The sequence below is a fragment of the Gossypium raimondii genome, chromosome 9, assembly GCF_025698545.1.
Source record: "Gossypium raimondii isolate GPD5lz chromosome 9, ASM2569854v1, whole genome shotgun sequence".
Lineage (NCBI taxonomy): Eukaryota > Viridiplantae > Streptophyta > Magnoliopsida > Malvales > Malvaceae > Gossypium > Gossypium raimondii.
Genome location: NC_068573.1, coordinates 37,785,614 through 37,929,792, shown reverse-complemented (window position 1 = coordinate 37,929,792; position 144,179 = coordinate 37,785,614). Strand labels below are relative to the sequence as shown.

Here is a 144,179-nt window from a genome sequence, read left to right as displayed (position 1 = left end):
AACAATGGGTAATGATAACTCAAACATTAAAAATGGATCATTCTCATGACATTCTGCATTCATGCAAACATCATTCATACACATCTAGTTAGGAAATTTTGATTCATTTTGATCATGACATCCTAAACACTAGGCATAAATAGGTCCATCAAATGGATTATACAGGTCAGGTTCCCCAGAGAACAGATTAATGAAGATAGCAGATCTTGCCTTCCTGTACTGACAGCGAAGCAGATCGAAGAAACCATAGTTTGCAGCAATTCAAAAGATTGAAGCCACAACGGCGAATCTTACTTCCCAGGCGATGCAGCGGAACAGATTGAAGCTACGACAGCGAATCTCGCTTCCCCAACATTGTAATTCAAAAGATTGAAGCCACAACGGCGAATCTTACTTCCAGATTGCAGTGGAACAGATTGAAGCTACAACAGCGGATCTTGCTTCCCCGGCAGTTAAAAAGATTGAAGCTACAACAGTGGATCTTACTTTCCTAGCGTTGCAGTGGAACAGATTGAAGCTACAACAGTGGATCTTACTTCCCTGACATTGCAATTAAAAAGATTGTAGCTACAACAGCGGATCTTACTTTCCTAGCGTTGCAGTGGAATAGATTGAAGCTACAACAGCGGATCTTACTTCCCTGACATTGCAATTAAAAAGATTGAAGCTACAACAGCGGATCTTACTTTCCTAGCGTTGCAGTGGAGCAGATTGAAGCTACAACAGCGGATCTTACTTCCCTGACATTGCAATTAAAAAGATTGAAGCTACAATAGCGGATCTTACTTCCCAGGCGATGCAGCGGACCAATTGAAGCTATGACGGTGAATCTCGCTTCCCCAACATCGCAACTCAAAAGATTGAAGCCACAATAGCGAATCTTACGCCCCAAGCGATGCAGTGGAACAGATTAAAACCACATCGGTGAATCTTGCTTCCCCTACATTGCAGTTAAAAAGATTAAAGCCACATCGGTAAATCTTGATTAAACCTACAATAGCGAATCTTACGCCCCAAGCGATGCAGTGGAACAGATTAAAGCCAAATTGGTGAATCTTGTTTCTCCGATATTGCAGTTAAAAAGATTAAAGCCACAATGACGAATCTTACTTTCCAAAAGTTACGAGTTACAAATCCTATCTCCCTGATATTACAGTGGAGTGGATCGAAGAACCAAAGTCTTATCCCCCTGAAGATGCAGTGGGGCAAATTGAAGGTGCAAATCTTATCTTCCTGAGGTTGCAGTGAAGCAGATTGAAGCCGATAATCCTATCTCCCTGAAGTTACAGAGGAGCGGATTAAAGTAGTAGATTTTATCTCCCTGAAGTTGCAGTGGAGCGGGTTAAAATGATTGATCTTATCTCTCTGAAGTTGCAGTAGAGCAGATCGCATCAGACCTTATTCCCTTAAAGTTGCAGTTGAAGCTACAAGTCTTATCTCCCTGACGTTACAGTGGAGCAGACTAAAACCATGAATCTCGTCCCCCTAAAGTTGCAGCAGAGTGGATTGAAACTACAGGTCATATCTCTTTGAAGTGCAGTGGAGTAGATCGAAGCAATAAGACGCAGTGGACTGGAATGACTACCTGAAGAAGAAAAACATCAAAAGAAGTTAAGACTCGGTGAGACCGGTCAAATTTGGTCTTTCTTAGTCTTTGCTCTGTTCTCGTTACACGACAACGAGCAAAGAGGGGCAGCAGTAGAAGCCTAAATTTACCCGGGCCCGCACCAATACCCACCTAAACTAACCCAATTACAACCCAAACCCAATCAGCCCAATTATCAAAACCCTAGCAGCCCACTAAGCCCAAAACATGAAACCCTAGTCTCTGCCTCTAGCGCCGTGCCCCTAACCTCACCCACCTACCTCTGCTCCACCGCTCTCTGTCACCACTACTGCAAAGACGTCTCCAACCTACAAACAATAAAAGCAGAAACAGACAACACAAGAAAAAAACGATATTTTTCTTTTCATTTTTCGGTTATAAAGCCGAAACAGATTGTAAAGTACAGAGGGGGGAGTTTTTTTTTATCACTGTAAAAGAGGGTTCTTTTTCTTTTCTTTCATATAACACATTCACAGAAATAAAAGCAAAAAAAAAAAAATCAAAGGTGATTTCCAAGTTTTGTTTCTGATTTCAACATTTCCTTTTTATTTTTATCACTGTTTTTACTTTTTATTTTTATTTAACGAAAATATAAAAAAAAAGAGAAAACTCACCGTCATGGAGTTTCAAACGCCGATCCGGCGCTTCATTGGCCGTCGGAGGTGGTGGCGGTGAGGTGAGCGCAACGGCAGCGCTAAGAGAACCCAAGGGTCGGGTTTTTGAGAGAAAAAGAAAGGTTTTGGATTTTTTTAAATCTGGTGGCTGAAATAGGGATTTTGGGAAAATTTGGGTTTAAATACCCTGAAGAAAACGACGCTGTTTTGCCCTTAGGGGTCAGGTACCAAAACGACGCCGTTTTGGCCCTGACCCACGCGTGACCCGACCCATTACCAGGAGGATCCGCGTGTTTTGTGACTAGGGTATAATTACTACCCTAGTCCTTCCGCTTTGTTAATATTTTTTAATCAAGTTTTACATTTTTAAATTTTACCCCATAATTTTCTGAGATTTCAGTTCGGTCCCTATTCGAACGACGTCGTTTTGGAGGAGAAGGGAAAATTTCCCTTTCGGTCCCTCCATGTTATTCGCGCGTTCAGGGTAGTCATTCCTTTTATTTTTTATTATTAATTCGCCCCGAAACTTCACCCTTAGGTTCAATTTAATCCTTTTTCTATTTTTTATTTCGAATTTACCCGTTATTTTTGTTTTTATTTCGATTTAGTCCATGTTTTAGCAATTTTATTATTATTATTGTTATTATTATTATTATTAATAGTAGTTTCAGTTTCCTTTTATTTATTCGTTACTATTGTGTTAATATATATATATTAATTAGTTTTATATTATTTTAGCTTTATTTTTATTCCATATACATATATGCATATGCATGCACATTTTTTAGCTTATTTTTATATACATACAAACGCATTCTTTTATATTTTATAATTTATATATTTATGTCTATATACATCTATATGCCTTTTATTATTTTCTTATATCATATACGTACATACATGTATCTTTTATATTTATAATTTCAAAATATGTATATATACACATATTTTTAAAATGCATATTTGCTCGTACATACAAACTTTTTATAATGTACATACTTATATTCTATATATATTTTTGTATTTTATAACCTATATATATATATATGTATAAATACTTATATTTTTATATTTTATAATTCATATGTGTATATCTTTTATTTATTTTCTTCATTTATTTATTTACATGTCCGTTATTATTATGCTTTAGAATTTTATTTGTTTATTGCTCGTTATTGTACATATGTGATTGATTTTATTTATATACATGTGACTTCTTATTTATTTATCTTTTGTTTTTGCTTGTATTATTTTTACTTACATCATTGTCATTGTTATTCCATTACACCCATTTTTATTTAGATTTTAAGAAAGAAATTTTAAAAATATAAGTAATATTCGGTATTTTGGATCTTCGAGAGAATCGAACCCTAACGTATTGGGTTCCGACTTTCTTCGTTGAACTTAAATAATCGAGATTACTCTTTTAAAAATGATAAAAAGCTTGTTATCGGGAATTCAATACGTTGTGTCCTAACGTATTGGATGTGACGGGTTGTTTTCTCGAAACGAGGATCTTTCGAAATAAATGTAATATTCAATGTTTAATATTTTGAGAAACTGTGCCCTAACGTATTGGGTTGCGATTTCTTCATTTGATTTAAACAATGAATATTCTTTTAAACTTTATTACACAATTTTTTTTAAACTCAAGTTTTAAACGATATCGGGAGTTAAGAAAAGATTGTGTCCTAACTTACTGGGCATGATCCTTTTCCTAAACCCGAGATAATAAAATATTTTTTTAAATAAATAAAATTTTGGCATTCATTCTTGTATCGGAAATTCGAGACATTGCGTCCTAACTTACTGGATATGATGCTTTCTTTCTCGATTAACGTGGAATGTGCCCCCTTTTCCCAAAATTTTCAACTTTTTAATACAAGGATCGTATTTTTAAATTTCTTTAAAGTTTTTAGCTTTTCGACATTAAGACATTAAGTAATCAACTAAGGTACCAATTTTGGGCGTATCGAGGGTGCTAATCCTTCCTCGTGCGTAACCGACTCCCGAACCCGTTTTCTAGATTTCGTGGACCGAAACCGTTGTTTTAATAAAATCAAATCATTTATTAAAAACAACCTTTTTCGAGGTGATCCAATCACACCTCATAAAAAAAAAGAGATTGGTGGTGACTCCCGTTTCATTTTTCAAAACCCAAGTCGACCCCGTTTTCCATCAAAAAAATGGTGTCAACAGGGCAATCTCTGAGAACGTGAAGAACATCTTCTGTGTTATGTTGACAGACCGGGTAGGATGTGTTATAGCTGAGCCCTCTTCGTGCTCTTTCTAGATTGATGAGCAGCCGTTGTTTGTAGGCTAGCCAAAGGAAAAATCGGATACGTTGGGGGCCTAGATACTTCCAAATTTCCTTCCACTTGGTATCTCGAGTATTCCGTAAATTTTTCGTTATCATTTGGTAAGCATTTTTTATCGAGAATTTTGCAGTAGAGGCAGGCGTCTATCTAATTTTATCGGGCCCTACTAAATGATACGGGGGTGGTATGTTTATAATTTTTTGTACTATTTCTTCTGCTAAGTTTTCTCTGAATGCTTCTATGTTCCAGACCCCTTCCGCTGTTATCATGTCCTTGAGCATGCAACCATTTGTTGGTCTATTCAGATTTTGAGCATGTTTGATCAGTGGCCCAATTTTGTAGGAACCCATTTTCTTTCCAACAGTATATTTTCGTTCCAATTTTAATCGACCAGCACAAGTTATCCTTCAACATAGGCTAAATCTTCTCAATTGCTTTCCATAGTGCAAAACTATTTCCTTTTCCTATACTCTCTAGAATTACCTCTTTCATTCCATATTTTGAACGTAACACAAGCGTCCATAATGCATTTTGATTGGAGATGAGGTTAATTCCTAATTTTAACAAGAAGGATTTATTTTATTCTTGTAAACGTTTTAGGCCTAAACCACCGCATGTACAAGGTTGGCATATTGTTACCCAATCCACAAGTGCTAGCTTTCCTCCTCCCGTGTTAGATCCCTAAATGAATTGTCTTGCTATGCGTTCAATTTCGTCGCACACCCCTTTTGGAATTTTCATGGATTGCATGAAATAATTGGGGATAGTTAAGAGGATTGATTGAACAAGGGTAAAGCATCATGACATGGATAGTTGCTTTGCATCCCAATTGCATAATTTTGACTGGCCCTTTTCAATAACAAATTGTATTGTGGATTTAGTGTTTCTTTTGTGGAATAAAGGGATACCTAAATATTTGCCCAATTCTTGTACTTTCTGGTACCCCAAGATCCTACTAGGCCTATCGCTTAAGTCTTTTACTACTCCTTTTGAGAAAAATATGTTGGTTTTCCTTGTGTTGACACAAGGAATATTGAATATTGTTTTTGAGTACTGAATTGAATTGTGAAGTTACTGAAGTAATGAATTATTGCAATACTGTGAAACTGATTGAAATAAGGAATTATAATTGATACTGAACTAAGATGGAAATTGTACTGAAAAGTGAATTAAATACCCTATTAACTAGTCGGGCTAGTCGGATATAGTTGGCATGCCATAGGATATGGAAAAGTACAGGTTTTTGCCGGCTTACTGATCAGGCATTTCTATGCCAACTACTGTTACTGTTACCGATTTAACACTTTGTGTGTTGAATACTATTACTATTACTGTTACTGCTACCGTTGCTGATTACTTTTAGGTGCTGTGTACCGTTAAGGTACAATGTATAGTACTGGTGTGTTGGTTGGAATCTGTGTATTCGCGAGTCCGAGTCAAGTTAATAGGGGCAAATGAAATAAATTTACTGATAAAACTAAATTTGAATGATATGACATATGTGAAAGATGAGAATTGAAATAAATAAATAAGAATAGTATATATATAATCAAATGATAATATAAAAGATTGAATTGTTCATTAAGTGATGAAAATTGTAATGTAAAAGTATGTGTGTGTGTGATTTAATGTATTTAAATACATGTTTTGGGCTTCGAGAGTCCATTATATAATTTAATTATTAAATTATACTATGAATGTTATTTTAATTATAAATTATTCTTAAGTTGTCTGATAGGTCCAGTAATGCCTCGTAACCCTGTTCTGGCGACAATTTAGGGTTAGAGGGTGTTACAGCATACCCAGCCTCCTTTTGGGTCAGGTTGGTTTCTTTAGCGGGCCTACTCTCATGCGAGCCCATTTCATCATTTAAGGTTTTCAGGGGCTGAAACCGAATATTTTCTTGCTTTTTTTTCTCTAGTTACGCCGTTGTTGATCTACCTCTCTTTTGACCATCGTCGGTTTTGTTTTCCAACGAGCATCCATGGACCATAGACGTCGAAATTATTTGTGAAATTGCTTTTCCCTAGTTCAGGTCTGGTTTCCTGAATTCTTTCTTTTTCAGCGATGCTTTCTTTCATCACTTGTTGTTCAGTCGTCGATTTTGGGCAGATGTGTTGTGTGTGTCCATAATGGCCACAAGAAAAACATACTGTAGAAAGGTATTCATATTCGATTCTCTACAGTACTCCGTTGATTAGAACTTGTGATATAAGTGCCTTTCCAAGATTGATGTAAACCACCATTCTTGCAAATCTTCCCTGAACTCCATTATCGATATTAAAGTCCAATTCTGCAACCCTTCCTATCATTCTTCCTATTTCCCAGAGTATTTTTCCAGGCAGTCTTGGTAGCCGTATCTAAGCCATGACCATATTAGGGTATGGCTACGAAAGGCTAAATTCAATGCTCTAGGGTTGAACAGTTAGGTACTGTCGATAGACTATCCAAGGCCCCTGGCTTAATACTCTCTCAAAATCTTGAAGGTTTGAAACTTAGCCAGGTAGTAACCGTTTTCAATATCCATTAATTGAAACAGTTGATTCGGTTACCATAAAGAATGGATCTTGTTTTGTAGAGTTGCGTATCCAATGTTCCTTCCTAAGAGCTTAATTACCACCATATGTTCCATGTCTTCTATGAGTAATTGAGTAACCTGATTAGAGAATTCAATTGTCAGTATGTTGTTTACCGATGTTCTCACAATATCTTCATCAAGTAAATCTAAGTCATCGTCGTCTTTTTCTTTAGTTGACATTTTTGTTTTATCATCCATTCGCAGGCCTATACCCATGAGACGGTCTTTCCATGACCTGGGCCTATCTAAGACCAATACAGCTTCCATGACGACATCTGCACCTCCTTCTTGATTATTGGCCACTCTACCTTTTGGTTGTCGACTATCGCTCTGCCCATCTTATGTTTTGTCTCGCTCTTCAGACTCCATCCTTATTAAAGTTATATGTTAAGTACTAAGATCATATAGTTTAAAATGTTTTAATTTCATAAAAGTAGGATTTTACTAGTGAAAAGGGAAAAATAAGATAAATTTCATAAGTAATTGAAAAATATTTATAACAACTAATATAGATAATATTATTAAATTATTTTTGAATTAAGAATAATTATAAAACTGTAAGGACTAAATTAGTCAATAGAAAAGGTATAAAGCTTTATAGAAAAAAAATTTGGAGGAATTTATGTTGCAAATTAGACCTATTCATGGATCGGGCCACCTGGCTTGGCCCGAAGGCCCTCCCAAAATGTGTGAGGGTTTGAGCAAAAATATAGGCCCAAAAAATGGGCTTGGACAAAAAATAAGCCCCGTTTGTCGGGCATCGGGTAAGGCATTTTTAGCCCTGGCCCGGCCCGAATTCACAAAAGGACAAAAAATCTTTTTTTTTAATATTATTTTCTCCCTATTTTGCTACCATTTTACTATTATGTTGCTACTATTATGTTGTTATTGTTTGGATATTGTATAAAACTTATTTTATTGTTAATTTTGTTATTATTTTAAAGACATTTGTTAATTTTGTTATTATTTTAGAGGCATTTGCTTGTTAAGTTGCATCTATCTTAATGTTATTTAAGTATACATATTTTTAAAATTTATTTTCAATTTGTTGAGAAATATTTATTTTGATGTTTTTAGTATTTTTGATGTATTATATATATTTTAAAATTATATAAAAATAATATAAAATTAATATGGGCGGGCCGAGTCGGGCTCGGGTTTTAACATCTTTATCCGGGTCGAGCCCAGCCTAGCAAACGGGGCTAAATTTTTAGTTGAGCCCAGTCTGGCCCATGCACACCTCTATTGCAAATAACCAATCGACTTATTTTCTAGATATAAAATTGTGTCACTTGTTAATATTTTAACAATATCTTATTTTTTTTTAAAAAGAAGACCTTACTATAATTTATATAATTTGAATTTTATACTAATTCCAATAAATTAAATTTAGGGATAAATCTTAAAATTATATATGAACTTGGTCTCTTGTGTCATGTCATACACAAATTTTGACTTTGTGCAATTTTATGAATGACATTTTAATTAGATTCAATTTTCACAAATCATTAATACCATTATCGATATATAATACCCTTTTAAGTTTATATATTACATGCACAAATGGTTATACTTAAGCATCATAAAATGCATTGATGTATTACTTTAAATGTGCACAATTGAATCAAAATTAAAATTTTATTTATGCATTTGAACCGCATTCAAAGTTTTATCTTTATAATTACACGAATAAAATTTTATTTACTGATGATAAGTGCTAAAAGTAACATGTTTTAATCCCATATTCTTAATGCAATTTTGGGTGATTATTCGATGTTAATGGTGAATGTTATGCTCCTAATCCTTTAAATTCATGATTTTATTCTTAGGAGAGCATTTCGGAGCAAAAGGAGCGAAAAACGAGCGAAAATCGAAAAATTGGCCACACAAGCTGACCCATTCCACACAACTGTGTGAGCCACATGAGATGCCACACGACCATGTGGCAGACTGTGTCGATTTTGCGAATTTGCGAATTTGCTCCCTAAACTGCGGGAAAATGCTGTTTTTAGGTTTTTCAGGCATTCTAAGACGTATAAATGACAAAAATAAGAAGATAAGAGTGAGCCGTCATAGAATATTCAAGAAAACAACTTGAAAAACATCATTGAAGCCGATTCTAAAGTAGATTTCAGTCAAGATTGAAGAGTTCCAGTTGATTTGTTAGGAGATTATCATGAGTTCCTTTATTTATTTCATTATACTATCTCTTGGTTGTTTTTATTTGCAAGCATGAACTAATTTTTTTAAATGCCTAAAGGAGATGAACCCTATGATAAATTTTGTCTTTTGATTTTTATTTTATGCAATAAATACTTATATCTTGTTCGTAATTATGTATGCTTAATTCTTTGTTTGATATTTCTAAATTATTGATCCATGTGGGATGTGCTTAAATCAAATGAGTAATAGACCTTGTTTAAGAGTAGATCTAGCGTAATTGAGTAGAGTTGCATGCAATCTTAGAAATAAGACAACATAAATTTACCGGATTAGAATCAAATCTAATAGGAGAATTCATAAATCAAGTTAATGCGATAATAGGTGTTTTAATTAGAAAGAAATTTCAATTAATCAACCTAGAGTCAGTTGCTCTTACTCTCGAAAGAGATATTAGCATAATTTAGGGATTTCTATGGATCGAGATATTAAGTGAAGAAATTGCGTAATTTAGATTGATAGTGACAGATGAAATCTAGGTGAATTCTTTCATGGGTATTGTTTTGCTTCTTGGTTGTTAATTATTTATTTTCTGTGTTCGTTAGTTAATTAATTTAGTTAATTTTAGTTTTTAATCAATCACTCGAATTTATCGGTTAAATAATAGAAAGATGGTAATTACTAGTACTTTTAGTCTTCATGGGAACGATAGCTATACTATTAATTGATAGGTGCACTTGCCTTAGTCAAAATTTTAGTTAGTTCACGACGCATCAAGTAAATTGCACATTAAATTAAAGTTCATATATGCTTTTAATATATATTTATAACAATATTTGAATAAGTTAAAGTTATAACCATAATTTATAGATATAGTTTTAGTTGATACATATTGTTTATATATCCAAAGAGTTTTGACATGAAAAATTAATATATACTCAAACATCTATAACTAAAATGATATAAATTACAATTGGATTGAAATACAAAATAATGAATTTAATTTAGAGTAAGTATTTGATGGAGAATCCATAGATAATAAGTAAGTATAATGTTACTTAAAATGTAAGTGTGTGAACCTTATTAGCATCATTGCATAATAATGAAAAACAATATGAACTTTGGTAGATGGATGTATCATCATCAATAATGTATCGGTTCTTGCACCATGTTTCAGATGAGATCAGGTATTAAATATTTTCATTTCACCTAGACTAGAAAATCTTGTAATCCATTGAGATTCTTTTTGTTTAAAGGTTCCACCATTACAAATAATAACATTTTAAAATTAATAACAAAATTTATCCACCACCCGCATTTAATATGTGATAAAACCTAATTCAACATGTTTCATGTTGGACCATATCAAATTCATGAATTTGGTGTTGTTTAGGTAATCATAATTATTTGGTCATAACTATGACTTTAATTATCTTTTATATGAATTCAAACTCAGCTTAACCTCTCTTGCATGGTATTTATTTTTATTTAAGATGGTTTCATGGTTTTCATTTGTCAAGCTTTCTCCTTTATCAAAATTTTGATTTAAGTACAAGATAAATAGAATAATAATCTCTATTACATATTGTTGCGGCTATCGCCAAGAAAAGTTTGGAAACCATCCTACTTCGCCTAACCATTTTGCTTAAAAGGATGCAGCTAGCCTACCGTACAAGGTCCGCCTAACTGACTTTAGACTCGCACTACTTCTTTTAATTCTCTTCTCACATTTATTTTTAACTTGTTCTTTCGTACAATTTCTACAACTCGGCATTGTATTTAGCTAATTTCTTGCATTTTTAGTAGTTACTCTTTAAATGCAATATCTTGTTTGTCCATACTCGTCTTTGAGGTGTAAGGTCCCAATGCAAAGATAATGATGAGTTCTATGACACAGTCGGATATGGGAGCTGTGACCTTACACCCTAAGTGTTCGAATGTCAGAGCACCATTAGCGCAGCGCAATAAATTAATTCTGGCCATCCCAATTCAGTAATTGGATCCAGACGACTTATGAAATGCCATAGAATTTGAGTCTATTTGTGCAGGAACCGCATTCCAATTAAACACTACTTTTCGAACTTCCAACAACAGCTTCGAAAACTCCAACCTCCATCTAATTCATCCAGTGAAAAATCGGGTGCTAAAAATAATGATTCAAGTCTATTGTGAAAAGGGTATGATAGAGATTAGGATTAATTTTATTCAAACCGCATCTAAATAGAGATGTCTCCCACAATTTTAGAGGATAAGAGGATTTAAAAATGTGTGTTATTATTTAACCAAATTAATTAATGTATTTAAAAATTCGATAAATAACATTTTTACCCAATTAAAATCACTAAAATATATTTAATAAGATAGTTTTGAGAAGCGATCAGCGATGGGTCAGAGTCTTGAAAACCAAGTACAAATGGGATGGTATCCTACCAACCTCACTGCATAATAGGAATTGCTCTCGTCTATGGAAATGCTTAAGCAGAGAGTATGGAAGGAGATCATTTGGATATTGGCAATGAGTCAATGAGCAAAAGATTAACTTTTGTAGGAACCGTTGGCGAGGAGAGGACAACCTGTTGATCCGTGCTTGTAAGGAGTCCAAATTTTTACCACAACCTTCCTATATGATCTCAATGATTGTAAACTCACATCATTAAGAAATTTATTGTATAACAAATTCTTCATATAGCCAAAAGATGAACACTTGAGCACTGAAATAATTATAATATATACTTTTTTATCAAAGGTTGCATTTGAATTAATATATAAAAATAACACAACTTTCTTAAAAGTTTCAAAATGAAGAATATAAATTTCTATAGAAAAGTGTTATGCTATGAAAAACCTCAATTTGTGCCATAAACTATATACCAACGGACACATACTTTGATATATATATATAACACTTGATCTATGCCACTTTGTTTTATGACTTGTTGTATCTTAAAGGTAAAATTAAAGTGTTAAGGAAAGTGATTCACGCTTGAAGTCTTAACTTTTCTTATTCCACCACATATTTTCCGAGAATCTTAAGTCTTTAAATTTATACTATATTTATTATAACGGCTCAAAAATTTCAGTTTTGGGTTTCGCGCTGAGTTGAGATAAGTTTGGTAATTTTTTTATTTCGAAAATTTTGGACAAAAGGATAAAATTTAAATTTTTAGTATTTTGAACTAATTTGTATTTTTAGTTTACTTTCCAGATCATAAATTGAATTTTGATTTTGTTTTAAGAATTAAATTGAAAATTTAACAATTAATGTGTGACCAATCTTATAATTAAATCTTTATTTTTCAAATTAGTATTTAATGTAAGGTGGTTGTTATTATTATTTAGTTTCATTAGATAGTATTTTATTAAAGTTTTATTAGGATTTTGTGATATATTATAAGAATAATTACAATGTATTTTATTTAGGATTATTATTAAGAAAATTTGATTTTAATTGATGATTAGAAGTCTTTTTAAATTAAAAGTCCTTAACCCTCAATTCTCTCCTTTAGTTGCCAGCCTCCAACTATTGCTACTTGTCGTCCACCACCAATTGTTGCCATCAATTCCAAAAATTTCAATTGTTTTGGTGCTACTTGCTATCAGTTTTTGTTGCCTTAAATTGCCATTGATGTAGCGTTGAGCGACAACACTGTTGAGTTATTGTTTTGCTGCCAATTACCGTCCAGATTCATCTCAAATTGTTGCTGCCAATTTGCTAGTTGTTCTTGATGCCTTTTGCTTCAACTTCAATTGGGCTGTAAGCTGCTTCATGTTTGCCTATTAGTTGCTGTATTTATCTTCAAACCAATTGCTTCAAATTTTGGCCCACCACTTGATTCCATTATTTGCTGCTGCTCATTGAAGGTTAGATTAATTAGTAATAGAACTTGTTCCATAGATCAGCAAGAGTATTGGTAATTGGAAGATGCTAGCCTGTTGTGTATAGAATCTATTTCAATATTTAAGCTAATAAATGAAGTTAGTTATATTAGGGACCATGATAAAATTAAGATGCCATTTATTAGCTTCACTTAATATTAAATTCAGGATTAAGTTAAAAATAATGTAATATTTATAGAAGATTAAAATAAGAATAGCTTGATTGATTTGGGAAAAATAAATAAAATTAGGTAGATAAATTATAAATATTGGACATAGACTAATTGCCATGAAGATGGTAGCTTAGATTTTTAATAAATTCGTGTATTTTTCTATATTGAAGCAAAAGAGTTAGACGAATTGTTGATCACGAGGATTGTTAGGATTGGTCGCTTCTAAGCATCAAATGCTTAGAAATTCAACTTGTGATCTCTGAATTTTGATTACTTTGTATTATGGTTATTTTAAATGCATTACTTCTTAAAAATTATATTATGAAATTGATTTATGTTAGTTATGAATGTGCTTATAAGTTATTTTTATAATTATAAAACTATTTCGTAACATATGACGGAAACCTTTGGACATAATCGCCATGCCATAGAGTATAAAGATCCCATATTGTTTATTGTATTATGCAGGCTGCTTAAGTGTTCGAAAATATCATTATTGTTGTGCATTGTACATTTGGTGCATTGGTTGGCTACGTTGCAAACATTCGCGCACCAAAGAATCGCTGTTGTTATAAGAAGTGCATTGCCTCTTCTTTATTGATTGTACTCGTTTGTCCGAATGTACTTCTTACTAGGGCTAATTTGAAAATTGTGCATTTTTTTATGAGTTATGAAAATTGACAAATTGCTACTTGCTATGAAAAAAGTGAATTATGTTGATGAATTATGAAAAGTCATTCATTTATTATTTTTATATTGTTATTGAAATTTATTAAAGATTTCACTTACAGTACTTAGAATAATTTTAATATTTGGTAAAGTTAGAATTTGGAGATCACCATTGAATTGTTGTGAAGAATCTTCGCACAAATCTTTTCATGATATTACATGCCAAATGTTTTAGTTCTGTTAAATGGTTTTATTGTTTTAATAATATTTTTTTATATAAGCATGTTTATAAATTTTAGATTTTATGTTTTAATGTGCTTGGTATTAGCTTCTAAAAATGGTTTGTTCTCTTTATCCGATTCTTATTCTTATCTGGCCAAGGTTGAATGGGGGACAATAGGGATACTAAATGGGATTTAGTTTGGAAGGTACGAGTGCCACAGAGAGTTCAAAATTTTTTGTGGCTAGCTTTACGTAATAGCCTTCTGACTAATATGGAGAGGGCAAGGAGGGGTTGCCTCTTGCAGCCTTTGTGGTCTATTGGAAATGGAGCAATGTTGACTCATCTGCCAATTTTGGTGGTATGGAGAATGGAAGATCCCTATTTATGTGGCTAACGACAATATTCAACATCTTTGCCCATTCTCCAGTTTGTGCTGATGGGTCTCGATTTGAATGGGACGTTGATATGTGTTCTGTGCTATACCCCGAATCGAGTTGATAATCTAATCCATGAATTTGAGACGGAGGTAAGGGCTTAATTTGCCTCTAGTTTCCAACAAGGCATTTGAGATGTAAAAGAAGTGTGAGGATGACGATTTGTCAACTTATGTCAATATTAATATTAAATCAAAGAAAGTAAAGTCTCCAAGCAACAAAAGAAAAATGAAAGAAAAAAGAAGTAGAATATGCAAGAATAAATTTCCAAAGTCTGATCGTTTGGGAAAAAATTGCAAATGAATCTTTATTCGACTCTAGTTTTCTCAATCAGAAGTAGGCCTTGTACAGAAAGGAGGCAAAGGCTGGAGATCTTATAATGTCACAAAATTTTCGGTATTAGAAATAATATTATTTCAAAGTTTAGATAGTAAATCTTTGGAGAAAAAAAATTATCATGAGTGGGATCAACAAAGAGGAAACATGGAGGAAGAAGTGGTGGTGCCAATAGAGGTTGGTTCACCATATTTGGGCGGAGAGTAGAGAGAATGAAAGTGGCGGAGGTGAAAGCTGGGAGTAAATTGGTAGAGTACTGCAAGTATGTTAAAGTGCCGATTCCTTCTTCATTGTCTCGAGGACTATTTATTGGCGAGGTCTCGTATTGGGTGGTATTCATGTGGCAGACCCACTATCAGGCCATCATTATGGGACGTGTGGGGCGGAGGTCTTCGATGAAATGAAGATGTCTATAATGGGATGTATTCTGTTATTCTTTCTGATTCGAGGCACAAAGTAATTGAACCTATATGAAGTTTGGTAACCAAAAGAATCACATTCTTAAAAGAAGATCCGGTGCCTGGAAAAACGAATGCTAGGTACATTTTGGAGAGCAGCTGATTGGCTTCCTAAAATAGCCGGTGATCTTCCAATCTGTAGTGGGTGGAGAATGCTCCTCATGTAGCTTTCTATATTTCCACGTGTCCCCATTGGCGAGGTATAACAAGTGTGAATGTAACTTTTGAGTTAAGAATAAACTGAAATTGAGGATATATAGGTGAAGACGGGAACATCCAGGAATTAATTGGGTAAACATGGTAATTGGGGAATGACTGCTTTACAATGACATAAGCTAAGGAAGACTTAAAAAGAGAAAATGTACTGAACTTAGGGAATGACTTGTTTTTTTATTTCTTTTCTTATATTGAAACAAGTTTAAATTTACATTAATTAAAATTTATTTTGTATTTAACTATTATAACGCATACTGACAAAGTAATTTTTAATATATATATATATATAGATCTAATAAATCTTTTAATTTAAGTACATTGGAATTTAGAAAACACACAGAGAAATTTTCAGGAAATAGAAATAAAGTAATACAAGTAAATCAAACACAACTTACGACAAGAGCATTGAGAGAAAACGAAAATTGAAGTTTTATTCCGTCGTATTAATGCTTTATTATGATTTATGATATAGGAGGTGCAATTTTTCTTTTTAAATATAATCTCCAAGTCTAAAAGGAGCCGCTATTCATCCTGGGAGTATAGAACAATACTGGTCTTCCATCCAATGGTTGAGTTGGCCTTGCATTTGCCTCAAATCCCTGAAAAAGAAACTCAAAATTTGTACTTCGGTTCAACTAAACTTGATTTAATGAACACTTACATCGTGAACAGCATCCCTTAGAGCCTTTACTTGGTCCCTCGAAACAGTTCTCACCTAATATAAGAAACAGCAGTAAATTAACTAAAGAAAGAAAAAAAAAGACCAATATAAAGTAAGATGATGTTTGTTGTTTAGTTGATAACTTGATATTATGAAATCTGCTACTGAAATTACCTTGTTGATGACAGTCCAAACAACACCCTCAGTGCATGGAGGAACTGTAAGTGAACCCATATATCTGAAATACTTTCTGCTACCAAATTTGATATCTCCTGGATTAACCATCCCCAAATGCTTCTCTTCTTTTCCATTAATGGTTTTTATGTGGTGGAAAAGCTGCACAAATTAGAAACCAAAACAACTTACAAAGTACCCTCAAATCATTTATTTTTTCAAATGTATATGAACTATTAAAAACAGTCAAGGGAAGGGAAGCTGTTGAGCAGGCATACCCTAGTGAGGAAGGGATCAGGTCGGCCGTATTTGTAAACAATTGCAATAACTGCAATCCCTCGATGAGCACTTATATGAACTAAATGAAGCTCCAGCTCATATCTGTTTTACAAAATAATAGAACCAAAATACATAAAGGACGGTTGTTACATGTATGATGGCTGATGAGCAAAATACAATACATCAAACTGAGAGCATATAGAGATGAGATATACCTGGTTCCATTAAATGTGTGCTCGGAGGGTGAATGCCAATGACACTGAAGCAGTTCATAATCAGTACCGTTTATATTAATTTTTCCTGCTTCTCCTTTCCACCTTACCTGATGGTGAATTCATCATCACTCAATACACATGAATCAATGTTCAACAACATATTACAGATTGAGAGTGCATATATAAAGTTGTAGAAATTTACCGTAATGTCATGTCCACGGTTCTTGACAAGAGCAGGAGCTGGTTTATAGTCCCTTTTCAATTTTCCCAGATTTGGCTGAACTTGCAGTTTTCCGGTGAGAAGATCTATTGGAGACTGCAATTTCCCAGTTTCACAAAGTTTCCAATCTGGATTTAAATGCCCCCATTCCTTTGGTCCCTTTCCACTTCCTTCACTGTAAGTAAATGGACTTTCGTTGCCTGTCCTCGGAAGAAAAAAAAACCAAGATTTAATATTTAAATAAAACTGGAAATAAATGATAATAGGGTAAACTACATCCAAGATTACTCAACTGTTGTAAGTTTTACACTTTGGTCGCTCAACTTCAAAAAATCACAAATTGATCATTGAATTATTCAAAAGTTATAAATTTGTCACTGAACTGTTAACTTTCTAACCAACTTTAGATGTGAGGACCGATAAATTTATATTTTGTTCACTCAACTATTAGTAATGTACAATTTGATCACCGTACTATTAATAAGTTTACACTTTAGTCATTCAGTCTTTGCACCATTGCTCCTTAACCCGATAATCCAAATAATATCAACAATAACTCAAGCCTCAAGTCCTAGTAAAGCTGCTGTCAACCCCATGCCTCACCTCTAATCCAGCCAACTTGGCTAGCTTTCATTCTTAACCCACTCACCATTTCCCCTTTGATCAAAACCATAACCTCAGAAAATTCACAATCAAACTATTCATTCACCCTTTCTTGAACCAACAACCAAATATTACCACAACCACAATCAAAGATCAAAGCCAGTAAAAATACCCCCCAAAGAAGCAAATAGGAAAGGATACTTTCTTCCTTCACAACTATGCGAAGAAGGTGGTCCCTAATATAGTCGAATAGTTCAATGACCAAATTATAAATTTACTAATAGTTGAGTGGCCTAGGGTGTAGTTTACCCTATGATGAATAGTGAGTTAACTGCCATTAAACATCCATTAACAACTTAACAGCCCAATGACTTAAATTATAACTTTTAAATAGTTGAATGACCAATTAGTAACTTTTTGAAGTTAAGTGACCGGTGTAAACTTACTACTAATTGAATGACCTTAGATGTAGTAGTTTATGAAATTTTAAATAAAACGTGGGTTTTCACTAATTTTTATGAAAATTTGTGGCACTAATTTTTTTATTTAAGAAACAAGAACAAAGTTTGCTTCCAAAGGATGTAAAAACTTTTAAAACATGAACTACAAACTTTTCCATTATAATAAGCATCAAACTTTTGAAGCAATTAAGTAATCTTCCTTGTAAATAAAACCAGGTATAAGATGAATGAGACATGCAGGAGAATCCAATCTTTTCCTTTTATATCAAGCACAAAGAAAAGGTTAAAAAGTAGACAAAGATAAAATGTCGTACTGGCAGGAGAATCTCCAATCAACTTAGTTATTAGCAGTCAAAAGAGTAAATAAAAGTAAAAACCCAGACAGAAGGAAAACATTTTAGGCTTTTGTGAATAGAACCTCATTGCAACTTTCTAACTGTATAAAACTATGATTATATTTTGTTGAGGCAATCCTTTGAGGAATAATTACATAAGGTTTGGTTAAAAGCCCAGATTTATGATCATAGCGATCAAGTCTGAAGTCTTAAAGCAACTGAGAAATTGACGGCGAACCGAATATAACCAAAAAAAAAAAATTCAAACTCATTTTTATATATATAGGAAGATATGTTAATTTAAGTATATATATATAATATAGTTGAGTGTACTGTGTACATGTCTAAGATCACCCTTCAATTTAGGTACCGAGTAGTGAAAACAGAAAAGAGAAAAATATTTTTCCTTTAACCATTAAAGAAAGTCACAGTTAGGTTGGAGTAATTGTTAGAATGGTAACAGGTGGAGACAAGAAGATGACCAAATTAAAGATATGGCCTAAGAAATTAATAGATGATTCATCAAATACAATGGCAACATTGAACATGGTTTATTTGGTTAACTATATATATAAATTCATACCTCTAATAAATTACAACCTTAAAAGGCATTAAAATTAAATAAAACAAAGGTTCCCAAGCTGACAATATTTATAAACATGCAAGGAAAAACAAAAGTGAACAGATGATATTGCGAATAATACAAACAAGAACAAAAAAATGGGATTCAGATCCAATAAAAGCTAGAAAATATAGGTTTGATATGTCTTATTATAATTAAGAAAATAGGAAGAAAGAAGAGATCAACCATACCTACTTCAGCAAAAGATGCAATGGCTATTGGAAGAAGATAACAGAGAAAAGAAATGAAGAGAATGGAAAATGTGATGGGTTCTTCATAACTATAAACGCACTTCATTTTCACTAAGTTTTATGTTATTGTTTCGGTTTGCTCACAAACATTCATTTTCCATTGAAGGCATATTTATACTGAGAGTGGGGCAAGCTGCTGCTTCTTCTTTTCTTTCTTTTTTTCCTTTTTCTATTTTCACTATTCTTTTAACTATTTATGTGAAACTACATTATGTTGAAAAATATGGAAATCACATATATAATAAGGGTAATTACATGTTATTATTTACTATCATATAGGTTACCCCATTTAATTATTAATTAAAGTATGAGTCAAATATGTGTAGATACTCTAGTAATTAAATTCTAACCAAATTCTAATTAATGATGGACTAATTAGGAATTAGGACTAATATGCCAAAGTTATAAATATTAGGGTTATAGTTCCCAATATACATACAATATATCTTTTCGAATATCCCATTTTAGTAAAGACAGAGCAAATATCCTCTGAATTTCTTGTGTGTTAATTTGGAAGATCAAATCTCCAAGATCCAGAAACACTTCAAGGAATTCATGGATTCAAGTATGCTTCCGCATCTAGTTTTGTTCTTGATTTATTCTTAATGATTTGACATAATAGATTTTGATTTATTAAGTTTTATTTTAGATTTATTTTACAATTCTAACAAGTGGCATCCGAACCTCGTCATTTGAATAATTGAGAACGAATTAATTCTTTATTATATTTGGATTGATTTATTTTTCAATTTTTTTTGGATTTGATATTTGGATTATATACTATGTTAAATCTTTTGGATTTACATTAAAATCGGGTTTATAGTTAATTAAAAGGTTTCAAAGAAATTGCTTGTAGCGTTGTGAAATTTGGAAGTCGTTTCTGGAAAAATATGACTTTTCTGTTTCGGTCTAAAGAATTTCATGTAGTCAAAGTTATTGTTAGTCTCCTATCGGTACTGTTTGGTTAAGCTTAACCAATCAAGAAAAAGCTGAGATTTATGTTAGAAATTAGATGAATAAACTCGTTAAAATTGGGTCCTATATCCTTTTCACAAGGACTCGGTGAAATTTGCAGGCCCATTCTTTCATGATTTCTTGTTTTACTTATTTCCATATTTAATTCTTAAATTATCATTATCATTGTATTATTATTCTTCTTAAATTATTCATGCTTCATAAAAGAATTCTTGGAGTTAGAGTATTTTTTGTCATTAAACTGGATAAGGTAAAACTTCAAACAATCATATAGTTTATATAGGTGGATTACTCAATTTTTTTATGATTGTGATATTATGTATATCAATGTGTGCCTATTGATTTTTTTTTTTGGGTTATTATAGTTTATTTGATAAATATACTATTGTTGAGACTTTGGGTGGTCTACCTTATTTGGTCACTTATTTTCATATCCTTAGATTTTTGTCTATGATTTGCATATCGTAAGTGAGTAATTCATAACAAACACGCTGTTCGTATTTTGGGAATTTGAAGTTATTGCTGGAATTTTTCTTTAGTTTCTTTGTTCCGTTGACTTTTGATTACTAGTTCAGGATATGTTTTTTTCCCTCAAAGCATGTTCTATTGTTTGTTTATTTGCATATACCATGTTTTTCTTTTTTGGAAATTTTGATGTTGGATGCTTTAGTGTCAATCTAAACGAATTATGATTTTTGTCAATTTGGTTTAATGGATATTCGTTGACGTTATTAATTTTATGTTATGAATATTTATTCAGTTTTTGGATATTTTGAAGTAAATTCATGTTAATCATAATATATGTTTAAAGAATTTGGTTTTAAATTTGGTGCTATAATATAGGTTTTTACATATGGTTCCAAATATTTAGTTAAATTATGATGATATCATTTATTGTATAAATTGTGGGATATGCCAACTATTATGATTTTGTTTTTGAGATTTATTGGCTTGAAAATGTTTTTCAAGTATCATGCGAATCTCTGTCTAATCATACAACTTTGGATTTACATGGTAAATTCAATGTAAGTTTTTCTATTTGATTATGAATACATGTATATGTGTGAATTGCTTTGGTGTTTTTGTCCATGTCAAAATTATGAATACATATGCTTGTTAATTATTTGGCTTTGAACCACTACATTATTTCTGCTTGGTTTTGATATATATGATTTTGGAGAAAAAAAACAATCAAAGATTAAGGTTTTCAGTTTTTTATTACATTATTAAGACCACTTTATTTTGGGTTATTTCGATTCTATAAAACAATAAAAAATAGTTTTGACATTTGACTATTGGGTAAATTTCAAATTTGAATATTGGTATGTTTATATATATTTTAAAATAACTTAATTGAAGCAATAAGTCACCAAAGTGATTTTTTTGTATAAATTATTTTGTTTTAAAATATAAAAGGTTGTGTGCATGTAACTTAAGTTATGTTAATATTGATCGCCCAAATGAAGGTTAATAATATTACATGTGCAACTATGGTAATAAACATGTGACAATTATCTGGTTTTACATGTGAGCAATAAATTGACCCAAAGGAAGATTTATGGTTCGACATGTTCTTATTGTCAATGTTTGATTATTACACTAATATATCACTTACAAGTTAATATTTTGTCCAAACATAAAATATTAATGGAGTGTCCGATATCTTAAGATGAGGTTTACCTTTATTCTAATTATTTTGGTTTAAATTTGAAATCTTATGTGAGGTTGTTTATGGTTTATGACTTATTCAACTATTATTATATTTGATAACATCATTGTATGTTGTTTTGGGATAAATATATATACATATATATATATATATACTATTATCTTTTAATCTGATTGAAAGATGAAATTAAGAGAAATATCTTGAACCAAATAAATTTAGATTTTGGCTTTAGGTTTTAATTAAGGATGTCTAATATTTTAAATAGATTAGTTGAAACAAAATACCGCCTAAAGTGACCTCTTTTATGTAGATTAGTTTATTTAAAATATGAAGATGATTATATGTTTTGTGATTCATACGTTTATTAATTGACCCAAAGGTAGTTAATATTTGGCAAAATTTCAACGACATTTCGGTGATAAATGTGTGACAATTATAAGGTACTTTATGTGAGCAATATGTTAGTCCAAAGATTAATTCATTGTTTGACATAATTTATTCTCAATGTTTGATTGCTACAACAATAGTACCACTTATTGTTAATATTATCGTCCAAAGACTTAATATTAATGTTGTGTTTGGTATCTTGAGATAGGATTAGCCATTATCTTGAATTTATTGTTTACTTATGAATATTGATGTGAGCTTATTTTTATTTATTTTTGTTCTATATTCAACTAATTCATCTTATACTGCCACAATATCTGCTAATGTAAATTCTATACCCATACTTAATGGGACTAATTTTAATGAATGGAAAAGACATTTACTTATAGTGATTGGTTGTATGAATATAGACATTGCACTAAGGGAAGTGTAACACCCATAACCCTTATCCGTTGCCGAAACAAGGTTATGAAGCATTATAGAACTTTACAGAATAAATACGAATATTTTATAACATTTAATAAACATATCAGAAACCAATTATAAAATACTCATATTTTCCTTTCTATGAGCCCTCGAGGCCCAATATACACCTTAGAAGTGACTCGGGACTAAACTGGATACTCGGGAAATTTTTCCCAAAATCTCAAAAATTTTCTTAGGAGCAGGGGACACACGCCCGTGTGGCCGGCTGTGTGGAGAATGCTCGTGTCTTAGGCCGTGTGGGCATTAAATGTGAGGCACACAGCCGTGTCCCAGCCTGTGTCCATACCTACGTAACTCTCTGACTTGGGTCACACAGCCAACCACACGTCCGTGTGCTATGTCGTGTGAAAAGTGCAAGGGTCACACGGCCAAGCCGCACGCCCGTGTGCTAGGCCGTGTGCAACAATCTGGGCATTCTATTTCGAAATTTTAATATGTAAGGGACACACGGCCAGACCACATACCCATGTGATAGGTCGTGTGTCACACACGGTTGAGACACACGCCCGTGTGGACTAAAATAAGCCATTTTATAGCCTCTTTTCTCACCCATTCTTGACTTCAACCTACGCACCTCAAAATTTCATACATATAGGCCATAACAAGATCTCTAAAACAACTAATTCCTAACTTTAATATGGTCATATTATCACATATATTTTAACATTCTAATTAGAACATAAATTAATTCACACATGCAACCACTTATATCAACATGTTTTACCAATTTATTCATCACTGAGCCTAGGAACTATCCATCCATTAACCACACTAATACTATACCAAACATGATAAAACCATTCATATATAAGTTAACTTGAAACATAAACAAAATGTAATTATTGACATTTATACAACCATTTCAATCCATATATATGCCATATAAACCATAATATGTATTGCGAATTCTACCAGAACAAGTTGGATAGTATGGCTCGATGTGCTGATCCGACCTTCCGACTTCTTGAAACTCTACAAAAAACATTAAATAACACAAGTAAGCTTAATGAAGTTTAGTAAGTTCGTTGGCTTTTAAACGTAAATCTTACCGAACATACTATAACAATTCATTTAAATAAATCATTCAATATACTATTCCTGCCAAACACAATTTCAATCGATGAATTCACTTATTTCAAATCAATATCAATGATAACTTTAAATCTTCAGATATTAATTCCATATGTCACTTACCAACCCTTATCAAATCGGAGAACATCTTACGGATATTAGTACATCGTAAACTGAAGCTAGAATGCTACACAAAAGTACATAAGTGCTAAACAGAAACTAGAGGTGATCATGGGTCGGGCCGAGACGGGTTCGGGCTGGGCCCAACCAAACCGAAAAATGGGCTTAAAATTTTGTCCAAGCCCGGCCCATATTAAATATATATATTTAATATATATAATATATATATTTGATTAAAAATAAAAAATATATATTTGATTAAAAATAAAAAAAATATATTTAATATATAATTCGGGCCGGGCTAGGCCTGGGCCAAAAAAGTTTTACTCGAGGCCTGGCCCGTTTTCTAAAAGGGCCTCGTTTTTTTTGCCCAAACCCATATTTCGGGCCTATATTTTTACCCGAACCCTCCCATTTTTTGGGTGGCTCGGCCCATGATCACCTCTAACAGAAACCCATAAGGGTTGAACGGAAGCTCATAAGAGCTGAACAGAAACCCATAAGGGTTAAGCTGAAGCTCAAAAGAGCTGAATGGAAACCCAATAGGGTTAAACTAAAACTCATATAAGTTAACTGAAGCTCATGAGAGCTAACAGAACGTAAATACGAAAGTTTGCAAAAAATGCTGAACCTCGGTTTCCTTGGGTAATTTGCTGTCAATTCCTCCTTTGCACTGAACGACTATACTTAATCCCACGTTCTGTTTGTTTCGAACATTCAATTCAATTTCATAACTTTAACAATAATTTTATTTTCAACAAATAATATGAATAAATACATAATACCGTTTATCAAATTAACATATAATATTAATGTAACACCCCTTACCCGTATTCGACACCAGAATAGGATACGAGGCATTACCAGAACACATACACTTGTAAACGTATTTATCCGAGTTATAAAATTTCATCTAAATTAAAACTTTCAAATTATTAAAATGCTTTTATGATTCTTCACAATATATCTTCAAATTATTATATTCATAAATAATAGGACCTACAAGACCCAATACATACTCAAGCAATTCAATGCTTCATTCCCATTTCATTCAATTCACAATTTATCATGCTTACAATTCAAATCATATCACTAGCAATTTCCATTTAATTTATGTACAATTCAATATCGTTAAATTTAATACTAATACGTATTTACCATTTAACTCAACGTTTATCGATTATACCATTCATTGACACATTTATGAAATTCTCAACTTTGCAATGAAAATATCACTTTAGCTTAAATAACAACATCAATTCAACTCATCATCCCCTTTTTCGTCATTTTACACTTTAAGTATGAACTTACTATTTCATTACCTTACCACACTTGTTTAACCAAAGTCGCAAGCTAGTACATTTAAACATAATTCTTTTTGGAACTAACAACATGATAAACCATTTCAATGCATAACTTATAAGTTTAACGTGGCATAATCCAGCCATAACTTGGCCAAAGTGTAACACCCCTAACCTGTATCCATCGCCAGAAAAGGGTTTCGAGGTATTACCAAAGATTACAGAATATTTTCGGATAATTCGAGTCATTTACAATTCACTATTTCTTCCTATCAATCACAATTTCAAATGACAGATTCATGTAAATGAGCTCAATATCATTAGCTGTTTAACTTCCGTCACTTAAATTCACATACACATAATTTATTAACATAACCTGTCAAACATAACCTCTAAAAGACGAGATCACATAATTGAGCTCAATTTCACTGTTCAATATGTTTTATCACATTAAATTTGCTTAACACTTACCGCAATTTGTCAAATTAGAGAATGACTTACAGAATTGAGTACTTCATTTCCTCGATGCAATAGTCCAACTATGGTCTTACACATAATCACATAACACACTTCGATGCCATAGCCCAGCTATGGTCTTACACTGAATCACTTACCACTTATCTCTTGTCACTGATAAGAAGTACTCAACCTTGCATTCTACTCAATTTGAACTTATAATTCAATTTTCATATATATATATTCTTTTATTTTACAATTTTCACAATTCAATAGCAAACATATGAATTAACATATTATGTTATTCCTAAAATTATCAAATAATCATTAAAATTTAACCATATGAACTTACAATTCGATTTTATAACATAACGATAATCATAATTTCATAATCCCTATTTAAAATGAAACATTATATCATTTCTAATTCAACGTTTATCAATTAAAATCGGGCAAATGACCAACTTATACACAAGTCATTCATATACTTTCCTCCTCCTCCTCCTCTCCATTCCACATCCTTAAAGTTTATAACACACTTAAACAACATTATTCATACTTTCACTATTTCTTGTATATAAATTCAAGCTGTCTGTCTGAGTCAGAGTCACTAATTTATTTATATCTAGAGCTACAGAGCTCCAAATTAAGATCGGTTAATATTCCCTAAAACTAGACTCATATATCTTTTTACCATAAAATTTTCAGAATTTTTTTCTTATCCAATAAGTACATTTTATTCTTTAAAGTTTACACTGTTTCACTGTTCAACAGTTCTGACCCCTCTTCACTAAAAATTAATTATCTCATTGTACAGAATTCAGATAATGTTTTCGTTTGTTTCTTTTGAAAATAAACTCATTCAAGATTCTAAACATATAAATTTTATCCCATAATTATTTTTTTACAATTTTTAATGATTTTCCAAATTCAAAACAGGGGAACTTGAAATCATTCTGACCTTGTCTCACAAAATTTATTATATCTCATGATTTTCAATTCCGCTGCTTACATCATTTCTTCTATGAGAAACTAGGCTCAATAAGCTTTAATTTCATATTTTATTAATCTTCTAATTCGACTCCCACAATTTTTGGTGATTTTTTAAAGTTAAACCACTGCTGCTGCCCAAAACTGTTTTAGTGTAAAATGTTGATTACCAATTTGACCCTAAACTTTTAATATATGACAATTTCATCCCTAGGCTCCGAAAATGAAAGTATTGCAATTTAATCCTTGATCCAAGTCTAATAATTCTCATACATATCAATAACAGCCCATGAATTCCATGAAATTTCAGAATTTTTCAACAATTTCAATACTTTTCAACTTAATCCCTAAAACATGTTTTCATCCAAAATTCTTTAATAAAACACCTTTAAACATCCATTAACATATCAATTTCATCATCAAATAACAAAAATCATATGGACTTCTCAATGGTATCTTCCTAAACTTTCAAAAAAATGAGAAACTAGTAGAATACTAAGTTGGACCTAATTGTAAACATCTAAAAATATAAAAAATTCAAGGAAAAAGTAAGCATTACACTTACTTGAAGCTAAAATATGGAAGACCAGCTCTAAACCCTCTTCCATGGTTGTTTCCCACCGAAATTTGAAGAAGAAATGGTCTTGAAATCCTTAAAATAAATTTTGGCCACATAAACTTTATTGTAATTCCAATTTTGTCCTTAAATACATAAAAATCTTTGATTTTTTAACGGTATGTTGTCTCAGCCACTTACGTTGGTATATTTACTCTTTTAGTCCTTTCTTATTTAATTTTAAGCTATTTAATCACTTTAGCAAGTTTTGCATCTTTTCAATTTAGTCCTTTTTAATTAATTGACTGCCGAAACGTTAAAATTTTCTGACGAAACTTTAACACTACCATATTGACACTCCGTAAATATTTATAAAAATATTTACGGCTCGAATTATAACATCGAGGTCTCGATACCTCTTTTCCTCAATTTGTTGACTTAATAATTTTTTACAAAACACAAATTACTAATTAAAAAATCTCTTAAAAATCATATTTGACTCGTAATTATTAAATAATAAAATTTACGAGCTTATTTTTCGAATTTGGTGGTCTCGTATCACTGTTTTCAACATTTCTAAAAATCGGGCTATTACAATTAAAGTTTAACCATACTAACTTACCTGGGTTAAATTGTGAAATTTGTAGTAGTTCAGGGATTATTCTGCTAATTTCTCTCTTTCAAGATTATCTACGGGCTCTTGATCTAAAATATAATATTATTCATTCATTAGAATATATTTCAATTCTAATTCACTTCACAATTAATACCCTTTAAATTTTAAAATTACATAATTACCTTAGCTTTTACAGTTTTTGCAATTTAGTCCCTCACCAATTAGCCTATCAAATGAGCTAATTTTTCTCAATTTTAAATTTATCTAAATATTATAAACTATAATACAACCTTTGATCAACAAAATTTTAGTATCAAACCCTATTATTTAATCTTTTCACAATTTGGTCCTAAAATCAATTTCTATTCAAATCACTTGATAAAATCATCTTACAACAAAATTAAAGCTCTAAATCCATGTTAATTCATCACAAAAATCCAGCACTCATCAATGGTAACTTCCAAAATTACCCATAAAATCAAAAACTAATGACATAGATAGTTGGACCTAATTGTAGAAGTCTGAAAAACACAAAAGTTTCAATGAAAGAGCAAGAATTGAACTCACATGATGTAAAAATATGAAAAACCATCTTTTGAAGACTCTCCTATGGTGTTTTTGGCCGAGAATTATGAAGAAATTGCTAGAAACTTTTTTAATTTGGTATTTTATTTGTTTGATTTATAAAATTTACAATTTTACCCTTTGTTCACGTTGTTTCCTTATTTCTTTCATACTTACGCCGCCCCAGCCATATCATTAGGCCGATTTAGACTTTAAGCCCTCATTTATTTACCACTTGGCTATTTAATCACTATTTCTTTAATTAGCAAGTTTTGCATCTTTTTCAATTTAGACCTTTTTATTTAATTAACTATCAAAACGTTAAAATTTTCTAACGAAACTTTAATACTAACTAAATGACACTCCGTAAATATTTATAAAAATATTTACGGCTCAGTTTATAAAATTGAGGTCTCGATACCTTATTTTTGAAACCACTTAAATTAATACTTTCTTCTAAAACACAAATCACTATTTCAAAAGTCTTTTTAAAATCATATTTAACTCATAAATACTAAATAATAAAATTTTTGAACTCACTCATTGGATTTAGTGGTCAAAAAACCACTGTTTTCGACACCACTGAAATTTAGGCTGTTACAACTCTCCCCCCTTTAGGAAATTTCGTCCTCGGAATTTGATACCTGGAAATAGATTCGGATATTGTGATCTCATAGATTCCTCTATTCCCAAGTATCCTCCTCTGAACCATGAAGATGCCACAATACTTTAACTAATGGTACTCGTTTATTCCACAATTCCTTAACCTCTCGAGCCAAAATCTTCGCTGGTTCTTCCGAGTACGTCATATCCTGTTGTAACTCAATTTCACTATGATAAATTACATGCGAAGGATCAGATCTGTACTGTCTCAACATTAATACATAGAACACATTATGAATTTTCTCAAGTTCAGGAGGCAAAGCTAATCTATAAGCTATCGGGCCGATTCTTTCGATAATTTCATACGGTCCGATAAATCTTGAGCTTAACTTTCCTTTCCTACCGAACCGTAACACCTTCTTCCATAGAGAGACTTTTGAGACCACTCGATCACCAATCACAAATTCTATATCTTTTTTTTCAAATCTACATATGATTTCTGACGATCAGAAGCGACTTTCAAACTGTCTCAAATGATTTGAACTTTATCTTCAATTTCTCAGATCAAATCAACCCCCACTAGCTTGGATTCACTTAGTCCAGACCAATACAATGGAGTCTTACATTTTCTCCAGTAAAGAGTGTGATAGCCCAAAATAGGGCCTAATCGGAATAGTGGTTTCGTAACCACAAATCCGAAGTGAAATAGTTTAATTTTATAAATTTTTATTAGTTACTGATTGATTGAAATATTGTGTGAAAATATGGATAGAAAATTTTAATGATTTAGTGCCTAATTGAATTTTTAGGACTAAATCGAGAAAAATGCAAAGTGTGTCTAATTAGTGATTAAATGACTTAATTGAATTATTGCATGAAATTGGAAGTGTTTATGTGGAAATTAGACCATAAATTAGTGTTATGGACACAAAAGGGTATTTCTAGAAAAATATCTAAGTAATGGGTTAAGGGCATTTTTGTCCAAATTGGGAAAAAGACAAAATAAAGAGAAAATAAGTGTCCATCTTCTTCAAAATCAGAAGCTTGCTGCCGAAAGTTTCATGTTACCATAGCTAAGGTTCTTGATTTTCTAAGCTCAATTGTAAGTGATTTCTTGCCCGCTTTTAATTATTTTCGTATTTTTATGCTTATTGATGCTTGAATTTCATGTTTCTACCATTTAATTTAAATGAAATTGAAGTTTAAAATTGACCCATTCATGATATAATTGTAAATTGATTAGTGATGTTAGATAATGAATGTTTGAAGTGTTAATTACAAGTTTTACTAGATGAATTTCAATGAAAATGTTGAAAAGGGCTAAATTGTGAAAGATGGTAAAGTGTGCATAAAGTTGTGATTTTGTGAAATTGAGGGCTGTTATGAGCATGAAATATGATTTAGTGAAGTTTGAAATTTAAGAATTTAGTGAATTTTATTTTTACGAGCCTAGGGACAAAAGTGGAATTTTGAAAAGTTTTGGGGAAAAATGTAAATTTGCCAAAATGTTGTGTATGAATTGTATTTGAATGAAATGTTGATAAAATGTGTTAAATTGTGTTAATATAGATCAAGAAAGAAGAAATAGTAGAAGTGATCGGGGAAAAGAGAAAGTTATCGACTAAATTACAAAAATAGCCGTTTTGTATCCGAGGTAAGTTATGTGTAAATAATAGTAATATATTTTATAATTGTGAATTTATTTGATATGTGAATCAATATTGAATGTGGAAGGAAAATTGTTCATGAATTATTCAAGTGTTAAAGTGTTGAAAATAAAGTGTTAAGTGTAAATTCCCGGTTGAACTTAGGAATAGAAGTGGATACAAGTGACATGTCACTAGAGATCAGTGTTACAGTGTTACAGTGAGTCCCGGGTGCTGGGTGATCTAGCATGTGTTGTAGACACCTGACAGCTTGTGTGAGCAGGCCCGTGGACATTTCCAGTGTTATTGATCGCTGGTAGCTTCTTGCCACGTTTGATGGTAGCTTCATACATTTCAGTGGTAGCTTCGGCTACATAACAATGGTAGCTTGGCTACATATCGTTGTTGCACTTATGTGCTAAATCTCTACGATATCTGTATATTCCGAGTGTTCAACGGGATTAATGATGGGTTAAAGTGAATATGAAATGAAGTGTGTATGCAGTACAATTGAAAGAATTGAGCATATGTGATAAATGTTAAGTGTGAAAATGTATATGCAAGTGAATTGGTAAGATTGTGCATGTGTAAGTGATTGAAATTGCTAAGAAATGTTTTGATTAGTTATATGTTAAAAGTGTTAATTATTAAATGAGTAATTATTGTTTATATGTAACTTACTAAGCTATTTATAGCTTACACCTTTCTTTCTTTTCCTTTGTTTTATAGTGATTTGAACTTGATCGAATTGGGGATCGTCGGAGCTCGTATCACACTATCATAATCATCTCGGTATTATGTGATTTTCAAAATGTTTAAACTATGGCATGTATAGAGTCTTGCTCATTTTGGGTGTGTTCTTGTGATATGGCTAAGATTACCTATTTAAATGGTTAGTAAAGATTATGTTTTGGTGTTATGTATGTGTAAATGGTAGCTAATACAAAGAAGCAGTTTTTTTACAGCAGCAGTGACGTGAATGTTAAAATTCACCATAAATAGTAGAAATGGAATTAGAGAGTGAATTATATATGGAATTAAAGCTTATCAAGTCTATTTTTATATGAAAGAAATGGTGTAGGCAAAGGAATTCTGTATTTTGAGATATTTGAATTTTAGTGAGACAGGGTCAGAATGGTTTTTGAAGTCCCCTGTTCTGACTTTGGAAAATCATTATAAATTGTACAAGAATAATTATGGGTCATAATTTATATTTCTAGATTCCTTAGTGAGTCTATTTTCAAAATAAATAAACGATAACCTTATATGAATTCTGTACAATGAGATAATTGATTTTTAGTGGCAAGAGGTCAGATCTGTCGAGCTGTGAAACAGGGGATACTTTAATGAATAAACTGTACTAATTGGCTAAGTAAAAAATTATGAAAATTATATGGTAAGTAGGAATATGAGTCTAGTTTCAGGGAAAATTTACGGATTTAAATTTTGAGTTTCGTAGCTTGAGTTATAAGTAAATTAGTGACAGTCGCGCAGGTGGACAGTTTTGTTGTGAACAGTGAATTTAATTTTAAAAGCAAATTTTTATTCTCTGAATTTGTAAGTTAAATTGGATAACATCTCGTACTCGATTCCGGCGACGGTCTCGGGTAAGGGGTGTTACAAAGAGCCTCAAATGGTGCCATTTTTATACTAGATTGATAACTGTTGTTATATGCAAATTCTGCCAAAGGTAAATACTTTTCCCAGTTGCCACCAAACTCGAGTATACAACATCTCAACATATCTTCCACAATTTGAATTACTCATTCTGATTGCTCGTCAGTCTGAGGATGAAACGCTGCACTGAAATTTAGCTTTGTACCCAAAGCCTCTTGCAATTTACTCTAAAATCTCGACGTGAATCTCGGATCTCGATCACAAAATAATGGATATTGGAACCCCATGTAACCTCACAATCTCTAATATATACAATTCCACTAATTTCTCAAGTGAAAAGTCTGTTCTGACGGGAATAAAATGTGCCAACTTATTCTATCTATCAACAATCACCCAGATTAAAGTTTCTTGCTTGGAGTCACGCGTAATCTGGATACAAAATCTATCGTAACATGCTCCCATTTCCACTCAGGAATCATGACAGGTTGTAACAAACCCGTTGGTACCTGATGTTCTGCTTCGACTTGTTGACAAATCAAACACTTAGCTACGAACTCACAAATTTCCCTTTTCATACCCGACCACCAATACATCTGTTTCAAATCACAATACATCTTCATACTTCCAGGATGAATGGAATATATATTATTGTAAGCTTTACAGAGAATATCAATTTTCAAATCTGAATTATTCGGAACACAAATTCTACTGCGATAACGCAACATACCATTATCATCAAGGCTATACCTTGAATTCAGATTATCTCGAACCATTTGGCCTTACGACACCAATTTCGGATCCTCATCTTGCAATTCTCGAATCCGCTGAAGAAACAAGGGTTTTGTTTTCAATTCTCCTAATATAAAACCATTTTCATTAAGAGATAAATGAGCGTTCATCACTAGAAGTGCAAACAAAGACGACTTTCGACTGAGTGCATCCTCAACCACATTAGCCTTTCCCGGGTGGTAATCAATAACCAAATCATAATCTTTCAGCAATTCAACCATCGTCTCTGTCTCAAATTTAACTTTTTCTGAGTCATCAAGTATTTCAAACTTTTATAATCTATGTACACGTAACATTTCTCGTCGTATAAATAATGTCTCCAAATTTTCAAAACAAATACAATTACAGCCAATTCAAGATCATGTGTAGGATAATTCTTCTCTTGCGGTTTTAACTGTCGAGAAGCATGGGCCACTACCTTTCCTGACTGCATCAGTACACAACCCAAACCATTCAAAGACGCATCATTATAAACAACATACGGTACACCCGATTCTGGCTGAGTCAAAATTGGAGCCTCTGTCAATATTTTCTTCAACTGGTCAAAGCTTTGCTCACAGTCATCAGACTAGACAAATTCAACATTTTTCTATAATAATCGAGTCAATGGCGAAACAATCATTGAAAAGTTCTTGACAAAATATCGGTAATAACCTACTAAACCCAGAAAACTTCGTACTTCTGAAACATTTTTCAGAATGTTCCAATTCATCACTACAGAAACTTTACTCGAATCAACTCGAATCCCATCAGCTTACACAATGTGACCCAGAAATCCAACCTCATGAAGCCAGAATTCACATTTGCTAAACTTTGCATACAACTACTTTTCTCTCAAAGTCTATAGCACAATTCTCAAATGTTGTGCATGCTCAAATTTTGTCTTGGAATAGAACAGTATATCATCGATAAAAACAACCACAAATCTATACAAATAAGGTTGAAAAATCTGATTCATCAAATCCATGAAAGCAGCAGAAGCATTAGTCAAGCCAAATGGCATTACTAAAAACTCGTAATGGCCATACTGAGTTCTGAAGGCAGTCTTCGGCACATCACATTCTTTAACCTTCAACTAATAATACCCAGATCAAGGTCTATCTTTGAAAGCACTGCGACACCTTTCAGTTGATCAAATAAATCATCAATGCGAGGCAAATGATATTTATTTTTAATTGTGACCTTATTCAGTTGTTTGTAGTCTATACACAGTCTCAAAGAATCGTCCATCTTTTTCAAAAATAATACAGGTGCGCCCCAAGGAGACATACTCGGCCAGATGAACCCTTTATCTAATAACTCTTGCAACTGAGTCTTTAATTCTTTTAACTCAGCTGGTGCCATACGGTATGATGTTACTGATCTCAAAGCTTTTCTTGAAAGCATATCACTTACAAATTAAACTTCACGATCAGGTGGTAAGCCCGGTGATTCTTGAGGAAACACATCAGCAAACTCATTAACAACTGGTAACTGTTCTAACTTCAATTCAGAATCCTGAGTTGGAACAGCCCGTTTTTTAGTGGTGTCAAAAACAATGGTTTCGGGGCCACTAGATCCAACGAGTAAGTTTGTAAATATCATATTTAATATTTTAAAAAGGTTTTTGATATTTTGATTTTTGTTTTATAAGTGATTTATTAAGTTCAAATGGTATAACCCTAAGGTCAAGTGGTTTTAGAAAATGAAGTATCATGATCTAGTTTCTATAAACCGAGCTATAAATATTTTTATAAATATTTACGAAGTGTAATTAAGGTGGTATTAAAGTCTTGTTGGAAAATTTTATCGTTTCGATAGTTAATTAAGCAAAAAGGAGTAAATCGCGTAAAGTGCAAAAGTTATGTTCTACAAGCTAAAGGTATTACATAGCTATGGAACTTTAAAGTGGAAGTCCTTATATGGTAAATAGACCATTGAAGGTTGTAAAAGCCCATTTTTGCCCGGGCCCAATATGGCCCAACAAAGGCTAATAACCCAAGGTAACCATGGCCAAAACGACGCCGTTTCGTGTTTGACCCAAAGACCCGACCCGGTTAAGCAGAGGATCCGCGCGTTTTCAAGGCCAAATGGGCTATTTGCGCTGGAGATCCTTCTGCTTTGTTGCTTGTCTTCAATACAGTCCTTTTATCCTTTTGTTAGTATTTATTAATTTGACCCCGAAATTTACGGCGCATTTCAATCGCGTCCTTGATTCACAGACGCTTTGGAAAATGGACACGTGTCCAAATTTGGGTTTTATTATGCATTTGATCCGTGTCCTTTGCGCGTCCTTTGTTTTTAGTCCTATTTGTTATTTTATTATGATTTTTACCCTTTTATTTCATTTTTGTCCCGATTTAGTCCTAAATCATTAGATTTTACTTTAGTTTTGCAATTTATTCATTTATTTATTTATTTTGAACTTTATATTATTTATTTTAAATTGTTCAATTATTATTTATTTTAGGTTTTTATACATTGTGCATTTCAAACTATGTTAATCTATTATTCATCTTAAATTTGTATGTATTATTTATGTTAGACTACATATGTATAGTATCTATTTGAAATAGTTTTCACGCACATCATTCATTATCATTTAAATAATAATAATAATAAAACTATTTGCATATTATTCATTTCAGATTTCTTTTGACATATTATTTCTTTTAAACTTTTTACATATTATTTTAAATTGTTTTATATATTATTTATTTTAAATTGCTTTGAATATTATTCATTTAAATTTGTCTTACATATTATTTGCTTTAAATTGTTTTATTCTATTTACTCCAAATTGTCCTACATATTTTGTTTCGCTTTCCTTGATTGTTAATATTGATATTAAACTGATATGCTTCATGTGATTATTGCCATCATGTACTGTAATTTGTTCATTCGTGTTTTCATATTGTTTTCATCCATTAGCGTAACCATTTATTCATACATCAAATTTAACATTACATCAATTTTTACCCAAATTCGTAAAAAAGGAAAATTTTGAAAATAAATGCAATACTCGATATATGGGATCTTCGAGGGAATTGGGCCCTAACGTGCTGGGTTTTGATTTTTTTCGTTGAATCTAAATAATCGAGAATCCTCTTTAATAAAAAAACATAAATAAAAAGCTCATTATCGGGAATTCAATACGTTGTGTCCTAACGCATTGGATATGACGCGTTGTTTTCTCGAGACGAGGATTTTTCAAAAATTAATAAAGGCAATATTCTGTATTTAGAAATTCGAGAAGTCGTGCCCTAACTTACTGGGTTTCGATTCTTTTTCTCGTATTGAACCTAAATAATCGAATATCCTTTTTAAATTGAAATAAATGAGGTTCAAACAAAAAAAATAAAGGCAAGCTTACTCTCGAAAATACGATGTGTTGTGTCCTAACTTACTGGATGTGACATCTTGTTACTTCGAGATAAGAATGCATTTTTCCATTTTGATTTATTCGAGTAATTTTTAAAATAACATACATAAAGAAGGATCGTATTTTTAAATTCTTTAAAGTTCTCAATTTTCGACACCAAGACATTAAGTAATCAACTAGGTACCAATTTTGGGCGTATCGAGGGTGCTAATCGTTCCTCGTGCGTAACCGACTCCCGAACCCATTTTTTCTGAATTTCGTAGACCAAAATCGTTGTTGTAATAAAAATTAAATCGTTTATTAAAAACAACCGTTTTACGAGGTGAACCGATCACACCTCACCAAAAAAGATTGGTGGCGACTCCCATTTTCATTTTCGTTTTTAAAATTCAAGTAGACCCCGTTTTCATCCAAAAAATGGTGTCAACAAAGGTGATAGTGGATGTGTATGGCTTGGCATTAGTGTAATTTTTAAAGTTAGGTAAGGGTAATTTAGTAATTAGGTAATTAAAGATAAAATAAATAAAACAAAAGACAAAGCTTTCATCTTTATTATTTTCTCTTCACCAACAGATTATACAAGCAAGAAAGAGCCATTGAAGCTTGAAAATTTCAGCAAAATTAATCCCTTGCATGTAAGCCCCTAAACTATCAGTTTCTTGTAACTTTTATGCTTTTAAGATCATTGCAGCTAGGTCTAACTAGCCCGTAACTTTGATTTTGAAACTGTTAAAGATTTTGAATGTTCCCACTGATGAATCTTGTTATTTTTTATGTTAGATGATGAATTTGGAATGTTGATTTATATTCAAAAGTATTTTGTTAAGTGATTTTACTGAAAATTTTCAATTAGGGACAAATTTGTTAAATTAATAAAAGTACAAGGATTTAATGTGAAATTGTTGCATAAATGGGCTGTTTTGGATACCATGAACATTCAGCTAAGCTCAATTCTGGGTAAAAATGGTTAATTTGCATGTTTTGGGCTTATGGACTAAATTGAATAAAAGTAAAACTTTAAGGGCAATTTTGTAAAATGTAAAAAATACCAAATATTGTGAAATGAATTGTTTTATTGTCTAAATTAATATATTGAATGAAATTATTAATTTAGATCAAGATCGGGTGGAAAATCGAGGAAAATAGAAAATTACCAAAATTCCCCTAAACTTTGGTATTGCTGCAATTTAGCCAGGTAAGTTCGTATGAACTATACTATGTATATTGTTGATTAAATTGAATGTTATTATATGAATTTTATTGAAAATTTATCGATATATATGTGTTAGTATACAATTTGGCTTATAATGAAACGAGGAAAATTCAATGATGCACGACGACTATCGAGACCCGTTTGTACCTTAGGAATATTTAGGATACAAATGATATGTCATTAGGGGTACCGTGTTTCGGGTGCTGGTCTCGTACGTCCTATCGGTGGTTGAGTTTCTGAAATTTGTTCCAATTACTTGACAACTTGTGTGAACAACACCGTGTAGCTACGTTTTGATTGACAACTTGTAGCTCATAAGAGCTGAGCAGAAGCTCATAAAAGTTGAACGGAAACCCATAAGGGTTAATCTGAAGCTCAAAAGAGCCGAACGGAAACCCAATAGGGTTAAACTGAAACTCTTATGAGTTAATTGAAGCTCATGAAAGCTAAACAGAAAGTAAACACGAAAGTTCGCAACAAATACTGAACCTCGATTTACTTGGGTAATTTGCCGTCAATTCCTCCTTTGCACTGAACGATTGTACTCAATCCCGCGTTCCGTTCGTTTCGAACATTCAATTCAATTTCATAACCTTAAAAATAATTTTATTTTCAAAAAATAATATGAATAAATACATAATACAGTTTATCAAATTAACATATAATATTAAAGTTTAACCATTCAAACTTGTCTGGGTTAAATTGTGAAATTTGTAGTAGTTCAAGGGTTATTCTGCTAATTTCCCCCTTTAATGATCATCTACAGGCTCTTGTTCTAAAATATAAGATTATCCATTCATTAGAATATATTTCAATTCTAATTCACTTCACAATTAATACCCTTCAAATTTTAAAATTACACAATTACCCTAGCTTTTACAGCTTTTACAATTTATTCCATCACCAATTAGCCTATCAAATGAGCTAATTTTTCTCAATTGTCAATTTATCTAAATATTATAAAATATCTTACAACCTTTGATCAACAAAATTTAGTATCAAACCCTAGTATTTCATCTTTTCACAATTTGGTCCTAAAATTAATTTTTATTCAAATCACTTGATAAAATCATCGTACAACAAAATTAAAGCTCTAAATCCATGTTAATTCATCACAAACATCCAGCACTCATCAATGGTAACTTTCAAAATTACCCATAAAATCAAAAACTACATAGATAGTTGGACCTAATTGTAAAAGTCTTAAAAACACAAAAATTTCAAGAAATGAGCAAGAATTGAACTCACATGATATAAAAATATGAAAAACCAGCTTTTGAAGACTCTCCTATGGTGTTTTTGGCTGAGAATTATGAAGAAATTGCTAGAAACTCTTTTAATTGTTGTTTTATTTGTTTAATTACAAAATTTACAATTTTACCCTTAGTTCGCATTGTTTTCCCAGCCATATCATTAGGCCAATTTACACTTTAAGTCATCCTTTATTTTCCACTTGGCTATTTAATCACTATTTCTTTAATTAGCAAGTTTTGCACCTTTTTAAATTTAGTCCTTTTTATTTAATTAACTATCAAAACGTTAAAATTTTCTAACAAAACTTTAATAATAACTTAATGACACTTCGAAAATATTTATAAAAATATTTACGGCTCGATTTATGAAATTGAGGTCTCGATACCTCGTTTTCAAAACCACTTAACTTAATACTTTCTTCTAAAACACAAATCACTTTTTCATAAGTCTTTTTAAAATCACATTTAACTCATAAATACTAAATAATAAAATTTTCTAACTCACTCGTCGGATTTAGTGATCTCGAACCACTGTTTCTGACACCACTAAAATTTGGGTTGTTACAAGAAGAACAACCCACACATCTCACTACGAAAAACACCCTTTATATTAAAAGGGGTTTGGAGAGGTCGGATCGTTTAAATTGCATGAGTCTATTGATCATGAAGCATATCATTTTAGAAGCCTTTAGGGGCACAAAATCTGAAAAGATTACTTAGGCTAAGGTTTCCTTGACGAAATTGAGAAACATTTTACTAAAAACGATAAGGTTGAAATGACATCATTTCTGACTTCTTTGATGTATATAAAGTATAATAGTCGAGGAAATTCTGAGCCATCTAAGGGTTATGAGTTTTATGATCCCACAATTAGGAATATTTTTGAGACGAGAATTGCAACATTCTTTTAGGATTTTGAGTTTGGAGGGAGAAATAAGGTTAGAGACATTACTTTTAATGAGGAATTGAATTCTAACTCAGTTCCTGTTATCATTTTTTATGATGTTTAGATTCTCATACCTATCATTGATTAAGAAGTGGATCTAGACCCTCAATAAGACAATGTTGAGCAACTCCCTATTCAAGATGAGGTAATTGTTCCAGAAGAACAAACTCAACAACCTCAAGAATGAACATCATTAAAAAGGTCCACTAGAGAAAAGGTTATATAACTTTAGTAGAATATTTTGACCTTAAGTTGCATCAGATGAATATTAAGTTAATGGTTTCTCAATGGTAACATTGATCACACATTTATATGGTGCAACTACAAAACTTTGTGTCTAATGATGAAAAGTTAATGATTTGCAAATTAAAGAACTTCATCTATGGGATTAAGCAGACTTCTTGTCAATAGTATTACAAATTTTATCAAATGATTATATTATTCAGTTTAGAGATGAATTTGGTCGATAATTGTATATACCACAAGTTCAGTGGGAGTAAGGTTCTATATTTGGTTTTATATGTTAATGACATACTACTTGTTAATAATAAGTTAAGTCTCAACCAATACTCCAAGAATGATTTTGAGATTAAGGAAATGCATAAGATTTCCTACGTCTCAAGAGTGGGAGTCTAATGTATGCTCAAGTATGCATGCGTCCGGATATTGCGTACATTGTTGGGATATTAGGCAGATATTTAAGCAACCCTGGTATGAACCATTGGTTAGCAAGCAAGAGGGTTATGAGGTATCTTCAAAGAACAAAAGATTACATGCTCACATATCGGAGGTTTGATAAGTTAGAGATTATCGAGTATACAGACTACGATTTTGATGGAATATTGATGCAAAATTTTGTCACTAGGGTGCAAATTGTGACAATAATTGTAGTCATTTATTCCAATAAAAACAAGAGCACATCAAAGTCAAAGCACATAGACTTAAAGCTCTTGGTTGTTAAAGAAAAATTACAGAGTGTTAGGTGTCTATAAAGCATATTGGGACAAACTACATAATTGCGGATCCACTTACTAAGGGACTATACCTAAGGTTTTATAAGAGCACATTGCTCATATGGGTGTAATGTCATTTAAAGATATTTGGTTTTAGTGGGAGTTTGTACTTTTAAATTCCTTTATGTTATAGACACATTTTTAGTTATTTCAGTTTATGGATATTAAGTTTATTTTATGCAGAATAAAGTTTATTTGGTTTATTCACACTCTAATTTTGGTAAGGTTTGATCTCACTAAGGTTTGAGGAGGACCAGTTGGAAATAGACATGTTTAGATCATATTGTATGTAATTTCCATGCTACACATCCATACTTGATCTATGTCATTTGTTTGTGTAAATATACGTGATCAGGGATGGATTTAGTTATGATATATGTAACGAAAGTCGTCTTGGTTCTATGTTAGCATAATTAATGGACGAGATTATTTCGAATACCTTTTGAATATCATAGTAACATTTTTGAGCTCAGTTATATAATGACATGTAATTATAGAGTAATTAGTATATATATGTGGTCCAAATGTGAGATAGATAGAAAATATGGACATCACATGTAATACTCCCTACCCGTATTCGTCGCCGAAATAGAGTATGAGGCATTACCAGATTTTAGCGATTTTTTTTTCAAGATAGATTTAACATATTCATAAGATAATTTCATCACATACCAAAACCAATATTTGTTAGCCATACCAATGGCTAACCATACATTCATTTCACATTAACATCTAATTTACTAGCTTATACATGCCATTGATTTCCAAAATAAAGTTCCTTTATGTACCGAGATCTCGAGATTGATAGTGTGATGTGTCTCCGACCAAATCCGACCTCCGAGCTCTTAACTCTACAAACAGGGAAAAAAATGGGTAAGCACTTTGTGCTTAGTAAGTTCATGCAACAGAATTATACTTACCATACTTATACATCCATCATTTAATAACACAAGCACACATCCAATTCACATAAACATATACCTATCACATACAAACTCAACCTCATACAAATTCATTACAAAGATAAATGATTGATGAGCTCATCAATTCCATGATTTCCATTTCCTTGTTATTTTTCCATATTTATCCCGTTGAACTACTTGGAATTTCGATGGATATTAAGGGTACACCTAAGTGTACAAATTGGTCCGTCAATTCATATTCATGTGCGACATTTCCATTTCAGAGAGCACACTCATGAACCTCATCCTTACAATGGGATTACCACCCAAAGCTAAATCCAGCGACAATTACTCTAATGAGCTTGGATCTGAATTATCACCCAAAGCTAAATTCAGACCCTAATTCGGACTACCCGTCCGGGCTAAATCCATTTTCCACATATTCTTCGGGAGGGCTATATCAGGATAGGATCACCCGTCCGGGCTAGATCCTTTTTACCGTCAATTCCTTTTCAGAGATCCATCGAAATTTCATTTCATTCAACCGGGATTTATTTTCTCTTTTCATCAAGAATATATATACTTCATCAATTATCATACAATAAACATCCAAATCATATTCACATCAATAACAAACATTTCAAGCATTTATGAATATAATTCAAGTTACACGAACTTACCTCGACAATTGTTCGTAAACAAAAATCTACTAATCCCGAAATTTTTCTTTTCCTCGATCTTGCTTCGTATTTGAATTTTCCGGATCTAAATAAATAAATTTAATCATTAATCTAATACATTTCATGTTCATATGTAACTTTCTCTACAATTCCATTATTATTTATAGTGCATTCAAAGCTGCCTCACTGAGTTATAGTCACTAAATTATTTATATCTTGAGCTACAGAACTCTAAATTAAGATCCGTTAATTTTCCCAAAAACTAGACTCACATATATTCTTACCATAAAAATTTCAGAATTTTTGGTTTAGCCAATAAGTACATTTTATTCTTTAAAGTTTCCCCTGTTTCACTGTATCACAGTTCTGACCCCTCTTCACTAAAAATTAATTATCTCACTGTACAGAATTAGGATGATGCTTCTCTTTATTTCTTCAGAAAATAGACTCCTTAAGGATTCTAACCATATAAATTATAACTCATAATAATGTTTTTACAATTTTTAATGATTTTCCAAAGTCAGAACAGGGGAACCCGAATTCATTCTGACCTTGTCTCACAAAAGCTATTATATCTCATGATTTACACTTCCATTAATTAAACCGTTTCTTCTATGAGAAACTAGACTCAATAAGATTTAATTCCATATTTTATTCATCCTCTAATTCGATCTCTACAATTTATGGTTATTTTTTAAAGTTAGAGTACTGCTGCTGTACAAAACTGTTTTAGTGTATGATGTTAATTACCATTTTTCCCTAAACTTTCAATAAATGATAATTTCATCCCTGCTCAATTAACCTCTCAATTGAGCTGATTATTCTCAATTAACACTTTATCCCATCACTTTAAACTACTTTATAACCTTTGTAAATCAGAATTTCAGCACTAGACTTTGATTCCAAACATTTTCACAATTAGGTCCTACAAAACATTTCTATTGAATTTACCTAATAAAATCATCTCATAAACAAGTTAAAGCTTCAATTTCATGCTATTTCATCATAAACTTCCAGCACATATTCATAGCAACTTTCAACTTCATCCATAAAATCAAAAACTAATGAATTTAGTAATAGGACCTAGTTGTAAAAGTCTTAGAAACACAAAAATTACAAGAAAAAGGCAAGAATTAACTCACTTAGTGCAAAAATTATGAAAAACCAGCTTGAAGAAACCCTTAGGACGTTTTTGGCTGATGGGAATGCAGAAAAATAAAGAGAATTCTAGATATTCCACTTTAGTCCTAACTTTTAAAGCAAATTTTGCAATATTCCAATTTTACCCTTAATTCTGCAATTCTCCTGATTTTTCTCAGCGTATGCCGCCCAAAATATCTCCTTTTGGGGTTATTTGCAATTTATGTCCCTCCTCATTTCACAATTGATCTATTTAATCCCTCTAGTAACTTTTACACCTTTTTCAATTTAGTCCTTTTCCCTTAATTGACTACCCAAACATTAAAATTTTCTAACGAAATTTTAATACCATATTACTAACACTTCATAAATATTTATAAAAATATTTTTGACTCGGTTTTATGAGATCGAAGTCTCGATATCTTATTTTTACCTAATTTCTTCTGTAATTTCTTTTTTTAACTAACCGCTTAATCAGTAAAATTTTTCTATCGATATTCTCATACGATTTTTCCTATCATATCAATATTCATGCAAAAATATTAAAATAAATTTCTCTTTAAATCGGATTTGTGGTTACGAAACCACTATTCCGATAATTTTGAATTTGGGCCATTACAACTCTCCCCCCTTTAAGGATTTTAGTCCTCGAAAATCTTACGAGTAAAGAGATTCGGGTATTGTTTCCTTATTGCCTCCTCCGGTTCCCACGTCGTTTCTTCAATCCCGTGCTTTTGCCATAATACTTTCACCAAATTTATCTTTTTATTTCTGAGCTCTTTTGTTTCCCGTGCCAATATATTGACCGGTTCTTCATTGTAAGTCATATCCGGCTGAATCTCCACTTCTGTTGGAGAAATAACATCTGAAGGATCTGATCGATACCGTCGTGGCATAGACACATGAAAAACATTATGAATTCTATCGAGTTCCGGTGGTAACGCCAATCGATAAGCGACTGGTCCAATTCTTTCTATGATTTAATATGGCCCGATGAATCTTGGACTCAATTTACCCTTTCGACCGAATCGGAGAACTTTCTTCCAAGGAGACACTTTTAAGAATACCTTATCACCCACCTGAAATTCAATCTCTTTTCGTTTAAGATCAGCATATGATTTTTGACGATCGGAAGCTGCTTTTAGACTATCTCGAATCACCTTGACTTTTTCTTCTGTTTCTCGGATCAAATCCACCCCATGTATCTTCTTTTCACTGAGCTCTGCCCAATATAACGGTGTTCTACATTTTCTACCATACAAAGCTTCATACGGAGCCATTTTAATACTGGACTGATAACTATTATTATAAGCAAATTCAATCAAAGGTATATACTTCTCCCAATTACCTTCAAACTCTAATATACAACATCGGAGCATATCTTCCAGTACCTGAATTACACGCTCAGATTGGCCATCTGTCTGAGGATGAAATGCAGTGTTGAAATACAACTGAGTACCCAAGGCTTCTTGCAATTTGTCCCAGAAACGAGATGTAAATCGGGGATCTCTATCTGATATAATGGAGATTGGCACTCCATGTAGTCTGACAATCTCAGACATATACAGTTCAGCCAATTTATCTAGAGAATAATCCATACATACCGGGATAAAATGTGCTGATTTTGTTAATCGATCAACGATCACCCAAATGGCATCTTTCTTCTTCGGAGACAATGGTAATCCGGACACAAAATCCATAGTAATTCTTTCCCATTTCCATTCTGGTATAGTAATTGGCTGTAACAATCCTGAAGGTACCTGATGTTCTGCTTTGACCTGTTGACATATCAGACATCTTGATACAAACTCAGAAATATCACGTTTCATACCTGGCCACCAGTACATTTTCTTCAAATCATTATACATTTTATTACCTCCCGGATGTACGGATATAATACCACTGTGTGCCTCGTGTAAAATCTTCTGTACAAGCTCTAAATTCTTTGGTACACATACTCTGCCTCTGAATAATAAACAACCATTAGTACCAATCTGAAATTCTGAATCATCACCTGACTCACATTGCACCCGTTTAGCCTGTAGCTTCTCATCATTTTTCTGAGCTTCATATATTTGTTGTAGAAATGTCGGTTTAACTCTCAACTCAGCTACAACTGAACCATCATCAACCAAAAATAATCGGCCATTCATAGCTCGTAAAGCAAACAGAGATTTTCGACTCAGAGCATCAGCTACAACATTAGCCTTACCCGGATGGTAATTAATAACCAAATCATAGTCTTTTATCAGTTCAAGCCACATGTGCTGTCTCAAATTCAAATCTTTCTGTGTCATCAAATATTTCAGACTTTTATGATCAGTATAAATATGACTTTTTTCACCATACAAATAATGCCGCCATATTTTTAATGCAAATACAATAGCAGCTAATTCAAGATCATGCACCGGGTAATTTCTTTCATGTGGCTTAAGTTGTCTCGAAGCATAGGCTATAACTTTACCTTCTTGCATCAAAACACAACCTAAACCATTTAATGATGCATCACTATAAATAATAAATTCTTTACCCGGTTCAGGTTGTACCAACACAGGTGCTTTCGTCAACAAATATTTCAATCGGTCGAAACTCTGCTGGCATTCATTAGTCCACTCGAATTTAACATCTTTCTGTAATAAACGGGTCATCGGAAAAGCTATCATAGAGAACCCCTGTACAAATCTCCGATAATAACCAGCTAAACCCAAGAAACTTCTAACTTCAGATACATTTTTCGGTGGACTCCAATTGACAATAGCTGAAATTTTACTCGGATCTACTCTGATGCCTTCTGCGGATACAATATGTCCAAGAAAACCCACTTCTCAAAGCCAAAATTCACATTTACTAAATTTAGCATATAGCTGCTTTTCTCGCAGAGTTTGCAACACAATTCTCAAATGTTCTGCATGCTTATTTTCATCTCGGGAATAGACCAGGATATCATCAATAAAAACTACCACAAACCTGTCTAAGTACGGTCTGAATATCCGATTCATCAGGTCCATAAATACTGCAGGTGCATTAGTCAGCCCAAACGGCATAACCAAAAATTCGTAATGCCCATACCTGGTTCTAAAAGTTGTCTTCGGTACATCTGACTCCTTTACCCGTAACTGATAGTAGCCCGATCGGAGATCAATCTTTGAAAATACAGTGGCACCCTTCAACTGGTCAAACAGATCATCAATCCGAGGCAATGGGTACTTATTCTTTATAGTGACTTTGTTGAGCTGTCGGTAATCAATACATAATCTTAAGGACCCGTCCTTCTTCTTCACAAATAGAACCGGAGCACCCCAAGGTGAATGACTCGGTCGGACAAAACCCCTGTCAACTCCTTTAATTCCGTAGGAGCCATACGATACGGAGCTATGGAAATTGGAGTAGTTCCCGGAATCAGATCTATAGAAAATTCCACTTCTTTCTCGGTGGCAACCTCGTAATTCCTCCGAAATACATCAAAAATTCACATACAATCGGCATCGCTCAGATCTTTGACTCGGATACCTTAGTGTCTAACACATAAGCCAAATAAGCATCACAACCTTTTCTGATACACCTCTGAGCTGTCATCACAGAAATCACATTAGATAATTCCTTTGTCTGTTCAGATTTAACCCGAAGTAATTCTCCATTCGGACACTTCAGAACAATATATTTTTGTTTACAATTTACTACTGCATCATGCTGAGTTAGCCAATCCATACCCAATATCACATCGAACTCATCAAAAGGGAGTAACATCAAGTCAGCCGAGAAACAATAACCTCTTACCATCAAGGACAATTTTACAAATTTTATCCACTAATACAGACCGCCCGGGGGTTCGAGACTTTAACCACAAATTCAAGAGGTTCAATAGATAAATTTTTAACAAGTGCAAGTTTAACACATATATATGAATGCGTAGAACCAGGATCAATCAATGCAGTTATATCAGTATCAAGTAAAGAAAATGTACCAGTAATAACATCATGTGCTGAGGCCTTTCTCTAGCACGAATGGCATATGTCCTAGCAGGTGCTCGTGCCTCAGGCCTGCCTGCAGTATCTTTCGTAGTTCCTCGACTACCACTGACATCACCAAATGGTCGAGGTGGTCTACCCCTCGAAATTGGATTACTCGGCCTCGATGTCTGTTCAACTTCTTTTTCACCTCTTTCTAGACAATCTCTGAGGAAATGATCGAAAAAACCACATCGGTAACAAGCCCCGCTCTTTGATCGGCATTCACCAAAATAAAGTTTATTATAGTACTGACATCTCGGCTTAGGGGTGCCAACACTGCCAACACTGGTCACTGATGGAGTGGAAGGTCTTGGATTAGTGCGTCGAAAACCTCTCTCTCTACCCGAATACCCAGTGGCTGAGGTAGAACGATCCTGGTATTTCTTCAGTTTCTTTGAAGCAGAAAACTGGGATTTTTCCATCGATCTTTTACTGAAAACCCGAGCTTCTCTTTCAGCTTGTTTCTTTTCTTTGCTCAATTCTTCTGCTTTATAAGCTCGCTCTACCAATGTAGCAAACTCTCGAATTTCAAGAATTTCAATCAGTAGCTTAATTTCTCCATTCAACCCTTCTTCAAATCGTTTGCACATTTCAGCCTCTGACTGTACCCATTCCCGAGCATATTTACTCAATCGGACAAATTCTCATTCATACTCAAATACCGATCTGTTGCCCTGTTTCAGCTTAAGAAATTCTTTTCTCTTCTGATCAAGGAACCTCTGGCTGATATATTTCTTTTTAAATTCGTTCTGAAAGAACTCCCATGTAATTTCTTCTTTTGGAACAACTGAAACTTTAGTATTCCACCAATGATAAGCTGTGTCCTTTAGCAGTGAGACGGCACATTTCAGACATTCCTCTGGTGTGCAAGATAATTCCTCCAAAACCCGAATAGTATTCTCTAACCAAAACTCAGCCCGTTCGGGATCATCATCAACTGCAGCTCTAAATTCTTCTGCCCCATATTTTCTGATTTTATCAACTGGAGCTTTCCCTTTTCTGATAGATTCAGTACCTGTACCCTGTGAAAACTCGGGAACCGGTGGAGGAGGAGGAGGAGCTTGAGCTTGTTGCACTACAGGGTTAGTTCTTATATACTGAGCAAACCATTTATTCATCATTTGATAGAAGGTCATTTTAGCCTCTTCACTTTGGTCCCTTGTCTCGGACCTTCTACTACTAGTAGCTTCAACTTCTCTTTGTTCTGAAGTCGGAGCATGACTCCCGGCTTCCTCGGGTTGAGCTCGGTCGGCAGACATTTACTATAAGAAAATCACATTTTAAATGGTCAGGAGATACCACACTATCAATAATAATTTAAATGGCATGTATAGCTAATCTCATATTTGCTACGCTAATCCGAGAACCGCTAAACCGTAGCTCGATACCAACAAATGTAATACCCCTACCCGTATTCGTCAGAAAATAAAGTATGAGGCATTACCAGATTTTACCGAATTTTTTTTCAAGATAGATTTATCATATTCATAAGATAATTTCATCACATACCAAAACCAATATTTGTTAGCCATACCAATGGCTAACCATACATTCATTTCACATTAACATCTAATTTACTAGCTTATACATGCCATTGATTTCCAAAATAAAGTTCCTTTATGTACCGAGATCTCGAGATTGATAGTGTGATGTGTCTCCGACCAAATCCGACCTCCGAGCTCTTAACTCTACAAACAGGGGAAAAAGAAATAGGGTAAGCACTTTGTGCTTAGTAAGTTCATGCAACAGGAATTATACTTACCATACTTATACATCCATCATTTAATAACACAAGCACACATCCAATTCACATAAACATATACCTATCACATACAAACTCAACCTCATACAAATTCATTACAAAGATAAATGATTGATGAGCTCATCAATTCCATGATTTCCATTTCCTTGTTATTTTCCATATTTATCCCGTTGAACTACTTGGAATTTCGATGGATATTCAGGTACACCTAAGTGTACAAATTGGTCCGTCAATTCATATTCATGTGCGACATTTCCATTTCAAAGAGCACACTCCATGAACCTCATCCTTACAATGGATTACCGGTCAAAGCTAAATCCTCAGAACGACAATTACTCTAATGAGCTTGGATCCGAATTACTACCCAAAGCTAAATTGAGACCTAATTGATTACCCGTCCGGCTAAATCCATTTTCCACATATTCTTGGGAGGGCTATATCAGATAGGATCACCCGTCCGGCTAGATCCTTTTTACCGTCAATTCCTTTTCGAGATCCATCGAATTTTCCTTTCATTCAACCGGATTTATTTTCTCTTTCATCAAGAATATCAATACTTCATCAATTATCATACAATAAACATCCAAATCATATTCACATCAATAACAAACATTTCAAGCATTTATGAATATAATTCAAGTTACACGAACTTACCTCGACAATTGTTCGTAAACAAAAATCTACTAATCCCGAACTTTTTCTTTTCCTCGATCTTGCTTCGTATTTGAATTTTCCGGATCTAAATAAATAAATTTAATCATTAATCTAATACATTTCATGTTCATATCACTACACCAAAATAGGCTTTTAGCGGCGTACTTAGCGGCGTTTTAATAACAAACGCCGCTAAAGATCGATCATTAGCGGCGCTGAATTGAAAACACCACTGAAAATAAGAATTAGCGGCGCTTTTGCTGAAGCGCCGCAAAAAACTAAGCCCAACGACGCCGTTTTCTAAGATTCCAGGGGGGTTTAGCGGCGTTTTTAATAATGCGCCGCTAATGCAGGGCTTTAGCAGCGTTTTTATGGAAGCGCCGCAAAAAAATTAAACCCAACGACACCGTTTTCTTTGCTTTCGGGGGTTTAGCGGTGTTTTTAGTAAAGCGTCGCTAATGATGGGTTTTTAGCGGCGCTTTTATGGAAGCGCCGCAAAAAAAATTAAACCCAACGGCACCGTTTTCTTAGCTTTCAGGGTTTTAGCGGCGTTTTTAATAAAGCGTCGCTAATGCTCAGGGATTTAAATAAATTTATTTAAAATATTTTTAAAGTTTTTTAGATACATTACTGATTTTTTTAGTTTATATATTAAATAATTTCTTATATAATCGTAAAAAAGGTAGTATTAATTTTAAAATATTGAATTAATTATCATTATAGTATATGGTTTAGAGTTTAATGAGTAGGTCGGGGTATGGATTTAAGGTTTGAGATTTAAGGTTCAAGGTTTTGTGGTTTAAGGGTTAGGTTGTTATGATTTAAGGGTTAGGGGGATTTAGGGGTTATGCTTTAAGGGGTTATGGGGATATATTTAGGGTTTGGTTTTACAGTTTAGGGTTTAAGGGTTATGCTCTAAGGTTTATGGTTTAAGATTTAAGAGTTACAATTTAAGGTTTATGGATTATGGGTTTAGTGATTATGTTTTACGATTTAGGGTTTAAGTGCTGGGGTTTAAAGTTTAGGGGTAATTGGGATTAGTGTTTAGGGTGTATAATTTTGGGGTTTAGTGTTTCGGGGTTTTGATTAATTAGTGTTTTTAATGAAGCGTTTTTCACCCTTACTAATTGTAGGGTTCTTACAATGTCATATGTTCGTGCTCTTGTTTGAAGACAGGCGCAGACACGAATACTAGTTGAACTAAAATCAAGATCAGTCAAGGGAATAGAATTATATATATATCGATCCTTTCTATTAACCAATATTCATGAACTTCTATTTCGGATTGTTTTGATCCTTCTAATTTTTTCGATTCTATCGTAACATCATAAGCTTTGCCTTCTTAATTTAATACAAAAAATTACATAATATTCTTCAGAAGGAAGACATATATCTAGCTCGAGTTTTGATATTATTTAAAATTATTTTCATGTACACAATTATAATTAAAATTTTACATATTAAATATATAGCGTGGAATAGAACAAATTTAATTTAAATTTATTTAAGAAATAATTAAACCTTTCAAATATAGAAACAAATTTCATACTAAAGGAATTATGTTGTCATAAAAACGGTGTCGTTCAATAGGCTTATTTAGTGGCGTTTTCAGAGAAGCGCCGCAATATGTAGACCTATAGCGGCACAATACTGAAAACGCCGCAAAAGATAAGATATTTTAATGAAAACGGTAGCGCGTGTTTATCAAAACGATGTGTTTGTGTGTATCCAATGGCGTTTTAGTTAAACGCCGCAAAAATTTATTGCAGACAGTAAAACGCCGTCGTTTTGGTCTCCTACATTTTCTCCCTCGTTCTAATTATATTTTTATCTAAACGACGCCGTGTTAATGGCTTCACAAGTGGCGTTTTTGGTGAAACGCCGCAGCAGGTAGGAATTTAGCGGCGTTTCTAATAAACGCCGTAATAGTTTATTTCTATTACTCAAATGTCATCGTTTTTCTGTCCTCTGTTTTGCCCTTACCTCGAATCATTTTCAAAGAAAAGCGGTAGCCGTGTTGATAGCTTCTTTAGTGGCGTTTTTGGTCAAACGCCGTAAATGCTGCAGGATTTAGAGGCGCAATGTCAAAAACGCCGAAATTCCTTGTGTTGTATTAATGCAAACATCACCGTTTTGTAGGTTTTTAATGGCGTTTGTTTTTAAACGCCGCAATTGCCATGGATTTAGCGGTGCGTCTAGTTAAACGCCACAAGGGTTTATTTCATTTAGCAAAACGTCGTCGTTTGCTTCCCCTCCGTTTTCCTTTTACTCTGATTTTTATTTCCCCCTTCTTCCCCAGCAGACTTTCGACATTCATTTCCCCAGCAGCCCTAATTAGTTCCCCAAACTTTAAGATTTTTAGAGAATTCCCCCTGAAATCCCTAAGTTCACCCGAAAATCGGCAGCCCAACGAGTTTCCCGAAATCGGCAACCTTGAAATCGCCAGCTTAGAGGTTTGTTCTCTTGCCGATGGTAGTTCAAGGGTTTTCATTTTTCACATATTTCAGCATTTTCATCTATATTTATTCGTGAAATGCAGTAGTTTTCACATATTTTAGTTTTCACATTATTCCTTTTTTCGTAGAGTTTAATTTTTAAACATACAATTCAGTTTTTATTCTACGGTATTAATACGGTAAATTCAAATTAGGGTTAAAAAAGTTAGAACATTTTTAGGTAATAATTTACATAACCTTAACCATTTCGATCAGACAATGAAAATGGTTTAAAGAGAAGAATTCTTCTCTGTAAACTTAGTTCGTTACTACCTTGGTTAATCATTTATTTCTTTTCTGTCGAAAATAGCTCAGGATGAGGGGTAGGTTATTGATGTTGAGATTCATACCCAAAACCTATTGATTCACATCTATTAATGTTTGCTATGGCAGGGCTACTATACATACTATTACAAAAATTCAGTAGTGGCAGAGAACGGAACACTACTGCACTGTTAAAAATTTGTAAGTTCAAATTACATTCTGAGCAAAGTAATATTTTTGGTATAAATCTTCTTTCAGCCTCTTTATTAGGCTGAACTTTGAGATTCAATCTTTTTTTTTTATTCTTTTGCTTTTATTGTCTAGATTAATGATAACATTTGTTGTTGAAGTATGGACTTATTAGTCACTGCACAGTTAATCATATGGACTTACTGCCGATTCAGAAATTTGATCAAGTTTAGTTCTTGTATTTTTAAAATTTTTAAACTGTAATATAGTGGTAAGTAAATCTATAAACTAAAAAGGTCTGACTTTTTGTGAATATTACATGGATATAGCAAGATGATTTTTGAAAATGTTTCTTTTGGGGCTCGGTTTTGTATACATGTAATTGGTTTTGGTTATTTTCCTCTAGCTTATGTTTCATTTTACTTATTTTACAATTGCCATGTACTTTTCTGACTTATGTTTTTTGTTATCATCCATCAACGATTGCTATATATGTTGAGCAAAATAGAAGCAATTTAATAAATTTAATAAATTGGATTAAAATTTTTATTTTAAAATTATTCAAATTTCGAACTATACGTTACATTCAATAACAAATTAATCCAATTTCTTTTCACATTTCAGTTTCATTGATATCAAATATGGTTAACTGTTGTATACATATTATTCCATATAACAAGTAAATTATTTGAAAATGAAGGTTATTTATGTCTAAATAATATAAACATTTGGTTAAAGCCCGTATAGTTTGCAAATATTTATATGTTTTCCTCCAAAACAAATTTTTTCCTTTAGTTGCTATTTTAATCACCGAAATTTAGTTTGTTTTGTTTTGTTTTATTTAATTTGAATCATGGAAAAAATTTCAAACTTTGCCATTTATTTTTAAGTTTAATTTTAGATAACTTACAAAAATTTAGTATATAACTTAATACATAATAACACAATACATAATTGGTATATAAGCTTGCATAACTTACATAATACATAATAACATAATACATAACTTATATATAAGCTTGTATAACTTACATAATAACTTCCGTAACTTATATATAATCGATAATACATTACATAATACATAATAACATAATACATAACTTATATTATAATCTTGCATAACTTACATAATAACTTACATAACTTACATATATTCATTTACGTTATGTAAGTTATATGTTAATTTTATTAATAATAAATTTATAACTTAAATAAGTATTACTATTTTTTAATATTATACATATATTCATTTACGTTATGTAAGCTATATTTAAATTTTATTAATAATAAATTTATAACTTAAATAAGTATTACTATTTTTTAATATTATACATATATTCATTTACGTATGTAAGCTATATTTAAATTTTATTAATAATAAATTTATAACTTAAATAAGTATTACTATTTTTAATAGTATACATATATTCATTTACATTATGTAAGCTATATTTAAATTTTATTAATAATAAATTTATAACTTAAATAAGTATTACTATTTTTTAATAGTATACATATATTCATTTACGTATGTAAGCTATATTTAAATTTTATTAATAATAAATTTATAACTTAAATAAGTATTACTATTTTTTAATAGTATACATATATTCATTTATTATGTAAGCTATATTTAAATTTTATTAATAATAAATTTATAACTTAAATAAGTATTACTATTTTTAATATTATACATATATTCATTTACATAACACATAACTTACATAACCTACTTAACATATAACTTGCATAACTTAAATAAGTTACGTAATAATACATAATACACAACTTTAAGTAATACAATAATACTGAGCTTACATAACTTACATACCCTACATAAATTAAATAAGTTACATAATAATACATACCCTACATAAATTAAATAAGTTACATAATAATACATACCCTACATAAATTAAATAAGTTACATAATAATACATATTTTACATAACTTACATAAGACATAACTTACATAAGTTTCATAATACACATCTTACGCAACTTACACAACTTACATAACTTACATAATGTATATCTTGTTGTCAAATCCTAAAACCGTGCAATTTATTGTCAACGTCAGACTTCAAGAATTAAGAAATGGACCGGTCTTGGATGAATTTGTCAAGGGTAAGCGACGGTTATCGAAATGGGGTGCAGAGTTTTCTAAATTTTGCATTTCAATATGCAAGCCAAGAGAACATGATTCTTTGCCCGTGTAAGATGTGTGTCAACATAAACTGGCATTATCGTGAGGTTGTATACGAGCATCTAATTGTTGATGGGTTTGTTAAGGGTTATAAGCAATGGCTTTTTCATGGGGAATGCCCTAGAAGTACTTCCTCTTCAATAATGGATGTATCTTATCCTGGGACTGCTTACCATCAATCTGATACAGGGGATGACATGGAAGGTATGTTGCGGGATGCATTTAATATGCACAATCATGGTGTGCAATCGTTCCCAGGGGATTTTATGGCATATGATGATTGTAACGTCGGTGGAACTGCTTTTACCGAACTGGGAAGTAGTGTACCTCATGAAGAGCCAAATGGAGAAGCGGCGAAGTTCTACGCTCTACTTAATGACATGAACGAAGAACTGTATGAGGGATCAAAATTTTCAAAAATGGCCTTCTGTGTTCGTCTTTTTCAGTTAAAATGTTTGGGAGGGTGGACCGGAAACTTGTTGACAATGCTACTAGAGTTTTTGAGAGAAATGTTTCCGTTTGCAAAAATCCCTTAGTCATGCAAAGATATGAAGAAAATGATAAAAGATTTAGGCCTTGGGTACAACAAAATCCATAGTTGCCCAAATGACTGCATGTTGTATTGGGGCGATCGGAAAACCAACAAAGTCTTTGTCATGTATGCGCCAATCCGTTGGATAAATAGAAACACGAAGATGGGAACGACGGTGAAAATGATGCACAATGAGGAAGAAGCCGATTAAGATTTTGCGGTATTTTCCGTTGATACCAAGGCTTCAAAGGCTTTTCATGTCGTCGAAGACAGCGGAGTCAATGACGTGGCACCATGATGGACGAACCGATGATGGATTACTAAGGCATCCGACAGATTCTTTAGCTTGGAAAGCATTTGACAATAAATTTCCAAGCTTTGCAAGCGATCCTAGGAGTGTGAGGCTTGGGCTAGCATCTGATGGATTTAATCCTTTCAAGATCATGAGCACTGCCTACAGTACTTGGCCAGTAGTTCTTGTTCCTTACAATCTGCCTTCGTCGATTTGCATGAAGCAATCTTCCCTTATCTTATCTATGATTATCCCTGGAGAGAAAGGGCCCGGGAATGATATCGACATTTATTTACAGCCACTTATTGAAGAGTTAAAACAATTATGGGCTGGTGTCGAGACATACGATGTGCTGAGAAAGGAGAACTTTAATTTACGTTCAGCTTTGATGTGGACCATTAATGACTTTCCCGCTTATGCCAATTTATCCGGTTGGAGTACTAAGGGTCGTTATGCGTGTCCTTGTTGTGCTGCACAAACATGCTCCCAATAGTTGTATAATGGGAAGAAGTTCTCTTAAATGGGGCATCGTCGGTGGTTGCCAGAAAATCATAGATTTAGATTTCGAGTTCACATATTGACTAAGACCGAAGAGTTCAGAAAAGCTCCTTCCCAGACCAGTGGCTCTGAAATCTTATTCATGTTGGAAGATATGAATTTCATTTATGGGAAGATGAACCAACCGCCAAACACGCAGAGAAACAGAAGATCAAATGATGAAGCCGATGAAAGCTCTGACGAAGAGGACGATCCTAATAAGGCGGAGTTGTGGAAAAAAAGAAGTATTTTTTTTAGTTACCTTATTGGGAGCATCACCTTCTACGACACAATCTTGATGTTATGCACATTGAGAAAAATGTCTGCGAGAACATTGTGGGTACAGTTTTGAATGTCGACGGAAAATCAAAAGACAATCTTCAGAGTCGACTTGATTTAGTCCAAATGGGAATCCGACCTGATCTTCATCCCAATCCACTTCCGAATGGGAAATATCGGTTGCCGCCTTCTATTTTTTCAATGTCGAAGACGGAAAAAGAATTGTTCTGCACGGTGTTGAAGGATATAAAGGTTCCAGATGCGTATGCATCAAATATATCTCGGTGTGTTAGTGTTAAAGATCGAAGATTATATTCACTAAAATCACATGACTATCACATCTTGATGCAAGATTTACTGCCAGTGGCTCTACGATGTTGTATGTCCAAGAAGGTGACGTCTTGTATAATTGAACTATCCAACATAATGAAAGCCATTTGTGGCAAAGTTTTGGACGTTCAAGAACTTCAGAAGGTACAGGATTGAGCCGCTTTGACTTTATGCAACATGGAGAAAATCTTCCCACCTTCCTTCTTCACCATTATGGTTCACTTGATAATCCATCTCCTGCACGAAGCAATTCTTGGCGGACCCGTTTTCTATCGATGGATGTATCCCATAGAAAGGTGTTAATTAAAATTTTTAAAGTTTTCCTTCACTCACCTCTATGCCTTTAGTTTCAATAATTAAGAAATGTTGTATATTGTGTTTAGGTTTCTATCCAAATTAAAGTCTTACTGCCGCAACAAGCGATATCCAGAAGGATCGATTGCTGAAGGCTACTTGGCAGAAGAATGTATGACCTTCTGCTCAAGATATTTGGAAGATGTTGAAACAAGGTTAAACAGACCAAATAGGAATGCTGGACTCACGGACCATAACTTATCCGATACTTATTTGTTCCAAAGTTTTGGAGAACCAATCGGAAAAGTTGAAATTGCAGAATTAGATCATTTATCGTGGGTACAAGCACATCGATATGTTCTGTTTCACCACGAATTATTGGAACCTTTACGGAAGTAAGTTCTACAAATTTGATAAATATTTATCAAACTAATAACTGTTTATCTTCTAACAAAGATCACATTTTTTTAACACAGTGAGTACAAACAAATATTGAGATCTCATTTGCGCTCTCGAAGAACACAACATCGAGATATCAATAAGTTGTTTACAGAATCTTTTTATGAATGGTTAAGCCAAACGGTATGCAGTTCGAGCTTCCGCCACAAATAATAATGTTTTCTCATAACAAATGAATTACTCAGTTTACTTTCCATTCAATAGGTTTGGAGTGGGAATAACGTAAACGACGATGTTAAATGGCTCTCCCAAGGTCCAAATCGAGTGGTTAAAAGATATAGTGCGTTCCTCATCAACGGATTCGATTTCATACAAAATATCGCGAGAGGTTGAGGAGAACGCAAAATTGTGGAATAGTTGTCAATTCGCAATTACAAGTTATGCTAGTGCTAGGGACAATAATCACGTCGAGGAAATGTGGAATATTTCGGACAACTTATCGACATAATTGAGTTGGATTACTACGGCAAATGGAAAGTTGTCTTATTTCGTGGTGATTGGGCGATGTTAATACACTCGTGGAATTAAGCAAGATCAATTTGGTTTTACAATGGTGAACTTTGACCGATTGATTCACACAGACAACAAGCGATAGATGAGCCGTATGTATTCTCATCTCAAGTCAAACAAGTTTTTACTCAAAAGATCCAATCGATCGGGGTTGGTACGTTGTACTCGTAACATCCCTAGAGACTTGTTTGACATGGGCGGTGGAAGTAGAGATAACATCGACGATAGATCAAGAACTTTGCCCTTTCGAACAAAACTTAAACGATAATATCCCTAGTACTAGTGCACAATTTGGATGGGTTCGTCAGGATACCGATGAAGATATTTACGAATGATGATGTAGTAAGATTTTACGATTGTTTAATTATATGTAATATCATAATTTAAATCTTCGTCTTATTATATATTTCAACTGTTTTATATGTGCTGTTATTGTTGTAATTAGTTATTAAGTTATTAACTATTTTATGTGTATTGTAGATAAAATGCCTAGAAGAAAAATTCTAAGGGGAAGCATTGTTCAAAATGATCCAAACTCGACAAAAACAAACAGTACTGAACAACAGACAGCAGTTGGATCTTCAAATGTTCCGATTATAGCTGAGGGTCCTACAGAAGTTCAAAGTAATTTTACATTTAATTTACATGCGTGTTTCTGTTATAGTTGATTTATTTTTCAAATTCTTACATTATAATATACCATTTGTAGCTGAAAATGGTGGGACGCGCAGAGGTCGAGGACGTACGCTACTTAGAGAATTGTACGAGTTAGATCCAGTCGAGCGTGTCAAAGTTGGACGAAACAGTTTTGGTCAGCCTGTTGGATCAGAAGCTCGACTTTTAGCTAGATACATGGGCATTTTAGCACGAAATCCGAATATGTTGCCTATAAACTACGAGTCATGGCATCAAATGCCCGATAGCAACAAAAACCAAGCCCTCGATAATATTAAGGTAACAAAATGTTAATGTCATCTATAATGCTTGGGAAATAGTTTCATTTATATTTACTTGATTAACTTGTGTTTTTTGTTTTTGGTAGGCGAGGTTTGCTTTAGAGGTCTCGGATGCTTATGTAAAGAAGGCATTGGGAAAAAGATGGAGAGACAACAAAAGTACTTTGAAGAAAAATTATTATAAGACAAAAACAACCCTCGATGAGAAATTGCAAAATGTCCCGCCGGGTATGTTGAGGTACCAATGGGAAGATGCGGTTAGATTTTGGCATTCGAATAAAGGCGAGGTATGACGTACTTCTAAACTATTGTAATTATTTTGGTTTATAGTATTTTCTATTTACGTACTAAAAAATTTCATAACGTAGGATCGTGAACAGGTTGGAATAAGCAGCAGGCAGAAACAAAAATTCACCCACACAGCCGGGTCGAGAAGTTTCGCATGTGTAACTAAGGCGGAGGTATTTTTAAATTTATTAATATTGTTGAATATGTATAACTTTCTATTAAATAATATTTATACTACTATATTGTAGGAACGGTCGTCCGGTCAAAAAGTTGGACGCCTTCAACTTTTTGAAATTACACATAGGAAGAAAGATGGATCTCCCATGACTCTTGAAGCTGCTGAAATAATGGTACGTTTACTTAATACGATTTGACTTATTTTAGTTATTTATAGTGTTTATTTTCTAATGGTTTAATTCATTGCTTGTAATGCGACTATTGTTATGTTGCATATGTTTTTCAATATATAATATTGCGTTCCTAAATATGTGATATATTTATTAGGAAAAACTAAAGGATAAAAAGGCGGAGTACGAAGCGATTGCTTCTAGTGATAGTTCGGTTCATCTTGAAGATATTGATAACCGGATTATTACTGAAGTTTTGGGTCCTGAAAGGTATGGTCGGGTTCGATTTCAAGGATCTTTTGTTAGCCCAACCCAGTATTTTGGATCCAGCTCCCACCAATACATGGCTTCGGGGAGTCAGGCTCAAGCTGAAGTTCAGAGGTTAAAAGACCAGATGGCTCAGATGCAAGCGACTACAATTGAGGTTCAAAGGAAATATGAAGAACTCCAGCTACAACTTAAAGCAGAGGCGGAAGCGAGGGAAGCAGCGACTGCAGCGATGGAAGCGAAGGCTGCAGCGAGAGAAGCGGAGCAGAGCAAAAAGTACGATGAACTTCAGCAGCAGCTTCAGATTATGATGAAGATGTTTAAGTCGCAACTTCCGCCTTCATAGTGTATTACATAAACATTTTTATCATTTTAACATTTAACATTTTTTGCAAAAATAATATGAATTCACTTTTATTTATTGATATTAATATTATTTTATTCCCTTATGTTGAAATATTATATAAATTTATTGCTATTGGTTGCTTTTGAATTGTTGCTACAGGAAGGCCGAAAAAATGAAAAATTTAATATAAAAAAATCACAAAAATAGTTGCGTTTTTGTATAAAAGCGCCACTAAAGAATATGTTCTTTAGCGGCATTTGTAAAAAAAACGCCGCTAAATAACATGTTCTTTAGCGGCATTTGTAAAAAAACGCCGCTAAATAACATGTTCTTTAGCGGCGCTTGTAAAAAAAATGCCGCTAAAGAACATGTTCTTTAGCGGCGCTTGTGAAAAAAACGCCGCTAAAGAACATGTTCTTTAGCGGCGCTTAAGGAAAAACGCCGCTAAAGATCGTGTTCTTTAGCGCGTTTTTTCCTAAGCGCCGCTAAAGAACATGTTCTTTAGCGGCGTTTTTGTTTTGTAAACGCTGCAAACGTTTGCGACGTTTTCGTTAGCGGCCTTTTTTGCGGCGCTTTAGAAAGCGCCGCAAATACCTTTAGTGGCGTTAAAAAGCGCCGCTAAAGGCCTAAAAAAACGCCGCTAAAAACCTGTTTTGGTGTAGTGTATGTAACTTTCTCTACAATTCCATTATTATTTATAGGGCATTCAAAGCTGCCTCACTGCGTCACAGTCACTAAATTATTTATATCTTGAGCTACAGAACTCTAAATTAAGATACGTTAATTTTCCCTGAAACTAGACTCACATATCTTCTTACCATAAAAATTTCAGAATTTTTGGTTTAGCCAATAAGTACAGTTTATTCTTTAAAGTTTCCCCTATTTCACTGTATGACAGTTCTGACCCCTCTTCACTAAAAATTAATTATCTCACTGTAAAGAATTAGGATGATGCTTCCCTTTATTTGTTCAGAAAATAGACTCATTAAGGATTCTAAACATATAAATTATAACTCATAATCATTTTTGTACAATTTTTAATGATTTTCCAAAATCAGAACAGGGGAACCCGAATTCATTCTGACCTTGTCTCACAAAAGCTATTATATCTCATGATTTACACTTCCATTAATTAAACCGTTTCTTCTATGAGAAACTAGACTCAATAAGCTTTAATTCCATATTTTATTAATCCTCTAATTAGATCTCTACAATTTATGGTGATTTTTTAAAGTAGAGTACTGCTGCTGTACAAAACTGTTTTAGTGTATGATGTTAATTACCATTTTTCCCTAAACTTTCAATAAATGATAATTTCATCCCTGCTCAATTAACCTCTCAATTGAGCTGATTCTTCTCAATTAACACTTTATCCCATCACTTTAAACTACTTTATAACCTTTGTAAATCAGAATTTCAGCACTAGACTTTGATTCCAAACATTTTCACAATTTGGTCCTACAAAACATTTCTATTGAATTTACCTAATAAAATCATCTCATAAACAAGTTAAAGCTCCAATTTCATGCTATTTCATCATAAACTTCCAGCACATATTCATAGCAACTTTCAACTTCATCCATAAAATCAAAAACTAATGAATTTAGTAATAGGACCTAGTTGTAAAAGTCTTAGAAACACAAAAATTACAAGAAAAAGGCAAGAATTAACTCACTTGGTGCAAAAATTATGAAAAACCACTTGAATAAACCCTTAGGACGTTTTTGGCTGATGGGAATGCAGAAAAATAAAGAGAATTCTAGATATTCCACTTTAGTCCTAACTTTTAAAGTAAATTTTGCAATATTCCAATTTTACCCTTAATTCTGCAATTCTCCTGATTTTTCTCGGCGTATGCCGCCCAAAATATCTCCTTTTGGGGTTATTTGCAATTTATGTCCCTCCTCATTTCACAATTGAGCTATTTAATCCCTCTAGTAACTTTTACACCTTTTTCAATTTAGTCCTTTTCCCTTAATTGACTACCCAAACATTAAAATTTTCTAACGAAATTTTAATACCATATTACTAACACTTCATAAATATTTATAAAAATATTTTTGACTCGGTTTTACGAGATCGAAGTTTCGATATCTTATTTTTACCTAATTTCTTCAGTAATTTCTTTTTCTAACTAACCGCTTAATCAAGAAAATTTTCTATCGATATTCTCATACGATTTTTCCTATCATATCAATATTCATGCAAAAATATTAAAATAAATTTCTCTTTAAATCGGATTTGTGGTTACGAAACCACTATTCCGATAATTTTGAATTTGGGCCATTACATCACATATATAATAAGGGTAATTACATGTTATTATTTACTATCATGATAAGTGATCTAATTTGGTTAAAGTTTTATTGGGCTTTAATTATTAAATAAAGTATGAGTCAAATATGTATAGATACTCAATTAATTAAGTTCTAATCAAATTCTAATTAATGATGGGCTAATTAGAAATTAGGGCTAATATGCCAAAGTTATAAATATTAGGGTTATGGTCCCGAAATTACATACAAGATATCTTTTCAAATATCCCATCTTTAGGAAAGAAAGAGAAAATATTAACTAAATTTCTTGTGTGCTAATTTAGAAGATCAAATCCCCATGATCTGGAAAAACTTCAAGGAATTCATGGATTTAGGTACGCTTCCGCATCTAGTATTGTTCTTGATTTATTCTTAATGATTTGACATGATAGATCCTGGTTTACAGTTCTAATTTTATATTAGATATTATTTACGGTTCTAACACATGATACGTTCACTGTAATTTGTGTATAATTTTTGGTATGAACACTGTTAAGTTTGCCTTATATTGATTGTCCAAGTAAACATGATTATATGGTTTATAGAAAGAAATATAATATGATCACTACATTTTAATAAATGAAAAGGGTGTATTAAATGTAATTAATACAACATGTTTAATACATTTTATTTAAAAGCATGTGAGTTCTCTTAATCGAAGGATGTTCTATACTGCTGTATAGATATATGATAATTGTAAAACCTGATGTGATAAACACTCATTATAAAACGTTGGTTAATACAAGTAATTAAAGATGCAAGGAAACAAAGTAAAACAATAATTTGTGTGTAATGAGATTTGGAAATAAGTTGGCACTTAGAAAACAAAGGTTATAGCTCTTGTAAGTGCTTAAGTGATAATATAAGTTGCTGCTAGAGGTGTTCATGGGCCGGCCTAGAAAAAATTTTGGCCCGCTACCTAGGCCCGGGCCCGGCCTACCCGAAATATGGGCCTAAAATTTTGTCCAGTGCCCTACCGAGAAAAATTCCTAAGCCGAGCCTACCCGCCCATTTTTTAATGAACACCAAAAATTTATTTTAAAAATAACAAAAATAAAAAAAAGTATTTTAAAAATATTTTAAAATTAAAAAATAAAAAAATATATTTATTATATATTCGGGCCTGACTGGGTCGGGCCCGGGCCAAAAAAGTGGTGCTCGAGGCCCGGTCCATTTTCTAAACGGGCCTCGTTTTTTTGTCCAAACCCATATTTCGGGCCTATATTTTTACCCGAACCCTCCCATATTTCAGGCGGGCCGTCGGGCCAGACCGGGCCGTTCGGCCCATGAGCACCTCTAGTCGCTGCTGAAGGGGTAAACATAAGATTTGACATAAAATGGTTAATTAATATTGGGAATTTAGACATGGAAACATAGATAACGTGTTTGAAAGTCTAGCGTAAATTAGTATCATATGTCTAGGTAAATCAAATACTATTAATTGTGAATGAATATGAAACATATTGTAGTGTGTGTACCATATGAAATTATCTATAAAAGAATAAAAGTAAGTTGATACACTTAGAAAGGAGTTTTATTCTAAGAGTAACATTTTAAAAGCATATCTTACATAATTTTACTAAATTATAGATAACTTTTATATTTTTAAGTATGTGACTTGGAGGAGAGTTTCTTAAAGGCAATTCTTATTAATGGTTTAATTTATCAAACGAGTGACTATAGAACATAAAGTTGACCCAGTAAATTATGATGATATTGTGCAAGAATGTTGATTCCAAGCTCTGGAAATAAGTTATGAATGTTGAAATGGATTCTATGAAATCTAATACGTTTTAGGAACTAGTAGATGTACTAAACGAGGTTAAACCCATAAGGTGTAAGGGGATCTACAAGAGAAAAAGAAATGCAAAAGGAAATTTTGAAACCTATAAGGCTAGACCTATTGCAAAAGGATACACATAGAAATAAGGTCTTAATTATGAAGAAACCTTCTCTCCTGTAATAAAGCTTAAGTCCATCCATGTTTTCTTATCCATTGTTGCGACTCAACTACGGGATTTGACAAATAAATGTCAATCCAACATTCTTGAATTGTTATCTTGATGAAAACATCAATATAGGGCAACCTAATGGATACATAGCTAAAGGACAATAGCATAAAGTTTGTGAAGTTGCTTAAATCCCTTTACGAAATTAAGCACACATCTTGCTCATAGAAGCAAAGGTTTGATCTGACAATCAAAACCTATGGATTTGATTAGAACATTAATGAACTTTGAGTTTATAAATGTATAAGATATAAATAAGTTATTTTATTAGTCTTGTATGTCAATAACATCCTACTCATTAGGATATTCAACTTTAGTGATGCATTCTGATTATTAACTAATGGAGCGTATCAACAATATAGCTTGAAAACCTTGAAGAACTTGTATGTATGTCACACCCCAAGTCTGGCGGATTCAACTTTAAGGCGTGAAGCTGTGAAGTTATCTATTTCGCATGGTGTAATCCGCCATATTACAGTTTTCTGGAGAATAGAAGTGTGACGTATATTAACCGCCATAGAGGTGAATAAAAGTTTTAAGTTATTCTCATTCTAAGATAAGGGAATATCAAGTGAAGTATAAGTCGGTTGAGATACTGCCATATGCATAGTACGCCCAGTTTGTCTAAGTACTGTAGTAATTGGGTTTTGTAAAATGATCTAGTTAGGAGTTAACTAGATTGAATGGTAAAATATCAAATACACAAGATTCTCATTTATGTTCCTCTCGAAATCTGTAGGTCATTATAAAGGACAAACTCTGGATTCAACTGACACTTGTCGAGTTTCACTAAAGGGAAACTGGATATCTTTATATTGTGAGAAGGATTAGTTTGGATGGTTTTTCTTTCTTTAAAATATACTCTCTAATTCTTCCTCTTAGAAATGATATGTTTTCTTCTCTGGAAGCTAAGGATTTTGAATTTTAAGTGGATGTTCCACCCCCTGGTAAGTCTAAGAGCTCTGCATGATAAGTTTTTGAAAGAATAATACTGTTAAAAAGCTTATCAACAGTAGGTTATGAATATAAGGCATTGCATAGGGGTTGTTTATGATTGAGAAGTTAACAATTGGTATGAAAATGAGTTTTTAATGGTGAATCTATGTTTCTTTAAGCAGTTGTTGGTGCTGGTTCGAGAAGGGTGCTCGAGTTTAGAGTTCAAGCTACAATTCAAATGAGTGTCAGGTGAGTCTCTATCCTAACTCTTGCATGAAAACTGTTCAAGTAAAAGTGTGTATATATAAATGATAATGACATCTCTAATAATTGATAAGTATATGAAGAATAGTAAAGATGATATATGTGCTATGATGATATGTATCAAATTTTGTTTGAAAAGAATGTTGATTGGAAAGTACGCATGTAAAGTCATATATGAGGAAAATATGAATCGATCAGGTGTGTGAACAATTTGATAAGTGAATTTTGAGTAATGTTCCTTTGTGAAGCCTCTAGTAGGGTAGTTATAATGCTAACCAGACTGACAGATCATGATATAAAAATAAGTGTAAGACCATATGATTTAGACTCATAACAATGTATGATATGAAAATACTCATGGTGTAGAATCTTGTAAGATGAAGATTAGACTGGTAAATCATGACATGAAAGTGTATAAGTCCATGTGGCTGAGACCCATGGCATAATATGATATGATGATATGAATGATCATGGTGAAGCCTTCGATAATATCTAATCGAATTGGCAGATCACGACATGAATTTATGTATTGGTCCATGAGGGAGAAACCCATGGCACCTTCTGTGAAAGTTCATCGGGACAGTAAACACGTTATACTATATATTGACTTGTTTGGCGTGATTTATTAAACCTTTATGGATAAGTTTTGAGAATTCTTTGACAGATAAGTCTACGATAAGATTATGATACATCTGAAGTTAAGTTGGTTGAATTAGTTTTGTGGTGTAATTGAATAAGTCTTAAGGGAAGTCCTTGAAAGGAAATGTGTATGTGTATGTTCTAAGAGGGTATCCATCATGGTAATTTGTTAGCTTAGAATATGGGCATATTCGTAGTTATGAAAAATATAACTGTCAATCTGAGTTCGTTTGTGTTATGTAGTGCTGAAACCTAAATATCTAGTATCCACCATATCTGGATGGCATCATAGCTCTTTCTGAAATCCTATGGAATCTAAGTTGTTTGACATCTTGGTTTATTCTGTTATTCTATAACAAGAATGTGTTGGAATTCTTCTAGATAATCTAGAATAATTCTCATCAGTATGAGTATGCATTGGCCTAAGATAGGATATGGTATGATTATCAGACTTAGTAAAGGTACCTGCCAAATGAAATATCTGTAAGTAGTATCCGTCAAGAGAATAGTATCAGTGATCAACTGTTCTGGAATAAACATTGAAGGTTGTTTGATGATAATAGAAGAGATTGTATCGTCTGGTAAGATCTAGAGATAGCCAAAGAGTTAAGTGAAAGATAATAAGTAAAGAACGGTAAGTGGCGTGTAAGTATGTATAAAGTATATATATATATGAAGCTGTAAAGGTATCTGCCAAAGAAAAAAATGGTAATCCAAAGAGTCAGAATGTAAAATTCAGCAAGAAAAGTTTAAAGGTATTTTGTAATTAAACTCGTTAAGTTTTTATAACTTACAAATGTTATGTTTATATTTCATGTATTGTTGTGAATGATTACAACAAGAGGGATGACGTCAGGAATACACCAAGGAAGAGGCAAATTAAGTTATTATGCATACAGTGGTCAATTTAGAAAAGTAACATATAGTAGGATTACTCCATTTAAAGTCTTTCTTTAGTAAACTTTTGTATTGTAATTAAATTATGATAAGTCTGATGTATTATATTATATTTAAATACTTTTCTTTGTTTCTATAATAATGAGATTTTAGATAAAATAATAAGAAAAATATTTTAAGTCAAGAGTTCGAAAAGTCTGTTTGTAAATTTTGTTAAGTATTATGTGTAGTAATACCCAAGACCCGAACCCAGTGATTCAGGTTAGGTTAAGGGTGTTACAAGTTGGTATCAAAACCCGATTTAGTCGGTCCTCTAGCAGTCAATGTAGGAGATAGCCCTGTATGCATAATGCACTGAATTTAGCTTAGTCACTCAGGTATGTGAACACTTTTGTTTATGTGAAGGATGTTTTGTTATATTAATAAGGAAGACGGTGAAGGAACAAATGATAGCTTCATTAATAAAATCCAGAAAATATTACATTAATAATCGAAAGAAAAGTACAAGATAGAACAAACAGAAAATTTTAGTTTCCTCCTTTAGTAGGCTAGTTTGTGGGCTCAATAAGGACTACTTCTGTTTGAGGATGATCTTCAAGGTTTTGCTCCATATCTGTTGAGTCATTTTCGTTGTCTTCAGCTTTGGGCATAGTGGGAATTAAAAAGTCAATTGATTGTTTCCATTCTCTTTGAAAAGATTCTCAATCATCACCACAGGGTGGTAGACATTGAAGTTTAACGACTCAGTAGAGATATCCTTAAGGCAGTTAAAGACTAATCTATTAAGATTAAGATGACCTACAGCCACTTGGGCGTGTAGAACTAAGTTGGATCCCAATTTTGGCATAGCTTCATTAAGGTTCTTTTTGGTGTCCTCCTGGAATCTTCTGAAAGCTTCTTCATTAGATTAGCGAAAACTTTCCAACTCTGCTTTGTGGCATTCTTCTTGAGCTTTGAGCTTCTCCTCCCAGGTGGATTCTTTATCCTTCAGCTGATTGATCTCCTCCTTTAACTAATCACGTTCAATCTACGTCTCTTTATATTTGCCTTTCAAAGCCATGACACGGGCATCAAGTCTTGCAATCAGGCTGACAGATTCTTCATGATCTCGACGTAATTCAATCATAGAGTTTTCACCAGTTTTCATAGCCTTCTCCAAATCTACAATTTTAGTATTATATCGATCACTAGCTTCTTCTAGAGCCCAACTCCAAAGTCCATATTCTACAAATAAAGCTTGTGATGATTTTGTCAAAAGTGATAGTGGAGATAATTCAGAGTTTGAGAAGAGATAGGAGAAGAGAGCCTCCTTCATATGCTGAGGCACAAATATGAACAAAGCTAAAATAAGACCTCTAATTATTGTCTCAAAGTCAAAAGAGAATTGATGCAAACAAATATAAACAAAACCTATTCTAGTTTTCACTATGGAACAAAATCGAATAATCAGTAGATTTTCCCAAAGAAAAGACTTTTGATGACAACATGCCATTGCTAAATGTAAGATGTATTAAAAAGTTTTGGGCAAGACAAGTGACTTTAAAGCGTTTTGAAGTGTACAGAAATGGTCCTTAACATAGTTTATTGAATATATATATGTGTATGTATATATATGTATATGTGTGTGTGTGTGTGTGTGTGTGTGTATGTGTGTGTAGGTATTTGGGTAGATAGTAAATAGAGATTACTTCTTTAGATCGCCCTCATCTTCTTTTCTTTGCCATCATTGGCTTGTTCTTTAGATTTGTCAGTCTTCGAACCTTTCGAATTCTTTGCACGCACCGTGTTCTTTAAATACATATTTGATGTAAAATAAATTACAAAAAATACATTTAGCTTACTGTTAATATTTATATATATACGTACCATGTTAATTTATTTTTATATAGAAAAAGTACAGATACCATTAACTAAGATAAAATTTTAAGAATATGTTTACCGGTCCAATTCAGTTTTATCGGTTCTTTAGTGATTGATACCCACTAAACTGGAGTGCCCAGTTCTTTCCAGTTCAACTAGTTTACCTTGGATGTCAAACTGGGGAAATATGGAGGTCAGACATGTTGCTTGATATATTAAAAGAAGTTAGAATTAAAACTAAACCTGTAGTGCAAAAAGTGAACAAGAAACTATACTATAAGCTTGTATGAAAAAATCATCCATTTGAAATTTCCCAAAAACATAATTACATCAGTGATGACACTGCTGGGGTAAAACAAAGCAGTACCAAACATAAAAGCAACAGTGGGTCCACTGAAGACCTAAAACATCCAATTTGCGAGACTAAATCATCAACTCTGTTTCATACCCCAGCATTCCTGTCACAAAAATCCTTGTTCTATTATTGCCTTTTGTGGAAAAGAGACTGACCCAGAGCCATCATAAAACACCAATCCACAATATCTTCTATTTTTCTTAATTACTAAATCCAATCATCGTCACACTTTTTACACTCACTTTTGTGTTTCAAAATTCCAAACCACCCAACCCAACCCAACCCAATTATTTGTTTGCTAGAGCAGAGCTGCACTTGCCCTTCAGCAGAGTATTGTGACAGTTGCAACATATCACGATTCAAAAATCTAGTTCTCCTTGCTAGTCTTGGCTTACGATTGTTGCAGCATATGCATACAATGGATAAATCTTGGAGACCAACAACTGTTGCAACACTTTTGCAACGTATCCATTCTAAAACTGTGTTTATTTACCTCTGATCATACCAATGGCACTCACTTCTCACTGTTCCATTCAGAACTTGTGTTATTAATTAGAAACTGCAATCTGTTAAATGAGCATAATCCTTCTCTGACTCTCCTACCATCGAGAATGTGAATTCCTATAATCATTCCAATTCCCCCGCCAGTATCGTCTGCTTGAACTCCTCTCATAATGATAGCCATAGTCATCTCTTGCTCTTTCATAAGCATTGCTTTTGCTTTTGTTTGGAGCTTTTCTGATCTCCTCTTCAAGATCATACTCCGACCGCTGGTAAAAGGAAAATGGTAAAATGAAAACAAGGCAGAAAAAAAAATTAAAAGGTAGTCTGTAGAAGAAACTAACAAAAAAAAAAAACTGCAGGGAAAGAAAATATTACAGCCCTTTATCAATGTAAAGGAGTTCAGTTGAACTTGGAAGAAATGTCACAGCACCCAGATCTTTAACATTCGGATACAAGCCAACTCAAATCTGGACATCTAACTAGATCCTTTTGACTTACAACAAATGTGTTTAATACATATTAGTGCAAGTTGGCTCCAATGTAGACAATATTCAAATCAAAATGACAGACCATCAACCATCATTTCCTCTGATTTAGAGAATCTCCCAGTACAATTCAACAAATTTTCCGGCACCTATATGATGAAATCATCCTACCCGTAACTTCTTTATGGTCATCTAATTAAGGAATGAAAAAGTTACTGAAAATTTTCCTATCATGAGTCTTAACTGTAGATTCTATGGGTGATTTCCAGACAGAAATAAGGGGAAAAGGATTGGTAGCACAGACAATCAGCAAATAATGAAGCAGAAAAACTAAGTTGTAAGTTGACGACAACTATGATGGAATGACAAACTAGAAAGCAATTACACACAGAAACATCTCAAATTTCAATCAGATGGATAGCACACCTTCTCAGTATCTGATAGTACTGCATATGCCTCTCCAATCATTTTAAACAGCCTGTCAGCGTCCTTGTGAATTTCCTCAGCAATTTCCTTCCAGAGTTGCCCCTCATCTCCAGTTTCACTCCTTGCCAAGAATTGACCAGCCTAATTCGACACAAGAAAAGCAAATAGACTGCCATGACAAACTAGTCATATGAAAGAATTCAATTCACTAAGTATAGCAATGTCAAACCTTGTCTGGGTGATGCCTAAGAGCTGCTTTGCGGTATGCCTTCTTAACATCAGATGTGGAGTCCGATGGTTTAACTCCCCTGTCATTGCAATTAAGAACTCTTTTAGAAGACTAAAATAAAATTGTCACTGCTACAAGCTGAGTATCTGAACAGGGATTATCAAAAGAATTTCTTCTGGGTCCCATCTCTGCACTAAAGTAGGCTAGAGAACATGCTTTTCCAGTTTTACTGCTTCCAAACAAAAAGAACCAAGTATTATCAAAACAATGGTTACAGAGAAGTAGACCAGAGAAAATGCTTGTTCCAGTTTTAGTACTGATAGAAGTTCCGCAAAGATTCCCACTAGATGATCATGGCTATGACTTGGAATCAAAACTATCACTAGAGGATAAGAATTTCAATACAGAATCATTGAACAAAATTGAAACATGTGCTTTAAGTGCTAGAGCCTAGAAAGACACTAATTATGCTGCAAACTGTATTCTCCAAAGACATGCAAATTTAATCAAATTTTATACAAGATGCAATGCTGTATTAAATGAAGACCACAAGCAGTTCATCCTCTTTGACTCTAAGTTGAAAGCATAATACATTATACAGAAAAACTCTGTTCCTAGGCTTCACAAAGAACTTACAAAATGAGGTATAAATTTAAAGGGATTTCTCTTTTAGCTTCTTCTTGCATGGATGATAACCGCCGCTGAGCTTGCCTTAACTCTTTTAAGTTTCCAGTAGATTTATCCTTAGTGCCAGACTGGTGAGATGTTTTATCACATTGCTTTTCAAGAATTGAGATAAGTCTTTGAAGATCGCTAGATGCTTGTCCATAGTCTCTGATCATCTCATGTAATGTTGCTCTCCTGGAAACTGCCTGCTTAGCAAGCAGGAGCAGTCAATGAGTACACAGTTATGCAGCAATGGTAGTTATAATAATTTTAACATGAAAATCAAAATGGTAGTTATAATAATTTTGACATGAAAATCAAACACACAAATGTAAAGACAAATGAGGAAATGAATAAACTGCTTTTATATCTATGACATGCCTTCCCTCACCATTCAAGCTTTTGATAGAGATAAATTTAAACTTGTAATGTCCATAAGAAACCTAGAATAGTTATGGTACACTGGTTAATGAGCTCAATAACACTCAAGCTTTTTCATATATTCAGTTAGTTTTTTGCTCACACTTTCATAACGTATCTCAAAGAAGCATTCAAGAAGCTGTTAAGCTAAAAAATGCAAGGCACACAAGTGGTAGTAGATTTGGTTTAAGAAATGTATATTTCAAGAGCCAGAATTGGATCTATCGATGCACAAGAAAGGGAGGTTTTTTTGGGAAAAGGTAAAGATTTATTGAGGATCATAGATCAATACATCCCAAGAAATATAAACCAGAAAAACTCCAACAAAACACAAGCAACACAGGAAAGGCATACAAACACGAACCAGAGACCAAAATCATAAACACAATAACTCCCTAGGCAAGATTATTCAGCAAGGGAGTCAGCGTGACCAATAGATTTGGAGAAATTCAGAAAAAGAATGTTATTTTTTCATCACGAAGACAGCCACCAATACCAGCCAGACCAAACGCTCCAATGACAGATCCATCGACATTAAATTTAAGATACCCTAATGGAGTATTCCATGGGGCAGGCAATTTGTGCTTTGAAGAATTTCTAGGGAGCAGAAATTGCAGGAGGCTGCAGTAAAATCAACTGTCAAAGAAAAGCTCTTAGGCCATTTTGCATGGTACCACCATGCCATTCTAAGTTCAATAATGTCAATAAGCTGATCAAAGACCAATGATTTGCCATTAAAAATAGTTTCATTCAAAAACCACTGTGACCACACAATGGCGAAAAAAGCCATAAACCAAATTTTGCTACATTTATCGGCAGGTAAATATATTGCCAAGCAATGAAGAAAGATAGTGGATCCTTCAGTAAGAATGATGCCAAATTTTTAACACAGGTGAAGAATAGGTGGTGAACTGGTTCCAACTCCAAACCACACAAACAACAAGTGGCAAAATCTGAGGGAACAATACCTCATTTGGCCAACTCAGTCTTCGTAGGGAACCTGCACCTAATGAGTTGCCAGAAATACTTCGACCTTCAGGGGAGCAATGAGACAAACATGCTTCCAACCAGTTTCCCTAACCTCGACATGGGTGAAAAAAAGCACAAAAAAGATATCCAGTATACTATCCGCTAGTAGAAGCACTCAAATAACATAATCAGCAATAGGAGGGCTAGGAGGTAGATTGTTGAGAGTTTATTGGAAAGCATTCAGTTTGCTCAAGTTCCTAATCAAAAGGATTTCTTCTCAAAATTACATTCCAACTCCACTTACTATTGATGACAGTTCCAAAATCAGACAACTTACCCTCCTTTTAACAACAAAAGCATAAACCCGGGGAAAACACTCATTGAGAGGACAGGTACCAAGCCAGCAGTCAGACCAAAAGTTTATATCTCTCCCATCCCTATGAGAACTTCAAATTGTTGTTAGAGGAGACATCCATTGGATCAGAAGAAAATAATGGGAGAACAATGTTTATCTAGACCTACTGTTAACTCTAGTGGGCAGGGGCGAGGGAAATGGCAATTTGTGGGTTGGTCTGTTAACTCTACTATCACCTTGAGGGGCCACACCATCAATTGACTTGAACGGATATCTGCCTAGAAGAACCTCCTTGTTCTGTTGTCCCTGATAGTTCTCACGTGCTTGATTATTCATATTTGTCCTTTGGAGCATCAGAAACTTTGGGGGAAGTTGACAAGCCTCTAGGGGAGTATAGACCCTTGACACTTGGATGATTTTACCATCAATCTTCTCATTGTTAGCCCTTGCAGTCAGTCTCTGCATCTCATGCTCACATTTGTATCTAACAAAAGAAAAGGTAGTGGACCAATACTTTCTCTTGTTCCAGTCCACGATATAAACGTAAACAGCCCTACCATACATGCAGAAAACTAGCCAAAGGGCAGATTTAAAGGTCCCCCCTAATTGCTTCAGTGGATATTTAACATATACCAGAGCCTAAGATGCTTCTTGTTTATAGACTTAATTTTTTTTTCAGTCATTAATATTGGATGCACAGGTCACTTGTTAAATGGTGCTACCCATATGTCATAAGTTTAGAGAATGTTGTACTTGTTACTTTATATTTAGGTCGTAGCTCCCCACGTATTACCAGGTGGATTTAGGTTTGATGCTTAACAGGTTTTATTACATTTGGATATATACTTCACCTCCCAATGTAGCAATCTAAAAGGTTTAAAGGTTTTATCACTGATATGTTAGAACGATCTTGTTCACCTTGCTTTCCATATGTAATTTCTATCTATCTTCAAATGGTAATTATCATGGATCACATATTACCTACCAATCGCATCTTTGCAATTAAAATCAGTAAAAGCTCAAACTTAACATTGGATAATCCGAGTGAGAAAGGAATTTTTTGAATCATGATGAATTAAGGGTAATCAACTATACTAATTCCATAAGTACCTATAAAGTAAGCATAGTTGGAAACATTAAAATCCAAGTCCAACAAGTTTATTTATGTCAATATTTTGATTGCATATACTAGATCAAAGAAATAAGCCTGACTAAGTAATGGGAAAGGAACCCATCAGGCACATACTCAAGATTTAAATATCAACAGTATAAAGAAAGTCTTGACAAGAAGATTCATTAGTATTTATACCATCGCCCCCAATGAACCAATCTTTGGTTATTAATAGAAAGAAGAGCCAAATCTCATAAGCCTAATAAAATCATCTTTGTAATAAAATCCATATAGCTACTACACTTTTAAAACTTTCCTCGGTCAAAAAGACAAGAAGAAAAAGATAGGAGAAACACATACCTTGGTATAATTTTCATTAAGGGCCATTGCTAGACTGCAATCTGCAATTGCATCAGCAATTTGACCCAAAGCTTGGTGTGCAGCAGCACGATTACAAAAGCATATTGCTGCAAAAGGCCGTGATTCAACATTGCTTGACAAAGCAAGTGTGTAGTGTTCTACAGCTTCTGTATACCTACCAGAACAAACTGCTTCATTCCCTGCAGTCTGAAATAACAAAAACGGCAAATGGGATAAAATTTAAAAGAAAAATGAAGGATATGAGAACCTCAGGAGGCAAAATTCGAAACACACAAAGGGATCAACAGAAAAAGGGGGGAAAGGTCAAAGTAAAATGAGGGTGGATTAAAGAAAGGATAAGAGCACTAGATTTGTTCCAAGAATAAAAAGGTAAATGTTTTTTTACGACATATGCTTTCCACCAACATCGAATTCTCCTAAAACTTCTTCGGAACACAATTGATACTGTACTGGTATCAGTATCAATAACATTTAACATTCAGATGCCACTATTGAAATGACCACAATAATTTTGATAGATGATATGGCCCCATAATCTTTTGTTTCATCATCCACAAGCATAATAGTTCTCCCACCCTATTTCCTTTAGTCATATCAATCATCAAAAACTTATGCACAAAAATGACATCAATAGAGAAAATATGTTATGTTTTTTCCTGTTCCTTCCAGGCAACTGTTTCAAGGGACTTACCCCTGGCAAGGAGGACATGGAATTCTTCCCTGCATGCTAAAAAATATGAGTACCATGGCATTAAGGTCAAGCACTAGGGTGAGAAATTTCCATGGATTATTATCATCTTCGTGTCAAAAACTACCTAAGAACTTGAACCATCCCAGTATTCAAGAGAATGAAAACACAATGAATAACAACCATCGAAGGGCTATAGCACATACCTTAAGGCGCAAAAGTTCTCGAATGGTAACAGCCAATGAAACTGACATTTCTAAAATTTTGCTCCCATGCCTACAAAATCACAATCAGAATCAGGACCCTTTTAGCATCGTAGAAAATGGATGGACAACATGGGATAAAGCTACAGAAAATTGGAATTAGTCATGCATCAAAAAGATAATGTATTACTTGTCCTTCCAAGATCCCACATGCTCAAGCTTCTGAAGTAATTCAAGTGCCTTTTCAAGCTTGCCCATATAGAAGTATGACTTGGACATCAAGTTCCACCTCCACAGCATTGCAATAGAATAACACCCACAACCATCTGTGCTTGTTATTTGTTTGTCTATCTCTGCTTCAGAAGAACTATTTTGTGCAACATAAAGAGGTTGCTCGCACAACTGAATTGCTTCTTCATATCTCTTAAGCTGCAACAGACCCAAAAATGTGCAATCCAAACTTACATTGTTTCTTATGGCATATAAATGAAATGCTCAAATGAAAAGAATAATTATACGAAAAGTGAAAACCTAGGGGAAAAAGAAAAGAGAAACCAAGTGGAATCATAAGTCAAAAGAGCACAGACCATATAAAGGGCCTCTGCCTTCATTTCAAGCAATTTTTCAGAACGTGAACTAATAGACAAGGCCTCAGAAATTGCATCAAATGCACTAGATGCTGCATTGGATGACTTTTCTTCCAAAAGCATTGCAGAATGTTTTGTAAGTTCATCCACTCTCTGCATATCAAAAAAGCACAGAATCAGTCGTCACCCCACCTTCCCAACCCACATATGCATAGACAAAGATGTCTTCCAGTAATCTAAGCCTTGTAAAGCTTAAGTGCTCAACTCTAAGCTTGCGCCACCTAAATTCTATTACTCAAACTGTACAATCAGTTTATATTTTATTGCCAAGTCTAAAATATATTTTCTGACCAGCGAGTGTGAAAATAGCCACTGGATTCCAGATAATTCGTACATATAGTATATCAAAAATCAAGTCAATGTTAGTAATCTATTACTTAAACGTTATGTTTTAACCACTATTTTATTTGCATCCATATCAAATGAAGACAAGAAATTTTTTGTTTACTTTATCTTTGCAACTTATTTTGCTCAGAATTAAGTGTGAAATTTAGATATATGTACGTGTCCAATAGGAATATTTTCTATCTTTTCTAAAGCTTTTATTCAGATTGGGTTGGGGGCAGTAACATCCATTATGAGCATTAAATGAGTCCAACTTAGGTGCTTTTGGAAAAGGCAAGGTCCATGGTCATGCATATAACATTGAGCACTACAAAGTGGTTTACTTTATCCAACAAAACATACAAATTTTCCTCTTTTTTATTGGGAGAAGGAGGGGTTGTCAAAATACACCATTTTCTTATGGTCCTAAGTTTGGCGTTCAATGCTCAAAAGTTGAGATGTAGAGAGTTTGAGATTATCTCTCTTCCTATTATTAACAATAAAGGCAGAAAAGAAAACACTAAATTATGTTATCTGGACTCAAGAAATGGAAGAGAACTTCGATTGGGCAAGCTATTTTTAGTGCAAACAGCCTTACACAAAAGGGCACCTAGGTAGACCAAGCATGATCCTGATCAACTTGAAAGGGTCTAAGGTGCCTTTTTTTTCTAGCACTAAGGCAGAGCACCTTAAGATCACTGTTTGCTTCACTAATCCGATTGGGGTCTGTTGGGCTTTGATTCCATCAGCGACTTTGAAACCAATGGAATATGGATGGAGGGGCCTCTCTTTATGCAGTCAGAGTATGCAACTTAATAAAATATATTTATTAAATAAGAAATAAAATAACTCATGAGCTCCATGACTTGTGTCATGGGATCTCAAAGACTTGATATTTTTGCCAACCTCTACAAAGCCACTGCTTACATATGATGAGGACATATCAATCCAAAATGTTGCTTACCTGAGCTTTTTGGAGGCCATCTGCAGCATCTACCCTAATTCGGCGATCCAAGCACACATCAGCTCCTGAACTGAAGCACTTATTGAAATATCGAATGGCATTGTCAGTTTCCCCCAGCAGAAGGTAACAACTGCAAATTGCACACAATGAATTTTAAAATATTAATATTCCTTAAGGAAATTTTGGTTATAATTTAACATCAAATGTAACAGTTCTATGCATAGACAAGAACTTCTTAGCTGAAAAGGGCAGTCAACCCCTCTCCTTCAAATCACATTCTTGAGATTGCAATAGCTTTAATGACAACAACCGTGAAAACCCCTCATAAAAATAGTTTCTTTTTCCTTAGCACTCCATATAAAGACTTAAGCATAGAGAACAATAAAAATTGTCAATTTCACTGTATGTTGGACCAGCATGACTTAAGTTTTAAAAGGAACTAATCTTGTTGTTATTAAAAGGATGAGCTTAGAACATGATATAACCCAAAATCTTAATCATAAGCTCCAAGCAAGATTTCCCTAATTAACACATCTTGGCTAACATACCAAGTTCATAAATAATTAATACAACTATTTTACCAGAATCAAATTTTCCTAAACTCCTTTCAATCTTACCGCTCCAGCAAGACATATATGATTTCCAAGTCCAACTCAATGCTTTCAAACTTCAAAACAGTAATTGGACATATAAGGAACCATACAAACCCACTAAGGTACCAAATGCATCCTAAACAGATAGCTACTTAGTAAGGCAATCCAGTTCCAGGAATATAAAAATTGCTGAACAAAACTCAATAAATCACAAAGCAAACATATATTTTAGGGCCTTACTTGCCAGCTCTAACATTAACTTTCAGAAAATTTGGATCAAAAGCAGCAGCCATCAGACAGTCTGCCAGAGCTTCCCTTATCCTTCCAAGAGATATACGAGTGGCTGCACGGTTGCTATAGCAAAGAACAAGAGGCTTGACAGAGCACCCTGAAGTCTCATTTGTGGTGACAGAGTTGATTCCCTGAGTGTAAAATTCCTCTGCTTTAGACAAATTCTCATTTCTATAAGCTTGATTTCCCCTGATACAATTTCAAATTTTCCCCACATAAATATCAATACCAAATTCTCAAAGTAATACTAATTAACGTGAAACCACATCAGCAACAAATAATCCAATGAACCTTTCTCAGACATTATCAAACACTAATCAGTCATCAAGATACCTGAGTCGCCACATCTCACAGGCTTCATGGACTGCGGCAGTAAAGGAGTTAGACCTTTGTTTGAACTGATCATTCTCCTCTTTGCTATGATGTGTAAATTTATCTTTTTGTTCACATTCTACAGGATCACAAGGTGAAAATTGGACAGAGGAAGACCCTCCTTGAACATCCAGGACTGGAGTTATGATAAATGAAGCATTACCAATTTTGACCTTACTTTTATTTCGAAGCTGGCGCTTTCTTAATGACAAACTACCTTGCCCAGAAGTTGAGGTTGCAGAAAAAGTAAATTTTCTCTCATCTTCCATGCCTGAACTAAAACAAGACTCTGTTCTCTGTTTGTTTTCTTGGGTCCCGTTTAGGCCTTCTGCTCCAGCAATACCAGCAGCACTGCTACTAGAGAAACAGTCAGATTTGAAAGCAGTGGGAGCAGTTTCAGATTCACAAACTGGTTCTCTTGAAGGACCATCACCAAAAAAAGTTCTCTGATGATCATACCCAAAATTCTCTTCGTTTGGCTTACTGCATTTCTGATCACCTTCATCTTGAGCACTTTCCTTTGGTAATTGATCAACTTCTGCAATTTCCCGATAAGGAGAAAAATCCATGGGTGAATAACATTGAGAGGAGTCTTGATTTTCTTGAGGACTGCTTTCCTGTGGCACATTATATTGCTGGGACCAATGCTTATGCAGGGAAGATTTCCTTGACTTTCCTCTCATTTTCTTTGATCTTTTCTCCTTGGTTAAGCTGACTTTTACACCAAATTCCAATTTCCTATCCACCTCAGGGAATAAATTCTCTTTAAAGGAAGAAGGGTTCCATTTGGGTGTTCTAAAATCACTGGATGAAATTTCTGATTGATCTAGAGTGCCAATTGAGCAATTTTCATCATTCCTTTCAGTACCGACCGATGCTGCATTAATTACACCAGTATTTACTTGTGAGTTTAGATTGAGCGATGACCATGCATCAGTCCCGTTCAGCTCTAAATCATCTTTAACATGACCTTGAAAAGAATTTCCAATGTCAGAAGTCTTATCAATACCAGCCTGAAATGTAAATGGCTCGGAATCAGAGATTCCAACATTATTTTTATTACAAGAAGCAGCACCATTCACATTACCAAAGAGAAATGTTGCCTCAGGATTCGCTTCTGTATCTGAATCCTTAGTTGAATTAGTACCACCAATATTTTTAGAAGAACTGATATTTAGTTTCTCTAGATCATGTTCCAGTATAAATACTGAGTTTGCCCAAGAAGAACTACCAAAACAATTGCCACTTTCAAAAGCGTCCTTGTGCTGAACATTTCTAGCAGAAACTCCAAATTTTTCACTGCTTGAATTGATTCCATCTTTGCATTCATTAGAGGAGCTTTTATAGCTTGTAGCACCAAACACAAAGAAACTATTAGCACCATTCCCAGTCCAGGTTTCAATTCCATTAGCATTGAAATTAACTGCAGAGGGTTCCATTTTTTGTGACCTTGTTTCACCCTCCATATTCATCTTCCCAAAATCACTACAAATTGGTTGTCCTAAGTTTTCACCAGATCTCCTTTCCAAAATAAATGAGGATGAATTGAGGTTACTAGCACCAAAAGTAGAACTCGGTTCCCCCACAACATTAGTAGGTTCAATCTTATGAGAACTGAAAATCGGCTTCAAATCACTCTGACTAGAACCAAACACAAAACCAGCAGCACAGAAATCGGGAACTTTGAGAGTCTCACCAAAGTCTGGCTTCTCCAAATCCAAATTGGAAGCTAAATTACTCTTGCTCGAACCAAAAGTGAAATCTAAATTACTATTGTTACTGCCCTGCAAACCAGTCTCTAATTTTATCTTCCCCTCGCAGCCATCCAAACTCAGGGAAGAATCACTGGATTCTCCCTTTTCTGGATTCAACTTCACCCGTCCATCACTCCCATTAGCGCCAAAAACAAAACCAAACTGCTCACACTTTTCAGAACCCAGTTTCTCCATGCCACCGCGCAAATCTGCTCCAAATACAAAACCTACATTCTCAAACTTGCCCAAAGGCTCCTCATTTCTATTCTCAACCTCAGCATGTCCACTAGATTCTCTATCACTTCCATTATTAGCACCAAATACAAAACTTGAATTATTATTATCGCTAATATTATTATTGCTATTATCATCGTTCACTCTATTCATACTCTCAGACGATGATGGATTACCAATAGTGCCTACCGGACGCGATCCTTGACCAGACTGCTTAAATGGGTTGAAACCGGACTCGACCTCGCACTCCCCAGTTCTCACCTTCCCATTGAACTGCTTCCTCACCTTGAGCAACCTCGGCCTTAGCCGAGCGGCGGACTTGGAATGAAAGCCGCTACTGGAATCAAAACCGAAGCCGCAATCGAACTCCCCCGCATTTCCGAGATTCTTTTGGGAATGGTTGGAGTGAGGAAATGCAGTGAAATTGTGGGGTGCGGGCTCAGGGTTTTGTGGAGTGGAAGAGGGTTTAGCATTGGTAGAGAAGGCATCCTGTGATCGAAATTCGACGGCGGCCGGTGACATTTAAAAGCGAGATTGGAATAGTAAATTTGAGAGATACTTAGGGTTTTGGTTTAAAATTTTTGGGGAAGGGTTTTACTTAGTTTTGAAGTAAAAAGGAAGGAAAAATAAATAAAAAGGAAGGGGAGGACAAGGAGAGTGTGAAAGTGAAATGAGTGATGAAACTGCTGGTGAGTGGTGACTTTAAATGTACTGGAAGTCGCTGTCATTTTTTCGTATTTGGAAGTCTGCAATCCACGACCAACGCAAATAAAACAATAAAATAATATTACATTTCCTTACGAGTTTAACACATATGTTTTATAATAAAAAATAATTAGCATAAATTTGAACATAATAAAAAGTTTGGAAATGATGAAACAATATTGAAGGCTGTTTAGAGCTGATGGAACAATGCACCCTGTATCTATAACGGGTAAGTAAAATTAGGGTTAGTGTTGGATTGAGTGGAAAATTTTTTAGATAATCGAATCTTATTTTATTATCTGTATTTAATTTGAATTTTTTCGAATTGAGTTAAGTGAAATAAGATTTGAATCGATTTAAATCAACCAAAATTCATCTGAGTTAAATTAAAAAATTAAACATGTCAAATTAAAATCTTGTTACAAAGTCAACTAATTTCATGTTAGAGTACATAAATTTGAAACATATATATTTAAAATCTTTTCAAACAAAAATTAATATTTTAATATGATAAACTTCAATCATTAATTAACTTAACTCCCCAAATTTATTATTCTAATTTTTTTACTTTTATATATTTTTAGATTTTTTTGAATTTTTATAATTTTTAAAAATATAAATTTTAGATTTTTTATAAATATTTCCAATTTTAAAATTATTTTGAATTTTTAAAATTATTTTTCAATTTTTTGTAATTTTGTTGAGAAAAGATCAATTTGCTCATTTTCAAACTTGATAATGACCAAAAATGTATTTACACCAATCTATTATTCAAGTTATTTGAATTGTAAAATTTAACTCAATTCAAACACAAAACTCAAATTTTTATTTGAGTTTATTTGAATAATTCAATAACTCGATTCAATTAACTCAAATTTTAATTTTTTCGATTTTTTAAATCAAATCAATTTTGCTCACTCTTAAACAAAATAGTAACGATAAAGGTGAAAAGGCTAAAAGTTGTATATAAAATCCTTGACACCAAGGCAAGTAGAGTAGTTTTTAGGTTTTTTTTTTTTTTTAGTATTGTTATCTTCTTCTACCTATTATCATTTAAATATTCTGTAATATTCATTTATCTTATTCAATCTTTGCAAGTAATTTTTATAATATTATATTTCATGTAATGATATATTAACATATACTAAGTATTAGTGTTAAATATGTAATAGAAAGTTAGAATTGCTGTTGAATATATGTTTTTTATGACATTTTTAATATATATTAGTATTGAATATAAATTAAAAGTTGATATGTGTTAATGTTGAATATCCATTTGTGTCAAATATTGTTGAATAGTTATTTTTTATTCATTATTTGGATGAGAAAAAAGTGATGATGACATTGTATGTTGTTTTTTCTTCAAAATTTGACACTGTTGTGTTATTGTTTATTTACAATGAAGGAAAATATTATTAAGGAAAATCTTCAATGTCGGCAAGTATAGTGGTATCTCAAATATACAATAGTGGATAAAAGTACTATGGAGGCCCTTATACTAGAATCAAATTGCATTTTGTCCACTCACTCAGAAAATAGGTTAATTAGTCAATTATATTAAATCAAAGAGTAAATCGGTCATTCTATTGAAAATTTCATCCATTTATACCATTAAAAACTGGTCATTGTACGCAGAATTAGGTGCACATTGCACGCCACGTGTAACTATTTGGTTATTTTATCAATCATGCCAAATTTTAACAGTAGAAATAGATAGATTTCTTTACTGGAAGAAGCAGTTTGCTCTTTAATTTAACGTACAGGGACTAATTTGCCCATTTTTGAGTAAAATGGGCAAAAAGCAATCTAGCTCCTAGTAAAAAGCCTTAATGGTACTTTTTACCTACAGCAGTATTGTTGCGTTGTTAGAATTATAAAATCCATTAAGCATAGTTTTTATTTTGATATGAAAATGTTAATGTTCTTGTTAAAGATATTACATTAACGAGGATAATATTACTGCTTTACTGGTTATATATTGATTTTTTTATTTTGCATTGATATTATACATAGGGATTCTATACAAAATGAGCAATATGTTTTATGTTGTGGCGAACTGTAATGACTAGATTCATAGTATAGATAACGGTGTAATTTCGAGTCCGAAAGTTCGATTAACATGACGTTCAGAAATGACATCACGCTAGTGTAGATGAAGTGCAAATTTGGTAAACAAAATTAAAGCTCCAATTGGGTTGTTGAGGCATATTTATTACATGTGACAATCCAATGAGATATCTGCAATTCATGTCGTGGATGATGATGATTTACAGAAAGTGGTTGCACTTCATGAGTCAAATGGTAGTGGAAGAGTTAAGTTGTATGTTGAGCTCAACAGCATTGAAGGACATAGGGGGTAAATATTCCAAGCTTGTCTAGGACCCTTGTATTGATGTCACAAATGACTCATGTAGTGATTTGCAAATTGGGACACTAGACCCGACATACAAGTTGATTAATAGTTTTGTACCGCTATTGGAAACTCTTTCTATCTCTAATGAATGCAATCAAATGGGAATGCAATCAGGATATTTTGCATTACAGTTTTCAAAATCCAGATTTGGTGGTGCTTCAAATCCATATGAGGTGTCATCAACTTCTATTATAATACCCTATTCCCAACTGAAACCAACCATATATAAGAATATCAACAGCTTGTTGTTTATAGAATTCACTGATAACTTTAGAAATGTCGATTTTGAGACTAGGGAACCTGTACATGTCAATGATGTTGTATGAGATATTTTGGAATATCAACCTCTAACTCCTATGCTCTGAGTTAACTTTGACAGGATGAAAAGACTTAAGTTTCCCAAGTATCCTCCAGGTTATACCACTTCAACGCTACATATCTAGGGAAATTGGTTGTTGGTACCTAGTTTCCAACGAAAGAGGTTGTTGTATTTAGCCATTCAAAAAGTACAATGTTAAAGCATTCATAGATTACAAAATTGATGTATCTACAAGCGTAAACTTTGTTGCATCATGTGTAAAATTCAACAAATGATGCATGTGGAGGGTACGAGCCTCATTTCTAAAAAGGAAACAACTATCGGAGATAATCAAATACTATGGTCCTCACACTTGCATGGTTCCAATGATATCCCAAGATTATCATAAATTAAGCTCCGACATGATAGCCAAAGCAATATTACCACTAGTGGAGGCAAATCCAAGGGCTACAATTCCGTTGTTAATCGCAAATACTTGTAGCCAGTATGGATACCAAGTATCATATGCTAAGGCATGAAAAGCAAAGCAAAAGGCACTATGAAGATGCTTGAAGATTGGGATGACACATATAAGAAATTGTTAAGTTTGTCGACGACATTGCAGCAATGAGTATTTGGCACCATAATTGAGATAGAGACACTGTTTGCATATGAAGGCAATTGACTAGCCTAGGGTAAGAGAATTTTCAATCGCGTCTTTTGGATATTTGAGTCAAAGGGTTTCTATATTTTAAACACATTGTCCAAATTGATGATACATGGTTTTACAAGAAACACAAACACATGTTTCTCCTAGCAATACCAAAAGATGGAGATAAAAAAGTTGTTTCACTTGCCTTTGCCATTGTCGAGGAAGAACCTACTGAGGCATGGAGATTTTATTAAGGAATTTATGGCAGTACTGATAGGGGCAGCGAACCAATATTGTGTTCAAGTTATTTGACATGAAGGGATTCAGATTTGACCTGAAAAGAAAAAGCCAAACAAATTTAGAAAAATAAAGAAAACAAAAACAACTAAAAAAAGAAATCTAAGTACAAGGAATAAATATTTAAAATAATAAATAAATAAATGAAAAATTAAAAGTGGAAGATGGATTGAATAAACCGATGAATATGAATAAAAGATAGTTTTCCAACTGAAACCTTAACAAATTCAATTAATGGTTCTAATCAACCCTCTAATAAATAATCCTTGGCAATTTGAAGGATTAAGAATGAATTCTCACAACTCCTTAAAAAAATTCGAGAAGAAAAAACTGCTTCTAAAAATCACAAGAAAACAATCTTGCACGAAAGAAATTAACTCCTACAATTGAAAATTTTATTAATGAATGAATCAAATTTATCAATTAAGCCTATAAATTGAAACCAATATGATTTAAACTTGAATTAAAGCTTGAAACTCGTAACTTCCCATAATAATCCAGTCCAAAGATTCTACTTACACAGTATTCAGTAAAACAGTCATAACTTAAGCTTTTGAACTCGAATTTAAGTGATTAAAAATGTGTTTCGAAGTTAAGGTGGTAGCTCTTCAAACGCTATGCAGACATCTCAGCCTAGAAATGCTTGGATCCCATCAAAAAATTAGTCGCAAGTCAATTGATCTTCCAAACTTGAAAATTGGCAGCTTAGTTGAATTGACTTTAATAAATTTCACTCCATATGTGCATGTATCAAGTACATTGTGAAAAAGGACAACATATGCCTCATTTCTAATGGAGCATCCATCATACTTGCTGACATAGAACGTGAAGAGAATCGATGGACTCCTCCGTATGCTTACCGTGTTTTTTGTATTCAACATATCAAAGTGAACTTTATGAAGGAGTTTAAGAACAAGATTTGGCATAAGTCGTTAATGCGGGTATGATTTATTTCTTATGTTTGGGGTATAAATGTATTCATGTGGTATAGCTTTCATCCAATAACATATTACTTTTAGTTGTGTAATAGGTAACGAACTTGTAAGACCTCACTTTTAAGAGAGGTTAGTGACTTTATGTTCATATCACAAGGGAACCAGACTATGGCTGGCTCAAATGGAGCTTGACTAGTGGGCTCAATGTTTCGATTGAGGACGACGCTTTGGCCACATGACAATAAACCTTGTCAAGGCTATTAACTCTGTTTTGAAAGAAACACGTCTTCTTCTTATAAATGGTTTGGTGAATGAGACTTACTACAAGACAGATACTCTTTTTGCCACAACAGGGAAGAAGGTTGAGACAATGTTGAACGATAGTCACACGTGGTGTGAAATGTTAACAGAAGTATGAAGGGAAATCATGTAAAGTCAAACTAGATGTTGGTTCATGAATTCATTAAGATGGATCAGACCTTCATAGTTTTTGAATTGGTAAAGTCGCACGAGGGAGTCCCAATGGCATCATACCTCGTACATCTGGACTAGAGATGGTGTGACTATGGAAGGTTTCAATTTCTTGGATTCCGATGTGCATGTGCAGTTCTAGCAGCTTCTTTCTATCACGTTAATCCAATGGACTATGTTGTCAAAGTTTACGAGTTATAGAGAAAAGAAGTTAGAAGGGCAATAAAACATTGCGTATTGGCCAAATATTCCAAATAATGAAAGAGTTATTACCGAATCCATTGCTACGCAAAATCCAAAGAGGTATCCATTAAAGAGGAAGGTCAATGTAAGTGCTGCAGATTCTGTAAAAACGAATGCCATAACCGCAATAAATGTCCTAATATTCCAAAAATCACTAGCGAGGGAACTTAGTTTATTTGTAATACAGATTACAAATATATTGTTACAACTTAGTTCATTAAATACATGATTACACTAATTTAGTTACTAACAATAATCTAAAATATAACAATAATCTTTACTTAAAAAAACTTACAGAATATTAATCAAACCCATAACAACAAGAACAAATATATAAATATATTAACAAATTATAGTTGAGATTGGAATACTAGAATTAGAATTAAATTGATTTTTTTATAAATATCGAGGACTAAATTTGTTATCAGCCTAATAAAAATAAATAGTTAAATAAAAATTTAATAATTAACTAATAGTTTACTTTCTAAAACATATAATTTGGAGTATATTTCAGGCGAGTTTGCACCGTGCTTAAAACCAAATTAAGAAAAGAAAAATGGGGAAGGATAAGATAATAATTCCATTGCATTTTTTCGGGGCTTTCAAAGATTTTGAGTTTAGAACCATTAATTTCTTTAGATTTTTTATTATTTACTCACATATGATGAAATTTTAGAATTAAAAAAATATTTTAATTTTTACATAATGATTTATTTCATCCTCAAGTTTTATAAAAGAAAATTATTTTAATTTTTTATTTAATTTTTGTTTTTTAATTCTTGACCTTGTATTACTTGTTAAATTATCTTAAAATAGATGTAAAAATTAATGTCTCGACATGATATCTATGTGGTATTCTACATGTATGCCACGTTAGCAATTAATTGTTTTAAAAAAATTAATTTTTATTTTTAAAAGTAATTTTATAATTTTTCTAAATTTTAAATTTTAAAAATTAGTTAATTATTGACATGCCACTTCAAGAAAGTTAATATATGTTAATTTTAAAAATTAGTTATTTTTATACAAAATATTTTAATTATCAAATGATGATATCATAGTTACATCTTTATAGCCATATGTTACAATCTCAAGTAAATATTATAAAAAAGTACTAAATTAGTGGATGGGAGTCATACGAGTATTTAACCCAATTGAAAATGAAAATTATAATCAGAAAGAAAAATAAAGAAAGAAATAAATAAATGGGCTTGAAGTTTTGTTGAAGTACAGAAAATGTAAAAAAAGAAAAAAGAAAAAACCAAGCTAACCCAAAACTAAAGGCGGCAAAGTAAACGCAACTTCCTTCTCAAAGTTCTCTTCTCTCAGAGTCAGGTTGCCACTTTCCACCTTTTCTGTTTATCATTTTATGTTTCTGGACTTAGTTTTTTTTTTCTTTTATGTTTTGCTTTGACATTCAAGACTTTTTTTTTTTTGGACTGTGAATCGGGAATTTTACAGGAATTGAAGGGTTGAATAACAATGGGATTTTGCTCTTTTTGTTGTTTAGCATCTTAGGCATTCAGGACACTGAGGCCAGGTTTAGAAGTTAGAAATTCAATAACACTCGCCAATAAGATTGTTATAGACATTGAATACTACTGGAAATGAGCAAGGAAAGTATTTTCTTATTAAGATAATTTCTGTTAAAACTGAAAAGTTTATTAATTTCATTTCAGAAAAGGGTGATAGTAGTCTCTGTTATAGGAAGTCAGTAAATTAGTATTTACGAGTAACTGATAGAGGGATAACAATAAGGTGAAAGAAAAGGGGAAAATAAAAAAGAATCTATATTGGAATGAAGATAGCAGGGCAAGATTTGAATATGTTCAAGTGGAACGAATGGCTACACTTTTGTAATTTGTATTACTGAATACCATTTGTTCTCTAACTGGTTTTTATACCTGGACCTAGTTGGGTTCTATGGATATTCTTGGATTAGTGAAACAATGTAGCATTTAATGAACAATTCTAAGTGTTGCTTATTGCAAAATTAGTCCAAGATCTGCTGTATTTTAATAAGATCCCTTTTCCTATATTCTTTCCACTCTTTTGCGCAAATATTTATCTTAATATATCGAGGTTGTGTGCTATATGAATATAAGTGCACCTATAGATTCGTAGGCAAAATATCAGCATATTCATGAGTTGTCCTTTTCAAAATTTCAATTGTTGCATTTTGTAACTTTTTCCCTTCTTTTAGTCAGAGGCTCATCTCTTATCTGCCAATGACATGCATCCTTTTCCCTTCTATAGTTGTTCCTGAGAACGTTTAATGAATTCTTTAAGTCTCAGTTTTATAATCTGGTACACTTGCCTTTTATTTTCAGCAAAAGTACTCATTCGCCCTTCGCTGTTGACCATTTTGTTATTTGTTACAAATTTGATTCATGGTAGAATTCTTTTCGTTAACTACATGATAATTGGTTCAGTTTTTAATTTTTATCAGCTTAGTTGTCAAATGATCATTTATTTACTGAAATAGTATAGTCTCTTTATGTGCACTATCATTGACATGCTCCATATGCACTTAGATTTTATATATATCCTACTGTTCTTGAAGCAGTTATTTTTATTAATGAGCCTTCAAAACAATCTTTTAGACTTACTTTGCCAGATCCAGACAGTCAAACCTTGTCATTAAGCCTTATGTAGCAGAAGGTTTAGTTATGCCACCAGAGAGTGCAAGAGAGAGAGAGAGAGATACAGTGGGTCAAGGGATAAGTTTTACCTGATTCTGAGCTTTTACTTCCTCTGCTTGTGAAATTTTAATGTCAATTGTCTAAAGATTCTTTTCGATGCCATGCAATTACATTACATTCATGCCATGTAAGCTATATATTCTACATCTTACATCATTGTTGTTCAATTCCATTTGCTCTGTTTTGCAGAAAAGAAACACTATACTGTACTGTCAAATTTGCACAGTCAAATTTGCACAAAATTGCATACCAGGATGGAGCATGAATCAATTAAAGTCGCACATGGTACTTTCACATGTTTTACCTGGAATTCAGTATTTCCCTTGGCTAACATGTTTTGCAATGCTCCACAACCCTGGAAAATTTCTACTCTATGAAGCAAGTCTTCACAGTGTTTTGTCAAGTTCTTAGTAAAGTTTCCTATAGTTGAAGTAAAAGCCTCAAGGAGGAATTAGATCCACGACCATAGGAGGTTAAACCTATAAAACATTTACTAAGAACTATAGGGAACTTTACTAAGAACTATAGGAAAATATAGTTTTCCTCTCCAAGTGCTGCCATATTAAATTATTGGATGTAAATGAAAAGCACTTATATAGAAGCAAATCTTTAGATTATAACATGTACAGAGAGCTTCCACAACCCACCTTGTGTTCTCCCATGATGGTGTTTTCTCAATAAATTAATACAACACAAACCACAGAAAATAAAAGTGGGATCATGAAAATATGGACTGAGTCATTACTAATATATAGAATTATTGATATATCACTACCTTACCTACAATTGTAGTGAAAGCATTTTACCTCCCAATGATGGCAGTCACCTTTAGTGAGAGTAATGCCATTATGGGTTTATAGCATCTGTGTTTCCCTAATGCGACAGCTGCTAAGGGACATTATTATTAAGGGAAGGCTGGCTTGCTAAATGAGCTACGACTTGAACTTTCATTCAGAGGTAACTCAAAGTAGAGAAAACAGCTCAACTTCAAAACTTATTAGTGATGGTTTTGGGAGTTATGGGGTTGAGTAATTACATATACATGTTGGAGCACTACTATTTTCAATTTCCACCATCATTTCCTAATACAAATCAGGTTTTAAAGTATTTTTGACATTATTGGTATAGAAACAGTATGCTATCTATGGATGTACATTGCAATTGAGTTCAGAAAGGCATGACTAGATTGTTTCGAACTACATTTATATGTAGTCACAAGAGAGTTTGAGCCTAAATCTAGAAGCCTTCTTATTTATCAAGTGTCACCTCCATTACTTGCATAGATCAGCTTGAGGAATAATTTTTGAAGTTATAGTTAGATGGCATAACATGCTGGGTTGATGTGTACTGCAATTTAGTTGAAAGGGGTGTGACTTGATTGTTTTTTACTGGGTTTTGCTTGTTGTCTGAGAAATTACATTGTTGGTAAAGCAATGGAAGAATGCCTTTGAGAGAGGCTGTGTTTGGTTGGCTGCATAAGAGTTCGAAATTAGCTTACTACAATTTGCTAAGAAATTTGAAGCAATCTACACTATGCTACTACAAGGGCAAAATTTTTCCACGAAGGTGTAATTGATACTGTTATTCATAAAATATTATTGCTATTTGTCTTGATTTTTACATGCTATTTTAATTCATGAGCAGCTATGATTATTCCAGTTCATCTAGTGCAGAGGTTTTAGTTGGGTCATTGAAAGAACTTGATGACATTGTCTTTTTACTTTCACGGATGAAGTTCTTAACAAGGTTTTTTGAAATATTAACCTGATCAATGAAGTCAGACTTTTCTTACTCCATTTCCAATTTGAATGCATTTCGTGCTGATGCTTGCATCTTTTATTAAGTTATTGTTTCTTGATGCTTGTATTTTACAGAAAAAGATGAAGACAGAACAAGGGATGAACCAATTGAATCCTCTAATTCTAAGGTTTCTGGGGAAGATGCTTCTAAAGTGGTGCCAAAGTCTCCAACAAATGATGTGCATGATAATGTGATTGCATGGAAAGGTGAGGGAAGAGATGGTGAAACTTCGGAATATATGGAAACCTCTGGAGAAGCAAACATGGAGGTTTCTCTAACAACTGACGATGTTATTCGAGCTGGGGGCTTTGGAGCTAGGGATGATATTGGTAGTTTTCTTCCTGTTGCAAGTGATTCAACCGACTTTGAAGCTTCAATTCGTGATGCCAGAGACTATGAAGAACCTCAGGGAGACATTCACAGACCAGGTCTTGGCTGGAGAGAAGCATCAGAAAGGGAGAAGCTCTAGTTTCTTTACTACATAAGTGGGTTGTTGGTTCAAAATTCTGGTATTTTCTTTCTTGCGTCATCTTTTCATTTTCACGCAATAGACTCAGATGTTTGGATTTTGCCTTTTAGGGAGTTGTTTATGATAGCATTATCCCATATCTTGAAGGAAGGGAGGATGCCACTCCTTATGCATGAATTATATCAGGACAATATGTATGACTCTTTATAACATGCTTAAAATGCCCTTTGTGAGGCTACGTTATAAGTTCTTTGTACAAGGCAATTTTGTGATTGCTGAACATTTCTATTTATAAACAAAATTGTCTAATAATCTACTGCTTTCCTATCGTTCTTAGGAGTGTTGTTGGTGCTGAATAACAAGGGGAAATTTTCATTGGCCATAACTTACAGGTCTAGGCAGACCACTCTGTATGACATTAGTGCTCTCTGTTTAATATATGGCATCAGCAAAAGGCCCTGTTATGTGATTGATATTGCCTTTTGGAAGATTCTTTGTCCAGGAGCAAGGATCGCCAAAGGGTCATATGCAGATTTTCTCTGTACAAAAGTTTCCCACTGAGTACCAAAATGAGCTTGCCACTCATCTTGGGTGTGGTAATGGGGCAAATATTGCTTTGCCCCAAGTTGCGCCTTGGCGCAGAAATCAAGAATATGTTGGTTTTGGGTCATAATGTGTTCTAGGCCATCAGTTCCTGGGAGTGCGGATGATAGGAATGCCACCAGGTAAATTATATCTTCCTCTGGGGTAACCATGGATGTTCTGTTGTTCCATCTGCGATATAGATGATATGCCAGATTGAGAATTTGGCATCTAGGAATTGTAAATAACAATTATATATATTGAAAATGTACTTGGCCTTGTTGACTGGGTAAATGAGGATAGGACCATTATTGTTGTCTTTCACAATATTACCAAAGACCCCTTCAGCAAAGTCTAAAATTCTGCTTTTGGGTATAAGAAGATTCAGCCATGGATGAGGAACTTCCCATAATCCTTTTGATCTGAGTTTTATCTCAGACAAGTGCACTCTATCGAGGAATTCCACATAAGAAACTTCAGATAGAAAGAGTGTGGATGGGATATAGTTTAATTCGGACAACAACTTCTCAATATCCTACAATATGTACTGTACTAGTTAGTTCCATTCTATCAATTAAACATGTTGGGGGGGAGGGGGGTGATGCTTGAATATGCTTATTAGAGTTTTACCTGGTTCAAAACATCTATCTTCTCTGGGTTGAAGTATTTGACCATTTCTAGACAGTAAAGTATTTTCCCATCTGAACTGAATTGACTAGCTTGAATTGGGTCTTTGGGATTGAAGGAAGATCTCCAGTTGTTGAGGAGACCAGTTCTGTTTATCATAACGAACCCTTCGATGTAGTCGAATGAATTATTGGATGATATTAAATGCTCTTGGTCATTGGAAAATGTAGAGAATTCAGAGTAAAGAACCCTGATCCATTTCACCTGTCAACAATGATAAATCATGTTGGAGGTTCAGTGCCTTTGAGAACTGCAGTCAAGAAAAAAGTTTTATTTCCTTACCATCTTTTCTGCTGGTCCAAGAGATATTCGAGCCCGGGTGATGATGCCAAATTGCCCTAGTCCCCCAAGAACACCATAAAAAAGATCAGCGTTCTCCTTATCTGAACAGGTAACTACTTCTCCTCTTCCTGCATTAAAATCCCCAAGTTAGATTCCATTGTTTCCATATTACTTGAGTTCATTATTTTATTGAAAACCGCATGTTCCTTCTACTGTTTGATTTAAATTTTGCTGGAACCTGCTCTGAAAAGTAGCATATGTCATTTCGCCTAAAATAAAATGAACTAACTACCTTACCATGCCTTTTCCACAAAATGACTAAGCTGTTACTTCAGCCAACCCTGTAAAAAATTGTCTGTAGGAGTTCAAAAAAAGTTATTTCCTTAAACGTACCTGTCACAACCTCTAGTTGGTAAACGTTATCAATCTGGGGTCCATGCCGAAATGCTTGACCACTTATTCCGGCATTTGATAAAGTACCTCCTACAGTTAGGTGAAGGTAGTCTGTCCAAGACTTTGGTGAAAGTCCATATTTAAGAGTCTCATGCAGGATGTTTATCCATAACTCACTGCCCGAAACATCCACATAAGGCACCTCACCATTTTCAATATACATGCTTGGTCGATCAAGTGATTCCATATTGATAACCACACCTTGATAGGCTTGTGCCTGACCTTGTAGGGAGTGACCACGGCCTCTAGCTGCTACTGTTAACTTTGTTACTGAACTCATATACAGGATGTGTTTAATTGTGGAAGAAATATCAGAAACTGATTTTGGGTGTAGAACTGCTATGGGGAGGTAGTGGCATATGTTACCGAAGTCTTTTGCAGCATGTTTGAGGTTCTCAAAACTGAAGTAGCCATCCAGAGTAAGTGTTTTCAAAGAGGAGGGAATGCTGGAGGAGCTTGAATGAGGTGGAATGGTTGGGGTGTCAAAAGAGGGGTTAGAACAGAGGTTGGTTCCATCAGGGATACAGCTCAACACCAGAATAGCAAAAAATCGAAGGAATATAATGTTGTTTTGTTTGAGAAAGGCACAAACTGGTGACCCCATCTCTTGAGAATATGTTGTGTATCTGTTTTCCTTCTTTTTTTTTTTGGTATTTGTGTGAGATAGAGAGAGAGAGAGAGAGAGAGAGAGAGAGCTTGTGGGTGTAAAGGCGAGGTGTAGAAGAGCCCAAGGAAACGAATGGCAGACGAGAATTTAAAGGGGAAGCTTTGGGCGGTATAGTCAAAACAGAGTCACATATTCTGTGGTGCCACTCCAACAGTCTGTGTGCTTTGTATTTTGGGTTTTAACTTCTGCCTTTCTATTCTGGTTTCTAAAAAAAAAAGTTTGAGTTAAAAATAGTTAGAAAAGGAAGTGTAGATTTGCGCACATATCTGGTAATAATCTCCCCAGTCTACACACTCCAACCGCATATACTCCACCTTTTTCTTTCACAACCCCCCTTTACAAGATCCAATGATAACAGTCTTAACAAAGACAGTTCACGGTCTCTACTTTCTGCTCCATGGTTTGAAATTATAACCCTGTCTTCTTTCTATTGACTACGCCATACTTGGGTATTTCTTTGTATGCATGCACTCTGCTTGTCTGCCCTATTCTACAAATAAGATTTCCGGTATTGACGGGCCGGCCCCTACTAGGTTTTCATGCTGTCAGAATGGTTGGGGGAAGGTGGCCGTTGCGGGTCCCTAAGCACATGAAATTCACGAGGGTATATTCTTGTGGCGGGGGCGGGGGACTTGGTATATCATGGCTCCTTCACTCACACTTTGCTACAACAGAGGCTGCCTAAGGCTACATGAAAATTTTCAAAGTTTAATATGTTGTCAGTCTGATGGAAGCATATGCAGCATATCATTTCATGCCAATTTGCTCTTAATGGAAAATTCACTCTGTAGTATGTAGGGGCCGGGAAGGGGGTGCCATTGCCAGACTCTTGAGGAAGAGTGGAAAGTTGACCAGTTCAGAATGAATGGCCCTAGGAGACACTACAGGTGGCCTACAACTCTCAACCTATCAAAAGTATATTTGGGGGGGCGGGGGGTCTTAAATCCCTGCAGAGAGACATCCCTAACATCATTTCCCCGTTTAATAATATAATTGATAAGATATAATGCTATGTTGCCTTTTTGTGCCCAAACATACTACTATTTTGGAAATTATTACTCTATTTACTCCTTTTCCATTGAATTGCCCACTATACTTCAATGCCAGCAGCTTTTTGGAAAACCATTCGGATGTCACAATTTTCTCTTTTCATTCTAATAATAATGTTAACATTAAATATTATTTAGTTACTCATTCCAATTGTTGTCTGTCTTTTGACTTTCAAATGTATGTTGGATGTGAATTTGATAATTGCCTTGCCCCAATTGAGGTCAGTGATGAATAATTTGCTCTCAAATCTCACACCAACCTGTGGGAATAGGAAAGAAAGGCTTCCTATTCATATGTTCTCTATACTTTCTGAAACATGAAATTTTCTTAAACAAATGTTTTTTTTTTAAATTCAAAATATTTTAAATTGTTAATGACTCGTGCCTTTTAAATTGTATGCTATTTTATTCCAGGATTTCAATCAACTGAAATGCAGTCAAGTAACTTGTTCCTTTAGGATAGATATGGAAGTGGACAATACAAAGACAATGAATGAATAAGCAGATTTTATATAATGTTATTGAAGATTGAATAAATTATCTCCAATCACTTGTAAAAATCCTTTCCAAAAGATAACCACTATTCACAAATGGTATATGAACATAAATAATAAAATTCGAATTTATCTCTTAAAAGAATTATTGTATAAATTTGGGTTAGGTAATAAACCATTGCATTGTTTAATGTGCTTTACAAGACTTTTGTCAAGGTTCTAAGATGATTTTGCCTAGTATCTTTTCTTTTATGTATTAATAATATCTTGTAGCACTCGAAATTATCGATCACACGAAGAGTAAAAGTCGTAGATAGGCAAGTGAGGTGACACTGAAGATAAACATTAGTAAAGCATATGATCGGGTTGACCGAAGTTTTCTTTGGTTTATTATGTCGAAGTTGGACTTTTCACGTTAGTGAATTGACTGGATTATGTTATCCATCACTTCCATTAATTATTTTGTTTTGTTAAATGGGTTGAAGATGGGGCGAATTGTGCCTAAGTGAGGTATTTGTCAAGGTGAACCGCTTTCTCTTTACATGTTTATCTTGTTCACTGAAGGGCCGAGCTATTTGCTTTGCAAAATTGAAGTGACAAGGGACATGCATGGCGCTTCTGTTTGTCGTGGGTGTCCTTCGGTCTCACATCTATTTTTTTGTTGATGACAACTTTTTGTTCTTCCGAGCCTTCACTTTTGGGTGTTTGATAGTTTTGCATATTTTTGAGGAGTATCAAGAAGCTTCGAGTCAAGTTATAAATTTTTAGAAATTGGGATTCATGTTTAGTTCTATTACAAAGCTTTAAAAAAAAATTGGGTCAACATAAAAGGGGTTTTTTTCATTTTAGTCCAGGTTGATTTAGCCCAAAATATACAAAAATCGGTTTAACTGTTTTTTTTTTTTTGACTAATCCATCTAGTAGACAGTTCGCGGTCCAACCATGACTTCTAACGATTCACGGTCCATCTAGCTTTTTGCCATACATTAGACCGGTGCACAAACGGATTCTTAGTCTGATTGGCTGGTTCAATTCCAAAATTATAACAAACTGAGGCCTTAGGTTGCAAATTTACCCTTAGCAACATGGATTAGTGGATGAGAATAATAATCACACCCGTTGTTTTCTTTCAGCGATACCAATAAATGATTCAAAAACTTTGAAAATTTCAAAATCTAACATTTTTTTCTTTTCTTTCACACTTCCTTCAAAATTTAAATAATAAATAAATAATTTTACTTATAATATATTATTAAGAAAGATAAAAAGTTTTAGAATTGTACCGGTAAACAAATCGGTTAGACCATTAGTTCTCAGTTCAATCAAATAAATTATTAACAATAGAAAATATTTCAAAATATATAAAATTGACCAGACCAACCGGATCGATTCACGAGTCAACCAATCTAACCCCCAGGAGTGAAGCTAGAACAAATTTTTAGGGGGCTAAATGAAATTTTAATTTTTTATAGTCCATATATTTATCATTTTTAAAGGATTAAATTGAATTTTTATAAATTTAAGGGGCTAAAGTATAATTTTACTTTTACTAATTTAAAATTTTAAAAAATTCAAAGGCCCAAATAGAAATTTCAAATAATTTAATCCCAAAATTCATAAATCATAAATTTTGTCTAAACACATTTCCAATTTTTTATATTGATTGATATTTAGTGTTTTTTGTTTCTATTTTTTTACTTTTTAATGATATTTACGTTGGAAAACAAGCTAAATGCAAGTTATTAGAAGGTTAAAATCTGATATGAATTCTCATCAGCTATGGCCGACGAAGACGATTCCAAGTCCAAGATTTGCCATAGCTTACACTGCAAGTAATGCTTGCTTCATGTGTCCCACTGCTCAAATTTGGCAGACAAGATTATTCAGACTTCTAACTAGTTTTAATTTATCAAATTAAAATTAATTATTTAATTAAATAGTTTACATAAACCTATTAAAGTCGTAACAATTTTTTCATATTAAAATGTATGTATAACTTTATTTAATTTCCATTCCATTCCAAATTATTAAACTACATCACTTCTAATTTTAATTCCCTCAAAACTTATCATTTAATCTAACATAAACATTTACCTAATTAAATAATTATTTGAAATGAGGGCAACTCAACTTTTTTTTTTTGAAAGTTAGATTAATTCAACCTTTGTGGTTATTGGTGTTGGGGATCGTCCTGTATAAGCAACGGACAAGTAAAGTAGAGAAGATCAAACACACAAATATTTACATAGAAAACTCATCTGAAGAGGATAAAAATCATGGGCAAAAGAGACTTCAGCTTTTCACTAAATGAGTAAACAAACGAGGGTACAATATGAAAAAAATAAACTTAAATGTACTAAACGTACAAACCCAAACCCCAAAAATAAAGCCCTAACTCAGGAACAAAATTCTCTCCATAGTTACCACAAAAACTCTCTCAAACTCATATGCGATTACATCTTATTGCCCTAAAAGAAAAACCCTTGTTGATTGACAAGTCTAAATCAGAGATACTAAATAGGCTAATATTAGAATTCTAATCATACTAAAATAACCTGAAGTAATCAAAGTCCAATTGGGAGAAGAAGTCCTATTGAGCTGTACAAAATGTGATCGCATAACATCAAGAATCGTCGTGACATCGCGACATGTTGGCTTTCCTTGTCACAAAATCATCGCCACATTCATTGCCAAAAAGCTATCGCGTCGTCCCAACATTGGGGACCTTCTCATCCTGATGTCAAGCTTGTTTTAGCCCTTCTTTGGTTGCTCGTTGATTCTCGTCTAAGGTGCTTGCAACATGTCGAGTAAGTGTGAGGCACACCCACAAATCTCCACCTTGACTCGTATTTATTACGACTCCTTTTCCATGCCCTAACACAAGCCTAACTCAAATTTTGCAGAATGTTAACCAAGTCTAAACCGTGCTCGAACTTGGAAACTGAAAGACTCCTAATCTTCAAATCAAAGTTGTATAATGCAACAATGGCCAATTATACTTGAACAAGAGAGAAAACATCAACTCTCTCCACCTAAATGTAACCATCTGTGACCAACCTTGCTTCAAACATTCTACGAACCATTTGAGTCCTAAAGACCAAAAGGGATTGAGATTCTTCTCTAAATTAGGCACATGCCTGACATCTGACACGACTCCACCTTCAATTGGATTATATGTGGAGAACAACGAATCATCATCCTTGTGCTTGACCATACCAGCAACCTCCGTAATTATCCAAAACTGTTAGAAATTGAAACTTGTGATCTCGTCGAACTTCTTGATATCCAAATTCATTGTTGTGTCACTGAACGAGTTGATCTGCGAAAGCTGAACCAGACTCTAATACCAATTTATTGGGGATCGTCCCGTATAAGCAATGAACAAATAAAATAGAGAAAAACAAACACACAAATATTTACGTGAAAAACTCCTCCGAAGAGGATAAAAACACATGCAAATGAGGCTTCGACTTTTCACTAAATGAGTAAACAAACGTGAGTAAAATATGAAGAAAATAAACTTAAATGTACTAAACGTACAAACCCAAACCCCGAAAACAAAGCCCTAACTTGGGAACAAAATTCTCTCCATAGTTACCACCAAAAACTCTCTCAAACTCATTTGCAAGTATATATTGTCGCCCTAAAAAAAAGCCCTGGCTGATTGACATGTCTAAATTAGGGTTACAAAGGCCCTTTAGATATGCAAAAATTAGAGTTCTAATCATACTAAAATAACCTTGAAATAATTAGAGTCCAATTGGGAGAAGAAGTCTTGTTAAGCTGTACAAAACATGGCTGCATAACATTAGGAATCGTCGTGATGTCGTGACGTGTTGGCTCTCCTCGTCTCGCCTTGTTCATTGCCAAAAAAGCGTTGAGTTGTCCCGACGTTGGGGACCTCATCGTCTTGATGTTGGGCTTGTTTTGGCTCTTCTTCGATTGCTTGTTGGTTCTCGTTTAAGGTACCTACAACGTGTCTGATAAATGCGAGGCACACCTCACAAATGATAATGTTAGTTTTTTTTCAAGTTTATGTTTTGCATTTTTATAAAATTTGAATCTTCTCTGAATAATAAACCTGGTTCCAATTCCTTGGATCCATAGAAAAGAAGAAATTATTTAGTTTTGGATACAATATTAAAATGATAATTTCAATATTTTATACTTGTTAATTAGAAAACAGATAATTATTCAAAAAAAATTTTGTAAAAATTAAGATCCCCGTTTAACTATTCATTAAATTCAACAGGTTGAAAATAGGCAATTAAGTAAAATTGAATCCAAGGTTAAAACACAGTGGCTCTGTGGATCTGGAATTGCTATAGCCATTGTGATAAATCCAAGTTGGTGTCATTGCTTTCTTATTGTGGAATTGGCAAATCAGAATTCCAGGTTTAGTAGATTAGTGGGTTTACATAACTGGATTTCATTGACAATAAGAAAAAGTAGGTGGCGTAGTGTAAATAATTGTTGAGGAAGGATTAAATGTGCGGTTTCATTTAATTTTGAGTTTCAATTGTGTGATAATGATGCACCACATATGTGCATGTCTTTGCCTTGTGATAATTACAATGGCCATCATTACCAGACATATTTTCTTGTTCACTATAAACACTCTCATTTTGGTTTCAAAAAGGCTTATGATTTGGTCTAAGAAAAGTGTATCATGAGTTTAATTAATATTAACTAAAACATCCAAAATGCTGTCTAAAAGGAGACCAGAGGATGGACAATAAAAGTTAGGCCAAGAAACCCATGATGGGCTTGGATCACAATATTCTACCAACTTTATATTTATAAGTTTGGTGAAAGGGAATTAAGAAGAAAACAAGGTTTTTTAATTGGCAACCTTTACTTGGGACACTTCATGAACACCATTAAGAAAGAAATCAAACATCATATCTTTTGGCCACTAATTCTTTGTTCCTTACCTTTATTTTTTATTTACATGTGTCAGGCTTGAATTCCTTAAGATACAAAGAGATAAGATTTATGAAATGAAAATGGATTATGGGTTAATAGTCTATCTAACATTATTTTTTAAACTCCTCTTAGTAGGGGGTGCCGTTCAGGCTCTCTCTCTAGGAAGACTGCAAGTTATTGTCATGGCAAAGTGCACGTTTTAGTCTTTCTAGTCTAAGTTTCTTGGTGTTTTCATATTAAATTGATGCAATATGGGATAAATTTTCCGAAATCTCTAAATTCAGTAGGGGTCAAAGTTGGTTATGTAGATGACTTTGATAACGATATCTACTTGGTAACATTGTTATTAGATCTCTTTAAAGTACGAGTGTTAAACTGATTGGAGACATTATATTTTATTTAATCCGATTTTTTCATATCGTAGAAATTTAAAGAATATAATATCATGGGACCCTCGGTCCTTCAATAATTGTATTTTTCTTATCCATCAATTCTCAATGGGAGAGAACTTGAAGAGTATTGATTTCTTTTTCGATGATTTATAGGTGTAGCTTCATGACTTGCTTCCGAGTTTCATTCTTTCGAAGTTTCATTTAGTTATGAGCATATTCCTTTAGTCTGTTATATTTGCGGCATCACTGACGAAAGTTCCGCATTGAACACGGGTCAATCCAATTTAGTGGGAATGGTCAAGGGGTCCAAGAAAATAGGGTATCTTATTCTAATAATATGTCGGCCCAAATTTCAAATTCAAATAGAGGTGAAAATTCGATTTAGTAACAAGTATATCTCTTTCCCCAAAATGGGGAGTTATGGGCAAGTCAGACACCAACATCTCTAGGAGATTTTTTGCATGGGCCATGCGTGACTCTTATAGTACAATATATCGATTACATGCTAGGAAGTGGAGGAGTATCTAGTTAAATAAATTCCGATGGGAGAAATATTTCACGTATCGAATCCGCAAAAAGAAAAAAAAGTTAAGTAAATATTTTAACCCGTGGCGAAATTAGATGGTTAGTAGGCCCCGACCCCCTTGAAATGAAAATTTTTTATATGATTCTTTTAAAATTTTTAAAATTTTAAATTAGTAAAGATAAAATTGTATTTTGCCCCTAAAAGTATAAAAATATAGTCTATTAAAAATGACGAAATTGTATTATTTCTATCGTAAAATTACAATTTAATTTCGCCCCTAAAAAGTTTTTTTGGTTTCACCCCGACTTTAACTGCTCTACTCAACTAGTTAAATAAAATGAGTAAGAAATAAGAGATAGTAATCAACAAAGTTAATTAAGTATATAATAATTATCAAGGATATCTAGCGATGAAGTGGTTAAGAAATTTTCAAGTATTTCAGCTAACAATCAATTTAAGGTTCCTAAATAGAATTGTGTTACTTAGAGTTAGTGTATATCTTACAGATGTTTAGCAACGATTTAAGTTGGTGTATATTTTATAGGTAACTTCATAGTTGATTAATATATTAGTGCGATGGGTAATTATCCAATCTTATACCTTCCCAGTATTTTCACTAGCCCATCTGTCACATGAATTAGCTACTTTTTTCCCTAACCCGATGTCACCCATATTAATAAATAAACACAAATTGAATAATTAATCATGTTAAGATTTAAATAATTTATTCCAATTACTAAGTCATTAGCCTACAATTTCTCTAACCACTTTTAAATAAAAGATAGAAAAGAATTAGAAATATGAAACTATTGAAAATCTAAAACGAATATCTAAGCAATCACTCTCACAAGTGACAACAATCTTTTGCAAAGGAAAATAATGAAAAAAGTCGTCTATAAATGAATGTGTGGCTATTCCAGGTAGACCGCTGTTCCTAATTCTCTCTAAAATGTTTATTTATTGGGAAAAAAAATGCATAAGTGATGGAATAAACAAAAACACACTTATTGAATTAGAATAAATTTGTCAATGATGCAGTCATAAATTAACTAAAAATCTGACTAAGCACACTTATTGAATTAGAATAAATTTGTCAATGATGCAGTCATAAATTAACTAAAAATCTGACTAAGACAAGTGCACCTATCAGTTAGTAGTATAGCTGCGGTGAGTAAAGATATCATTTCTATGTGAAAATAGAACGTCGGCAATGACATTGCAGAGAAAAGAGAAATAAAAATAAAGAACACACAGATTTTTATGTGGAAACCCTTTCGGGAAAAAAACCACTAGCAGAGGAGAAGAAAATTCACTATGTCGGATTCGAATGATTACAAGAGGAGTTTCGACTACATCAATTTATAGGTTGAAAAAACCCAATTCTAATCAAAGTCAAATATATTATACTAATAAATGCTAAATATATTATACTCATAAATACTAAATCTTTTAGAAAGAAGATATATTTTGTTTAACTTGACTTGCAAGCAATCTCTTAGAATTTGAGTCACACAACTCTAACAATCTCCAAATTGACACGAATTCTCAACGAACAAGTTTTTCACCTCTTCCATAAAACCTCTTAAGGGTTTAACTTCAACAATGAATACCAACCAAGTCTAAGCAATGCTCAAACTTGGTTATAGGAAGTGACTTAGTCATCATATCTGTAGGATTTTCATGAGTACTAATTTTGCTCACAACAATATCACCACGAGCAATAATATCACGAACAAAATGATACCGAACATCAATGTGTTTTGTTCTCTAATGAAACATTTGATCTTTTGTAAGGAAGATGACACTCTGACTGTCACAAAATACTGTACTGACTTGAAGGTCTTCATTAAGTTCACTAAAGAGTCCTTTCAACCAAATAGCTTCTTTACAAGCCTCAGTAATTGCCATGTACTCAGCTTCAGTGGTAGACAAAGCGACTATAATTTGCAAAGCGGCTTTCCAACTGATTGCACAACCTCTGATTGTAAAGACATAACCTGTGAGAGATCTTCTTCTATCAAGGTCTCCAGCAAAATCAACATCAATATACCCAATGACTCCATCTCTAGTTCTTCCAAACTGTAAGCAAACATTAGTAGTACCTCGTAAGTATTTTAAAATCTACTGAACTGCTTTCCAATGTTCTTTACCGGGATTCGTCATGTATCTGCTAACTGCACTGACTGAATATGATAAATCTGGACGTGAACAAACCATAGCACACATGAGAGATCCCACTACACTAGAGTATGGAACATGTGACATGTACTCAATCTCATCATCTGATTGTGAAGATAAAGCTGATGAAAGTCTGAAATGGGTTGCTAAATGAGTACTAACAGGCTTAACACTCTACATATTGAACCTGCAAAGAACTTTCTCAATGTACCCCTTCTGACTTAGGTACAATTTACTTGCTTTTCTATCTCTGAGAATCTCCATACCAAGTATCTTCTTTGCTGGTCCCAAACCTTTCATCTCAAATTCTTCACTTAGTTGGGCTTTGACCTTTCTTATCTCTCCTTTATCTTTTGCTGCTATCAACATGTCATCAACATAAATGAGTAGATACACAAAATAACCATAATTGTTTTTCTTAAAGTAAACACAACTGTCAAAATTACTTCTTTTAAAATCATGAGAAGTCATAAATGAATCAAACCTCTTATACCACTATCTTGGTGACTGTTTCAAACTATAAAGGGGCTTTTTCAGCAAGCAAACATAGTCCTCTTTTTCTGAGAATGTAAAACCCTCTAGTTGTTGCATGTAAATATCCTTCTCAAGTTCTCCACGCAAAAATACATTTTTTACATCTAACTGCTCAAGCACCAAATCATGCATAGCCACAATACCAAGCAAAGCTCGAATCAAACTATACTTCACAACTGGGGAGAACACATCTGTGAAGTCCACTCTTGGAATTTGATTGTAACCCTTTGCAACCAGCCTTGCTTTATATCTGGGTTCTTCAACTCTTGGAGTCTTTTCTTTCTTTTTAAACACCCATTTACAACGAACAACCTTTTTATCTTTAGGAAGTTTCACAAGATTCCATGTTCTGTTTTTGTGGAGTGATTCCATCTCCTCTTGCATAGCAAACATCCAATTTTCTGAGTTTTCACAGTTAACCGCCTCAGACTAATTAGATGGCTCTTGGTTTACATTTATATCTTTAGTCACATTTAAAGCATAAGCGACTAGATCAGCCTCGACATACTTCTTTAGAGGTTTAATTTCTTTTCTAGTTCTGTTTTTGGCGATAGAGTATTGTGGTAAAGAGGTAACTCTATTCTGAATTTTTGTACTAGCTTGAGAAGTCGACTCTATTGTAGATTCTAGATTAATCTGATGCTCCACCTATTTTTAATTTTATTTACTAGAAGAGTCTTTAAGAGATAAATTATGTAGCATAGCAGATTCATCAAAAACAACATACACAACTTTTCTATTTTCAGGACACCATAACTTATACCCTTTTACACCATCTTTATAACTAAGAAAAACACATTTAATGGATCTCAGCTCCAATTTTCCATTATCAACATGAGTATACGCAGGACACCCAAAGATCTTTAAATCAGAATAGTCAGTAGGATTACTAGACCATACCTCTTGTGGAGTCTTTTTCTCAATGGCAGCGAATGGAGATCAATTGATCAAAAAATATGCAGTAGAGGCTATTTCTCCCCAAAACGACTTTTGTAAGTTGGCATTTGACAACATACACCGAACCTTCTCCATGATCGTTCTGTTCATTTGTTCTGCAACACTGTTTTGCTGTGGAGTATGACGAACTGTCAAGTGTCTCACGATCCCTTTAGACTTGCACAGTTTATTAAACTCATCAGAACAGAACTCTAAGCCATTATCTGTGCGGAGGTATTTTATTTATTTTCCCGTCTATTTTTCAATCATAGTTTTCCAAGACTTAAATGCGGAAAACACATTACTTTTTTGCTTCAGGAAGAACTCCCAAACTTTTCTGGAAAAATTATCAATAAAAGTTAGCATATAATTAGCTCCACCTCTTGAAAGCACTCTGGATGGCCCTCACAGATCAGAATGAATATACTCCAACGTTCCATTCGTGTTATGGATTCCTATAGTGAATCGAACTCTCTTTTGCTTCCAAAAAATGCAGTGCTTACAGAACTTTAGGTTGCAAATTCCTTGCCCATCAAGAAGTCCTCTTTTACTCAATTCTGCCTTGTCATTCTCACTCATATGCCCTAGGCGCATATGTCAAAGTTTAGTAATATCATCATCTGACAAGGAAGAAAAAGCGAGAACTGCATCACCAGTAATAGTAGAACCCTACAAAACATATAACTTGGCAGTCTTTCTCTACCCTTTCATCACAACGAGGGAACCTTTGGAAATATTCAAAAACTCCACTTTCAGCTTGTATCTATACCCTTTTGAATCAAGAGTACTCAACGAAATTAAATTTCTCTTTAATTTTGGAACATGTCGCATGTCACTAAGTGTTTTGACAACTCCGTCAAACATCTTAACTTTAATCGTTCCAACACTTGCAATTTTACACGAAGCATTATTTCTCATCAAAACAACACCTTCAGAAATTATTTCGTAAGTTGTAAACCAATTCTGATTGAGACTTATGTGGAAGGTACAACCTAAATTAAGGATCAACTCCTCACTCACTTTAGAATTATTGACAGAAGCGACTAGAAGTTCACCATCGCTGTAGTCTTCTACAACATTAGCTTCATCTGAATCTTTTGGTTGTTTTCCCTTTTGATTTGTAGCCTCCCTTTTGATCTTATTCTGTAAGTTATAGCACTCAGATTTAATGTGCCCTTTCTTCTTGCAGAAGTTACAAGTTTTACCTCTGTTTGAAGACTTCGATCTACCCTTAGATTTACAGCGAGGATTTTATTCCTGTGTCCTTCTATGATCATCATTAGCATTCCTTTATTATCTCCCGCGAGCAATGAGACTTTCCCCCTTAGAGTCGGGTTTAACCACAATATGCTTCATCCTATCATACGAGGTCAAAAAATCATAAACCTCATCTTGTGAGAGACTCGCGGCTATATAAAATCGTGTCTCTAAAGGTTGAATAAGACGAAGGCAACGAACAAAGTAGAATCAACCCTAGATCTTTCTTATCATATTAAACCTCTATAGCCTCCAAGTTTGAGAGAATTTCTTTAAACACTGTTAAGTGTTCATGCACAGACGCACATTCCTCCAAACGATGAGCATAAAGACGTTGCTTCATATGCAACTTGCTGGTTAGAGTTTTTGATATACATATTTGTTCTAGCCTCTTCCAAAATGCAGCGGCGGTCTTCTCCTTCATCATATCCTGTAAAATTTCGTTAGACAAATACAGATGTAATTGTGTTAACACCTTTCAATCCTTACGCTTCTTCTCTTTATCTGTTAATGTCGAAAGCTTCTAATCTATCCCTAGCAGGGCATCCTCTAGGTCCATCTGTGCAAGAACTGTTTGCATCTTAATTTGCCACAAAGCAAATCTGGTGTTGTGATCCAATAGTGAAATTTCATACTTTAAAGACGCCATTACCGTGATCGAGATGAACAAATCGGAAGCTTGGATACCAATTTGTAAAAATAAAACATCAGTAATGGCAATATATCGCAAAGAAAAGAGAAATAAAAATAAAGAACGCACAAATTTTTACGTGGAAACACTTTCGGGGAAAAAACCATGGGCAGAGGAGAAGAAAATTCACTATGTTGAATTCGAATGATTACAAGAGGAGTTTCGACTACATCTATTTATAGGTTGAAAAAACCTAATTCTAATCAGAGTAAAATATATTATGCTAATAAATGCTAAATATATTATACTCATAAATACTAAATCTTTTAGAAAGAAGATATATTTTGTTTAACTTGACTTGCAAGCAATCTCTTAGAATTTGGGTCACACAACTCTAACACTATGGAGACTAAAAATACTAGTAATTACCGTCTTTCTATTATTTAACCGATAAATTCGAGTGATTGATTAAAATTAAAATTAACTAAATTAATTAACTACGAACGCGACAAAGAACAAATTAGAAAATAATCGAATAATAACTTAGAAGCGAAACAATACCCAATAAAGAATTCAACTAGATTTTATCTATCACTATTAATCTAAATTACACAGTTTCTTCACTTAGTATCTTGATCCGTAGAAATGCCTAAATTATGCTAATATCTCTATCTAAAGTAAGAGTAACTGACTCTAGGTTGATTAATTGAAATTTCTTTCTAATTAAAACCCTTATTACAGCATTAACTCGTGTTATGGATTCCCTTATTAGATTTGACTCTAATCCAATAGATTTATGTTGTCTTATTTCTAGGATTGCATGCAACTCCACTCAATTACACTAGACCTACTCTTAAACAGGGTCTATTCCTCCTCTGATTTAATTACATCAAACATATATCAATAGCTTAGAAATATCAAACCAAAAATTAAGCACACATAATTAAGAACAAGATCTAAGTATTTATTGCGTGAAATAAAAATCAAAAGACATAATCCATCATAGGGTTCATCGCCCTACGTATTTAGAAAATTAGTTCATGCTTGAATATAAAAACATCCCAGAGACAATATATCTGAAAGAAATAAAGAAACTCATTATAATCTTTTGAGAAATCAAATGGGAGTCTTCAATCTTGGCGGAAATCTGCTTCAGAATTGACTCCAATGTTGTTTTTCAAGTTTTTTTCTTGAATATTCTATGACGGCTCATTCTATTTTCTTAATTTTGTCATATATAGGTCTTAGAATGCCCGAAAAGCATTTTCTCGCAGTTTGGAGTGCAATTCGCCATCGACACTGCCCGCACATGACCGTGTGGCAACAGTAATGCCTCACACTACTGTGTGTCCGCACTGTAGAATGGTCCAAATTGTGTGGCTCCTGTAACTTACTCCAATTTTTCGATTTTCGCTTCTTTTGCTCCCCAATGCTCTCATAAATATAAAAACATGAGTTTAAAGGATTAAGAGCATAAAATTTGCCATTAACATCCAATAGTCATCCAAAAATGCATTAAGAATGAGGTTAAAAACAAGTTACTTTTAGCATTTATCAATTAACTTTTAGGCAATAAACTTCTAGACTGTTTTTGGACATCTTTTAGTGCAGTTTGGGCTTAAACTCTCACAAAGGCACGTAGAACACGAAATTTAATTTTCTTTTTTATATATAATATGGGCCTAAAACGATACTCTATAGTTCAAGATATGACTAAAAAACACTATAAGCAAAAATCGTATACGAATTTAACTCGTGATTTTTTTTTGTTTTAAAATAGTGTTTTAACTATTCTAATCTTGAATCAAGTTTGGGTTTAGTTGTTTGAAGTCCATGAGTTGACATAATCAAATCTTCATCAGCAAACCTAAATTACTTGCAAATAAGATTTGTTTTAGGATTTGATTGTAAGTTGAAAATTAAAGGGTGGATTGGGCATGGGGATGTTCATAATGGAAAACGTACCTCTCATCGCCAAATGGTGGTGGGGGCGATATGATACTAAATTTGATAGTTTAAAAGTTATATAACTTGTCAATTAAGTAAAAGAAAATATTTTTATAAATATTGTCGAAACCACTTTTTTTTCGCAAATAAAAATTTAGTTGTCGACTTATTTAAAAAAATGAAAATTGGAGTCGCCACCGATCCTTTATTGAGGTGTGATCGGCTCACCTTGAAAATGATTTTGGTCTACGAAATTTGAAAAAACAAGCTCGGGAGTCAGTTACGCACGAGGAAGGGTTAACACCCTCGTAACGCCCAAAATTGGTACCGAATCGATTGTCTAATGTCTTAGTGTCGAAAGTTCGAAAAGATTTTAAAATACGATCCTTTTAATTTAAATAAATTGAATTGGATAATAAGACACTCTTATTTTAAAGAAATAAAGTGTCATACCAGTGAGTTAGGGCGCAACGTTTTTAATCTTCGAAATTAAGTGACTTGTGACTTTTAAAACTCATGCATTTTGAGAAGGATATTTGATTATTCGAGTCAAATGAGAAGATCAAAACCCAGTAAGTTAGGGTTCGATTTCACAAAGTTCCTAAATGTCGAATATTGCATTTATTTTCATTTGTTAGAAAAATCCTCGTCTCGAGAAATCAACGTGTCACATCCAATGCGTTAGGACACAACGTATCGAATTCCCGAGAATGAGCTTTTTATTTATGTTTTAAAAAGGATACTCGATTTCTTAGATACAACGAGGAAGATTGGAATTCAGTAAGTTAGGACACAATCTTTTCGAGGATCCCAAATTTCGAGTGGCGCATTATTTTGAAATCTTTTTGAGTAAAAATGCTTTTAATATTTAAATGATATGAAACATAACCTTTTAAGCGAATAAAATGCGATACAATGATAATGTACAACGCGAAATGGTGATTCGAAAATTAAAATGTACACCAATGGATAATAAGCAATTAATAAACAAATACAAACAAGCATAACAATAATAATTTCATACATTATGTAAATATCAACATTAGCTAATAAGAGGAAACTAATTAAAATCAAGCAGATTTACAAAACATAAATAAAACATACAAATTTGAAAATAATTTAAGAAATAAATAGCATGAGAGAATGGGAATGATCATTAATAAACCGTATCTGAAAATAAATTTAAAGCAAATAATACATATATGAGAGTTTTATTTTATAAAGAACATGATTTAAAAAAATATAATAAAGTGCAGAAAAAATCTTATAAATAAAATGAAAACATTAAAATATATACAACTTATAATTAAAACAATAAAATGAATATAAGATAACCTTAAATAATAATACATAGTAACTTTGAAATAATAATACACCATGATTTTAAAGCCATAATACATAATAGATTAAAACCAAATGTATAGTAACTCTAAAATGGTTATTTATAGTACCGATAGAATATAACGAAATGGGATACTAATATATGATAATATAAAAACTTAAAATATTAATACATAAAAATGATGTATACATATATAAATAAGTAAATAAGTGTATGTAAATTAGTATAAATAATATCATCAACAATCATAATGACAGTAATAATAATAATAATATTAAACTAATTAAAAAGAAACCAATAACACAAAAAGAGGATTAAATTGCAACTAAAACGAAATTAATCGGGGAATAACATAAATAAACAAAATAAAGGCCACTATACGATGCGCGAATAACATGGAGGGTTAATCCGAAAATATTTTCAGCCCTCCAAAACGCTGTGTTGCGGCATGGACTAAAGTAAAACGAGAAACAAATTACAGGGCAAACTTAAAAAGAAAAGAACCGATCTGAACACGCCACAAAAGAGAGAGGGCCGTTTGCGCAAATCACCCAACAGAGGCCAAAACGCGCGGATCCTTCCCCGGGTCGGGTCACTGCGTAAGTCATGGCCACTAAACGGCGTCGTTTTGAAGCTAGGAACCCTAGCTCAAAACGGCGTCGTATTATGACGTTATTTAAACGAAATTTTACCTTAAAAAAAACAATTGCAGCCCCTAAATTAAAAAAACTGCTTCTGCCTCCATTGGGGTTTCGGCCACTCGTTCCCCTGCCCGAATCCGCCACTCCTTCACCATGGCTCCGCCACGAACGACGATTTGAGCCGACGAGAATACGACAGATTCCCGGTAGGTTCCCTTTCTTTCTCCTTTTATTCTTTACTCAGTTTATGAAAACAAATTAAAAGAAAAAAAAAGAAAAATAATAAAGAAGAGAAAAGGGAAAATCGGAATCGGAAATCACCTCAAAAGTATGCTATATTTGCTGTTTTTGAAATTTTTGTATCTTTGTATTGATATTGTTTTTTTTTACAGATTCTGAAAAATGGCTTTATATAGCCCTCAATAAAAATTACAAAAGAAAAAAAAAATATTTTGCTTTCCTTTTTTTCTCTTCATTTTTTTTCCTGCCTGTTATTGCTTGCTGTTTCTGCTTTTGTTGCGTTTGTTGCGTTGCAGGTACGAGTACGGAAGGTGGACGTGGCACGTCTGAGATGTCTTGTGAGCGTCTTGCAGTCTGAGGCTCATGTGAGTGCAGAGGCCTGGCTTGCAGTGACGAGAGGAGCTGCTGCTACTGGGTCCGAATCTTGCTAGGGTTTGCTACTGTGTATTCTGGTGTTGGGCCATTTGAGCTGAGTTATGATTGGGCTAGGGGTATTTGGGCTAGGGTCTCTGCTGGTTTAGGCTAGTTGGGCTAGGGTGTTGGGCTTAGGCTGATTGGGCTAATTGGTTTTTTTTAAGATTGAGTTTTTGTAAATGGACATTTGGGCTAAACTTTAATATTTTGTTTTTCTTTCTTTTTTATTTGGTTTAACAAAATGGACGGGGCAAATTGACCTATTACAAATATCATCAATTTTATAATAACTAATAGGAATATCTATTTATATTAAAAACTATAATTCTAAATGAACTTACAATTAAACCATCAATTTAAATTTATCACATCAAATTAATTAATAATATCATTAAAAATAATATTTTTATTTTAATCAATTCATGTACAATTGCATATATAAAATAAAAATATGATATATTTATTTTCTTAATATTATGCAATAAGTATTATATTTTAATTTAATTATATTTTTTGTAAACATATTAAATTACTAACTAATAATTAGGAAACCTACATCCAAGGTCACGCAATTATTAGTAATTTTACATTTTAGTTATTCAGTTTAAAAAAAATTACAATTTGTTCACCAAACTATTTGAAAGTTATAAGTTGATCACCGAACTATTCGAAAGTTACAAGTTGATCACTGACACATTACCTTTTTAACAGACGTCAGATGTGGGGATTGGTAAATTCACATTTTTGCCACTCTACTACTAATAAGTTTACATTTTGATCACTCAATCTTTACACCATTACTACCTAACCCAAAAATTCAAACAATATCAACAACAACTCAAGCTTCAAACCTTAGCAAAGTCATTGTAAATCTCATGCCTTACCTCTAATTGAACCAACTTAGCAACCCTTCATTCTTAACCTGTTGACCATTTCCCCTTCGACCAAAACTATAACCCAAGAAAATCCACAATCAAGATATTCACACATCCTTATTGCAAATTAGAAACCAAACATGACCACAACCGCAATAAAATCAAAGAAAGATACCAAAAGAAAAATCAAGTAAAAAAAAAAACGAAATTCTCATGTTTAAGCAAGCCTTAAATAGGACCTACAGTAGCAAAGGACAAAATAAAATTAGAGAAAAGATAAAAAATATAAAAAAAAGATACTTAAATGTACCAAATTTGGTGAATAATTAGGTGGAGGCTTCCCAACAATGGAGGCTCAATCCAAAATGCAAGGAGAAAGTTTTACCGAGGCGACCATCCAATGAAGGTGGATAAAAATCAAAGAGTTTCTCCATTCACTACACCAAAACAGGCTTTTAGCTGCGCTTTTTAGCGCCGCAAATACTTTTAACGGCGCTTTGAAAAGCGCCGCAACAGAAGCCGCTAATGACTGCGCCGCTAAAGGTGTTGGTCTATAGTGGCGCTTCGACCACAAACGCCACTAGAGAACCTAATCTTTAGCGGCGCTTTCCCCACAAACGCCACTAAAGACCATGATCTTTAGGGGTGCTTTTTCCGAAAACGCCGCGAAAGACCCTTATCTTTAGCGGCGCTTTTACCAGAAACGCCACTAAAGGCCAACACCTTTAGTGGCTTTTTTTTTTGAAAAACGCCACTAAATTTGGGAGATTTGTAAAAATAATTTTTTTTATATTTTCAGCCCTCCTGTAAAAACAAATCAGAAGAAATCATATCTAAACCAGCCAAAGTAATAAATCTATATATTAAACAAATAATATAATAAATATCAATAAATAAAATAAAATTCAGTATTATTCTTACAAAATGTTAAAAGTTAAAATGATAATTAAAAGTCAAAATCAAGTATATTTACACGATAGTCTAAGGCGGTATTATTGCATTGCGATACATCTTCATCATACTCAAGAAGCTGCTGCTGGAGTTCATCGAACTTTGACGCCGCTCTCGCTTCCTCATTGCACCTCTGCTTCCTCGCTTTAGCCTCTGCTTCCCTCGCTATAGCTCAGACTTCTCTCATGCCGCCTCTGCTTCTCTTGCTGCTGCATCTGCTTTAAGCTGCTGCTGGAGTTCTTCATACTTTCGTTGAACCTCAGCTTCTCTCGCTGCTGCATCTGCTTTAAGTTGTAGCTGGAGTTCTTCATATCTTTTTTGAACCTCAGCTTCTCTCGATGTTGCCTCCGCTTTAAGTTAAGTAATTTGCTCAGTTGTTGTCGCTTGCATCTGAGCCATCTGGTCTCTTAACCTCTGAACTTCAGCTTCGGCTCGACTCCCCGAAGGCATATATTGTTGCGAGCTAGATCCAAAATATTGGGATGGGTTAACAAAAGATCCTTGAAATCGAACCCGACCATACCTTTCAGGACCCAAAACTTCAGTGATAATCCGGTTATCAATGTCGTCAATATGAACAAAACTATCACTGGAAGCAATCGCTTCGTACTCCGCCTTTTTATCCTTTAATTTTTCCTAAAAAATAAATCACATAGTTAGGAACGCAATATATATTAAAAAACCCAATGCAACATAACTTAAAAATATTTGCATTACAATAAATGAAATAAATCATTAGAAAATAAACACTATAAATAATTAAAACAAGTGAAATTGTATTAAGCAAACGTACCATAATTTCTGCAGCTTCAGGAGTCATAGGGTTTTCATCTTTCTTCCTATGTGTAATGTCAAAAAGTTGAAGGCGTCCAACTTTTTGACCGGGCGACAGTTCCTACAATACAATAGTAAAAATATTAATTGATAGAAAGTAATAAATATTTGCCAATATTAAAAAATTCAAAATACCTCTGCATGAGCTACACACGCAAAACTTTTCGACCCAGCTGTGTGAGTGAATTTTTGTTGCTGCCTACTATTTTTTCCAACTCGTTCATGATCCTACATTATGAAATTATTAGTACGTTAATTAGGAAAAATACTATACACTAAAATAATTACAAAATTTTATAAGTTACACATACCTCTCCTTTCTTCGAAGTCCAAAATCTGACGACCTCTTCCCACTGGTACCTCAGCATTCCCGGCGGGACATTTTGTAATCTCTCGTCGAGTGTTGTTTTTGTCTTAAAATAGTCTTTCTTTAAAGTGCTCTTATGGTCTCTCCATCTTTTTCCCAATGCCTTCTTTACATAAGCATCGGAGACATCTAGAGCAAATCTCGCCTACAAAAAACACAACTTAAGAAAGTAAATGTAAACGAAACTTAAACCCAAGTATTATAAATGACGTACACGTTTTGTTACCTTAATGTTATCGAGAGCTTGGTTCTTGTTACTCTCGGGCACTTTATGCCATGACTCGAAGTTAATTGGCGACATATTTGCATTCCGTGCTAGAATGCCCATGTATCCTGCTAAAAGGCGAGCTTCTGATCCAACAGGCTGACCAAAGCTATTACTGGATACTTGGACACGCTCGACTGGATCTAGCTCGTATAAATCGCTCAGATCAGACGTCCGCGAACTCTCCGCGTCCCACCGTTTCATCTGAAAAATAAAAGTATTGTAATATACTGAAATTTAAAAAATAAACAAGAAGTCAACACACATGTAAATTAAATGTTAAATTACTTTGAACTTCTATAGGTTCCTCGTGTGTAACCTAAACATTCAAGATCCAATAGCGATCATTGTTCAAGGTCTTGTTTGTTTCCATGAGTTTGGAGTACCTTGAACAATGCGGTGTGATCGCACTTTTTTTCTAGGCATTTTATCTGCAATACAAATAAACTAGTTGAAAACATAGTATACAATTACAACAATAATATCACATATAAAATAGTTAAATATCATCATTTGTAAATATAATTAGATAATCGTAAAAGCTTACTACATTATAATTAAGTAAGTTATGTAAGTTGTAAGTTATGTAAGTTATAGATAATATTAATTAATTAAGTTATGTAAGTTAACTATTTTAATACAAAAAGTGGTAAACGAGTTTAATTAAGTTCAAACTCAAGTAACTCAATTATATCTTCAAACTTATTTCTACAAGTTTACCACTAAGGTATTTTCATCATTTTCAAACTTATTTATCTTCAAACTTATTTCTACATGATTAACTGGAGCTAATACATTACAACAGAAGAATGAAAATTAACCTTCCACGCCAAAGAATAGACGACTTATGCAGCGAAAGAGGCAACAAGCTTGCGGGAAGAAATTGACTGCATATGACCAATGAATTTTGTCATATAAACAAATAAGATGTTTCATCCATGAAATGCACTGGATTAAGCATTTCTATATTATTTGACTACATATGACCAATGAATTTTGTCATCTAACTATATATGCACTGGATTTTTTTTATTTTATTTCATTTAAGCTATATACATATTTTAATTATGCTATATTTTTGGTGATCACAACACGAAACCAAATTTCCAATAATTTCGATCAAGACTTGACTGAAAACGTGGCTTCTACGTCTCTCAAGTCAAATTTAACAACATCAGTATTAACATAGGCACTAACATTAATTTCAATTAATTAACTACTTCATACTATAGGAATCAATTTATAGTTAAAAAATTTCGGAGAAGAATCTATCAAATACAGGGGAGGTTAGGTCATTTGGCATGAAAATTTTAAATCTAAAGTTTGATATATTTAATTCAATTTATAAATGCTAAACCGATTAAATGATTCGCCCATAATTTATTCAATTACTCAAATATATAAAGTTATTTAAGAATTATATTCAATTTTAATAGTTTAAAACAATTGCGTTTATGAATAGCAATTCTTAAATTTAAACATCAAATAATGTAATAAGTCGCAAAGTCAAGTGCAAATTTAGCTAAAATGGTAAATAAAACTCCCTTCTAAACATGAAAATAATAATTAAACTATACAACTAAAATATAACCAAAAAATTAAACTATACAAAAAATATAACCAACTTAAAGATCCATTAGCAATCTGCTTTTGTTCTTTTTTATTTTTGCCTTTCAATAAATTAGCCTTTCTGGGTTGGCTGACCCATCATCACGTTTGTATATTGTACATACAGATGTTGGAACCGATATTTCCCAATGGAGGACTTCTGCATCTTGGTTACTAGGAATATTCCAAATTTACCTCACCTATATTAATCCAAATTTAAAGCCGTGCCAATCCGACTTGATAAGTTAACAACTCAAATACATTTAAGCATAACTTCAATTCATTTCAACTGAAATGGATTAAACCTAATACTTATCGGGAGTAAAAAAAAAGTAATTCCCATGCGCAAAAAATATTCAACAAATTTGTAATGATAAATGACAGGAAGTTGAAATTATTCAAACAAACCGGATAAATGACAGGAAGTTGAATTTATTCAAACAAATCGGATAAATGACTGGAAGTTGAAATTATTCAAACAAACCGGATAAATGACAGGATTATCTAAGTTCAAAAGCTTCAGCTTTAAACTCAAATAGATGAAATTCGTAATGATTTCAACTCAAAAAATATTCAACAAATTTGTAAGTAACATGCGCAAAAAATGTCAAATGAATAAATATTAGAACCCATCAATAATTTATTCCTTCTGCTGAAAATTATTTCATTCAAATTGCCCATTCCCAATCGATTCATTCCAAATAAACAAAACCCTGAATCCCAAATAAACAAAACCCTAAAATTTTAATCGGTCATCGACAGAAATGGCTTACCTAGGATACAAATCTCGCAGCTTTGCCCAACAATGGTGTAAAGATCGATTCCAAACTTCTGTTGATTCCTGAGATGTCGGCTTCTTTTTTTTTCTTGCTATTTTTTTTCTTCCCTGTCGAATCACTGCTGTTACTCTGCTTAAGTTTCTTCAAATTTTGGTAAAGGAGACGGAGGGGAGGGATTAAGTAAATATGTCCTCTTAGGAAACGGCATCGTTTAAGGTAATTTTAAGTCTCGTTTGCGGCGTTTTTAAAACAAACGCCTCTATTGTATTCACATTTGCGGCGTTTTAGACAAAAACGCCACTAATATTTTAAAGCACATAAAGAAACAGTGCCGTTTTAATAAATTATAGTGCCTGTTCTGGCGTTTTCTGAAAAAACGCCACAAAAATTAATTACCTGAATTAAACCGACACCGTTTTTACAAACACTTATATATTCTTGCGACGTTTTCAATAAAACGCCAGTAACAGATTCTATTCTTCCATTGAAACGACGCCGTTTTTCCAAATTTTAAAATTTATCCATAAACTGAAACGACGTCGTATCAAAACAGCTTGGAAATTTTTTGTGGCGTTTTTTATAAAAACGCCGGGAATGTCTACCTTTAGCGGCGTTTTTAGCAAAAACGCCACTAAGGAATTTAAATTCTTTTACCAAAACGGTGCCGTTTTAGAAAATTTGTATATATAGTAGCGGCGTTTTTAGAAAAAATGCCGCTAAATTTCACATTATTTATTTATTTATTTATTGTATTTTCATTAAAATTTTTAGTAAATAATTATTAAAGTTTTAAGTAATATTTAAAAGTTTTTGATAAAATTATAAATTTTAGTTTTTTTATTTCCTTTTTATATTTTTTTATTTTTTCTTATATTTTGGTCCTGTCTAAATTAAATAATTAATTACCTATATATATTCATATAAAAAATATCAAATTGTTAAGGTTAAATATTATTAAGAACATATTTAATATATAAATTAATAAAACTAATTAATCTGAGCTCAAACCTTAATCTCTAAACCTTAAATCACTAACTCTTAACCCTTAACCCTAAACCACAAACCCCAAACCCCTACCCCTAAACCCTAAACATTATTTAATATATAAATTAAAAAATACTAATTAATCTAAATCCTAAACCCTAACTCGACCCCGAATCACTAACCCCTAACCCCTAAACATTATTTAATATATAAATTAAAAAACACTAATTAATCTAAATCCTAAACCCTAACTCGACCCCAAATCACTAACCCCTAACCCCTAAACATTATTTAATATATAAATTAAAAAACACTAATTAATTTAAATTAATCCTAAACCCTAACCCTAAATCCCTAACCCCTAAACATTATTTAATATTATATAATTTAAAATATATTAATTAGTCTAAACCCTAAACTCTAACCTAACACTAAATCCATAAACCCTAAACTTCTAACCTTTAACCTCTAACTCTAACCCCTAACCCCTAAATAAACCTTAAATCACAACCCTTAAATCAAAATCCCTAATTCCATAATCTATAAACCTTAAAATTGTAACTCTTAAACCGGCCCTACTAAATCCTAAATTAACCATATATATACCCTAAACTATAATGATAATTAAATTAAATAATTTAAAATTAATACTATCGTATCTTTTACAATTATATTTGAAATTATTTAATATTTAAATTAAAAATCAATCAATTATGTACCCAAAAAATTTTAAAATTATTTTAAATAATAATATTTTAATTTCTCCATTTTTAACAAATATTTTTCTATGTTTTTTTATTTCAAATTATTTCTACGTGTCATTATTTCAAATTTATCCATTTTTAACAAATATTAAATTAAAAATAAATTGGATTTTAATTAATATAAATAAACAAATTACATAGCAAATAGATAGATAAAATGTTTTTGCGGCGCTTCCTCAAAAAACGCCGCTAAAGGTACGAGCATTAGCGGCGCTTATTAAAAAACGCCGCTAAAGACATGATCATTAGCGGCGCTTATTAAAAAACGCCGCTAAAGACCTGAGCATTAGCGGCGCTTATTCAAAAACGCCGCTAAAGACCTGAGCATTAGCGACGCTTATTCAAAAATGCCGCTAAAGACCTGAGCATTAGCGGCGCTTTTCAGAAAATGCCGCTAAAGACCCCAAAAAACTCAGAGAACGGTGTTGGCTTAGGCTTTTTGCGGCGCTTTCCAAAAAACGCCGCTAATGCTTATTTTTAGCGGCGTTTTTTAAAAATCGCCGCTAATGATCGACCTTTAGCGGCGTTTTTCCAAAAGCGCCCCTACTGCTTCATTTTTAGTGGCGTTTTTTGTCCAAACGCCGCTAAAGGCGCCGCTAAAAGCCTGTTTTGGTGTAGTGATTAGGGCTTCGAGTTTAACTTAGCAAAGTTTCAGGCCATTTTAAAGGAAATTAAATCATAAAGTTGAAAGAGAAAGGAAAAAATATGTTCTTTCTAAGAGGAGACCAGATGATGGCAAGGTTAAGAGAATATAATGGGATTAGAATATAAGGGTATTTTTATTATTTTGTATTTTATGTAAAATCTAGAAAAACAAATATAATGGGATTTGAACCTAAAGTACTATGGTCTATCTTAACTTTATTATTACAGCAAAAACCTTATTTGTCTTTTTAAAACAAATTTTTATAAATATATTTGGTATATAATTCTTTTTACCTATGTCGTAGACATGTTGTAAACTAGTTTAATTTTATTTATGAAAAGGCTCAAAAAGAAATAACTTTAAAATGGGACTAGTGAAGGAAGTGAGTATGAAGATTAGAAAGGGAAGAAGGATGAATTAACTTATATGGGAAACTTTATATTTGATATAACTGATACCATAGGAAATTGTTTTTAACGTGAAGTAGAGGGCAAAGTTAAATAACAAGAGTAGGAGCAATCTAATTTAATACTAAGGCTAAGTGCACGATTGAAGTAGGCGATCAATAGGGCAATACTTTTGAAAGGTTATCAAGAGATGGTGGTCTAGTTCAATGATGGAATCATGCTGGTCTTTGTGGATAACTTTTATTTGCGTCACATAATTTCCCATTGAACAAGTGGAAGTGCTAGTGGTGGAAATATTGGGGGCCTTAATTATTTAATTTCCTGTCAATATAATGCCATTTATGTAGGGTTACTCGCAGTATAGGTTCCACCTCTCTTCACTTCTTTTTCGTTTTTTAATTTGCTTTCTGTAATGGCTAAATCTTATTTACCTGCAAACTTTGGGTTTATGGCTTCAAGAATGCTGCTTTTTGGGCTGTTTATGGTATCCCTATATACCACAAGTACTCTCTCTCTCTCTCTCTCTCATTTCTTTAGCTTTCTCTCTTTTGGGGTCCAATCCGACTTAACTTTAGAGGCAAAGATATCTAAGGTCCTTTTACGTAGTTAACCATAACGGTAGAAATCATTCTTATTTTTAAGCTTTTGTTGTTACATGTGCTGCATGCAGGTGCTCAAATAGGTGTTTGCTATGGACAGCTCGGCAACAACTTACCATCAAGGCCCGAAGTTATATCCCTCTTCAACCAGAGAAACATTAGAAGAATGCGACTCTACGCGCCAGACCAACCTAGTCTCCAAGCTCTCAGAGGAACCAACATTGAGCTGATGCTCGGCGTTCCGAATTCCGATCTTCAACGTATCGCGGCTAGCCAAGCCAATGCAAACATCTGGGTCCAGAACAATGTTAGAAACTTTGGCAACGTTAAGTTCCGCTACATTGCTGTTGGAAACGAAGTCCAACCTTCCGATCCGGCGGCTCAATTTCTCGTTCCTGCCATGCAGAACATTCGTAATGCAATTGTTGCAGCTGGACTTGGTAATCAAATCATAGTTTCCACAGCGATCGACACAGGTGCACTGGGAGAATCTTACCCTCCTTCAAAAGGGTCTTTTAGGCCTCAATACCGCCCACTTCTCGATCCAATCATTCGTTTCCTGGTGAACAATCGTGCCCCATTGCTTGCTAATGTGTACCCATATTTTAGCTACGATGCCAACTCAGTTATCAGTCTGGATTATGCTGTGTTCAGATCACAAAGCCCTGTTGTCTCAGATCCTCCTTTGCTATACCGTAACCTTTTCGATGCCATATTGGATGCTATTTACGCAGCACTGGAGAAGGCTGGTGGGGGTTCCTTGGAGGTTGTGGTGTCGGAGAGCGGATGGCCTAGTGCGGGAGGTGGGGCAAGGGGGGCAACCAATATTGATAACGCCAGAACTTATAACCAGAACTTGATTCAGCATGTGAAAGGAGGGACTCCAAAGAGGCCTGGAAGACCTATTGAAACTTATATTTTTGCCATGTTTGATGAGAATACTAAACAGGGGAAGGAAATTGAAAGGCACTGGGGACTCTTTTTTCCTAATAAGCAGCCTAAATACCCTATCAATTTTAACTAAATTATACATGAAGAGGTGCAGAACCTGGATTACCATGTCTGCCAAACCTTTCCCTAATGTAATTTGCCAGAATAAGAGCATGTAAGCTACTCAAAATGATTAAACATTACTTACATCGGATGATAATCGATAAGTTTAGTCTAATATTAAGAATATTATTATTTTTAAAATAAAATGAAAAAAAATAGATTGAATAAAGTTTGCACTTGATGAAAATAATACAAAACCCCTAACAATTTTCTGGGCAAAATACCAAAAAAAGTCCCTTTTTTTTAAATTTACCGAAATGGGCCCGGTATTTTATTATTTACCGGAATGAGCTCTTTTCCCCTAAAACGCGTCCACGTCAGCGCGATGTCAGGGGACGTGTCAGCAAAACGCATCCCTGAGGGCGCGCTTTGCCTACGTGGCAACAAAGCGTGCTTACGTGGACGCGCTTTGTTGCCACGTATGCAAAGCGCGCTGACGTGGACGTGTTTTGCTGCCACGTAGCGCGCCCCTGGGGACGCATATTTGTCGTTTCTCCCACGTTAGGTTTTGGGTTTTTAGGGTTAGGGTTTAAGGTTTTTAGTTTTTAAGTTAAGGGTTATGGTTAGGGTTTTTAAGTTAAGAGTTTAGGGTTTTTAAGTTAATGGGTTAGGGTTTTTAAGTTAATGGTTTAGGGTTTTTAAGTTAAGGGTTAGGGTTAGGGTTTAGGGTTTAGGGTTTTTAAATTAATTTTTTTAAAAATAATTAAAAATATGGATTTAAGAGAAATTTAAGAGGAAATTGAGCAAATTGAAATTAAATATGGATTTGAGAGAAATTCGGAAGGAAATTGAGAGCAAATTGAGAGGAAATTGAGAAAATATTTGAGAGAGAATTAGTTTGTGAAAAAAAATGAAAGGGTGGGGGGTTTTATAGTTTTTTTTTACCGTTGGGGGGGGCAACGGTTAAAAAAATGACCGTTGGACTGTTCACGCGCGGGGAAAACGCGTCCCCAGGGGCGTGCTACGTGGTAGCAAAACGCATCCACGTCAGCGCGCTTTGCATATGTGGCAAAAAAGCGCGTTCATGTAAGTGCGCTTTGTTGCCACGTAGGCAAAGTGCGCCCTCAGGGACGCGTTTTGCTTACACGTCCCCTGACATCGCGCTGACTGGACGCGTTTTAGGGAAAAAGGGCCCATTCCGGTAAATAATAAAATATCGGGCCCATTTCGATAAATTTAAAAGAAAAGGGGCTTTTAATGGTATTTTGTCCCAATTTTGTATACCTTTCACAATGTTTGCAGTAAAATCGCATAAATTGATAATAATTCTTATTATATGGAAATTTGTTTTTACCACTTAATTGTATCAATAAATTAGGATTTTTAATAATTAAATATGCTTTTATTTTTAAATATAAAAATTATAAGCTAAATAATGTAAGACTTCAAATTTAAAAATGTTGAAAAAAGGTGATCAATGACTTCTTTTTACAATGTTAAACTTTTAATAAATGATTTACAGGTTTTTATTTGCAAATAATTAATTAAGTTATAAAAATATTTATATTAATACATTAATATTTTGCAGTATTAAAATGAAAATTACAAATTCTATGAAAAACATCATTTGTATAATGTATCCTTTCAATTTATATATGTTTTTATTTTCCAATTAATTACAATAATTTATGTTGTTATGATATAGACAAAATAAAATTTAAATTTTATAAAATACTCCTTTTCTTTTACCTGCAAGTCAATAATACAAAGGAGAATGAAAGTAATTTTTAAATAATGAATTCAATCATAAAAACACATTCAATTATAATATGCAAATATACCTAATGATGAATTCAATTTATTCAAATTTAAATATATAGTAAAAATAATAATTAATTAAATTGTAATATTATGAATTGCATGAGAATAATATAAAATCTAAAGTATAATAACATACTTATTATCACTAAATTAATATCAATAACCATTAAAAACAATTAAAGAATTTTTTTTCATATGGTCACTTATGTATCTAAAGAAAACTCAAAAGAGTTTGAAATTAATTTTTTAATATAAAGTTTACTAAAAATTGAATTGAACTTTATCATTTTATTCGAGAGGTGATTATTAAAGGGGATGTTCAGATTCATAAAATTGACATAAGACACAATCCCGATAAAACATGTTGACAAACAGTCTTTCGATTTTAAAGTTCGAGTATTGCTTAAACTTGGTGAGTACCTGACGAAGATTAAACTAGGCCCATAACAGGGCTTGGTAAGGGAGTTAAGTCAAATACGAGTTAAGGTGGAGATTTATAAAGTTATGCCTTGCATTTTCGATCAAACAGTGTGCGATGTTGCAAGGAGGAAGTGTTTTTTGTCCCAATGAGCAGCCGACGTTATGACGAGAAGAGAAATTTTGTCCAGACGACGTGGCGATGTGCACCTCAAGTTTTTTGATTTTCTTCTCTCCTAGTTAAACTCTGTTTAACCTAGAGATATTCTAGTCATATAGCTACGAATTTCAGCCTATAAACAAGCCTTAGTTACTCTAGGTTTTGCATAACATTAAATTTTAGATTAAGAGAATTCTATTCTTTATTTTGAAGGGTGTTGTTTTTTGGGGCTTCGAGTTTTCCTTTGATTCTCTCCATCTTTTATACTTTCCTTTATTATAGTGAAATCTGATTTTTTATCCTCTTTTGAGGAGTTCTTTCACATAAAATTTACGTGTTCGATCTTTTCGATTTACTTTATTTACTTGTTTGTTGCATACACAGGTTAATTTCCTACACGATCCAATATCTCTATTATTTGATCTAAAATACTATATATATTAATATTTATTAAACGATTATTTTTTTATGTAACGTGAAATTTAACATGAATATAATGGTAGATTTAATTTTAGAGTGATGTAAGTATAGAAAATTATAAATATTGAACTAGTGGCAACCTTTTCAACATCCATGAGTAGAGATGAACGTATAACAAAGTCAAGCCATAATTTGCGCTTCTACTTGTAACGAAGTCAAGCAAGCAGCCTATGTTTGTCCAAAGCATGAATGATGGTAGAAGACAAAATCAGTTATTGGTTGACTGTGACTGGGTTCATTTATAAAAAATGCCTCAAAATTCTCATTTCCTCATAATGGATCCCAACAGACAATTCTCTTTCTATACGGAATTCTATTTCAGTTAAAAGCACATGGACTCCTTTCTGAATCATCCTATTTGCTCTATTCATCTTCTAGTCCTAATCAACACTCACTTTTACGACCCTCTATTTACTTTGTATCATTCTAATTACATCTCTAAATCTATCGAAATTTGTTGATGCAAATTTCAATAAGAGAAGAAATAAAGAAAGAGGATGATGGTGCAAAGGAGAAAGACAAAGGGAGGAGGTAGATTGTTGTGAGGATTAGAAAGATTGATTGTAGAGACTAAGTGCTCGGGGTTGCTAATGTGGAAGAAGATCCTTATCTCATCGGTGCTCTTCTTTTTTAGAAGTGGTGTCATTGTAGGTCATATCAATTAAGTCATTTCGTTATTAAAATCATTAATTTAACTATTAAATGATACGTCAGATCTTATGCGACATAATTTAAAATAAAAAAATATTAAGAAAATTGAATATTGTAAAATAGATGTCTTATAAATCTTAGTTTTGAGGTTTTATTTATTTAAAACTTCATTCTAAGTTTAGCTACATAAGATTTGACGTGTCATTTTATGATTTTAATAACAAAAGGATCTGATTGATATAACATCAATAGTTTAGGGCTATAATTAGAATATTTTAAAATTTAAAAACTAATTTAAAATGAGGGTCATAGTTTGAGGATGTGTACTACAATTAACTCTAAAAAATATTATTATCAAGAAAGGCGCCAAAGGAGTTGACAAGGGCTTCCCCTCCCAAAATGGTAAATTTTCAATTTAGCCTCTTTAAAATTCTAAAATTCTAAATCAATATAAAGATAAACTTGCACTTTTACCCTCTAAGATAAGAAAATTTTAGTTTAATCCTTTAAAAATTCGATACAAGAACTTAATACAATAATAAAAATATATTTTGGTCCCTTTTATAATACAATTTTATCTCCTAAAATAAAATTTTGGCTTCATAATTTATTATAATGACACATATCTATTTATTTGTTGAGTGAATAACACCAAACATCCCCAAACTATGACCCTCATTTTAAATTGGTCTCTAAACTTTAAGTCATTCTAATTACATTCCCAAATTATTGAGGTTATATCAATTAGGCCATTCCACTACTAAAACTGTTAATTTAATTACTAAATAACACATTAAATCTTATGTGAAATAACTTAAAATTAAAATTTTAAGAAAAAATGAATATTATAGAAGATGGATGTTCTAAAATCTTAGTTTTGAGATTTTCAAAGCTTTTATAAAAGTTTTATCATCCACTCTTTAATTTTTTTTCAATTTTACTTTTAAAAGTTATGTGTCAATGTTCTATTTTTCTTTAAAATTTTCATTTTAAATTTAGCTACATAAGATTTTATGTATCATTTAATGGTTTAATTAATGGTTTTCATAACAAAGGACCTAATTAATATAACATTGATAATTTAGGATGAATGTTTTAAAATTTGTGGACTAATTTAGAATGAGAGTCATAGTTTTGAGATGTTTGGTACAATAAACTTTTTTTTTTTTTTAATACACTTAAAAGGACACATGTAAGCATAGCAATCCTTTAGAGCTTTTATTTTTACCTAGCATGATTTGTAATTTTTTCTTTGAAGGGAGCATTATTTGTGATATTAATCCTTATTATATATGCGTGGTAATAATATGCTTTAATATATCATTTGATACTTGAGTTTGATAATTTTCTTCTAATGTGATACTTATGTTATTTTTGGATCAATTTGGTACTTATAGTTAACAAAATTATATATTTTGGTACCCAAAAGTAACAATGTTAACATTTTAGTTTTTAATTCAAGTTTTAAGGTTGATTTGATAAAAGTTAATTACAAACATTATTAGGTTTGGACTTTTCATAATTTTTAATAGAATAAATTTAGTATTAATTACAATTTGTTTAATTTTGTGTTTAATTTGTCAAATATAGTTCAATTGAATGCAGTTTGATTTTGGTTTTAGGGTTTATTTGATGAAAATTAATTGCTAATATTATTAACTAATTATGAAATTTTATCAAATCAACTTTAAAACTTGAATTAAATGCTAAAAATTAATATTATTATCTTTAGGCACCAAAATATATAACTTTTGTCAAATACAGTCAAGGGCGAAACTAAAAATATTGACAATTGAGGAACATGATATTTATATAAAATATATATGTTAAACATGGGTCGGCCATACTTTAAAAATGTATTTATTAAATCCAAGATAATCTTGATCACCAAAATTAACATTTAGAAAAGAAAAAGAAAATGTTAAATTTGTATAAAATATTGTGATTATTTAAGGATTAACAAATTAATATTTAGATACTACTTTGTATTAGTTTACAAAATTAAATAAAAATGTTACTATTTATCATAAAAATAAATTCTATAAAAGAAATCAAATTGAAAGAAACTTAGAAAACTTTGAAGGGCCAAACATAAATTTATCATATTTTAAGCATTAATTATAAGGTCAAAATAAAAAAATTTAAAACTTAAAAGGCTAAACTAAAATTCACAAAATTTAGGGGGTCGGGCCGTGCCAACCCCCTAAATTAGCCCTTGATTCAAGTACCATATTGGACCAAAAAATAACATAAACATCACATTAAAAAAAATAGTGTCAAATTTAGATACTGTCATAGAATAGTAATAATAATGTAAAGAACACAAAAATAATAGATGAGAATAAGGGGATTTTTACTGCATTTTTCTTATATTTTCATCATATTTACAAGTAGTATACCCTATATATATATATATGGGATTAAAATTTTCAATTTTAATACATAAATAAGAAAGGAGTTACAAAAAATAAAAAATGAAGAGTTAAAAATGAAATGCGAAAGGTTGAACAACAACCTCATAGCATTTATATATGAAATTATGCATTAAGCCTAATAATATCTATATATGCAATGTTATTAATATAAACCTTATAATAACTCTCATAAATTATTAAAAAAATGACTTTTTGATTATTAAACTCAAGTAGCACTCCTTTTTTTAGTTCTCTTTTTTTTTAATTAATAGGACCACTTTTTTTTTCCCGAGTTTAGTTTTTAATATGGAAGTGAAAAATGTAAGCAAATATAAACTTGTATTCTATCAACTAGGTTAGTACCTTTGCACTAATACTATTAGTTGTGTCGATGTGGTATTTTTAGCCAATATGGTGGTGCCATATGACATCCTCTCAAAATGTTAGGTGACAATCATAATTTATATATTTAAATTAAAATTTATGTTTGTTACATAGGACATTGAGAGGCCACCACTTGGCACTATTGGATTGGCTAGCAATGTCATGTCAATAAAAAATAACGGTATTAGTGGAGGCACCAATTTAGTTGATGAAATACAAGCTTAGGGCCAAGTAGGTCTAAAAAGAAATAGAGACCAACTAGATAAAAATGATGAAATTAATAGTGAAATGGGTTTTTGCCATGAAAAGCTGTGGATGTAGAAGGCTTATAATCAACCAATATCTATTTACCAATATTTATGACCAAGAGTTTTTGTTGCCAAACTTTATGAAACTGACCTTTCACCATTCATTTTTTTCTATAGTTGTGTAGAAATAAATACAATAAAAAGAATCTGAAGGAGAAAATTTTGTCTATTACGTTTGCAAGACACCACCACATATTTTTATTATTTATCTAATAAAATAATCTAAACCTAAGCCTATAACATTTTGCACTTGAATTATATTTTTTTTTGTTTAAGTTTTTTTTGTTTAATTTAGTATCTAAATCTAACATTTTTAATTTGATAATTAAATCTTTCTTTTCAATTTAGTACTTGAATTTAATACTTAATTTTTTATTCAATTTGGTATTAAAACTTATCAAGCCTTATATAAATTATTCTGATATAATAATACTAAAGTAACAAAATAATTAATATAAAACTCACATATGACAAATAATATTTTAACTTCTATGAATTTGTAGTGTTATTTTTAACTTATTATTTAATTTAATATCAAATTAATTACTTAGGCATATTCCTCTAGATCACGTAATCATGTAGAATTTTATGCATAATTCTAGAAATTAGATGTAAAGGAGTGACAAACCATTAGGATAAGACCAAATTAAGTTACATTTTTCTTACTATTTTGAAATGATTTTAACAACTGTTCCTTCCCCAATTGCCACCATATCCAATATCTCCATTTTAAAATAATGGTATACTCTTCATTTAATTTTACCTTTTCATTGACTTTTAAATTTGTATCTTTTATTAAATCACCCCAAAATGGGTGAAAAACTTAACGTCTGTTAATTTTGTTGACGTGACATACACATAGATTGTTGCGTGGATGACATGTTAACGTTTAATTCTTTTAAAAATAAAAATTTTAAAATCTATTTTTATATATGTTAAATAATTTTAATGATTTTTAATTTTTTAATAATTTTATTTCAATTTTTTGAAATTTTAAAATTTTAAAAAATTTAGTTAAATGCAACCGTGTCATCCACGTATATGCCACATATAGCAAATTTTAAAAAATTCTTTTCATCTATTTTAGGGTAATTTAAAAAATTTATAAGTTTAAAAGCTAAAAAGTAAAAATTAAATGAATAGCTAAAATAAAATAAAAAATTTAAGTTGGAAGGTGAAATAAGTTATTATGCCTAAAATAATAGTACATGTTGTTGTACCAATACTTAGAAGAGTAGTAAGGAAGCAAGGAAGCAAACCTTTTAACTACAGACGTGTTCTTTTAGACCAAAAAAAAAAAAAATCTACATGCTAAAATGAATGGAGGGTTCAAAGGCAATTAACCCATTATGGTAATATTGTATGAGGTTTAGATGTGTTTCTTTTACATGTCGAAGGTTATGTTGGGGTGTTGGTATTGTTTAGGAATATTTATCTTATGCATGCATGGTTCTAATTTTGTTACATGGGTAATAAAATTTCATCGGAGTCGAAAACCGGTTGTTTAACGTAGGAAAGGAACTACCTGAAGAGGACACAACTGAACGGCCCAAGACTTTTCAAAGGGTCTGCTGGAACTTGGATTTTTCAACACTTCTTTTGTTTTGGATGACATAGTTTTTCCATGGAGTAATTGACTTGGGGACATTTAGCTGCCTATATCATGCACTACAGATTAAGCCTCTCATCAATCAATCGATCAAAATTTCCTCTTTTTTGTCTCCTTAATTTCTCCATTTCTCCCATGGCTAAATCCTTTTTAGCTTCCAACTTTGGTTTTATGGCTTCAGCAATGATGCTCTTTGGCCTGCTATTGGCATTTTTCCATCCCACTAGTACTCTCTCTCTCTCTCTCATTATTACCAATTCTGATCGGAACATCTGTTATTAGAAGTGTTGCATTTACCACTTTAATTTCATTGTCGCTCTACGTTTACAATACCCTTCATTAACTATAGCTATTATTTTAACACAGGTGCCCAAGTAGGTGTTTGCTATGGAATGATGGGCAACGACTTACCATCAAAACCAGACGTTGTATCTCTTTTCAAGCAGAGAAACATAAGAAGAATGCGACTCTACGATCCAAACCAACCTGCTCTCCAAGCTCTCAAAGGCTCCGACATTGAGGTAATGTTAGGCCTCCCCAACGATGATCTTCCACGTATCGCCGGCAGTCAAGCCGAAGCAAACACCTGGGTCCAGAACAACGTCAAAAACTATGGCGACGTTAAGTTCCGGTACATCGCTGTTGGGAATGAGGTCCAACCTTCAGATCCCAAGGCACGATCTCTATTCCCTGCCATGCAAAACATTCACAATGCAATCGTTGCTGCTGGGCTTAGTAACCAAATCAAAGTTTCAACCGCCATCGACACCATCACCCTTGCAGAATCTTCCCCTCCATCCAAAGGGTCATTCAAGCCTGAATCCCGAGAGGTTCTGGACCCCATCATTGGCTTCTTGGCTAACAACCAAGCCCCATTGCTTGTCAACTTGTACCCCTATTTCAGCTACGATGACAACAGCGTTATCGATCTACCATACGCACTCTTCACTGCTCCAAACCCTGTTGTGGAGGATCCCCCCTTGCGGTACAGTAACCTGTTCGATGCCATCTTGGATGCAGTTTACTCCGCCCTGGAGAAGGCTGGTGGGGGTTCTTTGGAGATTGTAATATCGGAAAGTGGATGGCCTACCGCTGGAGGTAGGAAAAGGGCAGCAACAAGTATTGAAAATGCAAGAACCTATAACCAGAACTTGATCAACCACGTGAAAAAAGGGACGCCTAAGAAGCCTGGAAAGCCTATAGAAACGTATATTTTTGCCATGTTTGATGAGAATACCAAAACGGGCGAAGAAATCGAAAAACACTGGGGACTTTTTCTTCCAAATAGGCAGCCTAAATACCAAATCAATTTTAACTAAATAGCTGCACAGAATCTGTAGATGAAGGGCATTTCAACCATGCTAGCTATTCTACTTTGCCAATAAGAGCGTATCACTTCTCCCTAGGAAGGGAGGGTAAACAATGCATCTATCAATTTCAAAATACTAATCAAAATAAGATGATGAAAATCAGTCCTATTCAAAATAATAAGATTATCTCCTATTTAGATTACTTGCATATGTATGGTGTAACATCATTAAAATCGGTTCTACTATTAAAACAGTAATAAATTTTTTATTTTTGGTGAAATAAACCTAACTAAACTAACTCCCTAAAGCTAACAATTACCTATCCTATTATTCCAATATTTCCTAATAAATGCTCATAATCTAAGTTATGCTCACTAATCTAATCCTAATTGTGCAGTGCTATATTGTGTCGTCCAATTTACTGATGTCTTAATAGTTTCTAAAAATTTTCAAGGTAGACCCTGATAGCTAGATAAAAAGATTTCTATTTTTCCATATGTGCCATGCTAATAAACCAAAGAGAGTAGACTAAGGAACCCCATTGTGAGAGATCTCTTGAAAAGAACTATGATTGGTAATTCCTTTGCACAAAGTACTGCCAAACCTCCTTAGCGATTGGACAATCCCTAAAGACATGCAAAAATTTGAGAAGTATGTTGTGGTATATTAAATTAAAGTAATGATTAAATCGTATAGATGTAAAAAGAATGAGATTCAAGTATAATTATTTGAAATTTGAGGGATTGAAGTATAAACATAAGAAAAATTGAAGGACCAAAAGAAAAAATAACCTAGTTTCTTATACTTGAAATTGATGTGCAAGACCAAGTTGAAAAAGTAGAAAAATACGAGGATTAAACCATAATTTTACCAAAAATGAAAAGTGATTCAAGGATGAAATTTGGAAGAAACATGAAAGTTAAAATGGTCATTACTCAAAATAGATAGCTATATGGTGTGATAATTAAAGAAAAAAAGTGTTGAAATATGATTAGTTGAATATTTTATTATTATTATTTTATTATAAGATATTTTGTATTAAATTGTTGTAAAATATTTGTATGTAAACATGAAGAAAAGTCTTCATGCTACCAACGTCACTTATATTTATGTGCAAGGGAATTTCCATTTCTTTACAATTTGCTCCCTTACCATAAAACCCCACTATTTTCCTAAATTCTTTGAAAATTTCCATAGCCACCCAAAAGGAGAAGTGTTGTAGGGATACTAGAGAGTTAGATGACCATCTTAGAAGCAAGAAATGAGAAATTAGAAGTGATGAAAGTTGAAAAAAAAGGCATGAGAGTGATGAAAGTGAGAAAGAAATAGAAGAGAAGCAAAAAGAGGTAAGTGTTCATTTTAATTTCATTGACATGTGATAATTTGAGTGTTAAATATGTGAATTTTATTTAATTAGTAGAGATGGAAAGTATATTATAAATTGTAATTCATAGAGAGTGATATAATTTGTGTATGAGTAGTTATGATAAAACCATATGCTCATGATATGTGAGATTAAAGGATTAAATTGAATAATAATTTAAGTGTGATGATGTACATAATTAAGTGATCTTGAATAACAATATAATAGTTGATAAGTAAAATAGATGTTTAAGTATTGGTATGAGTGATATAAATCATAATAAGTGAATATATTCATTAAAATAGTTATGGACAACGGCAATGGTTTAAATTTAAAATTCACCAAAAATTGTAGGAGAAAAAATTAGAGGTTGAATTAAATATGAAATTAAATCTTATCGAGCCTAGTTTTTCATAAAAGAAATAGCGTAAGTAATGAAATTGTAGAATATGAGACATGAATTTTTCTGAGACAAGGTTAGAATGATTTTCGGTTCCCCTGTTTTGACTTTGAAAATTATTAAAATTTTAAAAGGAAATTAGGAGATGAAATTTATATTCTTAAAATATTGATGTGTCTATTTTTAAAGAAAACAAACGGAATTATTATACGAGTCCCGTCTTGAAAGATAATTAATTTTTAGTGAAAAGGTTCAAAGCTGCGTAGCATCATAATAGGGAAAATTAAAACAATTTACTGTATTAATTGGCTTAAGTGAAAATTTGAAATTCTTATGATAAAAAGTTTATTGAGTTCAGTTTAAAAAAACAACAAGCAGATCTTAATTTAGAACATTGTAGACCAAAATGTAAATAATGTAGTGACAGTGAACAACTTTACTAAAATGGTGTGTAAAGAAATAAAGCAACACTAAATTGAAGTTATTTAGTTTTAATTAGTCCACTAATTTACTGAAAGCTAAAGGGAAATTTGTGTAAAGAAACCTGTCGAATAGTTACCTAATCTATTGTTCTGGGCTGATTTATATAGTAGTTGCAGGTTGATTAACAAGTTAATTATTATTGTACAGACAAATTAATTTTGGGCCTCGTTAGGCCGGTGTTGCAACACCCTATAACTAGTGTCGAGACAATGTCTGCCGAATACTCCCTATAAATCTAAATTTAAATTACTGAGTATTACTTATATGTCTAAATTTAAATAAAATGTAATATTACTTATATATTGTGTTTAAGCATGAAATTAATTATACGTGTTTAATTAAACATTTCCAAAAATATTGTGTTCTGCTGCGCAACTTTTAGCAAAAACTGACTATCACATAAATAATCCAAGGGACATTATATTATATTATTAAACATTGCAAATTGCCATCATACACTTGCAGAGAGGCTCCCCAAATGACAACAAAGCTGCTTCATGCTGAAGCAGAGAAATACATTCTCATCTTCAAGAAAATAAAATGATTGAACATTTTTATAGATACGAGTACATGTGAAGTTTCCCCTTTTTGATACAAGCCAAATCTTTCACTGCACATTAGTCGGCACAAAACTCTTTCAAAAACAACCCATTTTCCACAAAAAAAATAAAAATAGAGCAAACAAACCATTTATATATACCTTGTCAAATACAGGAAAACCTTCCTTGTAATATGAGGCTGTCGTAATTCTCGAATATATGCCATTTTATAACTGGTAAAGACGCATTGCACCTACTGAGACCAGCATTCTGATTTTCATTTTACAAATGTTGATGTCATATAACCAATGTGTGGATTCATAGGAAGACAACAATTCTCTTCGATGCTGAATGGTTCACCCTCAAAAGTGGACCACAAAGAAAGTCCACCCTTGTATGCCCCACTATTATCAAAGCAACTATCCCAAAATCCTACCCGTTGCCTTGGCGTGCTCCTTGACCTTGCCTTTGCTTTTGCACATTCTGTTGCTCCCATATAACTAGGAAAAACTGGCGAATTGGGGATGGAACCTTCATCCCCGGCTGCACTCTGCTGCGTACGACTAAATGATCTTCTTGGAAATGAAAAGGGCGAATTCATTCCATTTAGTGTATCTTGCTGCTTTTTTAATTTTCTATGTCTAACATGAGGTGGACCATTTATTTCCCATGTACTCAAATTTGAAGGCACATCCAGTTTCGAAATCATCACTCTATCCCTTTCATTTGCCTCAGCTTTAGCTTCTTTGACGTGCACCAATTCATCAAGCATACGAGTATTTAGCCTCTCCTGAAGGGAAAATGAGTCAGTTAACTATGAACAAAAACAGGAAACATACTCAAAAGTTTGCACTCTATTTGGGAATAGGTCATTAGAATGGCGACAGTTGGAATTTGTTTTTTTCCTTGATAATCACCAAATATATGAGATGAAATTACCCGATGGGAGTAGGAGTATTTCTTCATACGCTCTCTTTTGGCCATTGCCTCCTGGCTTCTTAAAAATTTGACTTCAATGTCTTGTTTAGAAAGCACACTGTCATTCCAGCTCCTTTCACTATTGCATGCATACTGCCCCTGACAACATTTTTAGTTATTGAACAAAGGTCACCAATTAAGAAAACAGAGTTCATACAATATACACATTAAGTCTACAGCAAATGATTGATCATTGTGGCTCATTTGTTCCCTCAAATGCATTGACAATGATAGTAAAATAAATATTTTGAGTTGAATTATCAAACATACTTTAATGTCTTTGTCCTGCAATTCATCTTTGTTCATGAGACTCTGTTTTCTCCTGCTGTCTTGACAAATTACTCTAGTTGGAGAAGTACTCTTCTCCTTCACCTTTGGGTACATATTTGTACCAGACTGTAAGCACTTCCGGTTAATCAGTGCCTGACGCCTCACAGCTCGGCCTCGAACAATAGCTTGGAGTTTCACTACTCCCTTCAATGCCCTCAGTGCTTTCCTTGCCTATTCCACAGTGACTTGAAATTCATATAATTCCAAATTGAACAACATGTATAAATTTGGTAAATCCAAGCATCAAGGAAGCAGGCTGCTTAGATGATAAAAAGAGCAAACATTTGAAAGGTATGCATGCTCACCAGGTGTGCCCGAAAAGCAGTTTGGATATTAAGAGCAGCCAAGTTTCTGTCGATTGTAGTGAAATGATGAGAAGGGTTAGAGGCAGCTGTGAGACGAACAACCTCAGCCGCTGCTTGGGCGGCAGCAATTGCAGCCTCCGCTGCGGCAGCTGTTGCAATGGCTACGTTTAAAGCATGATTTCTTTGCTCTTCCCTTGCTTCACACAATGATTTTTGAAGTGGGGGAAGTGCAGGGTGGTATTGCTTTAGTTTCAGTCTTCTAAAAATCCATTTCCACCTCCTTGATTTCTGCAAAGTACAATCAAACTTTTTATAAACCAAAAGCTATTATTCTCAACAACAACAACAAAAAAAAGGAGTTAAAAATGAACCTTTTCCGGTTTTGGTTTCGCATCAGAAGCGAATATCTTCTTCACCCAACTAAACCAGCACCTTTTCTTTCCCATTGAAAGTTGATAGGAAATTTCTAATCAATTAGGAAAGATGGTATGAGAACAAAAGGATAGAATATCTCAATATTGTGAAAAATTGCAGCTGAGTTGACAATTTGTATGAATCAAAGTCTGTAAAGAATCCTACTTCCTCATTTCATCAGCATTTAGAAAGAAGACGCAAGAACAGACCTGAATTCCTTGTTTCATGACATTGAAATGGCTGAATAAATTTCAAGGACACCCATCAGCAGCATGCCATTTATATTTTGGTGAATGATGATGATGATGATCCGAGTGGGTCAATGCTCTTTAACCCTACGAATGAATTTGAAGGTTTGAATATATATAAATTGCCTTGGTTTTTCAACAAAGATGAGCCACGTGCTGTCTGGCCGAAAATGAGTGGACTTGAGAAAGAAAGTTTATGTTTTTGCATTAATTAGTACTAGAATTTAGTATAGTGATTTCGTCATAGTTTACTTGTAAATTTTAAATTGATTGAATATATATAAAAATACCACATGATTATTTTTGTATGATTGTTCTCAATGGTGATTTTGCATATAAAGTAAAATGAATAAGCAAATATTGACTCGTTGATTACTTAAAATTTAACTAATATTAAGTTGCATTATATGGTCGGATTATAATGCATGATGAAAATTTATAGTAGTAGGTAATTTAAATTGTTTGTAGTCGTTGGAATCAGATTGAGCTTGGTTCATGTTAAGACTATTATATCATCTATAATTCTAATTGGGGAGATAACTTGTCATAGTTGTCAAAGTTAAATTGACTCCTAAAAATAGAAACATAGATGTGATTGTCTGGACTAACAATACATCAAACAATATTCAAGTTCAATTTATCTTAGATCCATTTATGAATTTCGCTTATGATGTTCATAGTGTGACTTACCTAAATTATGAGTAAGTGAATAACCATGTGTGTATGACTTATGTGTTTTGATATATTGGAAACTTGTGCTCTTAAGGTAGTGGGCCGAAAGTTAGCATGTTGGGTACATAATTTGCGCATGACTTTACTTCATCACAATAGTGAAATTATAGCTCGATGACAAATGTAAATAGTATCCTCTTATTGACATTGTATGGATAATGAAAATGGACTTGACATTGGGTAAATTTTTTAGGACAAATGGTTAATCATTAATAGTATGACTAATAATCATTTTCATCATGGAAGTTACAACTATAACCATCAGATAAAATGGATCGGATTACATGAACATATTTAACTGAAAGGGATCATGGATATTCTATGATGGTAGCACACGTATGGCAAAGTCATTGCACAGAAGCTCTATATATAGCTTTCGTAATGGTATTTAATAAGGAGATCAATTAGGGTACTTTTAGTAGATTGACTCCATAACTAAATAATTTTGTAATTAATAAACAAAGAGATGAAACCTAATTACAAAATTTTTAAACCCTAATGATATATTTTGATCGATCCTTTTGCTAGCTTAATATAACTCTTTCTGACATGCATAATAAAAACTGTGAATGAATGAGAAATAGGTTACGTGAATTACTACATGTAGTAAATTCACTTTCTCGAGAATGCAAGAGATGACTTATAATTAACTTAATTTCTTTAGATTATTATTTAATTGGATGGATAAATTAAATAATTTAGTTCAAAGTGAAAATTAAATCATGTAGTCATCATATTTTAATTTTATTTGGATATTTAAATAAGTGTACACATAAATTCTAAAATGATAAAGTTGACATGATTTTAATAAAATTAGAATTGAATTGTGTAAATTATTCAATTAAAATTAATTAAATTATTTATTTATAATAATTACGTTTTGGAGGAACATTTAATTATTGAGTTAATTAAATATATGATTTTTTATTATTTAAATAAAAAGATGTAAGCTCATAAAATTGGATTGATCATGGACCGACCCAACTAGCCCACTAGGGCATGTTTGTCGTAGCATGTGAGAGCATTTCTCCCCATGAACCCGACAACCATATGGTATGGAAAGTTCTAAATATTGGACTTGAACTCCTCCAATTTAATTAATTACATACTCCGAATGAGATTTAAATTTTTGTTGTTAAGTATGACTCCTATTTTCAGTTAAATTTGAGAAATAATCTTCTACTTAAATTATGTTTATTTGTTTCAATTAAACACTGATTAGTTTAGATTATTTTATTATTATTTGACATATAAATTTAGCCTATAAATAGGCTCTTTTACAACCTTAGAAAGAATACCCCATTTAGAGATTAGAACTCATAACACATTTAGAGAATTTTGTGTTTACATTTTGAGGGTTCTTTGTTTTCGGGGTTTGGGGTTTAGTTTTATCTCCATCTTTTGTACTCTTCATTCTTTTTCCATTATAATAAAATTATCTTTGCCCGTGGTTTTTTATCCTCTCGAAACACTAATACTTTTAAAATTCCACTCAGTGTGTGGGCAAAAAGCCCCCTTGGGGTACTGGCAAAAGGTCTCCTAATGTGCAGGTAAGGTCCCCCTCAGTGCGCTCAAAGTCCTCTCGTTTTGCTAGAGTAAGCTCCCTGTTGTCCCCCTTTTTGACCGCTACTTGAGGGTGGAATGAGTACTTCTATTAACATATTTGCTCCCTCTCCCCCAAAGTTGAAAGCTCCTAGAAACCCAAATATTGAGAAAACTTCAGAAGACCCCAAATGATCAAGAGACCCCAAAATGGAAAAAGATAAAAGAGCTTGAGGGGATTGAGTTATGGATCCTCACTTAGGAAAAGACATGACCTTTTTCTTATGGTGGGTTTGGATGGGCGATTGGATGCACGGTGCGTTTAGCTTACTTTTTGTCTCACGCTACAGTTTCGTTACAGTATCTAATCTTATCGCCACCACTGTTTTTACACTAATCGTAGGTAAACGTACCGCCCATCCAAACCCACCCTTAGTTTTCACAAACGACATCAATTTTTACAACACAAAAGTTAAAGGTGGGTAGCTACAATGATCCATACCATAGGGGGTACAGAGAGCCACTAGAACAAGGGCGATTCACACCATGAAATGTGCAGAAAGCCATTAAGAATGGTGGTTTCAGGTAGGGGTGTTCATTCGGTTAACCGACCGGTTAACCGACCCGAAATTACTATAACCGAATTAACCGACCTTCCAAAAATTTTAACCGTTAACCGAACTGATTTTTTTTAAAAAAAATTTAACCGAACCGAAATTTTTTCGGTTAATAAGGTCGGTTAACCGAATTAACCGAAAATTATGTATTTTTATTTTTGGTTAAAATTACCCAATTAACGAATTACCGAATTAACGAATTAACGAATTACGAAAAATACCGAATTACCGAATTTTTTATTTTTATTTTTAAAATTTAAAAATTTATAAATTATTAAAGTAAATTGGGTTTTAGACTTTAGTAAATTGGGTTGTCTTTTAGTTTTAGTTTTATTGGATTGGGTAATTGGGTAAACTTTAGTTTTAGTTTTATTGGGTTGGGTAATTGAGTTTGGGTTGGGTTGGATAATTTTATTTATTAATTTTTTGGTTAACGAAAATTTTCGGTTAACCGACCGGTTTCGAACCGAATTAACCGTTAACCGAAAAATCATAAAAAAATTAACCGACCCCCGACCGAAAAAATTCGGTTAACCGACCGATTAACTGAATTCGGTCGGTTAACCAAATTTTTTCGGTTTTACCCGAATTATGCACACCCCTAGTTTCAGGGGTTCTTAGGAGCTTAGAAAGTTTCTTGCAAGTGATTCGGTAGAACTTTGGTAGGCTTCTTAGACCTTCTCTTCTTGTGATGAGATTTAACGCAGGTCCCATTAGAATGATGCCCTACCGTATATAGGGTGGTTGTAGAGGTATGGCTCCATTAAGATGTGATGTGGAAACTTGATGGTTGTGTATAGGGATGAGTATTATTATCATTATTATAAGGATAAAAATTAGAAATTATCTAAAAAATAAATTTAATATTGATGTAAGTAAATATTCCAACATAAGTCCTTTACCCCTTCAACATATTCTTTAGTCAAACTTTTCCAGGCTAGAAGTTAATATAATGAGATTTATGTTATAAGAACAGTATAATAATTTAATATTTTGACTTGTATGGAATGGTGGTCAAAATTTTTGTTAGACGCTTATTTGACATGGATCCGAACCGTGTTACCCCTATTCCCCACCCATAATATTGTTGAAACATTTTTAAATATTTATAATATTCCAATAACTATAAATGAAAGAGTGTAATTAATCAAAAGTTATATCTTTTGATTATTAATCAAGAGTTATATCATTTGATTTTTGACAAAGAATTATAATTATTCAAGCAATATTACTTGAAAAGTTAAGAGGTATTAGTTGAATAATTATGTCTCTTTTAAAGAGTGATTATTTAAAAAGGCACTTATTGAAAGTTATGTCTCTCTGAAGAGACATAAAAAATGAGATTTCATTTGTAAAACATACCAAAAATTCTCAAATTTTTTAATTACCATTCCTTCATCTTTTACTATTATTAGATTATTCTATAAAAAATTGCAAATTTTTTATTATAGAAATTGATTTTTTTGTTATATTTTCTCAGTGTTTAGTGGACTATTTTCGTCAGTGTAAAACGTAAACAGTCACCAGGCTTTATTGTATTCTCAAGGTTCATTTGCTTGAAATTTATTTGCATACCGAGTACATGTGAGGGCGAATAGAACCTAAAATATTGTGTATTGATACACGTCTTGGAGCCTTGTCCTATTGTATAGTTTTTTTTTTTGAGTTGTTGTTCGTATCCCATCCGTGTGTTCGAGATTTTTCTTACCGAAATTACGCACTAACAAATATTGTGTATCAAAAAGAAATAATTAAAAAATTTGACTATTTTTATTTGATCTTTATTCTTGACTTAGAAATACTACTTTTTAAGCTAAGCTTCTATTTTTACAAATAAGTTAAATATTTGCGCATTTTAAAATGTGTAAGTATTTAACTAATTTGTAAATTTTTACTTTTATATATATCCTTAACTAAAAAATGATATGACAATTAATTAAATTTTCAGTTATAATTCTATTAAATAATGCTTATTTTTATTTTTAAATATGTTTTGTGAATTTTGGGGGGTGAAATTTCCTCATATAAATCATGGATTGACAAGTGATGAGACACCTAAATTTTTAACAATAGACATTTCTAAGGTTATGGAAGCAGATATTTGGTTTTGTTTTTGATGATGTTAGATGGTAAGGGAAGTGGAAGTGGGTATTTAGGATGTACACAACATTGGACCAAACCCTCGTTATGTTTCATGCCCCCTCACTTCCCCAAGTGAAACTGCAGTGGGTTGAAGTCAAACAAGGCTGCCTGACAACTCAACTTTGACCACTTTTCTGAATCATCAATTATCCTTGCATTTACATTAAATACCAAAGTAGTCCATGAAAAAAGCACGGGAGTTGTAGAATGACCATCAAAAAATTGTAAAACTTGTTATGCCTAATTCAGCAGCTAATGGTGGTTTTGTCGTAATTATACACATGGAAAAAAGTAGCTTTTGAGCTGTTCAAATATTGCCAACACTTGGCTTAAACTTTAGATTTGGATCAAACATTGGTAGGCATGATTACCATTCTCATTTCGTAACTACTTTAGTTAAACATTTAGATATTGAATGTGGCATAAAATAAAGTTGGACTGAGCAGTCAAAGGCTAACCCATCGCAATCATTCATCCAAGAAAGAAATCATGCCATCAGCAGGGATCAATCACTCATCTTTTGGCATATATATATATATATATATTTTCCCATTATTTAAGCTCTTTTGAATATACAACATTATAATATGATTAATAAATACTAAAAAGTGAAAACTAATTAAGATTTCTAAAATTGAACATATATATTATAAGTGAATATGGTTAATTATTTATTTGTATGGATGAAATGAAAATAATAAATAATAGCTTAGTGGATAGGTTTTTTAGCAAATTCCATATTTGTCCTTAATTGATAAGTTTGCTATAAGCAAATTTTGGTCTTCCACATTTAACCAAAACACATTATAATAGTATAAATAATTAACTAACAAAATATATTTTCGTAATTAAAAGATCCCTTCATAATTATTATATTATACAACAATTTAGGAGAAAAGACCAAAATATTTTAACTTTAAAATGCTCATAGTGCAGCTATTAGGATAATGTAAACCAAAACAAAAATAAAGGCTGCGGAAAGAGCAATGCATGCACTTGGAACATAAAGCATTCCAATACCATCATTTATGTACATTAATCCACCGTGCCTTTTATGATGTTCACAAAAAATAAATCTCTCTCTCTCTCTTTCTCTCAAATTGTTTGCCAAGGATCAAACCCGGGTCGCCCACATAATAGGCCGGAATATTCATCATTATACTACAACCCGACAATGACATCAACAACTTCATTGCACGTCCCTGACGTACGTGTGTTAGGGCTTTTAGTTATGCAATTTAGATAAAGAATTGAAGTGAGGTATATGCAAGCAAACAAGCCAAATTGTAATATAGATTTTGTTTACAACGAAACACTTGGAAAGTATTTCAAGGATTATACCCAAGGAATTGTTATATTAGAGAAAATTATTACTAAATTAATTACTTGAAAATAATTACTAATCTAGTTGAGTCACAAATTAGTAGTGCGAATTTTAAATTAAGATAGTAATAAAACAAATTAGATTAAACTAAACCTACGTACTGTTGAATTTCCTATTCTTAGTTTCAACGATGTGAGCTACATAGCCTAGAACCAATTGAATCACTAAT

The 144,179-nt window shown here is 33.1% G+C and overlaps 8 protein-coding genes and 1 long non-coding RNA gene across 12 annotated transcripts; 3 read left to right on the top strand and 6 right to left on the bottom strand.

The window, feature by feature from the left end:
* Positions 1–16,066: 16,066 nt before the first annotated feature.
* LOC105799478 (alpha carbonic anhydrase 4) lies at positions 16,067–19,638 on the bottom strand. Of its 2 annotated transcripts, XM_012630069.2 has the most exons (7): positions 19,423–19,632; positions 17,193–17,410; positions 16,991–17,097; positions 16,775–16,877; positions 16,497–16,658; positions 16,323–16,376; positions 16,067–16,260 (listed from the first exon to the last, which is right to left on the bottom strand). In XM_012630069.2, exons 1-7 carry the CDS (start codon positions 19,526–19,528, stop codon positions 16,171–16,173), a joined length of 840 nt encoding a protein of 279 aa, XP_012485523.1. In that variant the 5' UTR covers positions 19,529–19,632; the 3' UTR covers positions 16,067–16,170. The 2 variants fall into 2 exon arrangements, with proteins under 2 accessions (XP_012485523.1, XP_012485525.1); XM_012630071.2 differs by lacking the exon at positions 16,323–16,376 and having other exon boundaries at positions 19,423–19,638.
* A 29,754-nt stretch (positions 19,639–49,392) lies between these two features.
* Positions 49,393–62,548, bottom strand: LOC128032810 (uncharacterized). The gene is made up of 3 exons (XR_008189148.1): positions 62,529–62,548; positions 50,263–50,347; positions 49,393–49,534 (listed from the first exon to the last, which is right to left on the bottom strand). It is a non-coding gene; the product is annotated as an uncharacterized LOC128032810 (long non-coding RNA).
* Positions 62,549–70,055: 7,507 nt separating this feature from the next.
* Positions 70,056–82,425, bottom strand: LOC105799473 (uncharacterized). The gene is made up of 11 exons (XM_012630060.2): positions 79,718–82,425; positions 79,334–79,573; positions 78,501–78,630; positions 77,153–77,305; positions 76,756–76,994; positions 76,569–76,638; positions 75,654–75,860; positions 72,409–72,644; positions 71,773–71,851; positions 71,544–71,684; positions 70,056–70,898 (listed from the first exon to the last, which is right to left on the bottom strand). The coding sequence occupies exons 1-11, from the start codon at positions 82,264–82,266 to the stop codon at positions 70,728–70,730; spliced, it is 4,215 nt and encodes a 1,404-aa protein (XP_012485514.1). The 5' UTR covers positions 82,267–82,425; the 3' UTR covers positions 70,056–70,727.
* LOC128032440 (uncharacterized) lies at positions 73,831–75,647 on the bottom strand. The gene is made up of 2 exons (XM_052620556.1): positions 74,350–75,647; positions 73,831–74,264 (listed from the first exon to the last, which is right to left on the bottom strand). Exons 1-2 carry the CDS (start codon positions 74,744–74,746, stop codon positions 74,248–74,250), a joined length of 414 nt encoding a protein of 137 aa, XP_052476516.1. The 5' UTR covers positions 74,747–75,647; the 3' UTR covers positions 73,831–74,247.
* Positions 82,426–88,947: 6,522 nt separating the features above from the next.
* LOC105799472 (uncharacterized) lies at positions 88,948–93,041 on the top strand. The gene is made up of 3 exons (XM_012630057.2): positions 88,948–89,093; positions 90,650–90,745; positions 92,335–93,041. Exons 2-3 carry the CDS (start codon positions 90,715–90,717, stop codon positions 92,727–92,729), a joined length of 426 nt encoding a protein of 141 aa, XP_012485511.1. The 5' UTR covers positions 88,948–89,093; positions 90,650–90,714; the 3' UTR covers positions 92,730–93,041.
* On the bottom strand, positions 92,907–96,009 carry LOC105799471 (cytokinin dehydrogenase 1). Its single transcript, XM_012630055.2, has 5 exons — positions 94,674–96,009; positions 94,281–94,408; positions 93,942–94,202; positions 93,584–93,846; positions 92,907–93,503 (listed from the first exon to the last, which is right to left on the bottom strand). The coding sequence occupies exons 1-5, from the start codon at positions 95,335–95,337 to the stop codon at positions 93,191–93,193; spliced, it is 1,629 nt and encodes a 542-aa protein (XP_012485509.1). The 5' UTR covers positions 95,338–96,009; the 3' UTR covers positions 92,907–93,190.
* A 25,712-nt stretch (positions 96,010–121,721) lies between these two features.
* LOC105799470 (glucan endo-1,3-beta-glucosidase) lies at positions 121,722–123,136 on the top strand. Its single transcript, XM_012630054.2, has 2 exons — positions 121,722–121,890; positions 122,058–123,136. Exons 1-2 carry the CDS (start codon positions 121,800–121,802, stop codon positions 123,008–123,010), a joined length of 1,044 nt encoding a protein of 347 aa, XP_012485508.1. The 5' UTR covers positions 121,722–121,799; the 3' UTR covers positions 123,011–123,136.
* An 8,151-nt stretch (positions 123,137–131,287) lies between these two features.
* On the top strand, positions 131,288–132,741 carry LOC105799469 (glucan endo-1,3-beta-glucosidase, acidic). The gene is made up of 2 exons (XM_012630053.2): positions 131,288–131,449; positions 131,590–132,741. Exons 1-2 carry the CDS (start codon positions 131,359–131,361, stop codon positions 132,540–132,542), a joined length of 1,044 nt encoding a protein of 347 aa, XP_012485507.2. The 5' UTR covers positions 131,288–131,358; the 3' UTR covers positions 132,543–132,741.
* Positions 132,742–135,183: 2,442 nt separating this feature from the next.
* LOC105799468 (protein IQ-DOMAIN 12) lies at positions 135,184–137,679 on the bottom strand. Of its 3 annotated transcripts, none has more exons than XR_008188659.1 (6): positions 137,303–137,548; positions 136,932–137,219; positions 136,567–136,797; positions 136,258–136,395; positions 135,480–136,108; positions 135,184–135,389 (listed from the first exon to the last, which is right to left on the bottom strand). XR_008188659.1 is itself a non-coding variant. In XM_012630050.2 (6 exons), the coding sequence occupies exons 2-6, from the start codon at positions 137,375–137,377 to the stop codon at positions 135,596–135,598; spliced, it is 1,245 nt and encodes a 414-aa protein (XP_012485504.1). In that variant the 5' UTR covers positions 137,378–137,397; positions 137,555–137,679; the 3' UTR covers positions 135,184–135,595. The 3 variants fall into 3 exon arrangements, 2 of the variants coding, with proteins under 2 accessions (XP_012485504.1, XP_012485506.1); XM_012630050.2 differs by adding an exon at positions 137,555–137,679 and having other exon boundaries at positions 135,184–136,108; positions 137,303–137,397; XM_012630052.2 differs by having other exon boundaries at positions 135,184–136,108; positions 136,258–136,389.
* Positions 137,680–144,179: the final 6,500 nt, after the last annotated feature.

Excerpts from the sequence above, each read along its gene's own strand:
- LOC105799470 (XM_012630054.2), top strand. The coding sequence starts at position 121,800 with ATGGCTAAATCTTATTTACCTGCAAACTTTGGGTTTATGGCTTCAAGA. Across the intron at positions 121,891-122,057 it reads GGTATCCCTATATACCACAA|GTGCTCAAATAGGTGTTTGC; the intron begins GTACTCTCTCTC and ends TGCTGCATGCAG.
- LOC105799469 (XM_012630053.2), top strand. The coding sequence starts at position 131,359 with ATGGCTAAATCCTTTTTAGCTTCCAACTTTGGTTTTATGGCTTCAGCA. Across the intron at positions 131,450-131,589 it reads GGCATTTTTCCATCCCACTA|GTGCCCAAGTAGGTGTTTGC; the intron begins GTACTCTCTCTC and ends ATTTTAACACAG.
- LOC105799478 (XM_012630069.2), bottom strand. The coding sequence starts at position 19,528 with ATGAAGTGCGTTTATAGTTATGAAGAACCCATCACATTTTCCATTCTC. Across the intron at positions 17,411-19,422 it reads TGCATCTTTTGCTGAAGTAG|GCAACGAAAGTCCATTTACT; the intron begins GTATGGTTGATC and ends TTCCGAGGACAG. Across the intron at positions 16,659-16,774 it reads CTGATCCCTTCCTCACTAGG|CTTTTCCACCACATAAAAAC; the intron begins GTATGCCTGCTC and ends TAATTTGTGCAG.
- LOC105799472 (XM_012630057.2), top strand. The coding sequence starts at position 90,715 with ATGGAGCATGAATCAATTAAAGTCGCACATG. Across the intron at positions 90,746-92,334 it reads ATCAATTAAAGTCGCACATG|AAAAAGATGAAGACAGAACA; the intron begins GTACTTTCACAT and ends TGTATTTTACAG.
- LOC128032440 (XM_052620556.1), bottom strand. The coding sequence starts at position 74,746 with ATGTATGGTAGGGCTGTTTACGTTTATATCGTGGACTGGAACAAGAGA.
- LOC105799473 (XM_012630060.2), bottom strand. The coding sequence starts at position 82,266 with ATGTCACCGGCCGCCGTCGAATTTCGATCACAGGATGCCTTCTCTACC. Across the intron at positions 77,306-78,500 it reads ATGGCCTCCAAAAAGCTCAG|AGAGTGGATGAACTTACAAA; the intron begins GTAAGCAACATT and ends TTTGATATGCAG. Across the intron at positions 71,685-71,772 it reads TTAGGCATCACCCAGACAAG|GCTGGTCAATTCTTGGCAAG; the intron begins GTTTGACATTGC and ends GTGTCGAATTAG.
- LOC105799471 (XM_012630055.2), bottom strand. The coding sequence starts at position 95,337 with ATGGGGTCACCAGTTTGTGCCTTTCTCAAACAAAACAACATTATATTC. Across the intron at positions 94,409-94,673 it reads CCAACTAGAGGTTGTGACAG|GAAGAGGAGAAGTAGTTACC; the intron begins GTACGTTTAAGG and ends ATTTTAATGCAG. Across the intron at positions 94,203-94,280 it reads TTGGACCAGCAGAAAAGATG|GTGAAATGGATCAGGGTTCT; the intron begins GTAAGGAAATAA and ends CATTGTTGACAG.
- LOC105799468 (XM_012630050.2), bottom strand. The coding sequence starts at position 137,377 with ATGGGAAAGAAAAGGTGCTGGTTTAGTTGGGTGAAGAAGATATTCGCT. Across the intron at positions 136,396-136,566 it reads TGCAGGACAAAGACATTAAA|GGGCAGTATGCATGCAATAG; the intron begins GTATGTTTGATA and ends AAATGTTGTCAG. Across the intron at positions 136,109-136,257 it reads AATACTCCTACTCCCATCGG|GAGAGGCTAAATACTCGTAT; the intron begins GTAATTTCATCT and ends TTTTCCCTTCAG.